The 138,406-nt window shown below is 37.7% G+C and overlaps 2 protein-coding genes and 1 pseudogene across 6 annotated transcripts in view; 1 reads left to right on the forward strand and 2 right to left on the reverse strand.

Annotated features, from left to right (window-relative positions):
* Positions 1–411: 411 nt before the first annotated feature.
* On the reverse strand, positions 412–103,916 carry POLQ (DNA polymerase theta). 5 transcript variants are annotated; one of them, XM_006073399.4, is made up of 30 exons: positions 103,589–103,910; positions 102,947–103,126; positions 98,758–98,888; positions 97,124–97,280; positions 94,934–95,042; positions 89,467–89,686; positions 86,247–86,394; positions 84,022–84,168; positions 82,501–82,713; positions 74,919–75,058; positions 73,400–73,589; positions 72,965–73,107; positions 63,932–64,125; positions 62,937–63,061; positions 61,433–61,676; positions 46,714–49,814; positions 44,148–44,291; positions 41,351–41,547; positions 37,518–37,758; positions 30,679–30,872; positions 28,810–28,947; positions 27,319–27,493; positions 24,323–24,449; positions 23,559–23,680; positions 20,918–21,102; positions 15,997–16,108; positions 10,889–11,013; positions 4,374–4,527; positions 1,923–2,038; positions 412–1,424 (listed from the first exon to the last, which is right to left on the reverse strand). In XM_006073399.4, exons 1-30 carry the CDS (start codon positions 103,767–103,769, stop codon positions 1,311–1,313), a joined length of 7,767 nt encoding a protein of 2,588 aa, XP_006073461.4. In that variant the 5' UTR covers positions 103,770–103,910; the 3' UTR covers positions 412–1,310. The 5 variants fall into 5 exon arrangements, with proteins under 5 accessions (XP_006073461.4, XP_025140586.3, XP_044798325.2 ...); XM_025284801.3 differs by lacking the exons at positions 102,947–103,126; positions 103,589–103,910 and adding an exon at positions 97,800–97,896 and having other exon boundaries at positions 98,758–98,893; XM_044942390.2 differs by lacking the exons at positions 94,934–95,042; positions 98,758–98,888; positions 102,947–103,126; positions 103,589–103,910 and having other exon boundaries at positions 97,124–97,262.
* A 23,847-nt stretch (positions 103,917–127,763) lies between these two features.
* ARGFX (arginine-fifty homeobox) overlaps positions 127,764–138,406 on the forward strand; it is a 12,690-nt gene continuing 2,047 nt past the window's right edge. The window contains 3 exon segments of the mRNA XM_025266926.3: positions 127,764–127,854; positions 131,098–131,229; positions 137,032–137,112. Coding sequence (XP_025122711.3) covers positions 127,827–127,854; positions 131,098–131,229; positions 137,032–137,112 — 241 coding nt within the window. The 5' untranslated portion in view covers positions 127,764–127,826.
* On the reverse strand, positions 134,061–137,408 carry LOC112584705 (annotated as a pseudogene).

Consider the following 138,406-nt stretch of genomic DNA (forward strand, 5'->3'; position numbering starts at 1 on the left):
TAGACTGAGGTTTCTCTTGTGCTGGATTTTCAAGGCCACTAGACTACCAACAGCACTACAGCTTTTCTAAGAAACATGGTAGAGGTAAACATGGAAAAAACTCAAGAAATAATGATGTAACTTTCCTCTTACCTCTGTGGTCTTCTGCCCACTTCCCCCAACCGTCAAAATGTCTGAGGATCGATCATGTGCACTAATATCCAACTACTAATAGTGTATTACATTTTGCTTATAAAGCAACTGTCTTTTACAATTGTGATTAACAAACATAAAAAAGCCCTTTAATAACTGATTGAGAATATAATAAACACTTCCTGTTACACAGACATTGTGAGCAAATTATAAAATAAGAGGATACACAAGCTTCTGAAGCTTAGACCAAACACAATTTTAAAAACTGAACTGCGGGTATAAAGTCTGAAATAAATTAATTTTATTAACAGAAAAAAAAAAGTTGGTTATTCAGCTCTGACTGGGATTATAAAGTACAATCTTTTATCATGAGTATTCTCACCATGCCACAGAGAAAGAGGCAATAAGGGACTGATAAAGGAAGTGTTATCTTCTCTGGCAGTGTTATCTTATAATGCAATATAAACATACGATCTTACAGATCAGAACACTTCTTGGAGAGGTGTAGCTTGTAGCTTGTTTTATAATACCTAAGTATTAGAAATATAGTCATTGTATGAATCATAAAAGGAAAAGGAAGAAGAAATGGCAATTCATGAAAATCCATACCTAGACTACATCCATATCAAGTCTTACCACATTATAGAATTCTTAATTTACTTGCCAATGCTGTTTTAAAATACTACTTCAGTAGTCTTACACTCATATTGGATGAAAATCACACACATCACCTAACCCTGGTGGTTTATGTTAAACCAAATCCTTATCTGCCTCTAGCTCCTGCTGTATTCCAAGTGTCTGAATCCTGGTTGGGATGAAAATGCCCCTGAGGCAGAAATGTTTCTTCATGCTCAACCAGGCAGATTAGACCCAAAGTGCTAAGTACATAATTTCAAGCATGTGTTCTGAAACTGTTTAAAGCCACAGTAAACTATAAAGGGCAATTTCACAGATACTCTTTTTGAAAGTGAATATAAACATTAAACTCGATACTTTGCCTCGAGTCATTTTTTTACATTATAGAGGATTAAACTCTGATACACATTTTGAAACTCTCACTATAAAATTACTATCCTAAATTCATCAAGACTTGAGGGGGTTTCTATTTTCATAAAGTAGGTGAAAGGGCAATCTCTGTTCTTTCCTTGTGATTTTACCTATACCAGGCTTCCCTACAATCACACGTCAAAGTCCTTCAGCTCCCCCCAGCTGGCACCTATCTTCATTTTCACTTTCAGTTTCACAGACAGTTTTATGGCACTTTCCATTTCATTCTTGACAATCTGAGCTACCTACAAAAAAATAAAAAAGAGGTTAACAAAGAAAACAAAACTAAAAAAAGAAAAAAAAAAACAAAAAAAAAAAAGAAGGAAGAAAAAGAAAAAGAGGTTAACAAACTCTGTGCAAAGAATCTTTGCCAGCCCACACACTGAGGTGATAAGGCAGACAGGAGCTCTTCACTCTAAGCCAGAAAAAAGCCAGCATCCCACACTAGTCTGCACAGAGGAACTGGAGCTCTGCCAGGTTTACTAGAATGCTCAGAGATTTGAAAACCTCAGGGAAAGACTCCAAATTCTCATCTAACTTCTCACAGACAAAAATATTCCTACATCAGGAATTTTTTAAAATGGGTTTAAAGCTGAGCACTCTGAGCTCTTTCTCTACCCATAAGATTTCTACTTTTCTATAGCCATCCTGGGGCTAGAGAATGGTTTCAGAAATCTCATGTATCTTAGCCTGACCTAGTATCTTAGCTCTCTATAGAATGCACACAAACACTGCAAAAATACCTGAACAACGTCTTCTTCTGCCACTTCATATAAGAGTTCATCATGGAGCTGAAGGATAAAGAAGCCTCCTCTGATGGGGCAGAACATCCCTTGCAGTCTTTTCTTTGGCAACAATCCTAATCCATGAAAAAAGCAGCAAAACTGATCAGTAAGTAGGTCACTGGGCTTTGGGAAAGTTTTTTTAAAAGAGAGATTTAAGAAATCTTGAGAAATTATAATTAAGAGAGTAAAACACATAAAATTTGGAACTATCAAGAAAAGAACTACTTGCTGGTTGCCACCTAGCCCGCCTATCAGGTAAATTCAAATCTCCACAGACTTCCTCCTAGAGATGAGAACTCTAACAAAGACGTCAATAAATGGAGTTGACTGACACTCCCTGATGATGTCTTTTTCTGGCCAGAGTGTCATCATGGTAAAACTGGTCCCTAATTGGAGCACACACTCTAGACTAGGAATTCTAAACCCAGGGTCCATTTGTGGACTTCAGAGAACATACAAATTCCTGTAGAGACGATCTATACACTTCGAGCAGGTTCTCAAAATAACTCATGAATACAAAAATGGTTAAAAATCTAGACTTAGTCACTATTTCCTAATTAGTGGGCCAAGTGATTTAGATTATGCCCTTCTGATCACCAAAATAAGCTTCAACATTAATACTTTTGGAATAACACCCTTTCATCATTTGCCCATTTCTCAGAGCAGTCCTTCCTTCCTGCCATCCAAATTTGCTTACTCTTCAGGACAGCACAGAAACCATCTCCTTCAGTATTTGGTACTTCCTTCAGAGAACTCTTTAATTCCCACTACCTGCAGCCCAAATTTTCTCAGAGGTGGCTCTCACAGGGTAAGACAGCAAAAGCAGATGATGCATGGCAAGTTGCTTCCATACCAGGGCTGCCAAGGCTGTGCATATGTTTGCCAGTTTTGCTTAAATCTGATCTGCCCCATTGGACTCCACTTTTCTTGCATCGTTGGCTGTCTGGATGGGTTAGTTTTTCTGCATTCTGATCACTCTACCTTTGTCCTTTTTGATTTCCCTTGGTTACTTCGGCTTCTGACACAGAATGCCACGATCCTCCTGTTCCCTGTATGGTCAGCTTCCCCAGGCTTAGCTTCCTTTGATCTCCCTGACCTACTACTGCCTTTAACTCAGCATTACACAATGAAGTCATCCTTAATGACATTTCCATACTGTTTTCCACTCGTTCTAAAGCTTGATACTATCTATACCTTCATTTGGACACTGCATCATTCTGCTGTGAAAAGTCATGTAACTATTTCACAGTCACATACCCTATCTTCCATTCCTTAGCAGATTTAAAATTCAAATATAGGTTGATAACTTTCCTCCTAAATTCTCCAAAGCACACAGTACAATGTTATTGCCCCAAATAAGTTTTGACCATATATCCTCTTTCTACAAATACAAAAGTGTGAATGTGTACATGTGTTCAAGGAAGGTCATGAACAGGAAACATGTTCCTTTTTTTGAATATCAATTGACCATAAATTTATAGTTTATTTCTAGATGGTTTCACTACTTTGTTTTATATACACACATACATATATATAAATATACACACATATACATACATACATACACATATTTTTTTTAAGATTTCTATGTAGAGACTTACAGTGCTAAAACCAGGATAATTGGTCACCCTTACTGTACACTTGAGAGAAGAAGTCTAAAAAAGGAAAATAACCTCTGAGTGTTACGAGGAGAATAATTTGACTTTGCAGATGCTTTGAAATGGTCTCAGGGATCATCTTCGGTCCACAGACCACACCTTAAATTAAAAAAGTATTTCCAGGGAACTCCAAGGAGTATTTTCCTTTTATGATCTCCTTCTCTCATAAGTGTACAGTAAGGTAAGGTGACCAATTATCCTGGTTTCAGCACTGGAAGTCCCACACCATGGGAAACCATCGGTCTCCCACAAACCGGGACATTTATCATCCTAGACTCTACAGAGGGTTTTCCATTCCAGAGGTTACAGAACAGGAAATATTGCTACAAATTGAATGCAAAAATATATAACAGAATCTGTCTTCTCTTAAGCCAGACACTAAAGAGATTTTCAGAAAAGTAAAATAGAGCCACTCATTACCAATTTTTTTTGTTCTGAAAAAAATGAATGTCATTATTTTCATAAAAACTATGTTACTTATGTTAACACATGGTGGGTTTATTATTATCTGTAAATGTTAATAAATATTTTTAAATTATCAGTTTTAATTTCTAATATGGTATATATTGGTAGATATAATGAATGTAAACAAAAACTTTTTGAGATTCTTAATAATTCTAAGAGTGTAAAGACATCAAGAGACCAAAATGTTTGAGAACTGTTGAGAAATTAATGTAAGTTATCTTCCCTTTTCTTTTCTGATGTAACTAGTCTCACCATGTTATAACAGGAGCCACATTTATGAACAAACCTGTTCTTTCACTTTGGAGCAAACCCTCTCGATGACCATGGGATTTGAAGGTTGAGTGGAAGGTCTCTAACTGCTTCTGAATATTAACTGTGGCTATTTTGACAATATCAGCCGCCGAACCTTGGACTCTTGTGTTGATAGCCTGACGCTCAGCCTATGAAAAACAACAATTAACAGGTACTCCATCAGATATACCAACATACTTTCATAACTGCTTTTAGTGTCCACAGATTAGTGCTCACATGTGCAACGAGACTGGAAATCTGGAACAGATGTAACCTAGGACATCAACTATAAGCTTCATCCTAAGATTAATAACTAGAATGATCCAGGGCCCTAGATTCTGGGCTGTCATTCACATGAGGACAGACTAAACAGAAGAAGGTCAGACTGCTTCAGTTTAGGCTTCAACACTCAGGAAGTAAAAACTACATTACACTTAAAATCTATAAGTTCAAAATTATTTTTTAAAATATTTTATCAATGTTCTAAACTTCAGCTTAAAGACTCTATTCCTCAAAATACAATTCCTCTTAATCCTAAATAGATATAATTGGAATACCACTCTTTGTGATGAGAATTGGAATGTTTCAAGTACATCCCCCACATCAGTGGCCTCTTAGTCCTACATAGAGTTTGGCCACAGCAAGCCTGCAGCCCTCTGGTATGAATCAGAGCTTTTTATGGGCTGCTGGGGCTAGTCATTAGCTGCTGGTGAAAATGCAGATCCTAAATCCCAAGGGATTAAGTTAGAACTTCCCTGAAACTACTGCTGCCATGAGCTTCTTGGCAGGCAACCACAGTTGCTAAAAGTGATCATCCTGGGGCTACAAGAACTGGGATCTAGGTCAATATTCAAGATGTTGCTGCTGCTGCTAAGTTGCTTCAGTCGTGTCCGACTCTGTGCGACCCCAGAGACAGCAGCCCACCAGGCTCCCCCGTCCCTGGGATTCTCCAGGCAAGAACACTGGAGTGGGTTGCCATTTCCTTCTCCAATGCATGAAAGTGAAAAGTGAAAGGGAAGTCGCTCAGTCGTGTCCGACTCTTCGTGGACCCCATGGACTACAGCCTACCAGGCTCCTCTGTCCATGGGATTTTCCAGGCAAGAGTACTGGAGTGGGGTGCCATTGCCTTCTCCGATTCAAGGTGTAATTGGTCTATGATTACCACTCCTGCTGTCCCAAAGGGCTCAGAAGATGGGAAGGGTCTACTTACTGGAGGGATCTATGTAACTTGAGAGGCGTTCTCTAGTTCCCTGTCACCTGGGCTACATCCAACTCCGAGTATATTAAATACTGGTTAAAGAGATAGACTTAAAAAAAATTAATAACTTGTTTTGTCAAATGCTGATGAATCCATCCTAAACACACTCAGCTGTCACTATTTTAAGAGTGACTGAATTTCAAAGTTCTACTGATTACTTCCTTTCTTAAAACCATATGCCTCTGTGTACTGGATTGTTATTATTGTGATAATTTGCTACCTTTCTCTGTAAAGTCCTGAGCCTCCATCCACTGCCATGTGATTCAAAGTGTTTTTCACTCTCATGGAGTTAACTGGTTTTGGCCAATAAAATGTTAGCAAAACTTACATAAAGCACATGTAAGGAGTTTTGGAAGCTATCTAACACCATCAGAAAAAAAGGGTTTATTCCAGATAGGGACTTTTCTTCGTTTTGAATTTTAGAATGAAGAAAATGCAGAACACAGCCACAGTTAACCCAGAACCAAACTGTAACATGAATTAAAAATAAAGCTTCTTATTATAAGTCACTGAAATTCAGGGCTTGTTTGTTCTGTGACATAAGCAAATAAAACCAAAATATATACCTCATTCTCATGATACTGTATTTCCCTGAGACTATTCCAAAATAAGAAAACTTGGCAGTCTCAGCTTTGTGTCCCACAGTCTCAGTCCCTTCTCATCACTAGTGCATTTTCACATACATTAAAAATACACAGCTTTCTGGTAATGGGAGATTATGTCATTAGGACCAACCCTCCCACTGATGATAATCAGAAAAGCTGGTCAGAAAATGCCTCTTTGAAAGAATCAGACAGGAAAAAGGAAGTGAAGAATTACAGAACCTAAGAAACTAGGAGAGACATGAAACCAAGGAGGTGACCCTAGCTATGGAGGTCACCCTTTTTCCTGGGGAAATCAACAGATTCCCGAAGAGGCAGCTGAGAGGATAAAAAGCTGAGCAGAGCTTGATGGTCTTGAGGAGTGATAACAAACATTTGGGTTCACAGCCCAACAAGTAGAAGCCTGGTAAGGAGACAATACAATTGTTTTTATAGAAAACTAAGAAAAACAAAAGTCAATAGGAACAGACTACAGGAACACAAGTATGAGATGTATTAGCTACATGCTATTATCAGACTTATTAGACTATAAAATGATCATGCGATCATGAAAATAAAAGACAAAACTGAATATTTCAGCACAGAATCAAATACACATAAGAGCAAAATAAAAACTCTACCACCAAAAATATTAAAATAACATAACTTAAAGCACTTAAACAGTGCTTTCTCTGTAGTTTGGTGTATGTGTGCAGTGGGGAGATAGTACTGACTTGGAAAGAGCATAAAAAGGCCTTCTGGGGTGCTGGAAAAGTTCTAGATCATTCTGATCTTAAAAGCTCAACAGTTGCAAATTAGGCAGCTTAAAGATAAGCTAGAAGAAAATATCCATAATTAATCATGATGAAATATAAACACGGAAAATACCAACCAGAGGATATGAAAAGGAGGAATTAAAGACAAGTTTTAAAATTTTGTATTAAAAGTTCCAAAAAGAGAGAAGAGATTTCAATGAAACAATGATTGAAGAAGAAATGGCTAAGAATTTTCCAAAATCAACAAAAGATCTCAAGGTACAGATTCAAAAAGACCTAATGCATACCAAAAAGGATCAATTAACACACATCCACACACAAAGGTACATGAGGTGAGAAAAAAAAAACATAAACTTAAGTACATCACAGAATACCTGCTGGAAACCACAAGGAAAGAAAAATACTGTATTGAAAGCAACCTAGGGAAAAAAAGGCAGATTACATTACATACATAAAGAAGAAACAGACCGGGGTGGGCCAGTTACAGCCTACAGGTCAATCTGGCCTATCACTTGTTTCTGTAAATGAAGTTTTCCTGGAAGACCGTGTCTATGACTGCATCTGCACTAGTCAAGTAGAGCTGAGCAGCTGTGATGGAGACTCTATGACCTACAAGTACATATATAAGAGAGCTAACTTTTTCTGACATAGCACTATTAAAAACCTAAAGGGGAGTTCTACTTACTGGTAAAACGTTTAAAATTTCCCTCTGAGATCTGAAAAGTGGCAAAGATGTTCACTATCACTAATTCTATTCAACACTGTACTACCTAGTAAGTCAAGCAAAAGTTAAAAAAAGAATAAGACTTGGAAAGGTGGTTAAAAAACTATTTTGGGGAGGGGCAGATAATAACTGTGCAGACAGAATACCTGAAAGTATCTACAGATAACATTTTGGAATTAACAAGTAATATTTGCAAGGTTTCTAGACAAAAAAACAATAAAGACAATTATCTTTCTATACTAGCAGCAAAGGGTTAAAAAATGTAAAAAGGGAAGGAAAAGAATTTTTAAAGATACTATTCACAAGAGTATTAAATTTTGCAAATATCTAGCTATAAACTTAATAAAAAACCTTGTAAGATTTCTTCCCCAAAACTATATATCACTCTGAGAGAATTTTAAAAGATCTAAGTAAATGGGCATATATAACATGTTTATCAACTGGAAAACTCAAATTTATAAATACATCTCTTAATCCCATCTTGATCTATGAACTCAAAGCAACTGCAATTAAAAAATCCCAACAGGGTTTTGTGTTTGTATGGAAATTCACAAGCTGCTTCTACAATTTATATGAAAATGCAGAAAATCTAAGAATAGGCAAATATTCTTGGGGGGGCAGGCGGGGGGGAAAAAGGCAAGTTGGGAAAACCTACTTGACCATATATCAAAACATCTTATAAAGTAGCTGTATAACTAAGGCAGTATGGAGGCTTAATTGCTCAGTCGTGTCCAACTCTCTGTGACCCCACGGACTGAAGCCTGTCAGGCTCCTCTGTCCACGGGATTCTCCACACAAAAAGAGTGGAATGGGTTGCCATTTCCTACTCTAGGAGATCTTCCCAACCCAGGGACTGAATCCACTTTTCTTGCATCTCCTGCATTGGCTGGCAGATTCTTTACCTCTGTGCCACCTGAGAAGACAATATGGCACTGCTTAGAGGATGAGTAAATACAAAATACCAAAACAATGTGTCCAGAAACCGACATATCCATATTTGTAGATTTAATTTTTGGCAAAGGTGACTTTGCAGAGCAGGGGTGAGGTGAGTGAGGTGGGTGAGGTGGGGAAGGAAACAGTCTTTTCAATAACAGCTTGTACAACTGTATATCCATAGGGGTAGGGAGAAATCTTGACCCTCAATTTCACTAAATGTATAACAATCAATTCCTAGTTGATTGTAGATATAAATTTAAAAGTCAGAACCAAAAACTTCTACAGAATTGACATTGGGGTAGAGAAACCTTTCTTAAACAGATCATAGAAAGCACTACAATAATACAAAAGACTGATAAATCCATGTAAGCAAAAGACTCATATTTGGAATATAAATGTAAAAGTGAAAGTGAAAGCGAAGTCACTCAGTCATGTCTGAGTCTTTGCGACCCTATGGACTGTTGCCTACCAGGCTCATCCGTCCATGGGATTTTCCAGGCAAGAATACTGGAGTGGGTTGTCATTTCCTTCTCCAGGGGATCTTCCCAACCCAGAGATCAAACAAGGGTCTCCCACATTGTAGGCAGACGCTTTATTACCCTCTGAGCCACCAGGGAGTAGTAAAGTCACTCAATTGTGTCTGACTCTGCAACCTCGTGGACTGTAGCCCACCAGGCTCCTCTGTCCATGGGATTTTCCAGGCAAGAATACTGGAGTGGGTTGCCATTTCCTTCTCCAGGGGGTCTTCCTGACCCAGGGATCAAACCCAGGTCTCCCGCATTGCAGGCAGATGCTTTAACCTCTGAGCCACCAGGGAAGTCCCTTATAAATGTAAGGACTCTCATAAATCTATTAAAGGACAGCCAACTCAAAAACAAAAAGACTTGCACAGATACTTCACAAAAAGTTATCCAAGTGGCCAATAAACATATAAAAAATGAAGTTCAACATCACTAGTCATCAGGGAAAAAGCAAATTAAAAGCACAATGAGGTACCAAGATTCAGATACCAGAATGGCTAAAATCAAAAAGACCAACGATTTCAAGTAATAGCCCGCCTTTAAAAACGTTCCAATAGCTGATTTCATGTGACCAGCAGAAAATTATCTATGCCCAAGTGACAACTCAAATTCTCCACTTCTATCAGATTGGCTTTTAGCCAACCCTTACCCAAACTTTTATTCATTTGTGATTATCTTTTTTTTCTCATGCCCAGCAATCTAACCTTTAGTCTTCAGCTATCTGTTCAAGTCCTACCTCCTCCAGGAGCCTAGATCATTGACTATACGTATATGTGTTTGCTTTATCTCTTCCAATATATTTTAAGACTTACTTTCCCTAGTGCATCAACTACAGTGAGTATAGTTGTAAATATGGTAAAAGTCTGGGAAATACCTGAGGTCTAGTATGTGGCTATATGGGAAGCGAGAGAGTGAAGAAGTAACAAAAACCCAACTATTCCTCCATAGTTCCTAAGAGCATTACTGCTCTGAGAGGATGTAGCTCAAGACAGAAGTTTAGCAATTTGGGGATTGGATATTTTCATTACATACAATGTGTAGTGGGCAATGACACATCAAAGTATGGGCTAAGGGCAAAATACAACCAGTTAAAATAGGAAGCTCTGGACTATAACAGAAACTTAAATCTAAAATACATGGAATACTTTTATGGATCCCAATGATTTCACAAAGAGATTTTGGTCATAATTAGAGTAAATATCATCACTAAATCTTTTAAATGATATTAAAAATAGCATTTTTAAATATTTTGGATATCCTAGTAACCTCTGATGAGCCAGTATTTTTAAAATAAAATAAACAAAAGGATTGAACAAAAAATTCCACAATTCAATGACTGGTTAATCTCTGAAGACACTGGCAATCTGGTGTGATATTACAAATTAGTATATAATATCTGAAACAAAGAACAATTAGCAAATGTAAGAATTAAGTGTATATATAACTTATTACCAAAGCTAGTAAATAACTGCCTTACTAAAACAGAACACCTTAAATTGGAATATTATTAAGTGAACCCATATTTACATTAGTCTCCTAAAGACAATGGTCAGCAAATACAGGCATATACCGTCACTTCAGAAGTCCTTAATGAAACAGAATATCCAATTCATATGCTAGTCTCTAAAAGAGACATTAGCAGGATTCAGTCTTTGCTGCAAAAGTATATGTCATTAAAATATTAAGTTAAAAATCCAGAGAAATTTCAACATACATGAGCTTTATGATAAGGGTTGTTGTCTTTGATTCCTGGTAAATATCTACGCCTTCCCAAAATGGTCTGAACAAATCCATCTCTTTTACAGTTCTTCACAGTCTCTCTCATGAAATGACTAATCCCTACAAAGAAAATAAAGAAATAATTACAATCAACGTCCATCCTTTATCTCACTCACTAGTTTCAATACAGTGAAACAAACCAAAATTTGACAATGATTAACACTAACATCACAGCATCAAAATTTTGCATGTAAACCTTCATTCACTTTCTCTTCCAGTTCTACTGAGAATTAACTGACATACACCATTGTGTAGCATGACAGCTTGCTTTACATGTATTTGAAAAAGTGCTTGCTTAGACGGCATGTATACATATACTGTGAAATGATTACCACAATAGGTTTAATTAACACTCATCATCTCATATAGCCATTAAACTTAGACGCTAAAAGGACTTTAGAAATGACATTAATCTCTTTGTTTTTTAACCACCACCACCAACAAAAAATACAAAACTAAACTCTAGAATGACAGGGCAGGTACTAAAACCTAGGCAGTTTTATTATAGGACCTTAAGACTATTCCATGCTACTTTTCACAGGGTTCTGTTCTTTGATCACATTAATCCTCTTTCACTCTGATTTTACAATTTCCAGGCTTGGGTTTCCCTGGTGCCGAAGAGAATAAAGAATCTGAGTGCAATGCAGGAAACCCAAGTTCAATTCCTGGGATGGGAAGAGCCCTTGGAGAAGGGAATGGCTACCCACTCCAGTATTCTTGCCTGGACAATTCCATGGACAAAGGAGCCTGGCAGGCTACAGTCCATGGGGTTGCAAAGAGTTGAACACGACCGAGCAACTTACACTTTCACTTTTCAGACTTAATACATTCCAACAGCTCCTTGTTACCATCTATGATTCAAATAGGACCTAACTGAAACTAATGCATAAGTTATAACATTTCATTAGAAACATATACAATTTCTTAAAATTAAAAGACTATTCCCTATGCCAGAATTCATCCTTTTCCATTTTTAGGTCTTCAAATTCTTTGCTCCAGGTAGGCCAATCTCCTCATTGCTCACTGAGCTAGAAAAGTTCTTCTCTTCTGAAATATTCTATTTCTATACTCTTTAAAACACATTCAGGTATAGAGAATGCCAATCTATCTAAATTCTCATGTGCTCTTTCTGCTTTCTCTCAGCTCTGCTCATCCTAAGTAATAAACACTAATACTTCCCAATTAAAACCCCTCTTTTAAAGACTTCTGTTGTGTGGGTGGCACAGATTGTGGCTGACAGGAAGGTGAGAAAACCCAGCAAGTGAGGCTGTTGGTGATATCTGACCACTACCACAGAAATTTCAGAAAGCAATCAGACTCTCATCTTCTTCTCTAGAAGAATTACTGTGATATAGCTGAAAGAGCAAAGAAAAGGATGAGATTTAAAAGACTGCACCTCTACAAATTCTTTTACCTGACTCCTGCAGGAGGCCTTCAAATATTCAGACTGCAAGAACTACTTTAAAAAGCAATCAATGCTGAGGTATATACAATAAGCACTTTAATAAATGTATATACCTTTGTAAAAACCACTACAAGATACAAAACATTTTAATCAATTTCACAGCCAGCTCCCCATTATCAGCCTCAAACACTCATGGACCTACTTTAATACACCTTATCTTTTTCATGTTCTTGAATTTCATAAAAATTGAATTTCACTGTATGTTCTCTCACTTATGTCTGCCTTCTCTTGCTAAGTAGCATTCCACTACAGAGACATGCCAAAATTTGTTTACCCATAATCCTGCTGACAGATAATTTGCTCCTGTTAAAATGGAGATAGTAGGCCCAAAATGAAGTCACTTAGGCCAAACCCTGTGTCAGCAGACCAAGACTTAATACCTAACCTGACTGCAGTCTCAACACCCCCAGGAGTAAAATCTTTAACCATTCAGTCTGAATTACACGGTCAGCTTTAGTGAAGTTATCTGTCCAATAGGCCCTTAGGAGGGTGACCTTGCCTGAAACAATACTACATTCTTTGCTAATAATTTCCTTCAACTGCCTACCCCATTTCTACCTTTAAAAAACTTTTTTACAGCTCAGTGGAGTTCCTTTCTATTGCTAGATTGGATGTTGCTCAATTCATGAATCATGGAATAAAACCAATTTGATCTTTAAATTTACTCAGTTGATAGAAATGGAGTAATAGATACAGAGAACAAACAGGTTGTTGTCGGAGGGGGGAGAATGGGGAGGAGAGAAACAGGTGTAGGAGATTAAGAGACACAAACTTTCAGTTACAAGACACGTGTTACAAGTATGAAATGTTACTGAATTAAATAATTCAATAATTAAATAGTTATTGAATACGGTCAATAACTATTTAATATCTTTGCATGGTGATAGATGGGCAACTAGAATTATTATGGTGACCATTCAATATGTGTAGAACTATCAGATCACTGCCTTATACCAGGAACTAACATAGTTTGTAGGTCAATTATATTTCAAAAACAAACTCATAGAAAAAGAGATTTAGACTTGTGGCTATAAGAGGTGGGAAGCAGGAGAAGGAACAGGTGAAGGTGGTCAAGAGATGCAAACTTCCAGTTATAAATAAATACTAGGAATGAAATGTACAACACAATAAAGCTAATTAATACTGCAAAATGTTATATATGAAAACTGTTAAGAGAGCAAATACTGAGATTGTCACCACAAGGAAAAAATCTTTTCTTCTATTTCTTTAATGTCATATCAATATGAAAAGACAGTTGCTCACTAAATCTAGTGGTAATCATTTCAGGATGTATTTAAATCAAATGATTATGCTGTATACCTTAAATTTATAAAGTGCTGTGTGTCAATTACAGCTCAATAAAACTGAGGAGATTTTAATTTATTCACTTGGATTTTTGTTGTTTAACATTTCCAGTCTTTGGCTGTTATAAATAAAACTGCTATAACACTCACATACAAGTCTTTCCTAGGACATATGTTTTCATTTTTCTTGGGAAAATATCCAATAGTAGAACTGCAGAATCATACAGTTAAAGGTATGTTTAACTTCAAATGAAAGAGCCTGTTTTCCAAAGTGGTTGCACCATTTTACAATCAGTCAGCAATGTAAAAGAGACACAATTTAAAAAAATGTTAGCATTCTAATGTTTCTGTAATGGTATCTCTTTGTGGTTTTAATTTGCTTTTCCCTGAGGACTAATGATGATAACACTTGATGTAGTTATTCAAATATTTTCTTTTGTGAAGTATACATTCAAATCTTTCAAACTTTATTTTATGCATTATTTACCTTCTTAGTTGAGTTGTCAGATTTCTTTATATATTCTGGACACAAGTCCTTTGTTAGATAATAGGAACTGTAAATATTTCCTCTCAGTCCATCACCTGCCTTGTATTTTCTTAATGGTATCTTTTATCAGTATTTATTTTTTATCATTAATTCAGTATTATCATTACCTAAGAAACTGGTATCTACCTCAATGTCCACAAAGCTCCTCTCCCTTTTCTTCTGGAAGATTGATAGTTCTAGTTTTTACTTTCATGTTAATGTTTCATATCAAATTAGTTTTTGAATATAGCATGAGATAAAAGTAGAAGTTCATCTTTTTTTCCATACTGGTATCCAGCTGTTCTAGCACTTGGTTGACAGACCATCTTTCCTCCATTGAATTACCACAGCAACTCTGCTGAAAATCAATTCACCGTGCACATATAGACATATTTCTGGATACTCTTGTGTTTCATTGTTCCCTAAAACTACCCTTAAGCCTATTCTTGATCATTGTAGTTTTAAATAAATTTTGAAACCAAGGAGAGTAAGTACTCAACACTGTATCTTTCCCTGCCAAAATTATTCTAGTTATTCCAGACCCTCTGAATTTCCATGTAAGTTTAGAATCAGCTAGTCAAATTCGACACAAAGTCTAATGATATTTTGACTGGGAATGCACTGAATCTATACAAAAATTTACAGAGAACTGTCATCATAACAATATGGTGCCTTCTAGTAAAGTAACATAGTGAACCTCACATTTACTTAAGTATTCTTCAATTTCTCTTAAACCCCAAAGGATTGCTTTTGGGTTCTCAATAAAGTCTTGCACATGCTCTATTATTTTATCCTAAGTATTTCATGTTTTTGATGTTACTGTAAATGATTTTATTTTTACTTCATTCACTGTTTATTGATAGTATATAAAAGTAACTGACTTCTTGTGCTAAACTTAGTTATTTGTTATAGTACTTGCTTTTGTAGAATTCACATGATTTTCTATGTATAAGATAATGTCAAATGAATAAGGCTTCTTTTGGGGGATTGGGGACAGAGTTGATTACAAAGGGATGTAAAAGAGCTTTTTGAGATGACAGGGGAATGACTCTGTATCTTAGTTGTAGCATAGTTTATACGACTGTGAGCATCTATCAAAATTCATAGAACTCAAAATTCAGAGGTGAATTTTACTGTATACAAATTACCTCAATATACTGCCAAAAGAAGAGAGAATTTAAAATGATGATATTCAAACTGCTCTATAAAAGCAGTTGTTCTGTCTTAGTTTATGGTATATTTAATCAATGGTTTACTATTTCAGTAGTAGTAGTAGTATTAGTCGCTCAGTTGTGTCCAACTCTTTGCGACCCCATGGACTGTGGCCCGCCATGCTCCTCTGTCCATGGGACTCTCCAGGAAAAAATACTGGAGTGGATTTCCATTCCTTTCTCCCAACCCAGGGCTCAAACCCAGGTCTCCTGCACTGCAGGCAGATTCTTTACCGTCTGAGCTACAGGGAAGATCCTAAAGCATAGGACAATTCCTAGATTTTTAACATTTCTGCAGTGACACAGTAGTATATATATCAACTTCATTTTGCTATTCCATTTCTGTCCCTACTTTTATGAAAAAAGTACATCTTTGTAAATAATGATAAGTAAAGTTACTGATGTTTAATTAATAATGCTTGATGAAAACTTCTGTCAATAGAAAATTCTGTAACACAAGCTTTAAAAAATATAATATGGAAACAGAGTTGAGAAGAATAGTATCTAGAAGATAATTAACACTCAGTACTTCCTTACCCGTGTATCTGGATTTGAAGGAGTCAATGTAGCAAGCAGCATCATTTTCTTTAATACCCATCTGCTCTCCCAAAGACTTAGCTCCCATTCCATAAATGATTCCATAGCAAATCTGAAAGGAACTCATCACACTCAGTACGTAAATTACAGTTCAAAACCACCTAAAACGCAAACCTAAGAAGTTCATTAGGATAGAAATTTGGTAAGTTTTTCATAGTAAGTCAAAGGAAGGGCTAGATTTGCTTTCATGAGTTAGATCCATAGAAGCTGATATCCAGTGAACGCCTCTGCTGCTTTTTAGCAATACATTTTGAGGTGGGGAAGAAGAAAAGAAGGGGCAGAATATGAATGAGTATGAGTGTGTGTGTGTGTTAAAAAAACAGTGTTAGTGATTTAAAAGGGAAGATTTATTTTGGCTATCATTTTTCCAGAAGTCTTCAAGGCAGCTTCCAAATCCTCATAATACTTCATTAACTGCTGCTTATGGAGAAGGGAATGGCAACCCACTTCGGTATTCTTGCCTGGAGAATTTCATGGACAGAGGAGCCTAGTGGGCTACAGTCCATGGAGTCAACTAACACTACTACTACTACTGGCTTCCCTCCAGGCTTTTTCTGACACCAGTACAGTGGGGACAAAGACATGTACTGTTGGAGGGAAGAGCCAATTCTGATTCCATGATGGATCTGTTTATTTGACTTTACCCTTTGTTTTTCATTACTTTTGTTATTATAATCATATATAATAACCCACCAGGGACCTGTCCCTCTGCCTGAAGAGATTAATACAGCCTCTCCCTAAAGGCGTGCCTCAGGGAACCTTGTTGCTCTGCTTGAAGATATTAATACATTCCCTCCTTGAGGCTGGCCATTCCTGGGGATATTTGCAAGATAATGGTCTTTACTTCAACTCCTCCCCTTCTCTGTTCTATAAAAGAACCTGGGATCCAGACTCCCCCCAAGATGGTTATTTTGAGACATTAGTCTGCCATCTTCTAGGTCAACCAGCTTTCTGAATAAAATCATTTTCCTTACCTCAAAAAAAAAAACAAAAAACAAAAAAAAACTTGCTGCTTAAGGAAATGCCTAGAAGTCAGAAAAGAGAAGTGTTATAAACGTTGCTCTCCTCACCTTTGAATGGGACTAAAAAAGCAGAAAGAATCAGTTACAAGGGTTCATAATAAGGAGGATGTCTTTGGAAATAAATATCCTCTTCATCTCACAGCCACCTGAAATCCCACAACTGCAGAATTCATTTGGGTTAAACACAAACACTTGAGAAAATTTTGAGAGTAGTGTAGGAAAATGGTCTAAATAGGTCAAAAAAACAAAATAATTTAATAATAAGTAATGCCTGGGTTCAAATCCTAGTTCCACTGTTTAAAAGAGGCCTTGCACAAGCTACCTCGTATCTCCATTTCTTCAAGTAGAGAATAAGGATAGTGTCAACTACAAACTGGTACTTGCCAAGCGCATGGCCAACAGCTGAACAAGGGTGTTTGCCACCTGCCCCTATGGAAATTAAAGCCTGTGTTGCTGCAGCTGTCAACATCCCTTGAGAGAGTTCAAGGTAGAGTGAGGCATTCTGTGCTCCAGCAAACCTGGTGGGACAGGTCTTTAGATAGTTAGATGTTTTTATGAACAGATTTTAAGAATTGATGCTTTTGAACTGTGGTGTTGGAGAAGACTCTTGAGAGTCCCTTGGACTGCAAAGAGGTCCAACCAGTCCATCCTAAAGGAGATCAGTCCTGGGTGTTCATTGGAAGGACTGATGCTAAAGCTGAAACTCCAATACTTTGGCCACCTCATGAGAAGAGCTGACTCGTTGGAAAAGACCCTGATGCTGGGAGGGATTGGGGGCAGGAGAAGGGGACGACAGAGGATAAGATGGCTTGATGGCATCACCGACCCAATGGACATGAGTTTGAGTGAACTTCAGGAGTTGGTGATGCACAGGGAGACCTGGCGTGCTGCGATTCATGGGTCACAAAGAGTCGGACACAACTGAGTGACTGAACTGAACTGAACTTTATGATCTCAATCCTTGCATCTCCCCATTATCTAGAAAAGCACTAAATCCCTTCATGGTGACATACCCTAGTAACTAGCAGAAAACCTTTTGTAAAATGAGTGCTTAACAGTATTGAACTCCACCTTCACCAAAAACTTACATATTGACATTCCTCCCACTACCTATTTGGAGCAGTCTCTCAGAGCTATCTGAGGTGCTGCCTCCTGTGTGGCAGTCCTCATTTTGCCCCAAATAAAACTTAACTCACAACTCTCCAAGTTGTGCATCTGTTTTTAGTTGACAATAATAATACCTACATCAGGAGATTGTTAGGATTGTGCTAAGGAGCTTCAGTTGTGTCCAACTCTGCAATCCTATAGACTATAGCCCACCAGGTCCCTCTGTCCATGGGATTCTCCAGGCAAAAATACTGGAGTGGGTTGCCATGCCCTCCTCCAGGGTGTTAAGATTAGATGAGTTATTATACACATATGTTTAGGACACCATCTGACACAAAGCAAGTTCTATATAAATATTGGTAAATAAAATTTAAAAAGAAAAATTGCAAAAAAAGGATTATCAAAATTTCAAAATGATTTTTCTTTAAACATCACATTTAGAATGGTTTTATTCCCTCCTGTCTTCTTTTTAGTCTTTTTACACTTTCTAACTCAGATATCGCTTAGCTGATAACCTTGGCAATGCTGAGATCTAGATTAGATGGTTGAGTGCCTGGTGATTCAAGAACAACAACAAAAAAATATGATATAGGATAAATACTATTAAATCATGCAAGAACTTACTAAATAGAGGCAGCTATTTAGCATCAGTGTATGCATGTTTAGATAATGGAGTCAGAATGTCTGAGTTCTGGTATTCTGAACTTATCCTGGCTCTACCACTGATAGCTATGTTAAGCAAACTACTATTAATAGCATAACTCCAGAAAGAATGAAGTGATGGAGCCAAAGCAAAAACAACACCCAGTTGTGGATGTGACTGGTGATGGAAGTAAAGTCCGATGATATAAAGAGCAATACTGCATAGGAATCTGGAATGTCAGGTCCACGAATCAAGGTAAATTGGAAATGATCAAACAGGAGATAGAAAGAGTGAACATCGACATTTTAGGAATCAGTGAACTAAAATGGACTTGAATGGGTGAATTTAACTCAGATGACCATTATATCTACTACTGTGGGCAAGAATCCCTTAGAAGAAATGGACTAGCCATCATGGTCAACAAAAGAGTCCAAAATGCAGTACTTGGATGCAATCTCAAAACGACAGAATGATCTGTTCATTTCCAAGGTAAACCATTCAATATCACAGTAATCCAAGTCTATGCCCCAACCAGTTATGCTGAAGAAGCTGAAGTTGAACAGTTCTATGAAGACCTACAAGACCTTCTAGAACTAACACCTAAAAATATGTCCTTTTCATTATAGGGGACTGGAATGCAAAAGTAGGAAGTCAAGAAATACCTGGAGTAATGGGCAAATTTGGCCTTGGAGTACAGAATGAAGCAGGTCAAAGGCTAATAGAGGTTTGCAAAGAGAACTCACTGGTCATAGCAAACACCCTCTTTCAACAACACAAGACAAGACTCTACACATGGACATCACCAGATGGTCAATACCAAAATCAAATTGATTATATTCTTTGCAGCCAAAAATGGAGAAGCTCAATACAGTCAGCAAAAACAAGACCCGGAGCTGACTACAGCTTAGATCATGAACTTCTTATTGCCAAATTCAGACTGAAACTGAAGAAAGTGGGGAAAACCACCAGAGCTCCCACAGGTCATGTGGTAAGGAAGTATGCTGTTAATTCAGGCTAGGAAATGGTGTGAATGTGGCCTTTCATTTCCCTGTGCCCGAAAGTCAAACAGGAACAGGAACTAATATGGGCTTATGTGAAAGGTCCAAGGGCAGTATGAAATTTCACAAGCAGATCAGCCAACCACCAATGGTCTCAAAATACTAAAAAGCTAATAGTTACTGACTATAATCCACAGTTCAGCAATATATATTTTTCAAAAAACATTCAGAGAGCACCTTTCTATAAAAAGCACCATGGCTCAAAGTGTGTGAATACAGAAAGACAAATATATGTACGCTTACAGGCTAGAGATTTGAAACACACACACACACATACACATACAATATCTACCATCACCACCACCATAATATCACTAATGTATATGGCCTTCCCAATACTAAGTAGCTTCAGACTGTTAGGTAGGTAGAATAGGAAAAGGAGTCCAAAATGGCGGTGGCTAAAAGACAAAGAAGGGAAAATAGAACAAAGGAAGGTCAGAGGACCGGAGTGAGGACCTCAGGTAAAACAAACAACACTCCTGGCTGGCCCAATTTACATAGGACAGGCCCAGGGAGAGAAAAACATATAAAAAGAGGAGCCAAAGCTAGCTCGCTTGCTCTCTCCCGCATGCTGGGGCGCTCTTCTCTTCACGTCTGGATCGACGTGCCCTCATGCCTCGAAGATGGATTTTCCTGCTATCTTCTAAATAAAATAGAGCTGTAACACTGATTTGTCTAAGAGCTATCACATGGTCCTTTCGAGACCTGAGAGCTATAACATGGTCTATCCAAGACCCAAGAGCTGTGACACGCCGAGGGGGCTTTAATGTCCGTCATTCCAAATCTTTGTTGTGATGAGACAAAAACCGAGGAACATACACTCGCGTGACAAGACCAAGTCTATTGGATTCTTTACATTGACTCTACAAAGGAATATATGAATATCATGAGACAGGCTCAGATGAATGTCATGAAAAATCCAAAGAGGGAGAAATCATTTCTCAAATGCAAATGATTGAGGCAGTTTAAAAAATTTTTTGCATCAGTAAAAATTCTCTCCATTTCTGTTAAGTATGTTCACTAAAGATTACCTGCTTTGCTTGTTGCCTCAGATTATCCCCAACAGACTCTGGCTCAATCATCTTCCATTCAGCTGCAATACTCCTGAAAACATCAGCTCCAGTGTTTAGCACTTGAATGAGATGATGATCATGGGATAAATGAGCCAAGATCCTCAGCTCAAGTTGAGAATAATCAGCCGCTAATATTAAACCACCTGAAACAAATGATTTTGGAAAAGTTGGCACAAAGACAAAACCAAGTTTTACAGTATTGAACACGATGACAGAAATTCAGTTCCAACAAAGAACCTTGAGATCATGCATCCAAAAGCTAAAATCTTGCTCTTAATTTGACTCAGTTCAATTCTGTAACATGTAAGAATTTTTCTGCTTAGCTTTCAAAGGTATGTAATATATAAAGCTACCTTTGACCTCTGCCCCTCAACCACTGTGGTAGTGCTTTCCTCAGTGTTCTATAACACTGACATAATATAAATGTCAGAGAGGTTCTTTCATGCCTCCCCTACATAACACTTAGCCACTAGGGACAGGATACTTAATCTTCCTTTGCATTCTATAGAAATACACAGCTTCTGGTACCTAACAGGTCAGAACAAATGGATGTTAATTGAATGAATGAATGAGTGAATAAAGAAACTGGTTCCTAATGTGTGCGCATCTTAAGGGAGCAGGAAAGTCGTTCAACAAAAAACAAGTCAGGTGGTCTGTATGTTCAGAAGAGTTATTAAGGGGACTCAAATTATTTATTTATGGACTAGAAATTTATCTATGGCAAAAAACAAAATAAAGAAAAGCCAGTCTAAAGAAAAATTAGAAAAATATTTGCAACTGATACCACAAAGGACTCATTACTATATTACAAAAAAAAGGTACAATCAAGAACAAAATATAAATGAGCAGTTCACAGAAATAAAAACAAAAGAACCTTAAACATATTAAAGAATGCTTAATTTCACTGACAATAAAAGAAATGCAAATTAAATCTATAATAATAAACAATTTTTTCCACTTATATTGCAAAAATCCAGAGATTGGACAGCACATTCTGTGGCAAGGCTGTGAAGAAAGAAACATTCATATATTGTTACTGGGAAGTAAATGGTAACTGTGCCCCACCCTCCCCAAATAACTACACAGCAAGTTTATAATAGTCATAGGAGCTAAACCTGTTGCAAGAAAAGGGAAACGGAAAAAACATCCATAATGTAAATTATGGATGAAGTGGTATAAAATTATTAGAAGCTAGTCTGTGATGTGATACATATTGTAAACTCCAAAGTATCTAAGATACAGAATTTAAAAGAAATAAAACAATAATAAAAAATCATTTACAGTTTTTAAAGAAGAATAAAGGATAGAACAAAATACAAATGACAAGACAATAGACTTAAATCCAACCATATATCAACACTTACTCTAGTTAACTAAACACTGTATTCAACTGGCAGAGATTTTCAGGTTAAATCCACATACATTTAAATTATCTTAATTTTTAAATTTTAAACAAAAGCAGTATAAAATACTGTTGTGTTAAACACAATCTTATTACTTAAGTAAGAATAAATACATACTATGAAATATTATTCAGCCTTAAAAAAGAAAAATCTGACACAAATGCTATAACATGAATAAACCTTGAAGACATGTTAAGTGAAATAAGCCTGGCACAAAAGTACAAATATTATATGATTTCATTTATATGAAGTATAGAGAATGGTCAAATTCTAGAGAGAATGGTGGTTGCCATGGGCTGTGGGAGTTAGGGGGCAGTTATATTTAATGGGTACAGTTTCAGCTGGGGAAAATGAAAAGTTCTGGAGATGAATGGTGGTAATGGTTGCACCACAACATGAATGTACTTAATACCATGTAACTGAATCCTTTAACACAGTTACAATGGTAAAATGCTGGTGATTCATACTTAAAAAGCAAAACTGAAAACTGTCAAATGGCAACGACACTATCATAGACATGATTTTAGCCTTAGAATATAAACTTCTGACAGAACTAAATAAATTCAGCTGGTTAACTGTACTCACTCAGACCTGCCAGATGGCAAAAGATAAAAGGGCAAATATGTGTATTAATAGGGCTGATGCTTTGGGAGTTAGATCATGACTAAAAAAGGTTTTGATGATGAGTGCTGAGGAGAGGTCAGACAGAAGACAGACAGCCTTGAGGGCTACACCATGCAACAGGAAGCAGCAGTGGGGAGAACTGCAGAAGAAACAAAAGAGCAAAACAAGTTAAAGAGAGACCAAAAAAAAAAGTGCCTTTAGAAGTCAAGGGAGGAGCAAAACTGAGGAAACAGAGGGTTGACAGAATGCTGAATGCTGTAGAGAAGTCAAAGAGGATGAGGACTAACAAAATTCACTGGAGTCTACAAAAAGGTTGACAAAGACAGAGGATAACATGATTTCAGCAGGATGCTGAACAAACGCCCCAGAAGTTTCCCACAGAACAGATCATGAAGACAATTATGAGTGACTTACAAATCCGGCAATAAAAAAGGGAAAAATAGGCTCCACCAAAGAGAGGAAAGGAGGACACAATGCATTCTTCTGAGTCTTATTCATAATTTGCTTTATCAGTGCTTTGAAAACCATTCCTACAGCAATAAGAAGCTCAAAACCATCATCAGTCACCTGACCTGTGAAAGGCACAAAGGCATGTCGCATGCTGACCGAGAAGGGCATTCCTCTGTCTGAGGCTCTCTCTTCCACCTTTGTCTGGCGCCCGGCGTTCATGCCACAGTCCTTCTTTTTTCCTCCTCTGTTGGTGCAAAAAACATCCATCAGTTGGACATGAGGTAGTCTCAAACACATGAAAAGGGTCTGAGCTTTTCAGTAAGTCAATATTTCCATCTAAGAAATGTAAAAGCCTTATTTGCAACCCACTTTAAAGCTTAATAAAGATACTAGACCTTGTTCAGCAAACATTCAATTGAAAAGGACGTAAGGTATTTTTCTGTAATAACCTTTCCCACAAACTGCTTCACTCAACTCAATAAATCTCATTGACTGTATCTAATATAAATGATCTGTGCTTTTTCTTCCTTTTGTGAGCATATGGAGATGTCAGGAAGGGAGATATTTCAGACATTACTAAACTTGTCCCTTTAATATCTAACAAAGAAGCATACAGTGCTGGTTGATATAATTAGGGACCCAGGATTTCAGCTTTTTACTGCCAACTAGTTTCTTCATAGACAGACTCAGGATTTGAAATGGGTAGTGCTCGAAATAGAAATGTGTATGCCTAGAATGGAAATTTAAACTAATTTCATTATTTTACCCAATAGGCTGTTTTTGAGCCATTCATATTCCCAAAAGTATATTAACATAAATAAAGACATTTGAGCCATTCATATTCCCAAAAGTATATTAACACAAATGAAGACAAATAAGCATCTACCTGCCCATAGGAAGTAGGCCTTTGCCTAGAGCTTGGGAAGGTGGGCTTTCCTCTACTGCTGTTGGCATTTTTATCTCAAAATCTCTTGGTACATTCTGAATATTTGGCTCTATAAAGGTTATTCGTCCTAAAATTAAGCAGAATGAAGACATAAAATTAGAGGGGTAAGGGAGGAGGGGAAATCTGACATTTATTTTAACATAAATACTGTGTCTGAATTATCCTAAAATGCATGCTCTATTATTTTTAAACTAAAGAACAATCTCGATGTAAGTGAATATATGAATCAGCTATAATACAGTGTTTTATATTAACTCCTACAGAAACAATCCCATGATAAATCATACTATTTCCACACTAAAACAAGTACCAGAAGTTAGCACCATAAAACACTAGCAGTTAACTAATGAGTAAAAGACAAAACAAATGGATCTTAGGAGAAATGACTGTCGAAGAATTTAAAAGCCAGGAATGCACAAGACACAGAAAGATCTGAAGCAGAAGAGCAACTGAGTCCTGAACAGGGACAACTGGGGCCACAGGAGTTAACTAACGCAGGAGATGGAGTAGCAGTGAAGGATGGTGAACACAGCATTACTTTCTCGATACCACCTGGCCAGTTTTCCTTCTCCTCCTCCTCCTCATCACTTATCACAAGAATCAATGGTAGATAGCACTGACATGGCTAGAAACCAGAATCAGGTGGCCAATAAATTTTCTAGGAAACAGAAACCAATTTGATTTAATGCTTGTGGCTTTATTTTCCCCTAAATATTTTAAATTTTATTTATCTACTTATTGGATGAATTTTCCAAAAACACAAGTGTTGTTCAAAAAGTTTGGGTAATTGTTACCACAGTTTTTATAATACACATACAGTAAGATAAAAATTCTGTTTTATGATACTCTTCATTGTAACAGGCTCTCTACCAGCTTCTGCATATAATTCCATCTTCTTTTGATGAATCAGACATTTTAAGTATCTCAGATACAGTTTTACTAAATAAACTCAATATTATGCCCTTGTTATTTAATTTTAGCAAATTAAATAACAATTAATGGTAGATATTAACATACTTATTAGCATTAAATGGGAGAAGGCAATGGCATCCCACTCCAGTACTCTTGCCTGGAAAATCCCATGGACGGAGGAGCCTGGTAGGCTGTAGTCCATGGGGTCGCTAAGAGTCGGACACAACTGAGCGACTTCACTTTCACTTGTCACTTTCATGCATTGGAGAAGGAAATGGCAACCCACTCCAGTGTTCTTGCCTGGAGAATCCCAGGGATGGGGGAGCCTGGTGGGCTGCCATCTATGGGGTCGCACAGAGTCGGACACGACTGAAGCGACTTAGCAGCAGCAGCAGCAGCATTAAATGGCCTATTCAATTTTACAAAGCTAACAAGTAGTACAGAAAAAAATCCAAGCCTCTTTCTGCCTTCTTTTCTATGATAATATAATATTCTTTTTAAGTACACTGCCTTCTTTTCTATGATAATACTTAATACTCAGGTCTAGTCTTTGAATTAATGAGGTAGCACTGATGGACAAATAAAATCGCAAAAATAAATTATAAAACATGAACAGTTTCATGGAGATGAATTCTATAATGACAGAATTTACTGTACTAACATAAGTTTCTGTTTCTACAATATTCTTTAAGTGCAGGCATAGTATAATGAAAACCAATCAGAAAAACAAGGAATTGATGATTTTCTGCTTTATAAGCAACAAATAAATTTGCTTTGAAAACTCTAGGTTGACTTTGTTTCTTTACCAACAGGATTTATTTTACATAAGTTTACAGCATTAGCATATGTTTCAAAATGAAATTTAAAACAGTGCAAGAAACAGGCAGAAGCACCAAGAAGTTAGCTAAATAGGGAAGAAGAGAAAGAGAAATTGTTTAGAACACAGACTATGCAAGCAGAGAGAAAAGCAGCTCCTGATGGTGCCCTCAGTCTCAATAACAGCAACAACTGATCATGTACCCTGCACTACTCTAAACACTTTACATATATTGGCCTATTTAACCCTCAGGATCACCCAGTGAGGTAGGACTCTCATTATTTTGTTTCATACATGAGGAAACTTAGGCACTGAGAAGTTAAGTACCTTGAGTAAGATTCAAAGCACCAAAATTCAAACTTTGTGAAAATGTGGTATCAAAGCCCACATTCCATACCACCAAACTAAAATGCCTCCTCTACAAAGAAGATAATGCTGCCCTTTCTTCTACTGCACATTGCATTTTGGGAAATATGTAGAGTTGTACACCACCTAGAAAAAGAATGCTTTTTCCTTCATGAGGTTACATGCATACCTATCCCGAGAGAGACACACAACAGACTCTACCACTTTCTTCTCTTGAGTAAAATAAGACACTCCTTATTATACAGATGCCACACAGCCCTACTTAGAGTCAACCTGGAGAGACTCTGAGGTGATTTAGGAGAGGGCTGGGACTAAAGTCAGAAGATCATTAATTCAAATAAAGATTTAATTCCTGAGTATACTCTCATCCAATCTCAGACATCCAAGTTATTCTATAGAGTACTTGAAAGAAGGAACTATATCTTTAGACTAAATTTCATCTCTTTATCTAGGTAATATCCATCCAAGCTTTGGATGCAGTACTGGGCTTCCTAGGTGGCACAAGTGGCAAAGGACCCACCTGCCAATGCAGGAGATGTAAGACATGGGTGCAAACCCTGGGTTGGGAAGAGCCTCTGGAGGAGGAAATGGCAACCCACTCCAGCATTCTTGCCTGGAAAATCCAATGGACAGAGGAGCCTGGCAGGCCGCAGGCCACAGAATCACAAGGAGTTGGACATGACTAAAGCGACTTAGCACTCACATGTCTTTCATAAACGTTTATAAAACTTCATCGAATCCAATGACAAACACTTGAATTCCCCGGTCGTCATAAGCAAATATTACATATGAATATTTTTTGCAAACCTGGATATTATCCACATTTAAAATTTCTCATTACCTGTAGCAGTGTGTGATTGTGATACAGGATAGATTCTTTCCATTCCAAGAAAAGGATTCAGACGTTTTTCCCGCTGCAGGGGAAAGACCACTTTGGTAATAGCATTAGTGATTCTTCTCCACTCTAAGATCAAGCCTGGTAAAGGATGTAATGCCCTTAATTTATTTAAAACATCCTGCCAAAAAAATTATAATAAAGTAAGATCAGACCCTTGTCCAAATTCCATAGCAAACTAGAATCTCTTTTAAGCAAAAATTATAGTCTCAAAATTAAATTTGGTAACTCCTGTATCTAACTCAGCTATTATAAAATTACTGTTTTTTTAGAAATCACTATAATGACAAATCCACAATAAGTATAGATTATTAAATGCAGATATGTTAATGTTGAGTAATATCAATTTGGATCTTTGCAAAGTAGCTGCTTCCCACCCCCTACCCAAGTGTTTACCTCATCTCTTTTCTTTACATTTTCCTTCTCCATTGCTCGTGAGATTATAAGTTTCCCAGTTGCTTTTTTTTATCCTTTTTGCCATAATACTTTCATGGATTTTGTATCAAGGAAATCTGTTTTTAAAACTTTGAATTTTCTATGCTACAGAATTTCAATGAACCATCAAGGATAAAAACTTGTGAGATAAAAGGGTAATGCAATCAAATAAGTTTTGCTACAGAATGAAGCTGTGGAAACTTCCCCAGGGGAGGCAAGTCATAGTTAATAATATTACGATCAAAATTCTACAGAATGTGACTTCTGTAGCAGTCCAGTAGTTAAGACTCCACACTTCCAATGCAGGGGTCACAGGTTCAATCCCTGGTTTCTAGGCAACTAAGACCCCATGAGATATGCAAGGTTGGGGGAGGAATCTATATAGGGTGGCAACTTGGACTGGTCTCTCCATGTGGCTGTACTTTCAACCATTGATAATTCATTCAGTAAAATTGTAAAATTAAGCCTTTTCTCTCTTTTGGCCCATGCATACAGTTTCCGTGAGTTGTGATTCAATTTTACTTAGAAATTAACAGATTAGATTCTCAAAATAAATTCATGGAAAACTTACTATTTTGCTCTGAAATTAAAGAAACAAAATTTCTATTAACTTTTTCTTTATTTTTTAAATTCTTCCATACCTTTGTTCATGTTCATTTAACTATAAAAACTATATTCTGCAGTCTGAGAGCAGGGCATGTCTGTCTAAGAGTAGTACATATCAGTAATTAAATAATGTCTATAAAGGTCTGAATTTACAAACTTTTATATACTCTTTAAAGGATAGGAAGGACATACTGTTAAGTCATATTATAATCCAGATTTTCCATGCTGGAATGTCTCCACAGTGTTTGTGGGCAGCTAAACCAGAAATCAATTTGTTTCTGTCTAGATAAATTCAAATGGTAGACTATGTTGGATTTTGATTGCATCAGCATTCTTTCAAGACACCAAATGCTAACAGTAGTTCAGATTCTGCCCTATGACTGCCCCAAAGAGCACCTTACTAGTGCTGAACTGTTTTCCCAGCCTTAGCTTCCGTCCATTGTCATTTCCTCTTCTGGTAGAACCCAAAGTTTTCTTGATGCCTTGGTTTTTTCCCTCTCCATTTGGTGGCAACTTTAGTTCCAAAAATAAAACCTGCAAAAAATGTATGCCCCTTTAGTCAAGAATCAAATCACAAGTATTATCATTCAGAAAACGTTTTTAGAAGTATTCAAGAAAAGACTCTATATAGTTCAACATGAGTTGAAAGAATTTTTTTGGACAATCTGGAATTAACACATTTAATAAGTAATGGCAATAAAAATCTTATGTAGACTGTCCATACCCTAATTTAGTCAGTATCAGGTTAATTCTAACCCAGGCTCTTAACAGTCAAGAACACAAGAACGTATATTTAGTGCTGAACAACTAACAAATAAACTATCAGCAATGAGACTTCAGTTCCCCGGGGATTGTAAGCTCACCCAAATACTTCTTGACATGGTAAGCAATGTGGCATGGGAGCTTTTGTGGCTATTGTGTGATCACAAAAATCAGAGAATACTGAAGTAGGAAGGGATCCAAAAAGCCATCTAATTCCACCACCACAAAGCTACATCCTGAGAATCCCTGAACAAAAAGCAGGAGAGGGTCCAATGCAGCAATAACAAAAGCTAGAAAGTGGCCAGTAAGCACCCACTAAAGAAGGAAGGCTTACAAGGAACAGAGATCTGGGCTCTAGGGCAGAGGAAGTTCCCTAAAACATGGATACCTAAAACTCACTAGTTCATACTAGAGGGGTTCCAACTGAGGCAATTCAGAACACTATCTACTCTCTCAACTCATTCATTTATATACTTTCATTAAGATATGTTAGATAGCATTGCCAACTCAATGAACACAAATTTGAGCAAATCTAGGAGACAGTGGAAGACAGAGAAGCCTGATGTGCTGCAGTCCATGAAGTCAGAGTCAGACATGACTTAGCAACTGAAGAAGATTAGCTAGTTTCTCATTATTTAAAAACACATAACTCTGTGGCTTAAAGGGGGAGTCATTTTTATGCCCTTTATATATTTAATGAATATTTACTTTCAGACAGGTATTGTTTTAAGTAGTTTACACTTATTTTTCATTTCTCACAACTCCATGAGGTATTTCTACTATGAAGTATTTTACTGAGATGTAAAGGGTTGATAAAGTGGCCCAAATTCAAGGAGTTAAGGAATAAATAGAAGAGTCTTTAAAATATTTACCAACATGCTATAAAAGTGAATCACATCTAGAAAACAACAAAACTTCAAAGCTATCAAGTATAAGCGCCCATCTATCAGTAACTCTTCCAAAACAACTCAACCATCCTTTGTGGAGTATGGGGAAAGAACACAATACAAACACAATACAAACTACTGGGGGAGAAAAGGACAAACTATGTAAAAATTTATATAAGGCGATAAAAATATTGTAGGTTAAAAAAGCAAAGAGTCCCCAAATCCCTTTTTCACTAACATCTAAGAAAAGTATCTAATTTTGCAGTGAGGAAGCTGTAAGAGTTCATGGAATGACTAACTTCATGGAGAAACATCTACACCATTATACAACTTCTATTACAGATCTCATCTGCACAACAAATATTTACTGAGTGCTTCTTCTGTACCAGGCAAATCTCCCCGTGAAACACACATTCTGGGATACTTCTTCACTACCTACCTATTCATAAATAAAAACATACAAAGGAGATATTGGAATACATCTCCAAAGTATTCTGGTTAACCAATTGTTTCATTTTATTGGTGTTTAGGTAAACACATTAACGAACTATATACACACAAACCATTTTTTTGCTCTGAAAATGACTTTCTAAATTCTCTATTCCCATTATACAACCTCAGCAATGTCATCTGAACTGGTGAAGGAAAAACTATGGCCAGCTAGTTGATAGGCCTGCATCTCAATTGCATCCAGTTTGGCTTGCATTATGTGTTTCTGACTTTCACATTCTGCAGTACTAAAGCCGATTCCATTTAGTTCTAGCAAGGCTAGGCAGTACTGGGAGGGCATTTCCACTTTACAGAAAACATCTGGAAGAAAAAAAAAGAAGCAAAAAACATTAATTCACCAGCTAAGTGACTAGTTCAGCATCATTACCTATACACATAGCATTTTTCTGGGAAAATCAGAGATGCTACTAAACTATCCTTCAAGATCCAGTCTCCTGAGCCACATTTTCAAACCATCAGTGAGAAGTATTAAAGTCTTTCCACTTTTCCATTTAAGCTTTGGACTACTAGCTGTGTCTATTCAGAGAGTAAAACACGCAACCTTATGAACAGTCTGAATTGTAAGTGACTTCATTTCTCCCAAGATGATGTTTCTGTAGCCAATTTTATTTGCTAAGCTGACTATAAAAGGTTAATTCCTCAAAATAATTTCCAATACTCCTAGTCCCATGGTATGCAGACTTGCACAAAGCTAAATATAAAGATTTTATATTTTCCAGTGTTCTAAGAAGAAAGGATAAGATTCCTGAAGTAAGAAATCAGAGTATTTTTCCATCTGCTGATATTCGTCAACAGAATAGTCATTCTAAGTCAGTTTCCCTAGTATGTTCATTAGCATATTAGTCTCAAAAATACTGTAAGAAAGGTTGGGATTGAGAGACACTGTATACTATGAATTTCAGCATTTATATATTACTCTTAGATGTTCATGATGCCTGTTAATATACTAAAGGCTCTGAGTAGAACTGAACAAAGACAACTATTTTAATGTTTGTTTTAATCAAAAGACTGAAATCATTTGACTCTAAAGCACTTTATCTGTTTAATATTTATTAACATCATGAAAAGTGAGTGTTCATAGAACACTCTATGGGAAATGCTATCCTAAATTTATTAAGAAAAAAATCCACAGCAAAGATTTCTACTTCCAGTGTTAATGGGTCACTAGGACTCTGTGTAACCTGGCCTGTTTTCCCCAGTTCCACATACACATATTCTTTAAGGCATTCCTGGTCTCAGTCAGTAGGAGAAATCCCAAATGATACCTGTAACTACCACCAAAAGCAAACAAACAAGTGACAGCTATTAGCCTCTGATGGTCAGGAGAAGATATGGGCAGTCAGAGCCTGGCTTCACAGGCCTGGAGCCAGAGCAGAAATTCACGGGATATGCGACTAGAGAAACAAGGAACTAGGGTCAGAAAAAGAAGAGTCAAGAGTGATAGGAAGCCAGCCTGGATTCACAGACAGTAGGAAGAAATAGGGCTGCAATGTGAATGAAGTCTTACCCCAAAAAGGTTGAGGGGATAACATATCTTTGAAGTAGCAAGAGAAGGAGAAGCTGATTCTCAGGCTCCTGTTCTGAACCAAAATTCCCAAGAAAAGCTAATGCAGGCCTTGAATGCATTGTAGTTTAGTAACAAGCTGAAGCCAGAGCAGTCTTTCCAGAGGAAGGCATCCCCCACCTAGCAAACCCTGGAGCGCTCCACTTATTCCCTAAGACTTGTAGCTATAGAATCATTACACTCACAACAGAGCACAGCTATGAATAAACTATATCAAAATTAGAGGAAAAAACAAAAAAATTGACAAAAAACAACAAAATTCTGTAAAGCAATTATCCTTCAATTAAAAATAAAATAAATTTTTAAAAACTATATACAAATCAAACAAGATGAATACAAACCAACAGCAGGAAAGTGTGATATGTCAATAATCACAATGAACAGAAACACATCAATAATTATAAATTGCCAAATTTGTGGGAAAAAACTGATAGTTTGAAAAAGAAATAAGCTATACTTTGTTTATAAGACACATCTAAAGCATAAGGATCTAGAAGATTTAAAGGGACAGAAAAAAGATGTATGAGGCAAGCAACTAATCAAAAGAAAGTTGATGCTGCCATAGTCATTCCAAAAAACCAGATGATTAAGAATAAAAATCCTATTAGTGGTAGAGCTAGTCAAACATAATGACAGATTTAATGTACCAGGAAAATACACCAATTTAAACTTGTATGCTGCTGCTGCTTGGAGAAGGCAATGGCACCCCACTCCAGTACTCTTGCCTGGAAAATCCCATGGATGGAGGAGCCTGCTAGGCTGCAGTCCATGGGGTCGCTAAGAGTCGGACACGACTGAGTGACTTCACTTTCACTTTTCACTTTCACGCATTGGAGGAGGAAATGGCAACCCACTCTAGTGTTCTTGCCTGGAGAATCCCAGGGATTGCACCTAATAAAGTAGTCTCAAATGTGCTACAAAATTAACATTGCCTAAACTATAGGGAAAATTAGATATAAATGATTTAAACAACACTGAATTAACAGACATTTATAAAAGTCTGCATCCAGAATTAGTATACCTATATTCTAACGTGCACACTGAACATTTACACAACAATTCAGGTTTTAGGTTACAAAACAATTCTCAAAGAACTTCAAAGAATGGGTATCATACAAACATATTCTCTACAACATAATAGAGATTGAATGTAATAATAAAAGTATAAAATAAGTTTTCAACTATTTGAGAATTAGAAATAATCTTATAATTTATCCATCTAAAAACGTCACACCAGAAAATTTTAAATATTTAGGATAAAGCAACGAAAACATTACATGTCAAAACTTGTAAGATATAATGAAAGTAGAACTTTGAGGAAATTATAGCCTTAAATACTTAAATTAGAAAAAGAAAAATATGATTTGAAAAGTAATGAGCGTAATATCAAACTTACGAATTTAGAAAAAGGACTGCAAATAAAGTCAGGGGAACTAGAAGAAAAGAGATTATATAAAAGTTCACAGAAATCAATGAAACAGAAAACAAAAACAACAGGAAAGATCAAAGGTAAAAACTGGTTTTTTGAAAACACTGAAAAATTGGATAAACTTCTAGTGCGATTAAACAATAATATTATGAAAGAAAAAGACATAACAAACCAGAGATATAAAAAAGAAAAAGAATCAGCAATACTTTAGATAAATTCTTTAAAAAATATATAGGCTACTAAAACATTACCAAAAAGATGTAACTGAATAATCTAACCTAGATAGCATATTCAAAAGCAGAGACATTACTTTGCCAACAAAGGTCCGTCTAGTCAAGGCTATGGTTTTTCCAGTGGTCATGTATGGATGTGAGAGTTGGACGGTGAAGAAAGCTGAGCGCCGAAGAATTGATGCTTTTGAACTGTGGTGCTGCAGAAGACTCTTGAGAGTCCCTTGGACTTAAGGCGATCCAACCAGTCAATTCTAAAGGAGATCAGTCCTGGGTGTTCTTTGGAAGGACTGATGCTGAAGCTGAAACTCCAATACTCTGGCCACCTCATGCGAAGAGTTGACTCATTTGAAAAGACCCTGATGCTGGGAAGGATTGGGGGCAGGAGGAAAAGGGGACGACAGAGGATGAGATGGCTGGATGGCATCACCGACTCGATGGACATGAGTTTGAGTGAACTCCAGGAGTTGGTGATGGACAGGGAGGCCTGGCGTGCTGCGATTCATGGGGTGGCAAAGAGTCAGACAAGACTGAGCGACTGAACTAAACGGAACAGTTATTAAAGAAGTCAAAGTAGTAGTTAAAAATACTTCCACAAACAAAGTTTATAGGCAAATTCTATCAAACTTTCAAAGAATACATCATGCCTATGACACATAAACTCCTCCAGAATAAAAAGAAGCTATATTCATCAACTCATTACATGAAACTGGAATAACTCTCTTACCAAAAATAAAGCACAAGGAAGAAAAATTACAATCATTTTACAACCAATGAATTTGCAAAGTAGAGACAATGTGATCAGAAACATTTCTTTCACATTGCTGTTGAAAGGACAAATTTTGTACAACCATTTTGAAAAACAGCTCACCATAATCTTGAAAAGTTGAATACTCCTATTTCCAAGATGCAGCAATTCCACAGCCAAAAGAAATTCTTACCCAATGTAGCAGGAGATGTGTAAATTAGAAGAATATTTAGAGAGAACTATTTGGTATAGCAGAACAAAAAATAAAAGAAAACAAAACTAGAAACAATCTAAGCATTCATCAATAAGAAAATGGATAAATATATTTTAGCGTGCATGCATGTGTGTACACGCATGCACACACACACAGTGATACATTACAAAGCAGTGAAAATAAGTAAACCATAGATACTTGCAATAACACGCATGAATCTTCCTAACATGATGCTGAGTAAGTAAAACAAGACATAGTGTGACAGATGTTTTATAAGGTTAAAAAACAACCAAAACCAAATAATATATTATTTGGACTTTTACATATTAAGAAAATAAGGGAATGATAAACATAAAACTTACGATGTATAAGGGAAGAGGAGCACCCAGGTAGACAAATGTCTGAGTTGTTAATGTGAGTTAACAGTTACTCATTATATTATTAAAATAATAGTGAGTAAAAAGAGGACCTATATGGACCAATGATGAAGAGTTAATGAAAAATAAGATTATGACTAATATAAATCTGTGCAGCTGAGGTCCGTTGAAAAAGAGAGAAATCAACTCACTCCATACCTAAAAAAATCATCTCATCTATGTTCAAACTACTTTAAAAGGAGCTAATTGATCAATGTGAAGAGAACAGGATACTTTGTTCTGGGGTCAAATTAAGCAAAGACACATTCTGCTATTAATATTTATTCATACTCAAACAAAAATCAGCTCTCTACTGGGAGAAAGTCAGCTAGAATACACCTCCCCAACAGGCAAGATGATGAGAAGAGAAAAAGATGAAGATTCTGGAGGCCTACTAAAACTAACAGGTGTATCCTGAAATAATAATTTCCAAATAAAAGTGATGGTTGTCCACATTCTCTCCCAAATCTTCCCTTATTTCAATGTACTTCAATTCTATGTATTCTTTGAATAAGAAATATTTAACACTGTACAAGAATTCATTTAACACCTCCAGGTCACCCACTTCTGAAAATTTGCAGGGAAAAAAAGCTTTGAAGGTACATAGAAAACATACTGTGAAAGCTAAAAATTATAAATCTAGAAGGTCTCTTACACTTTTCTGAAAAGGAATGTCAGTCTTTTTTTTTTTACAGGTGAAAAATTATCTTTTAAGTAATGGAACAGTCCCCTTCCAATTAGACTGAAAAACGTACAAATCTGGTAATGGGCAATAAATGTCTAAAAAATTACAGACTAATTCATATCACCATCATCAAATGTCAGTGTCTAGAAATTATACAGACTACCCAGGATGCCTATCCTAGAGGCAGACTAGTCAGACTAAGAGGGAATTAGCTATGTTCATTCAGCATTATTGTCCATGAATGTAGAAGTAGTCCTGAGGAAGGTGTGCTGTGTACTCCAACTTCTTTATCTGCCTACATTGGCTTAGAAAGGCTGAGTTTGAAATACTCCAATCAATGCCTGTTGAAGAGCCGCTAATTAACATCGCTTAATCAAGTCTCCTGTAAGCAAATAAGCCAGTCTGTCCTTTTGTATTATTTTATTCCAGTAATATCAGGGGAACATTATAAGCAGCACAGAGGGTTTGTGCTAGAAGTAATAATAATCATCAACTAATACAATCCTGAACATTCACTGGAAGGACTGATGCTGAAGCTGAAGCTCCAATACTTTGATGCTGATGTGAAGAATCAACTCATTGGGAAAGATCCTGATGCTGGGAAAGATTGAGGGCAGGAGGAGAAGGGATGACAGAGGACAAGATGGTTGGATAGCATCACCGACTCAATGAATCCGAGCAAACTCCAGGAGATGGTGAAGGACAGAGAAGCGTGGTGCATAGGAGTCCACAGGGTCACAGAGTCGGACACGACTTAGCGACGGAAGAACAACAGCAACAAGTGCCTAATGTGTGACAAGTACTAAGCTCTCTCATTTAACACTTTCAAAATAAGAACCAGACTTAGAGAGTTAAAATAGCTTGCCCAAGGTCCCTCATAAATACATAATATGGATTCAAGCCCTACTCTTCATGAATTCATCAGTCTCCTGTTTGTAATGTTAATTAATCAGCCAATCCATGGTTTATATCTCCTCACAATGAAGCCAACCTTGTTTTACTTCATCATTTTCACCATAAGTATATATTATGCCCTCTGAAGTCAAGGTAGACAATCTGGGCCAGCAGCCTGCACAATAAATCCACACTATTTCTCACAAGGGAAAAAAAGATTCACATGAATACACTTTGCTGGAAAAAAAAATAACTGTTAAAGAATTCTACAAAGAAAATAGTTCATTGTTTTAAATCCATAAAAGATATATTCTAAGTGTATTTCTAAAACCATTTGATAACATTCAAATATAAAATTAGGAATAAATGAACAAAATGCTCTAATTTACTTCATTATAGTAGAGCCAGAGGTGAGCAAAATATGGCCAATCTGGGGCCAGATGTCTGTTTTTGTAAATGAAGATTTATTGGAACACTCATTTTCATACTATCTATAGCTGCTTTCATGCTATGATGGCAGAGTTGAATATTCATGACTGAGATCATCTAGCCTACAAAACCAAAACTAGTCACTATCTGGCCTTTTACAGCAAAATTATTTATGTTGACTCCTGCACTAGACAATCAAAAGAAAGGGTTTGCATAAAAAGTATAAGTTCTATTTTTAAAAAAAGTGTAATTTATCTACCTGTGACAGAGTAGCTAAATACAGAACTATCCCCAGTCTTACAACATCATAAAAGTGCCAGGAACTGTTTTTTTTACCTTGAAGGTTTTCCTTCTTCAACAAAGAATTAAGCTGATTCATAGAGTTGAAGATGAGAATGGACTCTACAGATGCTCTGTATCGTCCAGAATGCGCAGTGCTGACATTCAGCCCTAGACTTTGAATTCCTTGGCCAGTCTCTATTTCTTCCAGGAGTGGAAGCTCATGCGGAAGAAAACGGGAAACTATGCTGTGAAGAGTCGGCTCCTTGGAATCTGGATCTAGTAACCAGCATGCCACCTGAATGGGATAACAATCAGAATATTTTCTTAATTTTCCAAAGACATTTCTGAAGGGGAAATAAGAAAGCTCATTTTTAATCTCATTCATTTTTACTTAATACACTTAATACTTATGCAGTATTTCCCAGGAGAGAAGGAAAGGACAACTGCACCAGGATAAAGAAAGGATAATTGGTATAAGAAATAACCTTTTTTTTTTTTTTTTAACCAATAGGAGCAGTGACCGTCAAAGAAGAAAAAATTATATTTTTCCATTACTGCAATGTGCCTGCTGATTTACTTCAGAAGTCAGCTTGAAAATCAAATGCCTTTGAGCTAACAAAAATCATATTTCTGAAAATGCAGCTGGGTTTCTTTTCCATTGAGGCTGACTCTGGCTTACCTACTATTATAATAAATTTGGGCCAATACAGTTTTAGGTTTATTTAATTTTCAACATGGGAAGAAGTGAGACATAAACATTTAACCATTACAAGTTCACATACAGTATTTTAGAATGCATAAGACTTTCTCTTAAAGATAAGGACCTGTCACCACGACCATCCAACCTCTGATTTGACTGCTGTTCTTAGCTTCCCTATGAGACCAGAAGTCCTGCATTTTCTAATACTAGATTCAAGCAGTTTGAAATTGGATTTAGAAGAAGGAATCTAAACCTTGTTCATAATTTCAAGCATTACTAAATGACTCAGTTATTTCTTTTATGGGCTAAGAATTCAGTTTTACGGGGGGGGCACAATCTTGTATATTATAATAAGAAATATAAATTGGGTCTTCCCAACAGAGATAAGGCAGGCTTCCTAGATGGCTCAGCAGGTAAAGAATATGCCTGCGAAGCAGCAGATGTGGGTTCGATTCCAGGGTCAGGAAGACCCCTTGGAGAAGGAAATAGCAACCCACTCCAGAATTCTTGCCTGAAAAATCCCATGGACAGAGGAATCTGGTGGACTACAGCCCAAAGGATCACAAAAGAGTTGGACACACTGAGCTCTCGCAAAAGAGATACAGGTTATCTTTAGTTATGCTAATATAGTGTCTTGGAATACTCCTAAGTCACCTAAGAACACAGGCTAAGTTGCCAGGGGTAATCAATCCTGGGACAGGAGGGCTGGAACTTCCCGTTCCACCTCCCCGAACTCCTGGTTAGAGGAAGAGGCTAAAGAGTAACTGATCACCAATGGCCAATAATTTGATCAATTGTGCCTACATAATGAAGCCTCCACAGAAACCCAAAAGGAAGGGTTCAAAGAGCTTCTGGGTTGGTAATTACATGAAGACTCGGGGAGAGTGGCAAGCCTAGAAAGGACAGAAGCCCCACACCTCTTCTTACAAACCTCGCCCTATACATCTCTTCATCTGTGTTGATCTGTGTCCTTTAATATCCTTTGTAATAAGCCAGTAATCTAGTGAGTAAACCGATTTCCTAAGTTCTGTTAGCTCCTCTAACAAATTAACCAAACTCAAGGAGGGGGTTAATTTGTTAGAGGAGCTAACAGAACTTAGGAAACCGGTTTACTCACTAGATTACTGGCTTATAACAAAGGATATTAAAGGACACAGATCAACACAGATGAAGAGATGAGGGGGTTCGGAGAAGGCAATGGCACCCCACTCCAGTACTCCTGCCTGGAAAATCCCATGGACAGAGGAGCCCAGTGGGCTGCCGTCCGCAGGGTCGCTAAGAGTTGGACACGACTGAGCGACTTCACTTTCACTTTTCACTTACATGCATTGGAGAAGGAAATGGCAACCCACTCCAGTGTTCTTGCCTGGAGAATCCCAGGGACGGGGGAGCCTAGTGGGCTGCCGTCTATGGGGTCACACAGAGTCGGACACGACTGAAGTGACTTAGCAGCAGAAGGAGGGGGTTATGGGAATCTAATTTATTTACAGCTGGTTGACCAGAAGCACAGTTAATAAGCTGGGCTTGCAACTAGTGCCTGAAGTTGGGGGCTTGTGGGACTGAGCCCTTAGCCTATGGGATTTGATGCTATTTACAGGTAGAAAGTGACAGAATTGAGCTGAACTTTTGGACATCCAGCTGGTACCCAGTGAACTGTTAGTGGTACAGCAACAGGCCCCCACCATTAGAAACTAGTGATCAGAACCCTTTTAGAGGTATCGAATAAGATAGTCTCATGTAAAAGTTGGCAAATGTTTCTTATAAAAGTGAAATTTTATAAATTAATAGTTTCTCTTACATCAAAAATGCTATGATTAGTAAAACCAAGTATGGAATATTTCAAATGGTTTACACCAAAGTTGCTATATAAATCTGGGAAGCCACTGTAGCTTTAAGAAGCTCATATTACCCATATTCTCATTTTGGACTCTGAAACATCAAAATTAAATGATAACCTTTTATATCCAGTAAAAAGTCTGTTTAGAAACTATATGAAATGTATCACATAAACAAAGGCTGGTTTGAAATATAGGAAAAGACAGTGTCATTAATTTACCTGATAATGCCTTCAAAGTGAAGTGAAATTCGCTCAGTTGTGTCCAACTCTTTGTGAACCCGTGGACTACACAGTCCACGGAATTCTCCAGGCCAGAACACTGGAGTGGGTAACCATTCCCTTCTCCAGGGGATCTTCCCAACCCAGGGATCAAAGCCAGGTCTCCTGCACTGCAGGCAGATTCTTTACCAGCGGAGCCACCAGGAAAGCCAAAGAATACTGGAGCGGGTAGCCTATCCCTTCTCCAGTGGATCTTCCCAATGCAGAAATCAAACTGGGGTTTCCTGCATTGCAGGCGGATTCTTTATCAGCTAAGCTACCAGGGAAGCCCCAGTGCCCTCAAAAATCTCTGCCAAAAAAGCTAAAGAAGCTAAAAAATTATCTTATTATCATTAATTATGTTGGTAACAACCAATTAACATCATATCTCAATTCAATTAATATTCCACACACCTCATGTATTCTAGTCTCAAAAAGGGGGAAAAAATGATATCCCTTTCAGGGCTATGATCCAATAGATAAATGTCTTCTGAAAGTGCATTATATGTTTATGTATAATCATATAAGTGTATATTACAATAACATAAGTTACTCTTTCCTTAATAATTCAGTCATCTTTATAAACAGTGTATCAGTTTGCTATTATATGGGAAAGTTCTTATGGGTTAATAAGGCCATTTATCCCTATGCTAAATTGGCCTCTAACTACTATCCTTTGTGATCTCTTATATCTATATATGCTTTTACTATTTTCTGCCTCTATCCTCATGGATATTTGAAATATCCTACTATCATGTATCTAAATCTGACAGTTCTCCTTTCATTTCTAACTTACTATGAGACAGAAAACGTAGAACATATGACCAAAATGAAAAATTTTAAGTCTCTGAAAAAGGTATGAACTTTAGTGCTTGTAATTTATAACATCTCTGTTTTTATCTACATAGAGGCATCTGGTGTTAATAATAATCTGTTCTGGATGAATAGGATTACTGGACAAAGGAGTGACTACCCTAAACTACTTAAGCTGCAGTGTTGAAGCTAAATAAATACCAAGTCATTTAAGAATTAACCCTAAACATTAAAATATTTTTTAAAGTATACAAAAATTGTTGAGATAAGACAAGAAACCTTAGGATCTTCGTAACTTTGTTCCAGGGAGATGCCACAAGACAGAAGAAGAATTTTATAAGTCTGGATGAAGTCATAGATGATAACAGAACGTTCTTTATCAGATTCTTTGTGAAAGCAAGATTGAAGGTGCCACAATCTATCCTTCACAGTCAGGCTTGGATCTAGAGAAGGTGGGATCAAACTGGCACTAATTTCTTAAAAAAAAAAGAAAAAAAGTTTTAATGCAAAAAGTACACACATTCATTTGAAGTAGCAATCTTTAGTGCTAAGACTAAAAAAGACTCAAAAGCCTCAGAGTTTAGTTCAGCATGACCTTATTTTCCAGGTCATGTTGGCTATACAGATGTAGTGTTTTGTAATCTAAAAATTAAGGTTTGGACTAGGTGATTTATAATGATCTAATTCAGTTCAGTTCAGCTGAGTCGCTAAGTCATGTCCGACTCCTTACGACCCCGTGAACTGCAGCATGCCAAGGCCTCCCTGTCCCGCACCAACTCCCGGAGCCTATACAAACTCATGTCCATTGAGTCGGTGATGCCATGCAACCATCTCATCCTCTGTCGTCCCCTTCTCCTCCTGCCTTCAATCTTTCCCAGCATCAGGGTCTTTTCAAATGAGTCAGCTCTTCGCATCAGGTGGCCAAAGTACTGGAGTTTCAGCTTCAACATCAGTCCTCCCAATGAACACCCAGGACTGATCTCCTTTAGGATGGACTGATTGGATTTCCTTGCAGTCCAAGAGACTCTCAAGCGTCTTCTCCAACACCACAGTTCAAAAGCATCAATTCTTCAGCTCTCAGCTTTCTTTATAGTCCAACTCTCACATCCATAAATGACCACTGGAAAAACCATAGCTTTGACTAGATGGACCTTTGTTGGCAAAGTAATGTCTCTGCTTTTGAATATGCTATCTAGGTTGGTCATAACTTTCCTTCCAAGGAGTAAGCGTCTTTTAATTTCATGGCTGCAGTCACCATCTGCAGTGATTTTGGAGCCCCAAAAAATAAAGTCTGACACTTTTTCCACTGTTTCCCCATCTATTGCCATGAAGTGATGGGACTGGATGAAATGATCTTAGTTTTCTGAATGTTAAGCTTTAAGCCAACTTTTTCACTCTCCTCTTTCACTTTCATCACTTTCTTCTTCATTTTCTGCCATAAAAATGGTGTTATCTGCGTATCTGAGGTTATTGATATTTCTCCCGGCAATCTTGATTCCAGCCTGAGCTTCTACCAGCCCAGCATTTCTCATGATGTACTCTGCGTATAAGTTAAATAAGCAGGGTGACAATATACATGCTAAGTCACTTTAGTCATGTCCAACTCTATGCGACCCTATGGACAGCAGCCCACCAGGCTCCTCTGTCCACAGGATTCTCTGGACAAGAATACTGGAGTGGGTTGCCATTTTCTTCTCCATATACAGCCTTGATGTACTCCTTTTCCTATTTGGAACCAGTCTGTTGTTCCATGTCCAGTTCTAACTGTTGCTTCCTGACCTGCATACAGGTTTCTCAAGAGGCAGGTCAGGAGGTCTGGCATTCCCATCTCTTTCATAATTTTCCACAGTTTTTGTGATCCACACAGTCAAAGACTTTGGCATAGTCAATAAAGCAGAAATAGATGTTTTTCTGGAACTCCCTTGCTTTTTCCATGATCCAGAGGATGGTGGCAATTTGATCTCTGGTTCCTCTGCCTTTTCTAAAACCACCTTGAACATCTGGAAGTTCACGGTTCATGTATTGCTGAAGCCTGGCTTGGAGAATTTTCAGCATTACTTTACTAGTGTGTGAAATGAGTGCAATTGTGCGGTAGTTTGAGCATTCTTTGGCATTTTCTTTCTTTGGGATTGGAATGAAAACTGACCTTTTCCAGTCCCATGGCCACTGCTGAGTTTTCCAAATTTGCTGACATTTCGAGTGCAGCACTTTCACAGCGTCATCTTTTAGGATTTGAAATACCTCAACAGGAATGAGCTCTAATTAGGTAGGAGAAAATTCTAGACATTAAGATTCTAAAAATAAATCTACATTTCTCAAAATGTGAAATTAAAGATTAAAAAGTTATTTGGAAGTAAATTTTTAAAAAAGGAACTCATTTTACAGGGAAGTTTAGTATGAATGTATAAAACTACATCTAAAATAAAAGAAGTTCAAGTAACTACTCACTGTACGATGTTTTCCTACAAAACAACTGAAAATGTTTCATGCTTACTCAGGAATAGACATTACACAGCATCTTTTAAAATGTTTCCTTATTAATTCTGCTCCTAAAACCTAATAATCAACTAGGTATCCAACCACCATAATCAGCTCACAAATTATTTCTAGATCATATCCTTTTAACTCTATGACCTTTCCAAAGGCTGTGTGATTCAACTACTGTAGATGTCTAGCTCATCATTGCCTCTAAATGAGTTCCAGACATACCAAATAGGAGGAAAAAAGCCTGTAAAGAAACTGCTTTGATCCACTCTTCAGAAACAAATTTTCTAGGTGGCCAGCAAGTCCTTAAGCTCCACTACACCCAGAAAGAAAACATAGTATTAATAGCTCCATGTGACAAGCAGAAGGGAGAAAGGGGGTTTGGGGGGTGCTTCTTAAAACATTATTCCAGATAATATGTGAAATAATGTATACAATAGCCGGGATTTTTAAAAAAATGAAAAGGGTTTTTTTATTACTAAAAATTAAGTCTAGGTAAGTATCAGGAGACTATTCTCAACAAAAAAGTCACTATCCTCATAGAAGTTGCATTAAAATTATATAATAACTTAGCCAAATAGTGATTACTTACCAGAATGCTTTTGTTCCTTCTGCAGTGAAAAATAGTAAGCATCTTTTCCACCCCAACATACTGCAAGCCCAACCACCAAGATGTCATCACAGTCTTTAACAGGAAATCCATCATCTCTAATAGAGGCTTCTTGAGGGAAACTAACTATGTAAATCCAAAGTGAAATAGTTAACAATCTCTAAAAGTCATTAAACTGAACATTAAATATGATAATAAAAACCATTTGATAAGCAAATTTTTCAGATCCCCTACAATATGCATTAAATGGATAATCATTTTTAGATGTTTATAAGATCTTTCTAGGCATCCCATCAATTAAGATAATTGTCACTATGAAAAATCTACCAAAGACTTCTTAAAAAGAGATCTGTAATAATGAGTAAGTTTAAAATTAACTTCAAGTTTTTCAAAAGCTGCATTTTGAGTTTTTAATAACTCAAAAATAAAGACCACTTGCACACCACAAAAATTTTACAGCAAACTCAGCAACTTTTAACACTTAGAAACTCCAACAGTTTTTAATACTTTAACACTTAGAAAAACCAAGAGTCTTGCTGCTGCTGGTTAAAAATTAGGTATGATTTTGTATATGCAGTCAACATTTTTCCTAAAATAATACATCTTCAATTCCAAAGACGCTGGTCAAAAACATTAGGTCAACAACTAATCTATCTGATTTACAATTATATCCCCAATACCTGGAAAATAACTGGCACATATTTGTTAAATTTAAGTGTAATGTTTTTAATCTTTCTAACTTCTAGCACAGGAAACGTACTCAATTTTGTTCGTTGGATGAAAAATAGAAAGAGCTAGTTAACACTGAAAGTACATAAAACTTGTCATTAACACATATTCTTCCTGAATTGAGTAGCAAACAAATACTTAGAACTTTATGAACAAATTGATTCATAAATACAGAGATTTAAGAAATTTCATCAAATCTTTGATTTCCACAACATGTTGTCAAGCTGACTACAGCTATCCCCCATAATACTGAATCATTACTGTCATGAAATAAGACAGGAATACATGGTATTATTTGACTAAAAGTTTCAAGTCTCTGAAAACCTGGAAGAGTCCTGTGAGGCTCTGTGGTCAACACTGCAGTACAGAATTCATGACTATCAGTGGAGTTCTAAATTCTACTTGAGATAAGTCTTGGCAAACATAGCTAATACACATTGTGAAAATATAGTGCCTATTTGTTATGTACTTCTGTTATGACATAAGTGAATAAGGATATTACAGTTTAAGAGAAAATAATTGATGAGCAATGATAATTAATACAAACCATCATGTCTGCCATTTGCAACAACATGAATGGACCTGAGTAAAATAAGTCAGACAGAAAGACAAATACTGTATATTATCATTTATATGTGGAACCTAAAGAATTAAACAAATGAATATAACTAAAGATAAACAGACTCACAGACAAAGAGAATAAATCAGTGATTGAGGATAAGGAGGTGTGAGGGGCAAGATAGCAGTAGAAGATTAATTAGTACAAACTACAATGTATAAGTCAGCCATAAGAATATATTGTACAGAAAAGGGAAATAGAACCATTATTTTACAATTACATTAAATGGAGTATAATCTATAAAAAACTGAATCACTATATACCCAAATCACTATATACCCCAAATTAATTCAATATTGTAAATCAGTTATATTTTAATTAATTAAAACCGTATCATTATGGTGCCATAAAAAAGCTGAACCATATTCAAAATATACATCTTAAATTTTAGAAACATATTCAAACTAATATATATATATCATTATTATATATATATGTGTGTGTATATATATATATATGATTTCTTAAGAGAAATGTGTTTAATGGTAAAGCTTGGCACACTTTACACTACCAGTAGGCATGACCAAGAGCTAAAGCAGCAGATATATATGAGAAACTACCACAGAGCCTCACAAAATAAAGAGATGAGCAAGACAACCAAACAGAAAAGCCCTATGGCCTCAGCCAGGGCAAAGCCCAGAATGGCATAGAAGAGCTATATTTGAGAGACAGGTTCCTGAAGCATTAAGCTGTCAAACACTGTTCCAATTCTGGCCTCTGAACCAGACACACCAGCTGTGGTGTCTCCAGTTGCAATCAGCTTGGCTGCTGGGTCAGTGACTTGGGCAACAACACTGGTATGGAACTCCTGTGGGGAGCTGCTATAGCAAGGCTGTTCAGATGGGCTCTCTGGCCTACTTGGAAGGAGGCAGACACAGGATTGATAGACCCCAGGCACAACAGATCAGAGCCAGAGGAACAAACAGTGTCCTAGTGGTCTGCACTTTTTCAGTCTACCAGCTTTGAGCTCTTGGCCTCACTGCTCAGCTCTCCTACCCATGTGTCCAGATGTCCCCCATCTCTTATACCAGAGGGTTATTAACAGAGTTGCACTGAACAATAAAGCTGTTCTACATGTAAACCTACACAGGAGAAACTTATTAAACTTTGAACAAATTTATTACATTTAATATCCAATTCTGCAAAGTCTCAGTCACACTATTTTACATACAAATGTAAAAGATTTTTTTTTAATCTTACCTTGCTTAAACATACCACCAATAGTAGCACTTTTAGAAGACGTCAAATTACTGATCTTTTCACAAGCCAGTGAGATGGAGAATCGAGTTTTGCTTTGCCATTCCTTCATGAATGTTTGAAAGAGGGTTTGGTTACTTGCTACATCAATTATGGCCAAACTTTCAGGACTGCATGAGGCTAGAGTTAACTGTGATCCATTCTGCAGTAACTGCGGTGAAAAATTTGTATCTCTAATAGAACTGTTATCTTTAAAACCATTTCTGCTCTCTGGATGTGAATCATGGTTTTTACTATTGGAAGGTGGGCAAAATGAAGAACTTTCACCAAGTTTAAAACCATTACTAATTTTCTTAAGTTTCACAGATGTTCCAAGAATATCTGGAAATGCCAACTTAGAATCACAAAGAATAGGTGTAGGAGGAATGAGTCCATTATCACAAACTATACAGTTTTCTTTACAAGGCAAGAGGGAGGTTTCACGATGAATGACATCATTCTGTAGTGCCTCAAGATTGCCTCTTACTACAATTTTAGGTGAAAATGGAATTCCTTGTACTTGATTTGGCTCTGAATTTGAAATCACTTCTTGTCTGTCATTTACCTCTGTATTTTCTCCATTCAAACCAGGCAAGTCTGTAGCAGTTAATTTTGGCTTTTCATTTTCTAGAGGACTGGACACTTGGTCTAAAATCCTTTGCAGTCCTGGACTTAAATCAAATGATGCTCCTGACCATAGAAATGAATTATCTTGCCTTGTGCCAGTTAACTTGGATTTTTGAGACCTTTTATCTTTTTCTCCTCCAATTACTTCTCTTTGGGAATCATCATTACCTACAGTCACTTGATCACTCAGTTTCAGTATTTTTAGAGATTCTGCAGTATTATGTTTCTCTTGGACAGGAACTATGTCTACATTGTCCAAAGCTGCAACCATCTGGACAGGATCGATTTCTGAAAATATAATAGACTCATCACTGAAACAAGACAATGGCTGCTGATTATCTTGATTCTCATTCATATCTGGTTTTTTAATTATGCCCTCTGGTTGTAGACACAGAGAATCATCGAAATGGACTGATGTTATTTCAGAAGGAAGGTGTTCTTTTTCTTGTCCATTAGGTCGTTGTTCTTCTACAAGGTAGTCTTCACTGAAACTGTCAAAAAGTAAACTACCACTCAAATTCAAACTTGTGTCAGGAACTGGCAGACACTCTACTTCTTTATCAGTAGGAGTTCTCTTTTGAGGAACCACAGGTATAACTGGCTTCATAGTTTTTTGTGTTTGATAACCTTGAAGAAAACTATTTAATTGGGAGTCAGTAACAGAAAGTTCACTGCTTTTAAAACATGGGCCATTTTCCCCTACTAGTATTGGAGAATAAAAAATTGGCCTTTCTGGAGTTAGGGTATCAACCTCATGTGAATTAGTGCTTTGCTTCACAACATCTACAGTCTTATGTTTCAAATGATTTGTCATTTCTAGTGAATGCTGTTCGCCTGGAAAAGCAACATGAGTCTCTTTCTGAAAGGAGCTCATTGAGCTCTGTTTGTCTAGGTTCTTCTGAATCATCCTTGTTGCCAGGCTGGTATCCTTGGGTCCTTTTTGGTTGGCATTTTCAGTTGCTATCTGCTGAATTATTTTCTCTGACTGAGTATCCAGGTAGAAACTATCTTCAAGATCACAGAGATCTAAACCTAAGTCAGAAACACAATTATTTTTAGTTCTGTCTGCTGCATAAGCATTTTTTTTCCCTTGTACTCTAGGAGTATTTAGAATATTCTCAGGCTGGCCTCTTAATTTACCAAATGCTCCACTTGGTAGATGTACTTCACTGGGTATCTCAATGCTGCTTATGATATCTCCTGATGCCTTAAGATTACTTGATTTATTTTCCTCAACATTAAACTTTGTACTTTCACATTTCATAATAACATTAGAGTCTCTATTCAAATAACTGCGGTCTGTCTCATAGGGTATTTGTTTTGCTACTGTTGTATTCAGTTTGGTGTGAGTATGTGTCTCTTTATTAAACTGCTTTTCCAGGCACTGGTTAATTGGATGGGTGTCATGGTATTTCACATAAACATTCTGGATTTTTGAATCATTTTGTATCACCACTTTATTTTTTTTTTCTGATTCAACAGCTAATTCTCTTCCATTTTCACTGACCACACTAGTGGCTTGAATCATATGTTTACTCTGAGATCCTGTGATCAAGTGTTCCCCAAGAATATCATTAGGTATTTTATTGTTCTTTGAACAACTTGGTTCTGTTTGTGATGCAAATGGTATTATGTTACATCTTCTCTCAGCACGGAAAGATACATTTTTAGCAAATGGCTCTGGACTTCTAAATTCCATACTCGTCTCATCTAAAGTAAAAGAGTCTTCACAATGAATAGAATTAGACATAGTCCGTTCTTGTAAATTGATTCTACGCATCTTTGTGTCTTTCACAGGGCTACTGTCTCTGGATCGTTTTCGATGCTTACCATGTTTCCAAGATTGAGAGATTGTATTCACCTTTTCTGAACTAAAATTTAAAGCTTCTCTTTTTGTTTTCCGTGATGAGAGAGTCCGAACAACTTTCGAAGTACTTACTTTCCCCTCATTCAGAGAAGTTCCTAGCTTTCCTTTTTTAATACTCAAAGAAGCCTGTTTTTTTGCTCTGGAGATTTCGGAATGATGACACTCTTGATGCCCATGAAATTTATAATAAAAGGAATCTGTATGTTCTCTACTTTTATCTAAATCTTGCATGGTATCTGGTAAGTGATTAACAGAATCACTAAATATTGTGTCACTTTTTTTCTTTGATGTTAATCTTTTATAAGAACTCTTAGTTTGAGGTATAAATTTGTGTTCTTTTACTTCTGACTCACTGCTGGTCAATGAGTGTGTATCAGAATTTAGAAAGGAATGTAGATTCCATTGCACTCCCATTTCAACTAAGTCCTGCTGCAGAATCGTTCTGGCTTCTTCTACTATAAGGGTTGCTGCTTCCCTTTCACTTAAACCTTTTCTGCCTGTCACCCAAATAGTTCGCATATTTCGACGCTCTTCAACTGCTTCCTCTTCCTCATCCACTGCCTTTCGAGTACTATACAAGAGACAGGAAATGAAATTAATTAATGCATTGATTCATTCATTAATACACATATTTATTAAGCATCATTCTGAGCTTTTCTAGGAACTGAAGAAATTGCACAGATCAAGAGGAAAGTATATCAACTCTCAAAGAACTTACATTCTAAAAACAAAAACGTTAAAAATTAAAAAAAAATGTTAAAACATACTGTGTTAACTGTTGATAAATAACAGTTATGTAAAAAAAAAAAAAAAAAAAAAAAAGTGAAGCACCAGAAAGGTAAGAGTGGCTCTGCAATTTTTAAATAGCATCATCAGGGAAGGCCTCACTGAGACAGAATCCTTAAACGGAAAACTGGAGTTTATCGACAGAATGTGAAACAGAGCTCAGAGTAACTACAAGAGATACAAAAAGAAGCGAGATAATTCAGAACTGAGAGATACAGCAGAGAACCAAAAATTTTTCATATAAATTCTGCCCAAATATCTAGCTGACCTCAAAACTATGCAACTGTGTGCAGACTCCAAGCGGCCAGGTAAAAGTCTACACAACTGAACAGAAATTTGAGCTATTGCCTAGCAAAGTTTGAGTTCAGCCAAGCTAACTGACTGATAAAATATCAGTGCTCTTCATAGTAAAATAATAGATTCTACACCCTGACTAGTCAAACATATATGTAACTGAAATATCACAAAGAGAAGATGAACAGGATGAGGGAAATTTAATTTTCCATAAAAGTTATGGAAGCCAAGAAACTTCTATTTCTAGTGAAGAAAGGAGAACAGGGACCAATTTAGCATCTCATCCACAATTAAAAAACTGAGGCTAGGCCATAAAAGACAATGCAGCTTCCATTTTGCTCTCTCTTGGGTCAATCACTCTGAGGGAAGCCAACCATCAAGGCATAAGGGTGTCATGAAGCTCTATGGAGAAGCTCATGCATAGAACTGAGCACCAAATTGCCAGCATGTGTGTGAGTTATCTTAAAAGCAGATCTAAGTCAATTCAATCCTTCAGATGACCACAACCCTATGAGAAACTCAAACCAGAGCTATGAGGAAAGTTGCTCCCAAATTCATGACTTGCAGAAACTCTGAGATAATACATAATACTAGCTGCTTTTAAGACATTAACTTAAGTACTTTGTTCCAAAGAAAAAGTTAAAACACCTAGTAAAACTATCAAAAATATGGAAAATAAACCTCAAGGTCTACATATCTGGAAGGGCAAAAGAATCATACTCCCATCAGAAGTCTCAAAAACAGCATACAAAGCAAAGAGATAACATTTTCAAAAAACCCAATAAAAGAAAGTATAGGCTGTGCAACCAAGATGTGCTTCAAATATTAAGGTTATGGAAAAACAATTTTAAACATACAAGAACTTGGAGAATTCTATATTATATAAGCCCTCCTCATGAAATCTAAATCTACTAGAGGATAAGTTTCAACTGTTCAAAGAGAGGAAGGAACACCTCAGCAGTAAGAACAATGGTAAAAATCTGAATAACTAAAAATGTAGATTATATTAGTCTTCCATTCCTACCCCTACAAGGAAACAAAGGTGGAAAATTAATGTACAAAATGTATATATTGAGATAAGGTAGAAATAATGCACTTTGAAAATAGAAGGAAAAGGTAGAGGGTACAAGAAAGCTAAAGTAAGTTCAATGTCAGTGACTGCTGTTAAGGCAATAGATAGGAATTATGGAATACAATTAAAATGTTAACAAACCAGATAATAAAAGGTACCCAATAAAACAAAAATATAAGTTTTCTAAATTTAAAAATAAAGTACCAAAGAGTACCCTTAGATAAAGAAACATAGCAAACATTACATAATACATAATTATAAAATAATCTGAGAGAATTTACTCCAGACATATTATTCATATCAATCAATGTAAGCAAAATTAAATTATCTATTAAAAAGATCTTCAGATGTTCATTTGTTATTTTTAATTATTAAAAAACTAAAATGAGGAATTACATTATAAATTTTCAAAGCACACACACACCCAAAAATAGATTTTCAATTTGTACCAGAAAGCAAAACACTACTACAACTCAATGTGGTACACAAAAAGCACAACTAAAACAAAGCGATTCAAGAAAGCTAAAAATAAAGGGACGGGAAAAGGAATTTCCAGGCAAAGGGAAACAAGAAGAAAGCAGTGACGGGCACTCCAAGAAGGGTATAATTTAATGCTCAAAACCAAAAGCACAATAAAGATAACTGTCTATTAGTCATATTTACTATGAATATTTACACTCTAAACAACAAGCCATCAGCAAACACTGTAAGAGACACAAGGGGACAAAGAGAGAAGTACACTAATGATTGGTAGACTTTAGTAAATAATTCAAAGACAGATGAAGGACTGGCACTGGGGAATGAATAAGACATAATTAACACAATAAGGCAGATTTTGTGAAAATATCTCATTTTATTTTTATTATAGAGAATATATCTATCCAGTTTGTATTGATCATATTCTGTATTAGGAAACAAACTGCTAGTGAATTTCATAATGTAGAAATGTTATAAAACACACTTAGATTACAATGCAATAAAACTAGAAATAACTAACGACGACAAAAAAAGAACTTCCACCCAGCCAAAAAGGGAAAATATGCAAATTCCATAATTCCTATAAAGAAAATAATGAAAGCCTTAAATATCAGATGTCTGGCTACATTTAAAATAAGCGACCACAGGAAAATTCACAGTACTAAATTTATAGTATCAAAATTAAAAACAGCATTTTATTTATCAATAAAAACATAAATGTCAACAAATTTCTAGTTCAACAAAAAAAAACTAGAAAAAGTATGACAAAGTAAAACAAAAGAAAGCAGTGGGAAGTAATAAAATTCAAAAATAAGGAATGAATGAGGTAGATTTTTTTTTAGTAGACCTCATCAGTAAAACAAAATCTTTGATTTTTTAAATTTACAAAATAGACCACAAGTTGATCTGATCAAGGAAAAAAAAAGTAGAAATTTACAAAATAACAAATCAAAAAAGAGAAATGGAAGAAATATTTTAAATTCCTAATAGACTTTTTTACAGATCTCTATGAAAATATATTTGAAAATCCAGATGAAATAAATAATTTTGTTCAGAAAGGTTACCAAAACTGACCCCACTAGATGTAGAAAGTTTAAAGAGACTGATTTCTGAAAAAATAAAACAGAGAAGCTGGTCAAAGAACTAACCCCACTAAAAGGCACAATCAAGATTGTTTCATAGGGTAATCATATCAAAACTTTAACCAGTTCCAAAGTACTGAAAATAAGGAAAAATCTTCCTGTTTTTCATGAAGCAAGTCTGATATCAAACAATGATATCAAAACTTGAGTAAAGATAGTGCAAACACACACATGAACACATGTATGAAAACTACAGACTAATATTATTTATGGGTAACAATGTAAAAGTATACTATATTAAATATTAGCAGATAGAATCCAGCATCATGTAAAAAATATCATACCACAACCAACTGAAATTTATTCTGGAATATACAACTGACTGAATAGTAGGAAATCTTATTAATATAACATGCTAACAGATGTAACAGGGGAAAAAAACCCCTAAGACTATCTCCATTGATGCTGAAAAACTCTTTAACAAAATTTAATACCCATTCCTGATACAAAATATTTGAGAAAATTGCAATTAATGGCCATTTTCCTAAAATGATTGTACATACACACACATGGGGCTTCCCTGGTGGCTCAAATGGTAAAGAATCTGCCTGCAATGAGGGAGACCTGGATTCAAGCCTTGGGTTGGGAAGATCCCCTGGAGAAGGGAATGGCTACCCAGTCCAGTATTCTGGCCTGGAGAATTCCATGGGTGTATAGTCCATGGGGTCGCAAAGAGCTGGACATGACCAAGCGACTTTCACTTTTCACACAAACACACATCATAATCCTGAAGCCAGTATCTTATTACGGTAGCAGAGGCATTTCCACTGGGAGCATAAACAAAGCAAAAATGTCCACTATCTCTGTTACCACTATCTACTACCATTACCTATAGCACTATTATTAATAGCTAATTCAATCAGACAAAAGAAATCTGTCAGAAGCACAAGAATTGTTAGGGAAAAAGTAAAATATCTCTATTTGCAAATGATATGACAATACCTTGAAAATCTTTGAGAATCAATGATAATTGATTTAATGGTAAATGATAAGTAATTTAAACAACGAAAGTATGGATGAAAAATACATAAAGCTCAATAGCCTTTACATACTCAAATAATAACTATGTAGAAAACACAGAACTGTGGTTCATGGGGTCGCAAAGAGTCTGATACGACTAAGCTACTGAACTGAACTGAATTATGATTTCAATAAAGTTATTAAAAGAAGGCAAAAAAAAAAAAAAAGAAAACACAGAAGACAACCATCAATTAAAAACAGAATAATTATTAAATATAATAGAAATAAATTTAACAAGAAATGTATAAAATTTGTAGGAAGAAAATTACAACTCCTAAAAATCTGTATGAGGAAAATATTTTAAAACTCCTGATAAATCAGTTCTATTAAATTTCAACCCAATTCCAATAAAATATCAAAAAGCACTTTAAGTTTCATATGGGCAAACATGTAAGAATAGCCAGGAAAATACTGAAAAACTATAAGGTAGAAGTTACCCTACCAGACATTAAAAGACACTATACAGCCTTTATAAAAAACACACTATAAAGTAAAGCCACTATAAATAAAAGCATGGTGCTGGCTTATTAATTGACAGAAAGAATAGTAAATAAAATAGAAAGTCCAGAAATAGACTTAATTACATATGGATATTTAATATATGATGGTGGCATCTCAAATCACTGGGACAAAGATAAACTCTTTTATAAATCAGAGCCACTGAGAAATAAAACTGGATCCAGGCTTAACACGATACACAAAACTAAATTCTAAATGCATCAGGAATCTAAATGCAAACTTATGAATATACCTCTTTAATCTCACTGTATGAAAAACTTTATAACTATGACAATTGAGAAGCAAAAATTAAAAAAAGATTGCTAAAAAATAAATGAAAGAAAATTCTGCATGGCAAAAATAATGCAATAAAGTCAAAATACAACTGGTAAGTTTTGAGAAAATTTATGAAATGTACATGTCAAACGAATGGCTGGAACCCTAATCAGTTTTAAAAAGAAAAGATTCTAAGATGCTTTAAAAAAAGGAGGAGAGAGACTAAAACTTCTTATAAACATAAGGAAAAGATATAACCAGATAATTCAGATATATTTCTTTAAATCTGAAAATTTGAAAAAAATTTACCATCTTGCATATTTATAAAAATGCATATTAAAACCATACCAAGACATAATTTTTTATCTATATGGTTAGTAAAAGTGAAAATCTGTTTGTCAAAGAGAAAAACCAGAGGCTCCAAATGGCATCATTTGTGCTAAACTCATGATACAAATCCAGATTAAATACATAACCTAAATAGAGTTAAAAATCTTCCTCAGAAGTGTAATCTTTTTTTTTAATTTTTTGGAAGTATAGTATTGTCTACAATAAGAGCTCTATTTTTTTGGTTTAAAGACAAGTTTTAAGGATTCACCATTCCAAAGTTCTAAAGAATATAACTAACTCAGATGCTTTTCAAGATTATGTTATCTAAATTAATCTATAATAAATAAAAACTAGTTTAAGCTTATTGATTTAATTAAAACAGAGCTGTCTTAAGAATTATCAGTATTATTATAATATATTCTATTATAATATATTATATAATATATAATTATATAATATAATAAAATATATTATAATATATTTTATTCTACCCAAGCTGACAAATTTGTCAGTAAGAAAAATAATTTGACATGGTAAAATGTTTAGTATAATCTAAATATAATTGTTTAGAGTAGGGGTTCCCAAACTCTAAGACCTAATGTTTGATGATCTGAGGTGGAGCCGGTGTAATAATAATAGAAATACAGTGTACAATAAATATAATGCACCTAAATCATCCTAAAACCTCCCCCATCACCCACCATGGTCTATAAAAAAATTGTCTTCCACAAAACCAGTCCCTGGTGCTAAAACAGTTGAGGACTGCTGGTTTAAAACAAGTAAATTAAATAAATAAAAGGACAATTAAAAGTTTTCTAGGTGAACTTTTCAAACAAGCTTCCTGAATTTTTAGTCTAAAACTCTAAAGTTTTGCCAAGACTAGGTTAAGTAATGGAAATTTACTGAACATTTAGATCATTCCAAATAAGACAATAGGTGAAAGATTACCTTATGTAGGTTTATCTACTTTTGGCTTCCTATTATTGAAAAACTAGAGATAAAATTTGGGGTTATTAGTAAGCATGTTTGGTGATGCCAAGTATAGGCACTTTCCATCTACCTCCACAAGGATTAAATCCTGAGTTGCTATAGATGTGACCTTCAACACTCCCTGAAAGGAGTTCAGGGTGGAGAAATCAGGAATTTCCGAGGCACGCAGTGCTCTGGGAAAAACAGGCAGAACACATCTTCAGATAGTTAGAAGAGTTTATGGGCCCAATTCTTACAACTCCTCCTATCTAGAAAAGCACTAAAACCATTAACGGTTACCCTTGCTCCTTGTGACTAGCAGCAAGCCTCTGCCAAAATGTGTGCCTGACTGCACATACCCTCTTCACTAAAATCATATGTGACACTGGCCTTCCCTTCTACCTCATTCAAGCAGTTTCTCAGCTATCTGAAATACTGTCTTCTGGGCTATACTTCTCATTTTGTCCCAAATAAACCTTAACTCACAACTCTCATATTGTGCTTTTTTTTTTTTTCAGTCAACAGTGCCATGCTGAGAAATTTTTCTATGAGAAAGCATATGTTTCTAGAAGTTACAAAGTCTTTATGATTTTGCCAAGCTGCAGAATCCTAGTATAAGAAGTAGTCCACAATTGTTTAGTTTCTAAATTTTCACCAGAACTTAAGGTTTTCAAAGGTTACAAATTCTAGTACAAGTAATTAAAGCTACAAGAAACAACAAAGGAAACATCTCCCTATGCAAGGAAAGCAGGATGTGTTCTTGGCTAAGAAAAGGCATGGATAATAAATATGCATTTTGTTAAGGGAAATGAGAGTAATTTTGTCTGAATTACAGCTTCTGGTTACGAAAGATAAACTAAAGTTATACAAAAAGCTGAAGAGAGATAAGATTTTACCATGTGTAATCAAGCTGGCTAAAACTGAATTATTATAAGGGCTTTAAAAATCAAGTTTTACTATCAATAGTGTACTTATATGAAACTAATACTTAATTTTTCTTCATCTGCTAAATAGACAACTATTGTTTCATATTGACCTGTGATCCTATTTAGGCAAGTGTCCAAACAATTTGATGTCTTCAACAAACTTCCCCAAATCAAATTTTAAATGAAGTCTTTTGACCACAAACTAACTTTGAAATTTTCCAGAGGGCCTCTGGAACAAAGACGTTAGGCTTATTTGATAGTACATCACATGGGAAACATTATCAAAGAAGAAGTAATAGTAAGACTTCTTTATGTTGCATTTGTATAGGTATATAAGTGTTCCAGAAATTGTGTGAAGTTCCTAAAAACTTGGTATAACCTGGTATGCTGCTGCTGCTAAGTCACTTCAGTCATATCCGACTCTGTGTGACCCCATAGACGGCAGCCCACCAGGCTCCGCCGTCCCTGGGATTTTCCAGGCACAACACTGGAGTGGGTTGCCATTTCCTTCTCCAACCTGGTATAATCCTAACTAATAATTCTACTCATTATCTTAAAATTGTGTATGACAATCCTCTGGGACCCCAGTAAGAAATGGGTAACAAGTAAACAATTTTCTTACTGCTGTTCACTTACTTTCTAAAACTTCTGTCATCAAAATTGAGGCTCACGCTAAAAATACTGAACCTGAGTAACAGAGATAGCAGGATCTATAAAGACTATGGCAAGTGTAGATGAAGTTCACTCTACTTCTCAATCTGGTACCTTGTTTACAAGGTTCCAGCAAAGCAGTATTAAAAAAGGACCTGCATGGTTAATCACTATTCTTGCTGCACTTAAATAATCAGATCAAGTTTAAAGCAAACAAATTAGTTTTACTGTGATACTGTGATTATCTTTGGTAAAAAAAAAAATGAGGATAATTAAAGACAGAAAAATTGCATTCCCACCTTTCTGCTGTGCTGTGCTACACTTAGCCACTCAGTCGTATCCAACTCTTTGTGACCCTATGGACTACAGCCCGCCAGGCTCCTCTGCCCATGGGGACTCTCCAAGCAAGAATAATGGAGTGGGTTGCCATGCCCTCCTCCAGGGGATCTTCCCAACCCAGGGATCAAACCCAGGTCTCCCACATTTCAGGCAGATTCTTTACTGTCTGAGCCACCAGGGAAGCCCTTGCACCTTTGTAGCTATCACTAAAAACAAAGGCACCCCTTAAGCCCTGTGAAAAGGGATGTTACCAAGTGCTCCTGACCATTGACACTGCAGGAAAACTATACAACATATTGAGTCTTGAGTATGTATCACAGCTAAGGAAGACCAGCTGACATCTGGTCCTATACAACACAGGAAACAAAACAGTGAGTAAGAAAAATCGTTGATATCAATGTCTACTGCTTTCACCCAAGACACCAGACTCAAGTCTTCTTGCTTTAGCAAAACATGAAACCCTTTCTCCTTTTCTTTCCTAATTTCACTCTAACATTGGCCTGGAAAGATAACATCCTCATCTGTATCTCCCAAGCCATTACTAAGAAGAGATAGCCTTTAGTCTTCAGGATAACTCTGTTTCAGGATAGAAGATTCTCTTCCCACATGCACTAAAAACCTGACTGATCCCTGTCTTGAACAGGTAAATGCAAAAATCCCTGTGAATGAATCTATTATCAGTATTTGCTTAATAGGAATGGTTGTGCCCTGACAGGTCTTGTCTTTGTCTGTGGTGGTTATCATTCTTCTTGGGTCTATGAATGCCTATATGGCTCCTATACGAGCCTACATGGCTCATATGGAATATGCCTCTTAGGTCATCTAACTGTGACCCATAACTGTTCTAGAAAAGGCTTAACAGGAGGCATTCACAATTCAAACTTCTTCCTTTGGCAGGGCCCTACTTCCCTGATTAGAAGTTAAAACAAAGAATATGATCAGGAACATTTCCTCAACTCTTAGGGAACACTGCAGATTCCATTACAAAAGCACTAGCTATCCAACAAAAATACTTAGACTCTCTGGCTCTTGATAATAAGACAGCTCTTGATAAACTTTTAGCTGAACAGGGAAGTGTCTGTGCTATGTCCAACACTAACACTGTACCTGGATTGATACTTCTGGTGAAGTTGAAACTTAATTATGTGAGATCACTTGGCAGCAACTCATTCAACAGGGTCTTTGGTTTGGGTCTTGGGGACTATGGCTCTGACACACACTCCAAACACTGGGAGTTATCCTATTTATAGTTATCATAAACACCAATGCATTGGATCCTCTCAAAGGTTTTACATGCATTTTAAATTTTGTTTTAAACTGAATTTAGTTTTTAACAACCTCTTCTGTTGGTGAGGCTGAGGGGTAACAGACTAGTGAGAGTGCCACTTGGCTGGACCCTTCTGCAGAGCAATCTGGAATCTAATAGAGCTATATATATGTACTTACCTTCTGAAATCTCAAGTCTAGGAATTTAGTCTGAAGACACGTCATCAACAATATGAAAATACACATGCACAAGGTAATTCACTGCAGATTGCTGGTAATGGCAATCTGAGACAATCTGAATGCTGGATGGGTTTTCCAAGCACTGAAAGGGAGGCCAGTCTCCGGATACATTAGTTTCTATTCAGAAAATTAACATCAATACAACACTGTATCTAATCTACACACCATATTTAAATTTTACCAATTGTTCCAATTATGCTCTTTTTCTAATTCAATCTAGAGTAAGGTGGTGCATTTGATTGTCATGCCTCTTTAGCCTGCTTTAAGTCTTTGTTTTTATGACTTGATGTTTTTGAAAAGTACAGGCCAAATATTTTGTAGAATGTCTCCCAATTAAGGTTTGCCTGATGTTTCCCTACAGTTAAAACCAAGGTAGAAATTTCTGATAAGAATATTCCAGGAATAATGTTGTGTCTTTTTCAGTGTGTCCCATGAGGAGGCAGATAATATTGATCTGTCCTATTACTACGTGTCACTAATTTTAATCAATGATGGTTTTGGGCTTTCAGAAGAGGCATAGTCATGGCAATAACGGCCTTAACATAATGAAGAGATTTCAAAATGTGTTTACAACTTGTTTCTGATTAAATTTTTTGTGTACTGCTTTCAGATGACTTCCTGAAAGGGTTAAGCATGATATTTGGTATGTTGTTACCACAGGGATACGCCCACAGACAAATTTTTTCACCTCAGGTCTTTTATTACATATTTCTAAGCAAGTATAAATGTATTCAAAGATTCTGTGAAAATCACAGGCTCCAGGGGAGATCAACACCTTTATAAGTAGTTTTTAAAGCATACTCTATGTAGGTTTTAGCCAGAGGCACACCCATAGTGACAAAATGGCACACCAGTGGATCTTCCAATCTGGGGGTCACAGGGAATGGCCCTGCCCCCACTATGCACTGTCCTAGTGGAGACTCCACAGTGGGCCTCCCACTACAGCAGTCCTCTCCTCAGGTTGCACATCCTCAAGACTCCGGGCAATTTCACCCTTCAAAATCTAGGTAGAGGCAGCTATACCACTATAGCTGGCTGCAGTGCATGCTGCACCAGGGCCAGCTTGCAAGAACCAAATTTGCATTGCTGCCAGATACACAGAATAAAGCCCATGATGTGAGGTGGCACTGGGCAGTGAGACCTTTCCTTTAGATTATGCCCCCCCCATCCCTTCCCACATGTTATAAGTTTCAGAGCCTGTGTCAAGGTTCTTAAACGAGAGCATATGCACTTAAAGTTAGTGGGAGGAAAGAAGCATTGAACTGGAAATGAGATTAATGCTCTAATTTAGAAAAAATTTTTAAAACCTGAAAATAAAACTGTTAACACTTGAAAGTGCCTAAATAGCTATAGGATCTGGCTGAGATTCCATACAACAGAGAGTTCAAAGAACAGTGGTTGAGAAAATAACCTATTCCTTGATAACATCCTGAGGCCAGCCCATTCAATGAGTATAGTTTTAAACACACACATACACACACATGTATGTCAAAGAGTCCTCTTCTCATAAACTGGTTTTGAGGGACTAGGGTTCCAAAGAATATTCAAGAAGAGTAAATATTAAAGTGTTCTTGCCTGAAGTAAAGTCTAAAATGAGTCCTGGATATATACTGAGAACTAAAATCTATCAAAGCAGAAAGCGTTTGTAACTTAGCTTTACACAGTCTTTCTAGGAGAAAAGTTATGATACTTTTAAAGGTGCCTTTAAAGTCGTAAAATATATTTTAAATATATATACAAAAAAAAGTAATCCTCGAGGGGGGAAAAGTAGCCAGATTTTCTTCCACTTATACCAAATATGGCATGATATTATCTAAGAGAAAAATATTTTAACAAATTATCTTCTACTTACAAATTAGCCTGTTTCATTTAATAACCTATGTAGATGAGGGGATTTTCTTACCTTTTAAAAGGTGCAGCATTTTTCAGAACACTTTCCACCTCGGCAACATCTGCTCTAGCAAGATCGGCCACAGTAAGAAAACCAGATGCATAGAGGAATCTGGCCCGCTGTGCATTAAGTAATGACACCCGGACCAGGTCACACAGCTCCCTTTGGATGCCAAATGTAAGACGCTTCTGGAATTGGGAAAGCAGTAGTTCCATGTTGTGCCAGCCCAGGCGGTTGGAAAACACTGTAATCATCCCTAGAATATTCATGGAATAATTATTGAATTAAAAATTCTTTCTAGACCAATTCTCCATTTCTTGAGAGGTAGTTTTGTTTCACTCTTTTTTTTTTCCCTATAGAACTATAAAGTTTAACAAGCACAAAGTGTAAATTAATAGTAGAGTAGACCTATATTAAGGGCCTAGCTAGTTGGCTAGACACATTAACTATTATCTTGTTTATTCTTAATCATAAATTTACATTCGAAAAAAATTGAGGCAGAGCACATAAAAACAAAACAAACAAAAAGCCCTCACTAGTTTATTCCTCTCTTTCTCTCTCTCACTCTTCCTTATTTTCTTTAAGGAAGAAAGTACTCTGGTTTCCACCTAGAGAAAACAAGAGAACTAATTTAAATTGTCAAGTGCTAAGAGGACTATTTCCAAAGAATAAAGGTCCCATTGATATCTTCTTAAAAAATAAAGAAGTTGCCCAGCTTGATAGATATGCTCTCTTAAAATAAAGAGGCCAGAGCAGCCAAGTGTCAAATCATTAAGAAAATCACTTCCCTATGAGAACATTAATTCTAGAGGTAATCTGAGATCTTTGATGCCAGTGAGTTAAAGGTAGTCTCTTCCTACTTACTACCCTCTCTCAGCATCTTTCCCTCAGTACTTTCTCACACACGCACACACCTTCACAATGAAACTTACAAACACAGTCTCCAGTAGCCCAGGATTGCCTTCCTAATGGCTTAAGGATTTCTTAGTAAAATCAGATCTAGAACTTCCCTTGTTTGCCTACCTTAGAAAAAATGAGCTTAATTTTATTAAGGAAGACCAGTAGTTCCTTAAAGAAGAGATAATATTTAGAACAGTGAGCTAGAAGTCCAGAAATCCCTCTTCATTTGCCATCCTCTACAATAATAAGTATTAATCAGTAACTTGAAAAAAGCAAGACAAGTGAAAATTACATCTACTTCTTCTTTCAAGACTCCTCCCCCAGAAAAAGAAAAACAGAAAGAAGAGAAATGGTCAGCAGGTTGCTAACAGATAGAAAGGGACCAAGATACAGACACTCAGCTAGCTGCCAGTCTTCTACAGCAGGGTCACTGAGCCCAGAGGAGTCACTGTTTAGGTGTTCTGATGACGACAGGGACTATACAAAATTATGGTTTGACATGATCGCATCACTTTTAGAGAAGCCTACAGTAAAATGGAATTTGAAAAAAAGTGATCTTAACTTGACCTCAAACCACAGAGTCTTAAATAAATGTGGGAATGCTTATTTAACTGACCTGCATAAACAGCAGCTGACTGTTGTAATGACTGAATCTGTCCACGATTGCATCCATATTTCTGATTAATTTCCTTTAAGGGAACTTCACTGATTAAATCTAATAGCACAAGACTGGTAAAAAACCTGGAAAGTAAATTACCAAAAGTACAGTAAGAGGTCACTTACGTTTACTATGAAAGCACAATATAGATGCTGAGAAACAAGAAAGAACCAAAAAAGTTAAGAAAGGGTTTACACCTCTGAGAAAGAGAGAAGATTCTTAATAGGACATAGCATTAGTGGACAAAGAGCTCAATGGTTGTAAAAGTAAATTCTAACATATGTTGACACTATAGGAAAAAACTAATATCTGTATATCAAAAAGATTTCTCCTATATTTCAGTACTACTAACTAATTTTAGGAAATGAGACTTAGTTCAAGAAAGGTGATCACACAAATATTTTTTAAAAGAATGCTTGATACACAATTATATCATTGAATCATGTTTCAACTGAAATTTGGTTATAAAAAACCAAATCAATTGGCTTTTGATGTGAAAGGTAACTGTGCCACAAACCATCCAAGTATATTTGGATTATATGCATTTGTATATGATCCTTAAAAAATTTATACTTGAGTATGACATAAATAATATGAAACTATTGCTTTAAGAAAAGCAATTTTATTATATTTCAAAATCTTTCAAATGGCTCTTCTCTACTGGTAATGAATCACTTCTAAGGGTAATACAAACCATATCCTCAAATGAAGCCACACTAAGTTGGCAGTTCTGATTCACATCTTCTTTAAGGGAAGAAGTAATTAAATGTTCTACTTTAAAAAGTCTCAATATACAGTGGCTTCTTATAAGCTACAAAGAAGAAACTAAAATATCAATAAATTTAGTAAATACAAGAAGTTGAAAATTTTACTATATTCAGTCAAAACTGGACATCTGCTGCATATCCAATACGTTGTTAAAAACAGAATAGTCCAGGCTCCCTGATATTTACCTTTTATGGATGGCCATTTGTCGGTGCTGTCTCTCAGTTCTGGCTACTAAATTTCCTTTCACACAGCGAGCCAAGAACCCTTCTTCAACGCCTACTAGCTCTGCCACCCGCTTCATAGAAGCTGGCAACTTCTCCCATAAACAGAAAAATCGATACCAATCAATAGTAGTCCAATCCTCAAACACAGGTGTAACCTAAAGGAAAGAAACATCTTCATTACATCATGCATTACAAAAGGGACAAAATTGTGGATGTGAACTTCATATTAAAAACAAAAGCCTCAATATTTGGATTTCTAAATACGATAATGTCTCATTAATATGGAAACTTCATTTAATCACAAGCAACTCACAGATGAGAAAAACACTAATAACAGCCACCCAAAAAAGGAATAAGAATACAGATATACAAGAATAATGTTTCTCTTTGTCATGGAATTAAGTTAGTATAAATTTTAAAATTTTTAAACTGTATATGCTAACCACTTGAGTAAATACTAGGAAAATAACTTCAAAAAATATAGAGAAAAATTAATTAAAGAAGTTTAAATGTTATACACAAAAGTGTTTGCTAAACTCAAAAGAAACCAGTAAAAAGACAAGAGAACAAAAGAAGACATGAGACACATTGCACAATGTAAATCCAACTACATCAATAGTAACATTAAATATGAATGGGCTAAATAATCTATCAAAGATAGAGACTAACAGACTGGATTAAAAAAAACAACACAGAATCCAACTATATGCTATCTATAAAAGACACATTACAGATTCAAAAATACAAATAGGTCAAAAGTCTTGTATGGGTGTGAGAGTTGGACCATAAAGAAGGCTAAGTGCCAAAGAATTGACACTTTTGAAATCTGGTGCTAGAGAATACTCTTCAGAGTCTCTGGGAATTGAGGAGATCAAACCAGTCAATCCTAAAGAAAATCAACCCTGAATATCCATTGGAAGGACTGATGCTAAAGCAGAAGTTCCAATACTTTAAATACCTGATTCCAAGAGTCGACTCATTGTAAAAGTTCCTAATGCTGAGAAAGATTGAAGGCAAGAGGAGAAGAGGGTGACAGAGGATGAGATGGCTAGACTGTATCATCGACTCTCTGGACATGAGTTTGAGCAAGCTCCAAGAGATGATAAAGGTCAGGGAAGTCTGACACGCTGCAGTCCATGGGGTCGCAGAGTTGGACATGACTGAGAGACTGAACACCACCACCACCCATACAATGAATACCATTCTGCATTAAATAACTTAAGTACTGATACATGATAAGACATGGAAGAATCTTAAAAACATCATGCTAAGAGAAAGAAACCAGCTGTAAAAGATAACATATTATATAATTCTATATACTGAATAAGAACAGAATAGAAAGACTACAGAAAAACAGAATGCACACTAATGGTTGCTCAGGGGTAGGGGAGAATGAGAGGGTTGAAAGAAAATGCGGAGTGACTGCTAATAAGTACAGGGTTTCTTTCTGGGGTGATGAAAATGTTATGCAATTAGATGCTACTGATTGCACAACTCTGTGAACATACTAAAAATTATTGACTTGTACACATTAAATGATATACTATGTGAATTGTATTGCAACAAAGCTATTTTCAAAAAAACTCAAATTTTCTATGAGAAAATTTTCAGAACACTCTTGAAAGCCCCAAAATAGACTCAAAGAAACATCTCTTTTCACAAATAAGACCAATCAAATAAAAAAGAAGGATGTCAATCAGTTCTCCTCCATGTTAATGTATAAATTTAACAATGTCAATGAAAATACCAAGTTAATTCTAAGCATTATACTAAAAGGTACGCAAGCAAGAATAGGTATGAACATCAGAAAAGAAGAACAGTGAAACTAACCCTACTGCTGCTGCTGCTGCTGCTGCTAAGTCGCTTCAGTCGTGTCCAACTCTGTGCGACCCCACAGACGGCAGCCCGCCAGGCTCCCCGTCCCTGGGATTCTCCAGGCAAGAACACTGGAGTGGGTTGCCATTTCCTTCTCCAATGCATGAAAGTGAAAAGTGAAAGTGAAGTCACTTAGTCGTGTCCGACTCTAGCAACCCCATGGACTGCAGCCTACCAGGCTCCTCTGTCCATGGGATTTTCCAGGCAAAAGTACTGGAGTGGGATGCCATTGCCTTATTAGATAATACAATAAAAACTTTTAATTAAAACAAAGGTATAGAACAGTCTTTTAGACTCTGTGGGAGAGGGAGAGGGAGAGGGTGGGATGATTTGGGAGAATGGCATTGAAACATGTATAATATCATATATGAAACAAGTCACCAGTCCAGGTTCGATGCACGATACTGGATGCTTGAGGCTGGTGCACTGGGACAATCCAGAGGGATGGTACGGGGAGGGAGGAGGGAGGAGGGTTCAGGATGGGGAACACGTGTATACCTGTGGCGGATTCATGTTGATATATGGCAAAACCAATACAATATTGTAAAGTTAAAAAATAAAATAAAAGAAAAAAAAAGAAAACAAAGGTAATAGCGTACATTAGTAAAATTGGTCTATTGTCAGGTCAACAAATGAAATAAAAATAGACCCAACAACAAATGGAAATTAGAAATGTATCTAAATACAAATGCATATTAGAACATAAAAACTGGGGGGAAAAAAGTTAAATGAAAGCAGAAGAAAATTTTTCAGTCATTGTGTATAAATCAAACCTTTTTAATAAATGAAGACGTGACTACAGATAGCCATTATAAAAAAAGACAAAATTGAAGAACCATATATTAGAATAAACTTTAAATGGAACAGAGCTCAAAAGAGAGAGACTAGAATCATATAATTATTTGAAGAAAATGTGAGAGTATGTCTTTATAATCCCAGAGCGAGCAAATCATTTCTCACTGATTCTAAGGTTCAAAATTCAACTATATATTTTAAAATGCTATACAAAATACACAATAAACAGAATCAAAAGCTGAGTGGAAAACTAGGAGAAAAGTATTTACACCACAAAGAACTACTCTCTTAGTATATATAAAAGAACTGTTAAAACTTAAGAAAAAGACCAAAAATACAATAGAAAAATGTGCAAAAGACACGGACAATTCATAGAAAATAAAAGCATACTGCCTTAAATATACAGAAAAAAAATGTTCAAATTTATCCATAATAAAAATGCAAATTAAAAGTATACACAAAATAGAAAAGCTTAAAAAATATATAAAAGCTTGACAACATACCTTTTTTTATGAGGTTGTAGAAAAATAACCACCTCATATAGCACTAGTAAAATTGGAAAATGATACAAACTCTATGGAGAGCAATTTTGCAAAACCAAAATCACATGTCTTTACACTTTATTCAGCAATCATACTTCTTGGATTCTTTCCTAAAGATACACCTCTATCAAAACTACAATATTATGCACCAAAGTTATTCACTGCAGCATCATTTGCCATACCAGAATATTGGGAACAATTCAAATATTCATCACAGGAACCGACTGAATAAACAACAGTATATCCACATACACAATGGAGTTATACAGATATAAAAAGAATAAAAGTCTTCATGAACTGATAAAGAGTGCTTTCCAAGATATATTGTTAAAGGGGAAAAACAGGTAGAAAGTAATGTATATAGCATGCATGTGTGCTCACTCAGTCGTGTCCAACTCTTTGCAACCACATGGACTGTAACCCACCAGGCTTCTCTGTCCATGGAATTTTCTAGGCAAGAACACTGGAGTGGGTTGTCATTTTCTACTCCAAGGGATCTTCCCGACCTAGGGATCAAATCCAAGTCTCTTGCATCTCCCACACTGTCAGGCAGATTCTTTACCACTGTGCCTCCTGGCAAGCCTCTTACATTAAATCTAATTTTCATGGAAGTAAACTGGAAGTCTGACCCTAGGGCTCATAATCATAACCCCTGTACAATAAGTGAGACTTATTTTTAAGGCCATGCCAAATAACTGTAAGACCAGCTTTGAGATTCTTCTTAGCCACATTCTCAGACACAGAACTTTGAACATATGAAGTACACATGTGCAGTAGAAATACACATGTTCACTAGAAGGGGGGAAAAAATGGCCCTGTCCAGACATTTCTCCTAGTGCTCATCCCTATACAGTGTTTTTATTGAAATACATTTCTTGATAAGCCTTCTTAATTCTTACAATAATTTCAGATTTACCCCCTACTCACTTGCCTATCAAAACACATATATTTGCTCCTTCCCTCCTCCCAGCTTTACTGAGGTAACTGACAAATGAAATTAAATATATTTATTTAAAGGGTACAATAATATGATTTGATATATGTATTCACAGTGAAATGACTACCACAATCAGGTGATTAGAACATCTATTACCTCACAGTTACCACTGTGTGTGTGTATGGTGAGATTCTCTCTGTAAGCAAATCCAAGTATACAATACAGTATCACTAGCTATAATCACTATGCTAGCTATAATCACTATGCTGTACATTAAATTCCCAGAACTTATTCATCTTACACAGGCATACCTTGGGGATCCTGTAGGTTCATTCTAAAACATCGCAATAAAGCAATTATCACAGTCAAGTGAGCCACACAAGTTTTTTGGTTTCTCAGTGCATACAAAAGTAGTCTCAAGTATGCAATAGGATTATGACTAATAAAATCCAAGCACATACTTTAATTTAAAAGTAATTCTGGGAACTTTCCTCATGGTATAGTGGTTGGGAATCCTCCTTGCCAATTCAGGGAACAAAGGTTCAATCCCCAGTCCAGGAAGATTCAACATGCCACAGAGCAGAGAAGCCCATGCGTCACAGCTACTGAGCCCACGTGCTACAACTCCTGAGGCCTGCAGGCTCCATGGCCTGTAAGCCACGATTAATGAGCCCCTGTGCTGCAACTCCTGGAGCCCGTGTGCCTAGAACCTGTGCTCCACAAGAGAAGCCACTGCAATGAGAAGCCCGTGCACACAACTAGAGAGTAGTCCCCACTCTCCACAACTAAAGAAAGCCCACACACAGCAACAAAGACCCAGTGCAACTAAAATAAATAAATTATTAAAACAAAATTTTTTTTAATTCTAAAAAACAAAAATAATGCTGGGACTTCCCTGATGTTCCAGTGGTTAAAACTCTGCATCAATGCAGGGGGCCCAGGTTCAATCCCTGGTCAGGGAACTAGATTCCATGTGCCACAACTAAGACCCAGCAAGGCCAAGTAAATATTTTTTCAAAATAATAGTGCTGTTAGGGAATTCTCTGGTAGTCCAGTGAAGTGACTTGGATGCCATTCTCTCATTGCTGAGGACTGGCGTTTGGTCCCTGGTTGAAGACAAGCCAACAAAGTATGGCCAAAAATAAATAAATAAAAAACTTTAAATTAAAAAATAAAAACAATGCTGTTAGAAAAATAGCACCAAGAGACTTATTCAATATAAGGTTACCACAAACCCTCAATTTCTAAAAAAGAAATGCAGTATCTTTAAAGCACAATAAAACAAAACAAAGCAACACACAATAAAATAAGAAGTATGCCTGTAACTGAAAGATTGTACCTTTTGACAAACATCTCCCCATATCACCCAGACCCCAGCCCCTGGCAAGGACCATTCCACTTTGTTTCTGAGTTCAACTTTTTCATATTCCACATGGGTGAAACCGTACAAAGTTTATGTTTCTCTGTCTGGTTTATTACATTTAGCACAATGCCCATCAGGTTAATCCATGTTGTCACAAATGGAAAGGCTTCCTCTTTTTTTTAATAGATAAATGATGTTCCATTGTATACACAGCTTTAACTTTCTATTTTAAGCTGATAACTTTGATTCTACACAAAAACTGTATTTTTACTTCTCTATCCCCTCTCATTTAATGCAGTTAATATTACAATTTACATTTTATGTATTCATTAGAAAATTATAATTATTTTCAATGTTTGTCTTTAACTTTTGTATAAGTGATTTGCATATCACCATTACATTCTGAATTCCAAATCTGATTATAAATTTACCTTTTACCAGTGAGTTTTATACATTCCTGTTTTATGTTGTTAAATAGCATCCTTTCATTTCAGCTTAAAGAACTTCCTTTAGCATTTCTTATAAATGCACATCCGGGATGATGAATTTCTTCAGCTTTTGTCTGTCTGAGAAAATCTTTATCTTACCTTCATTTCGGAAAGACAGCATGCTAGGTATAGTATTCTTAGTTGGCAATTTTCTTCTTTCAATATTTTGATACTTCATACCAATCTCTGTGCAAAGTTTCTGCTGAGAAATCTGACAGCCTTGAGGTTTGCTTGTACTTGACAACAGTCTTTTTTCCTGTTGCTTTCAAAATTCTCATCTTTGATTTTTGACAGTTTGATGTATCGAGATGAAGTCCTTTTGGGGTTGTACCTTTTTGAGGTCCTCTTAGCTTCATGTCCATATCTATCCCCATATTTGGGATATTTTTAGCCAGTATTTCTTTAAATAGACTGTCATTTTCTCTCCCTCCTCCATCTTGGACTTCAATAATATATATGATGGTGTCCCATAAGTCTTGTGGGGTTTTTTCACTCTATACTTTCTAGCCAACCCCCCCCTTCAACACCCCTTCCTCTGGATGTATAATTTCAAATGACCTATCTGAATTCACTGATTCTTTCATCTGCTTTATCAAGTCTGCTTTTGAAGCTCTCTATTGAATTTTACAGATCACTCATTGTATTCTTCAGCTCTGGGATTTGTCGGTTTGGGGGGCTTAGTGGGGTGGGGGCTTTTGTAAAACAGTTTCTATTTCTTTGTTGAACTTCTCATTCTGTTCATGTATTGACTTCTTAATTTTGTTCAGTTGCCTATTTGTGTTTTCTTTAATGAAGTTAACTGAATTTCATTAAAAGGATTATTCTGAATTCTTGGTCAGTCAGTTCATAGATCTCTTTTAGGTTTGGTTACTGAAGCTTTTATTAATTTATTTGGTGATGGTGGTGGTGTCATGTTTCCCTTATTCTTCATTAATCTTGCATGTTGGTATTGGTGTCTGTGCATTTGAGGAAGTGGTCACTTCTTCCAATCTTCATGTTTGCTTTGCCAGAGAAAAGATTTTCACTAGTCAGGCTAGCCTGGGGAAAGAGCCAGCTGGTAGAATTCATGAAGGAACAGGCAGGGCCTCTGGTTGGAGGGGCCATTGGTTCAGTTCTGCAGTCAGAACTGAGCTGCAGTTGGACTACTGCCTGAGCTGCCTGGTCAGGTGAAACTGCTAGCCTGGTTACATGGATAGGCATGACCCATGGCTGTGCTCACACAGTCAAGCAGGTTGGCTGAGCTCTGAGGTTGGGTAGGGATGCTCCTTGGGTTCTCTGGTCAAGCAGGAACAAACTGTACTCCCTGGTTAGTTGGTGCCATTAGCTGGATTCCATGTTCAGGTACAGGCAGAGACTGTGCTCCACAGGTGGGTGGGCCCAAAGGATGAACTCTGTATTCATGCAGGATTCCAGGCTATATTCCAGAGTCAGGCTCCCTGGTCAGGCAAGGCTGCAGGCAAGCTCTGCAGCTGGCAGGGCTGCTGGCTTGGCTCCCTCTCTTTTCTTTTTCTAACTAAAGTCTTTATTATAACTTTTTATTAAAAGCTCATAAATCACATTCTTAATCTGACTCTGTTACTACATTTTCCCTCTATGAATTCCCCCCAGATATTTCTTTACTCTTATAAAAAATAAAAATTTATAAGTATATACATTGAGAATTATGGACAGGTTAGGACTGCCAGCTGGGCAGAACTGCTCACCCTGCTTCCCAATCAAATAGGGACATCATTCTGATGCCACAGAGAATGGAATCATTTGATGGTCTTTCTGATTAAGAGAGAGATGCAGTATCACTGCCATGATCCAAATACTGGTCACTGTGAGCCCCATCTGTTTCTTTGTTCCTAGCTGACCGTTGGTGGTCTATCTAACCTTGCCAATTCCCCTAGGTTTCTCTGAGGTGAGAAAGAAGTGACCTTCCCAAGGGATGGTCCAGAATGCTGAGGAAACTTGACTTGATACCAACCTTGACTCTCTTTTCCCCACTAGAGAAACCATGGACCTCTCCAGTGAGGCACTGTGCTTGCTTGAAGGAGGGGCAACACAGTCAAAGTGAAACCACTGCTCTTAGATTCTAATGTGGCTTCTCTCAGTTTTTGCACTCTAAGAGAGTGTTTTAACCTCACCACCAGATTCTAGGATTTTTAGAAAGTGTTGTTGACTGTGAATAGTTGTTAATTCATATCTTTGATGAGGACTAGAGTCAGAGATCTCTTTTACAACCATCTTGCCTACTTCACTCCCCACATCTACTCTTAATTGCAAAATTAAGTATTTCCAGTCAGGTTCTTGCCAGAGAATATGACCTCAAACTGTATTTTATTCAATTATTATAAAAAATCTTTGTTTTAAGAAATAATATTTATAAAAGATTATCTAATTTAAACAAGCTTTTAAAATTCCCTATCACATTTATTATAAATACTTTATCAAAAAGTAAGTCCCATAGTGTGATTTTTAGGACTACATTTCTCTTAGGCAATAAAATGCAATACTTCTATTTTTTTTGTTGTTTTTTATCTTATTAAGACTAATCAGCTTACTCTTTGCTACAGTTGCTAGACAGCCCAGAATCAATGTTGGGCACAACTGTACATGACTTACTGGTGTTCTTGTTTATGTACCAATCTTTGTTTGAGTTTTACATTATGATCTTATCCTTAATTTCCAGATATCTCATTGCCCCTTGCTATGTTCTTACAAACTGTATAATGCATGTTTTTAATAAATCATCTCAAATCCTTTTGAAAGAAAGCTAGAAAAAACAGACAAGTAGGCAAGCAGATTTAAAAGGTCACTAGAACATTTAGCTTATTACTTTTCATCTTACTTACTACAATTCGTCTTACTTCATCTCTATTCCCACCAGTACTATCCTAGTCAAGGAAAGCAGACAATATATTCCCTTAGGGTATTTTTGATGTTCAGGATTCTTTATAGGTATTTCCTCCCCATTTTCACAAAGATAATAATGAAGAAAACAGAACTTACCAAATAAACAATATGCAGATCATTCTCTAAAACAAAGCCCTTCATTGCTCTTTGTAGGTCAGAGAAAATATCTAAAGTATCAACTGGAGAAAGTGAAGAAGAAAGAGTTGCCGAACCAAGGTGTGTTGGATGATATACATTTCCTGGTTTGGGAGTGGGGGTGGGGAAAAAAAGGATCAAATGTTAAAAATAAAACAAAATATTGTCTTTTGGCATTCTGTAATTAATCTTTCAGGCTCTGATCAATTTTACAAACAGAATCCAATGCATGGATATTTATCAGCAGGCTCTATGCTACTTGTCTGATGTTGCTGAACACAGCACTGATTCACTTAAAATGAGTTGATAAGTCAATTTTCTTTTACTAAAACAGTCTTAGATACTCTAAATCACTAAAGATAAAAAAGGAAGTTGCAATTCAGAAGTCATATTTACCTTCTGTTCCATCACTAGCTTCAGTAATCTGGATGAATTCATTTTCTAGTAACCACATTACACAGGCCTCAATTGCTCCTTTATTTTTCTGAATTCCCTGCTTCCCTTCTTTCATACTTGCAGCTAAAAATGTGCAAGAAGCATAAGTCTGTATATCTTGTGATGTACTTGCCACTCCACCAACTATTATCTGAGAAAAGAAGTTTGAAATCTTCTGTAACTTTTTAATAAGACACAGGCCCTCATAAAATAAATTATTTTTTCTCTTAAAATGTTATCAGCTTCTTAATGCAGAGACTCTTTATTAACTCTTCCATCATAATTCATTACAAAAATAGATAACACCTATTGACAACATGGAAAGTTTTCCTTAAAAGTAGATCCAGGGATTTCCTTGGTGATTCAGTGGTTAAGAATCCACCTTGTAATGCAAGGAACATGGGTTCAATCCATGGTCAGGGAACTAGATCCCACATGCTGTGAAGCAACTAAGCCCACAACTAGAGAGTCAGTGTGCCTCAACAAAAGATCCCATGTGCTGCTACTAAGACCCAAAGCAAATATATCAAATATATATATATATTTTTAAGTAGATCCAACATGTTCTCACAAATGAAATTAGATGAATCATTATCTATCTAAAATGCAGGAACTAACAATACAATTAAATAATATGCATATACATATATATATATATAAATAGGTGGCGCTAGTGGTGAAGAATCTGCTTGTCAATGCAGGAGACGCAAGAGTCACAGGTTTGATCCCTAGGTCGGGAAGATCCCCTGGAGAAGGAAATGGCAACCCACTCCAGTATTCTTGCCTGGAAAATTTCATGGAGAGGAGCCTGGCAGGCTACAGTCCACGGGGTCACTAAGAGTCAGACACAACTGAGCAACTAAGCACACACACATTATCTGTATGGAGGAACTAAGGTCCATTGTTGTCATCTTTTTTAAAAAATTCAGAAAATAATAAAGAACACCTAAAAAATAAACAGAACCATCTGGCATTTGGGTTTCAATCTGCTATTTTGAAGAAGATTTATATGGTACTAGCTGTATTAATGGAGAAGGCAATGGCACCCCACTCCAGTATTTTTGCCTGGAAAATCCCATGGACAGAGGAGCCTGGTAGGCTGCAGTCCATGGGGTCGCTAGGAGTCGGACACGACTGAGCAACTTCACTTTCACTTTCACTTTTCACTTTCATGCATTGGAGAAGGAAATGGCAACCCACTCCAGTGTTCTTGCCTGGAGAATCCCAGGGACGGGGGAGCCTGGTGGGAGGCCGTCTATGGGGTCGCACAGAGTCGGACACAACTGAAGTGATTTAGCAGCAGCAGCAGCTGTATTAATCTCCAGGAAATAACTATATAAAATAAAAGAGATTCAGACTTGGGAAGTTTATAAATAATCTTATAAAGAAACAGAAAGCTAAGATTTTTAACACACTAAAGCTCTACCATTGTAGTATATGAACAAAAAAGTGAATGGTAATTTAGTGAACTCCCTCTTACCTCCAGAATCGCTCTTATCATGCTTGAGGTTACTTCTTCTCCTTGTCTTTGCAAACAGCTACGAACAGGTTTCAGAGATCCCTGAAGTAGAGTTACACCTTTTGATTTCTCAGAGTTTTTACAAACTAAGATACTCTCACCTATAACGGAAAAAAAAAAAAAAAATTTTTGCAAAATCCCAATACATCTCCATATCTGCTAAAGAGATTTTAAACTGTCTTACTTGTTTAAAAGGAGACAACAGATGACAGTGGCTGTTATAGAATTACCACAAATGTTTTTATTTTCTGAATTTTGGATTGAAGGGGATCACAATATGCTATATCAAAATATGCCACTTTAGCATAAGGATTATTTTGACCTGAAGGCAACTGAGAAGCAGCAAACATAGAGCTCTCTGCCTTCTCCCTATTTCTTAGAAGCAGGACATAAACATCTCTGTGAATGTGTTCCCCTTCCTGCCTCTCAAACCAGGAGAAAAATTCCTATCACTGGAGACAAAAATTCAGCACTGACATAGGTGTGCACAGACCTTACTATATAAAGCTTAACTTGCATTAATTTCCAGCACATACCTACCCTTCCACAATGTACCACCCCCTCGAAGCCCAAACCCCTTTTCTTTTTTAATTTATTTTTAATTGGAAGATAATTGCTTTACAGTGCTGTGTTGGTTTCTGCCATACATCAACATGAATCAGCCATAGATACATATGTCTCCTCCTCTTGAATCCCACTTCCACCTTCAACACCACCTCATCCCTCTAGGTTGTCACAGAGCACCAGATTTGAGCTCCTTGCGTCATACAGCAAATTCCTGCAGGCTATCTATTTTACATATGGTGATGTACATGTCTCACCCTCTCCTTCCCCTACTGTGTCCACAAGTCTGTTCTCTATGTCTGCATTTTTATTACTGCCCTGCAAATAGGTTCATCAATTTAGACCAAAATCTAGACCACTTTCCTAGATTCCATATATACGTATTAATACACAACATTTTTTCTGTGACTTAACTTCAATCAGTATTGAAGGTTCAATCTGTATTGAAGGCTCTAGGTTCATTCACCTCATTAGAACTGACTCAAATGCATTCCTTTTACGGCTGAGTAATATTTCATTGTATACAAGTACCACAACTTCTTTATCCATTCATCTCTTGATAGACATCTAGGTTGCTTACATGTCCTAGCTATTATACATAGTGCTGCAATGAACATTGGGGTACACATGTCTTTTTCAATTATGACCAACCCCCTTTCCTTTGTCTTGTCACTTCTCTACAATTTATCACTCTCTGTTAAAAGGATACATAAACCCCCAGCATCTAACTGCTTCCTTGGATTTTTATTTCAGTTAAGGACAACATGTATGTAAAAAATTAAACATCGACTCAAATATGTATGGCTTTTTTTCCTGTTACTCTGTAATTCGTCACTTTAATTTGCAAGCACAAGGCATAGAACCTAAGAGGGTAAAAGTTTTTTTTTTTTTCCTTCCATACAGTACTATTATCAGTGAATAATTAAGTATGCAATAGTAATAGACACTCTGAAAACTATAAAGGAAAATGTATATACAAATTATTACTAGTTATGAAGCTGCATACCATCTCCTGTGTCCCTGTCCTTTGAAGTATAAAAAGCTTTTGCTTTAGTCTTCCCAGGTGCTGCTAGTGGTAAAGAATCTGCCTGCCAATGCAGGAGACACAAGAGACACAGGTTCAATCCCTGGGTCAGAAGATCTCCTGGAGAAGGGAATGGCACCCCACTACAGTATTCTTGCCTGGAAAATTCCATGGACAGAGGAGCATGGCAGGCTAGAGTCCATGGGTCCACAAAGAGGCGGACACAACTGAGTATATAGGTTTTCAGTTTCTCAGGCCTCCCTTGAGTCTCAAAAGGCTGACTGAAGAGTTAATGATTAGTAAACGTGAAGACATAGAAACAAAGAATAACTGCTGGCCTGGGAAACTGCTAACAATATAGAGTATAAACCAGCTACAAAGCAGAGTCACTGAACTCTCAGTTCCTTGAAAGGTATAGATAAAAGGTCTGACACATATTCCTAAGCTGTTTTATAAGAAGCAGACTCCCAGATAAAAACTGCTAACTACAAGTACATAGACCCCAACCAGTTGAACCCAGAAAATTGGTGATGCTTGAAACTTCATCTTGATGCTAACCAATCTGAGAACTGTGCACAAGCTGCTCATTCATCCTGAAGTCCCTTTCCTCACACTGACTTTAAAAAAGCCCTTTGCCTGCACCAAGATATTAAGATCGTTTTTAAAGACACTAGTTCACATTCTTCTCCTTCACAGTTAGCTGGTTTCGAATAAGGTCACTTTCCTTGACTCAACACCTTGTCACTTGACTTATTGGCATATCGTGCAGTGAGTAGCCAAACCTGAGCTCCACTAACAGTTATACATGACGATAATACAAAGTCAAAAATACTGCTGGATACCTAAAAATCACAATATAAAACTCACTAATTTAAATGCTTTAGGCTACTGAGACAGTCAAATGAACAAAAATATGTCAAAGCACTTATTAATTAAAAACATATTCAAATATACAATTTATAAAAACATAAACACTTACTATAACAATTAAGACTAGAGAAAACCCTTTTTTCCCCAAATGAATTCAATAGTAGGGGAAAGGAAGCAGTAAACAAGATGCTCAAGAGGTAAAAGGAAGGCCACTTGCATTACAGAACAATAAAAATAAAAGTAGATTGTGGTGGACCATTCTAACCACCTAGGCAGAAAGAAAATATAGATGATGCTTTCCCTACACTGACTGCCAAATTGAGAATCAAGATAGGAAAAATGTAAGAACTATAAACTTGATAACCATTGGTTATTTATCCCAAATATTACAAAAAACATTAGGTACCATCAAAACAAAGAGAAGTGAATATACCACCTGACACTTACAATAATTATAAAATAGCCTAACTTAAAACAAAAAAACTATCTAGAAAATGAATCAACTAGCATTATCAATAGGTTAAAAACCACTTTGACCTGCATACAGCTCTTCTAGGATTTGATTCTTCAACAAAATAGATAACCACTTTTCAGGATAATCAAGATTTATGAAAATGCAAAAATAATACCAATATATATTTCTAGGTCCTGTTCGCACTTGCCTAGGGAAGCTGTATCCACTTCATAATAGAGAAGTCAATTTGAATCAAATCATGCATAGACTTGATATAGATAGATCCACAAACCATTTAACTTGTAAATCACTGTTTTGGCACAAAGCACCATCATCCTACATTGGAAGGTTCCAAGAAATCCACAGAAAGATTAAACAGTCATCTAAATAAAACACCAGGGAAATTAATATCATTTATAAAATGCTCAGAAGTTACCAAGATGCTACATAGTCCAAAGAGCATGACCAGGTATTTAAATCTTCATGATTGACATGAAACCATTTATTTGCACACTTAAGAAATTCTGAGCAAGCCACATGTCATCCTGAAATGAAGCATTGTCATTGTTCTTGTTGAGGTGCTAAGTTGTGTCCAATTCTTTTGCAACCCCATGGACTGTAGCCCACTAGGCTCCTCTAGCTACACGATTTCCCAGACAAGAATATTGGATTGGGTTTCCATCTCCTTCTCCAGAGGATCTTGCCATTTCCTTCTCCATGGGATCTTCCCAACCCAGGGATCAAACCGTAGTCTCCTGCATTGGCAGGTGGATTCTTTACCACTGGAAGCCCTGAAGTGGAGCACTACGCAAAGTCAAAATCTCAGAAGTTTCCAAGACCTCAAAAACAAAGTTGTTGTGGTCTTTGTTTGAATGTTATCTGATATACTGCTTGATATTAATCCAGGCTGCCAACATTCCAATTATTCTTCTTCATGAGAAAGATAAGCACAAGCAAAGAATGTAGCAAGGTAAATAAAACCTCTTTATCTTCTACATTATCTTAAAGACCCTCTGGGCTTGAGAGAAGACTATCTGTATAAAAAAAACTGACACAACCCTCTCCAGAGTTGAGTCTAATTGAGAAATCAAGGGTAGAAAGAGGCAGTTAAAAATGAGACTGGAATGTTTTAGTCTCTTCCTCTCATCCTTTTTAAACACATAAATGTAATCTGCATCAGTTCAGTTGCTCAGTTGTGTCTGACTCTTTGCAACCCCATGGACCGAAGAACGCCAAACTTCCCTGTCCCTCACCAACTCTTGGAGCTTACTCAAATTCATGTCCGTAGAGTCGGTGATGCCATCCAACCATCTCATCTTCTGCTGTCCCCTTCTCTTCCCACCTTCAATCTTTCCCAGCATCAGGGTCTTTTCAAATCAGTCAGTTCTCTGCATCAGGTGGCCAAAGTATTGGAGTTTCAGTTTCATCATCAATCCTTCCAATAAATATTCAGGACTGATTTCCTTTAGGATGGACTGGTTGGATTTCCTTGCTGTCCAAAGGACTCTCAAGAGTCTTCTCCAACACCACAGTTCAAAAGTATCAATTCTTCAGGGCTCAGCTTTCTTTATAGTCCAACTCTCACATCCAGACATGACCACTGGAAAAACCACAGCCTTGACTAGACAAGACTTTTCAATATGCTGTCTAGGTTGGTCATAGCTTTTCTTCCAAGGAGCAACTGTCTTTTAATTTCATGGCTGCGGTCACCATCTGCAGTGATTTTGGAGCCCAAGAAAATAAAGTCTGACACTGTTTCTACTGTTTCCCCATCTATTTGCCATGAAGTGATGGGATCAGATGCCATGATCTTAGTTTCCTGAATGCTGAGTTTTCAGCGAACTTTTTCACTCTCTGCTTTCACTTTAATCAAGAGGCTCTTTAGTTCTTCTTTGCTTTCTGCTATTAGGGTGGTGTCATATGCATATCTGAGGTTATTGGTATTTATCCCGGCAATCTTGATTCCAGCTTGTGCTTCATCCAGCCCAGTGGTTCTCATGATGTACTCTGTAAATAAGTGAAATAAACACAGTGACAATATACAGCCTTGATATATTCCTTTCCCGATTTGGACCCAGTCTGTTATTCCATGTCCAGTTCTGTTACTTCTTGACCTGCATACAGATATCTCAGGAGGCAGGTCAGGTGGTCTGGTATTCCCACCTCTTTAAGAACTTTACACAGTTTATCGTGATCCACACAGTCAAAGGCTTTGGCATATAAAGCAGATGTTTTTCTGGAACTCTCTTGCTCTTTCGATAATCCAGCGGATGTTGGCAATTTGATCTCTGGTTCCTCTGCCTTTTCTAAATCCAGCTTGAACATCTGGAAGTTCACGGTTCACGTACTATTGAAGCCTGACTTGAAGAATTTTGAGCATTAATTTGCTAGCGTGTGAGATGAGTGCAATTGTGCGGTAGTTTGAGCATTCTTTGGCATTGACTTTCTTTGGGATTGGAATGAAAACGGACCTTTTCCAGTCCTGTGGCCACTGCTGAGTTTTCCAAATTTGCTGGCATATTGAGTGCAGCACTTTCACAGCATCATCTTTTAGGATTTGAAATAGCTCAACTGGAATTCCATCACCTCCATTAGCTTTGTTCGTAGTGATGCTCCTAAGGCCAACTTTTCTTTGCATTCTAGGATGTCTGGCTCTAGGTGAGTGATCACACCATCGTGATTATCTGGGTCGTGAAGATCTTTTTTGTATAGTTCTGTGTATTCTTGCCACCTCTTCTTAAATTCTTCTGCTTCTGTTAGGTCCACACAATCTGTCCTTTATTGTACCCATCTTTGCATGAAATCTTCCCTTGGTATCTCTAACTTCCTTGAAGAGATCTCTAGTCTTTCCCATTCTATTGTTTTCCTCTCTTTTTTTTGCACTGATCACTAAGGAAGGCTTTCTTATCTCTCCTTGCTATTCTTTGGAACTCTGCATTCAAATGGGTATATCTTTCCTTTTCTCCTTTGCCTTTCGCTTCTCTTCTTTTCTCAGCTATTTGTAAGGCCTCCTCAAACAACCATTTTGCCTTTTTGCATTTCTCTTTCTTGGGGATGGTCCTGATCACTGCCTCCTGTACAATGTCATGAACCTCCGTCCATAGCTCTTCAGGCATTCTGTCTATCAGATCTAATCCCTTGAATGTATTTGTCACTTCTACTGTATAACGTAAAGGATTTGATTTAGGTCAAATGTGCATATTTTGTAGCTAATGTAAGAGACAGAAGCAGGATAAACTTCTTCGATGACTATAGTAATAGAAATCAATGAGTTACAAGGCTTTTTTAATCAACAAACTTTAATTAAAAGACTAATGGCCCTCAGGGATTATAGATAGATGAATCATTTGCTACTAGGACTGAGACTGATAGTTCACCCTAATAGCCATTCTCTCATTCTTCCTTTGGGCTTCCCTGGTGGCTCAGATGGTAAAGTGTGTGCCTGTAATGCAGGAGACCCAGGTTCGATCCCTAGGTCGGGAAGATCCCCTGGAGAAGGATATGGCAACCCACTCCAGTACTCTTGCCTGGAAAATTCCATGGACAGAGGAGCCCTGTAAGCTACAGTCCATGGGGTCGCAAAGAGTCAAACACAACTGAGTGACTTCACTTTACTTCTTCATTCTTCCTTTAATAAAACCCCTAAATGTCAGCTGAACTGATGACCACTCAGCTAGATTATATTCATCAGCTTCCCTGTAGCTGGGGAATATAAACATGTGACTATGTTCTGGCCAATTGTATGTAAGAACAAATACTATGTGTAACTTCTGGGAAGTGCCCTTAAAGGGCAGGATGTGCCCGTTTATTTCCTCAACTCTCCATCCTGATGGCTGAAATGCAGATGTGATAACAGAGACTGCAGTAGCCATCTTATACCATAAGATAGAAACGCTATTGCTTGAACATGGAAAAACAAACTAAAAGAAAGTGTGACAGAGAACATTCCTCTCAAAGTTCTTAAATATTAGAAGACTCAACAATGTAGTCATACCCAGAATAATATAGCAGGCATGAATATTTGCTGCCATCTTGATATTTAATTTAAACAAGTCTTTTCCCTACTACTGAAGAAATTAAGTTTTATTTGCACTGCTGGCAATATTATCACTACTTGCTGATACAAAAAATTGAAAATGTGTTTTCAGAGTCAGTACCAATTTAGAAAGAGAAAGAGGGTACATGAAGTTCCTATTTCAAAAGTGTGAGAGAGTACTTCCCAGCTCTCAGAATCCCTAGTTAAACTCTAATACCAGACACCTAAAAAGAATTAATAACCAAAAAAATCAATCCCTTCATTAGCAGAAAACAACAGATGGTACTGGAAATTAAAGGTCATCTTCCAGCTAATGTGATGCCATCTGATAAACATAATACTGAATCATTTCACTGTATATAACACAAAAGAAAATCTTTTAACGAAGATTTTTTTACATTACTAGAAAACCAATAGTTGATGATATGAAGATTTTAAGTTATACTCTATATAAATATTAAGTAAATCCAAAAGGATGACCTTTAGTTTTGGATAACAAAGAAATATAACATGATGAGAAATAGGTTGCTATTCAATTTCAAGTAGACTGACACTATCCTTCAGCAACACTATCATAGAATTCAAACTCACTTACCTACTGTGTCTACGCCTTTCCTGCCAGCACGACCAACCATCTGCTTGTAAGTAAGAATATCTAGAAGTCTACCACTGAAAATAGGAGTGCGAATGATTACACGACGTGCAGGTAAATTCACACCAGATGACAGAGTAGAAGTTGCTGCCAAGACTCGAATCTGACCTTGACGGAAGGCTCCTTCAATGATATCTCTCTCCTCAAAAGTAAGACCTAAAAAAAAGAAATTATAATAGCATATATTTATAAACATATGAGGAAAACATTACACTTGATCACTTACAAATTGATCTGAGAATCTAATACAACCTTGTAAAGATTTTTTTAAGCTACTGTTATGACTGTAAACAAAGAAGTAATCACAGTCTGCCAACCCTAGTACAGTTCTATCTCCTTCTAGACCGGGGGCTGTCAAACTTTATCTGTAAACATTTTAGATTTTGCAGGACAGATGATCTCTGTTGCAACTAATCAACTCTGCCACTGTCACATGGAACAGCCATAAAACAAATGGGCAAGACTGTATTCTATTTACAAAAACAGCTGGATTTGACTAGCAGACTGTAGTTTGCTGAAATCTGCTCTAGAAAAGAACACCCTGAAGGTACAGACATGCTTTACTCAAGACAGTATCTGATGGTGTATCCAAGACAGTGGTCAGGCATATAAATAAATATCTGAAGGACAAATACATGAGTAAATGAAAAACAGCAAACAAAATATACACTTATATTGCTTATTTTTTATTTTCATTTTTTTAAAAAGTCAAGAGAATTGGGGTTCTTAGTTTGTAAATTAAGTGCTGGGTCCACCAATATTCACTTTATTAACATGTATTATAGTTTATATACAATGAAAATATTTTTATGTGTTTGTGTGTAGATATATATTTTTTAAATTTATTTTTACATAGCATGATAAAATTTTTAAGTAAACTAAAAAGGTTAAGTTCCTAATTGTAGAAACTATATATTCTGAATCATATCCTTAGCACATATCAACATGGACAGATCACTCCCTGAAAGAAGTTATTTAATTCACTGACTGTCATAATCCTTGCAATTTTGACAACCCAGGTATGAGGTTTTAAACATTTGTAACTATTTCAAAATACAATATGACAAATTCTAAAATTAATTCGATTTTGATGTATTTGTAAGAATATTACAAATACCCCTAGATATAAAAGGAAATATTCAGAGTGGCATAAAATTAGGATAGCAAGTACCACTTCAACCTAAGTTCTAAGGAAACAAAGTATAGAAATATAATCACTTTAGAATTCACATCCCCAATAGTACCAAAAAAGCTTGTATCTAGTACTTATATACCATACAGATAAGTAAATAATCCTGCATGTGTTTTATTCCTGTTTAATCTTAATCCACAATGTCTTAAATGGAAATTTAAGAGTATTAAGTGTGATTAATGAGAAATCAAATGCAAATCAAACATAAAAATAAAGAAATTTTAAGTATTTTTGGAGGGGGCTTCATAATAACATATTAAATATATGGATACCTGCATGATGAAATGCTACTCCCCACGGCACAGTTTTTTGCAATACAGAGTCCAATCCTGAAGGTGAACGTTTTAACTGATCCATCACTTCTAGGAGGCCCTTTTGTTCCAGCATCACTGGTGGAAGTTCAGATGATCTTACCAATCCTGTCAAAAAAAACTGTCAACACTGTTCACCTCGCCTTGGACCTCTTTTACTGCTATCTGCCTGAATCATGACAGAAGGCAATGGTTCTGAAACTACTTATTAATCACCTGGATAATTTTTAAAATATTGATGTCTGGCTCTCTCCCCTGGATTCCGTGACGTGATGCAACCTGGACATCATGATTTTTAAATCTCCCTAGGCAATTCTAATGTGCACCAAAGTTTAGGAAACACTGTTAGGTTGAGATCAAGCCCACAGGAGGAGATCAAAAGAACCAGCTGAAAGAAGGAGAAAATTACAAATACCAGCACTCAGAGCCTAAAATAAATCCTTGCTCAACGTGTGCCCCCACCAAACCAGCAGTGTCAGAATCACATAGGAGCTTAATTCTGTGTGACAATTCTTCTAGCCTTTCTGGCACCAATGTGGTGATTAATCATACATTACCCTCTGTTTTTTCCCTCTATGTATAACTTCCCCAGAAGATTTTCTTAGATGCAAGAACTATATTTTCTTTAAAAATAACTTAGACTTTGGATTTCTGAACTAGTAAACTTTCTCATAGAATATATATTATATTTTATATATTTTTAAATCTTTTTGGTAAACTTCTCCTAAATTCTGAGGACCACAGATGGTTGTCAATTTTTTACTTCTCTAAAAACAATTTAAAATTTTTTAAAATTATCTTTGCTCCCTTATTTAAAAAGAAAAATAATTTTAACATAAAAAAAATTAGTATGGATAATTTCAAAATTTAAACGTCATCTTTATGAAAAATGTGCTACCTTGTCTTTACTTTTTTGGTGAAAAGTTCATCACAGCCTGGACTCCAGTTCAAGTCCTAGGATTTGGAAACCACTGCTATAAATCATAAGAAGCTCATGCAAATAAAATATAATGTTTCTGGTCATTAAGGAATGTAAGTTATCATAATTGCCACAAAAAAAAATATAAGCTGGCATAGTAAGAAAGCATTGATTAAGAGAGAACTAAAAGAGATGTTATAATATTGGACCAAAGTCTACTAATATAAACTTCATGCAACGTTTACTAATTGAAGCTAGGTTTGAGATATCCATTACCTATCCTCAAGATGCCACCAACATAACAAAGTCATAAAATATCCTAAAGTTCTATAACCAGAACTGTCCCTGTCTTCCCTGCACTTATCTTTGATCCCAAGGGCCCACAATCTAGTGTGGTGAGGAAACACTACTCACCCCAGAGTGAGTAAAAATATACACTAATGGTTATAGCAATATGCATACATCAATACTCAGCAGTAAAAAAGAAACAAGTTGATAAAAGTAACAATCTGGATGAATCTTAAAAATATCATGCTGAGTGAAAGAAGCCAGACACAAAAGACACATACACATAATATGACTTCATTTACTATATGAAATTCTTAGAAAAGGCACAACTAATCTAGACTGACAGAAAATATATGACTGGTTGCCTGAAGCTGGGGATAGAGGGAGGAGATAGAAAGCAAAAAAGAACATTTTTGGAGTGACAGAAATATTCTATATGTTGATCACAGAGAGGAGTTCAACGGTGAACACATTTGTTAAAATTCATTAAGTTCCACTTCAAGTGGGTACATCTTATTCTAGACAAATTATACCTCAATAAAGTTGATTTTAAACTACATGTGTATAGTGTGTGTGTGTATGCATGACTCTCTTTAGAGTAAGAGCTTAGAAATATAAAAAAGATATGACTACTTTCCCCAGACAAAAATGTGTGTATCTGAAGTCTCTTATACAATTAATTTAGGGGGCTTTGAAGTCAACTTCTCAAAGCCCATGGATCCTAAATGAAGAACCTTAGTATATACCTCTATAAATCTGAAGATTAGTTAGTCTGAATGTGTATACATATTATCTATAAGGAGGATAAGGAGATGATTAGTCACAAAAACATACTTTCACAAAGGATCCATCCAAGTGGTGGCAATGATGAAAAGAACCATGCTTTGCTAATATAATTATTAACATGACTTTCAAGCAAATGTCCTAAGAATGGAGGCTTTCCTTTCATCACTTCCTTTCCTCTCCATCACTAACTTACCCTCAGCCTGATGGTGCAGACTGTAAAACTCATGGGCAATGATATCTGCCAGCTTCTCACACCATTTCTTCGATGGACAGAAAAGTAATACTGAATGGTTATCACGAATGGTCTCATAACATAAACTAACAACATGATCCTCATCTCCCTAAAAAAGAAAGAGAAGTAGCCATTCTAGTGATACTTTCAAAACATTTTCATATCAGTTTAGTCATTCATTTTGCTTCAATGGCAAGGTTTTTCTACTCAAAAGCATGATAAAAATCAATTACAAATTCAGTAATAAAACAAAGAAAAAACAGAAAAGAGAAAAGAAAATAAACCTCCTTATGATGTAAGGTGAGTAGGCAATCTTTTATATTCATTCAACTAATATTTACTGACCTCCAACCCAAAGGTAATAGAGATATAATGGTGAGTAAAAGATAGCCGAGATACTATCTTTAAGGGGTTTGGGTCTCAGTGGGGAAACAATAAAGTACTAAACAAACAAAAGTAAAATACAATCATAATATGTACTATCAAAGAGAACTTTGTGGTGTTTTGAAGCCTTACTTTTGACATAAATCTGAGAGATCTGGAAGAAAAAAAAGTTTCCCTGAGAAACTGATGAGATGTGAAGGAAAAACATTATCTTAATACAAGGTAACTGAGGAACAGGGAACACATTTCAAGCAAAACAAACAGCATTTGTAAACATTCCAGTGGTGACCAAAACTGGAAGGTCAGTGTGTATAACTAGATTAATTCATCAATACATTCACTCATTAAGTAATTATTTACTGGGTGCCATATATTATCATGGGCTTTCCAGGTGGCACTAGTGGTGAAGAACCAGCCTGCCAATGCAGGAGACATAAGAGGCACAGGTTAGATCCCTGGGTCAGGACTGCCTGGAGAATCCCATGACAGGGGAGCCTGGCGGGCTACAGTCCATGGGGTCACAAGAGAGTCAGACAATACTGAAGCAACTTAGCATGTGCATATATTATTCAAGGCGTGGGGATGGAGAATAAAGCAGAAAAAAAGCTCTGCCCTCAGAACGTGTCTACTCTAGTAGGAAGAAATAGTTAAAAACAAGATAAGTAAAACACAAAATATGCTCAAAGTGCAAAGGAGAGAAATAAAACAGGGAAATCAGAAACCAGGAATGAGAGAACATTTGAGAATGAGAATGAGAAAGTGACATTTGAGTAAAGGTCCAAAGGTCAAAGAGTAAACCCTACTGATGCCTACAGGGTAAAGTATTCCACATAAAGAGAATCTGAGGTGGGAGATTTCTTGGCATATTATACAGAATAGCAAAGAGGCTATGCAGGAAGTAAAGAATATAGAAACTGAAGTCAGGGTAAAGGAGTGGGACAGATCATATATGGCTTGTAGGCTACTTTAAAGATGTTGGCATTCATTCCACATGAAATGGGAACCATCACAAATTTTTGAGAAGAATGGTTACATGCTCTGATGTTCATTTTAAATAGATGATTAGCTTTTGATTTAAGCATAGATCCAAGTAAGAGTTAAAACTGATTTAAATAGGGTGGAGGCAGAGACATGGTAATAGAAGAAGATTAACAGGAGAGTAAATGACTTTGTTTACTGATATATTTATTGAGGTAACCAAGGCACAGTCAAATGAAATTTGGGAGTACAGAGCAAAGCAACTAAATAAGATTCCATACCAGGCATGCAGAAGCTACAAATACACCTATGAGTGCACTAAAACACATGAATTTAGTCCTATTTCCAGTTCTAAACTTACCCTGAACTATTTCAGTATTCAGAGGCACAGATCTACATTAAAAATAGATGCCTCATACCAGATTCAGTCCTTTAACTTCAGGACTGAAGACTCAGCCCTAGAAAAATACTCTGAACTAAATGTTTTAAAGTGTATTTATCAACCACTTTCTAGATGCTAGGCAATTTTTTAAATCAAATTTCATCCTTAAAACACTAAAGACAAATATTATATCCATTTTATAGATGAAGATACTATGGAGAAGTTATGTAATTCAACTGTTATCACAGCCACATCAAGTATCCCTATATAAGGTATCAGAAATAGGTCTTTCTGACCCCAAAAAATGTTTTTTCTACTATCATATACATGGGGTCACAAAGAGTCAAACACAACTGAAGCAACCAAGAAGGGCAAATATTGTACATATATCACTTAATAAAAGGTCAATTTTCCACATTAATGTAAACAAAGTCATAAGAAAATCTTTTCCAGTTAAAAAGAAAAATCTATAAAATTTTATTACTTACACTTATAGGAAATGATTACATTTAAATTGAAGACAACTACATTTCCTCTCTCACCAACACCACCAATTCTTTCATGGAACCAACTAGGTTAACAACGGGAATCCTTCTAATGGATATGTAATGCACATCCAGCTACTTTGCAACCCCCAGCTTAACTCAAAAATTGTTAACAACATGCTAGAAAATGCAATCAAACACAACGGTACAGGTGGTAAAAATTACTGTGGACAGTGACCACAGATATGAAATTAAAAGATGCTTGCTCCTTGGGAGAAAAGCTATGACAAACTTAGACAGTGTATCAACCCAGAAGGGTGGGACGGGGAGGGAGATGGGAGGGAGGTTCAAGAGGGAGGGGATATATGTATACCAATGGCTGATTCAAGTTGAGGTTTGACAGAAAACAACCAAATTCTGTAAAGTAATTATCCTTCAATTAAAAAAATTAAAAAAAAAAAAAACAAAAAGCAGAGACATAACTTTGCCAACAAAGGCCCGTCTAGTCAAAGTTATGGTTTTTCCAAGTAGTCATGTACACATGTGAGAGTTGGACCATAAAGAAGGCTGAGCACCGAAGAAATGATGCTTTTGAACTGTGGTGCTGGAGAAGACTCTAAAGAGAACCTTGGACTGCAAGATCAAACCAGTCAATTCTAAAGGATATCAACTCTGAATATTCATTAGAAGGATTGATGCTGAAGCTCCAATGCATTGGCCATCTGAGGCAAAGAGCTGATCCATTGGAAAAGACCCTGATGATGGGAAACACAGAGGGCAGGAGAGGGGCAACACAGAATGAGATGGTTGGATGGCATCACCAACTCAATGGACACGAATTTGAGCAAACTATGGGAGACAGTGAGGGACAGGGAAGCCTGGCATGCTGCAGTCCATGGGGTCACGAAGAGCTGGACACGACTTAGCAGCTGAACAACAACAAATGACTTACCTTCACTTGCAGCATGGGTTGAAATTCCCTCACAAGCTTCATTGAAGAGTCATAAATTGAATTTCCAATTTTTATGGATTCCAACAGTGGTACAGGGCGAAAGTCAGTGTGGTAGAGTTCAGCATTCAACCAGGAAGCCACAAGCTCCAAATTTGGAAGAGTAGCACTCATGCCAACAATCTGCACGGCATTAGACAAAGGAATGGCTAACTCTGCCTGGCTGCGAAAAACAAATGAAAATGATGTTAAAAGACATATACTATTAATTTCAAATAGTGCTAACAATATTCTTGGCATGTCTTTTGGTACAAATGTGCATAAATTTCTACAGGGTATACACCTAGGAATAAAAGTGTGTTGGGTCATATAGTATATTAAATTTTATTAATGTCAAACTACTGTTTGTTCTTTTTTTAGATTACATATATTAATGAAATCATACTGTATTTGTGTTTCTCTGTCCTAGCCTCGAGGTCCATCCGTGTTGTAGCAAATGGCAGAATTTCCTTCTTTCTTATGGCTGAATAATATTTCACTGTATATAAATACACCATTCATCTACTGATGGGCACTTAGGTTGCTTCCATATCTTAGCTATTGTAAATAATGCTGCATTAAACCTAGGTGTGCACATATCTTTTTCAAATTAGTGTTTTTGTTTTCTTCAGACAAACACCCAATGGTAGAAATGCTGGATCATACAGCACTTCTGTTTTTAATTTTTTGAAGAATTGCCATACTGTTTGCCATACTGTTTCCACATAGTGGCTGTACCAACTTATTTTCCCATCAAAAGTGCACAAGGTTTCCCTTTTCTCCACATCCTTGACACATTTATTATTTGATGTCTATTTTGATAAGTCATGCTGACAGATGTGTGAGGTGGTATCTCAGGGTTTTCACTTGTAATTCACTAAGGATTAGTGATGGTGAGCAACTTTTCATTTGCCTGTTGACCATTTGTAAGTCTTCTTTGGAAAAGTGTCTGTTCATATCCTCTGTCCATTTCTTAAACAGTTTTTATGTTGGACTATATGAGTTCTTCATATATCTTGGATATTAATACCTTATGGGATACATATTTGCAAAGATTCAGTATACATTCTTTTTTTTTTGCCCATTCAGTATACAGCCTTTTTGTTTTGCTGAAAGTTTCCTTCACTGTGCAAAACTTTTTATTATAGTTTGATGTAATCCCACTTGTTTATCTTTACTTTTGTTTCCCTTGCCTGAGGAGACATATCCTAAAAATATTATATTGATAAAAGTCAACATCTAAGACCATCAGTTCACTGGCTCAGTCATGGCCGACTCTTTGCCACCCCATGAACTGCAGCACGTCAGGCCTCCCTGTCCATCACAAACTCCCGGAGTTGACTCAAACTCATGTCCATTGAGTCAGTGATGCCATCCAATCATCTCATCCTCTGTCATCCCCGTCTCCTCCCACTTTCAATCTTTCCCAGCATCAAGGTCTTTTCCAATGAGTCAGTACTTCGAATCAGGTGGCCAAAGTACTGGAGATTCAGCTTCAGCATCAGTCCTTCCAATCAATATTCAGGACTGATTTCCTTTAGGATGCACTGGTTGGATCTCTTTGCTGTCCAAAGGACTCTCAAGAGTCTTCTCCAACACCACAGTTCAAAAGCATCAATTCTTCGGAGCTCAGCTTTCTTTATAGTCTAGCTCTCACATACATGACTACTTGAAAAACCATAGCTTTGACTAGATGGATCTTTGTTGACAAAGTAATGTCTCTATTTTTTAATAAGCTGTCTAGGTTGGTCATAGCTTTTCTTCCAAGGAGCAAGTGTCTTTTAATTTCATGGCTGCAGTCACCATCTGCAGTAATTCTGGAGCCCAAAAAACTAAAGTCTGCCATTGTTTCCATTGTTTCCCCATCTATTTGCCATGAAGTGATGGGACTGGATGCCATGATCTTAGTTTCCTGAATGCTGAGTTGTAAGCCAATTTTTTCACTCTCCTTTCACTTTCATCAAGAGGCTCTTTAAGTCTTCTTCACTTTCTGCCATAAGGGTGGCGTCATCTGCATATCTGAGGTTACTGACATTTATCCTGGCAATCTTGACTTCAGCTTGTGCTTCATCCAGCCCAACATTTCTCATGATGTACAATGCATATAAGTTAAATAAGCATGGTGACAATATACAGCCTTGATGTACTCCTTTCCCAATTTGGAACCAGTCTGTTGTTCCATGTCCAGTACTAACTGTTGCTTCTTGACCTGCATACAGATATCTCAGAAGGCAGGTCAAGTGGTCTGGTATTCCCACCTCGGTGATCCACACAGTCAAAGGCTTTGGCATATAAAGCAGATGTTTTTCTGGAACTCTCTTGCTTTTTCGATGATCCAATGGATGTTGGCAATTTGATCTCTGGTTCCTCTGCCTTTTCTAAATCCAGCTTGAACATCTGGAAGTTCACGGTCACGTACCATTGAAGCCTGGCTTGGAGAATTTTGAGCATTACTTTACTAGCATGTGAGATGACTGCAACTGTGCGGTAGTCTGAGCATTCTTTGGCATTCCCTTTCTTGGGGATTGGAATGAAAACTGACCTTTTCCAGTCCTGTGGCCACTGCTGAGTTTTCCAAATTTGCTGGCATACTGAGTGCAGCACTTTCACAGAATCATCTTTTAGGATTTGAAATAGCTCAACTGGAATTTCTTAACCTCCACTAGCTTTGTTCGTTGTTATGCTTCCTAAGGCCCACTTGACTTCACATTCCAGGATGTCTGGCTCTAGGTCAGTGATCACACCATCGTGATTATCTGGGTCGTGAAGATCTTTTTTGTACAGTTCTTCTGTGTATTCTTGCCACTTCTTCTTAATATCTTCTGCTTCTGCCAGGTCCATACCATTTCTCTCCTTTATTGAGCCCATCTTTGCATGAAATGATCCCTTGGTATCTCTAATTTTCTTGAAGATATCTCTAGTCTTTCCCATTCTGTTGTTTTCCTCTATTTCTTTGCACTGATCACTGATGAAGGCTTTCTTATCTCTCCTTGCTATTCTTTGCAACTCTGCATTCAAATGGGTATATCTTTCCTTTTCTCCTTTGCCTTTCACTTCTCTTCTTTTCATAGCTGTTTGTAAGGCCTCCTCAGACAACCATTTTGCCTTTTTGCATTTCTTTTCTTGGGGATGGTCCTGATTAGTGCCTCCTGTACAATGTTATGAACCTCCATCCATAGTTCTTCAGGCACTGTGTCTATCAGACCTAATCCCTTGAACCTATTTGTCACTTCAACTGTATATTCGTATGTGATTTTATTTAGGTCATACCTGAATGGTCTAGTGGTTTTCCCTACTTTCTTCAATTTCAGTCTGAATTTGGCAATAAGGAATTCATGATCTGAGCCACAGTCAGCTCCCGGTCTTGTTTTTGCTGACTGGATAGAGCTTCTCCATCTTTGGCTGCAAAGAATATAATCAGTATTGACCATCTGGTGATGTCCATGTGTACTCTTGATTTGTGTTGTTGGAAGAGGGTGTTTGCTATGACCAGTAAGTTCTCTTGGCCAAACTCTGTTAGCCTTTGACCTACTTCATTCTGTACTCCAAGGCCAAATTTGCCTATTACTCTGGGTATTTCTTGACTTCCTACTTTTGCATTCCATCCCCTATAATGAAAAGGACATCTCTTTTGGGTGTTAGTTCTAGAAGGTCTTGTAGGTCTTCATAGAACCGTTGAACTTCAGCTTCTTCAACATTATTGGTCAGGGCATAGACTTGTATTACTGTGATATTGAATGGTTTGCCTTGGAAACGAACAGAGATCATTCTGTCATTTTTGAGATTGCATCCAAGTACTGCATTTCGGACTCTTGTTGACTATGATGGCTACTCCATTTCTTCTAAGGGACTCCTGCTCATACTAGTAACATATAATGGTCACCTGAGTCAAATTCACCCATCCCAGTCCATTTTAGTTCACTGATTCCTAAAATGTCAATGTTCACTCTCGCCATCTCCTGTTTGACTTCCAATTTTGTCTTGATTCATGGACCTAACATTCCAAGTTACAATGCAATACTGCTCTTTATAGCATCGGACCTTACTTCCATCACCAGTCACATCCACAACTGAGTGTTGTATTTGCTTTGACTCCATCTCTTTGTTCTTTCTGGAGTTATTTCCCCACTAATCTCCAGTACTTCATTTTCTCAACATTCAGAAAACGAAGATTATGGCATCTGGTCTCATCACTTCATGGGAAATAGATGGGGAAACAGTGGAAACAGTGTCAGACTTCATTTTTTTGGGCTCCAAAATCACTGCAGATGGTGACTGCAGCCATGAAACTAAAAGACGCTTACTCCTTGGAAGGAAAGTTATGACCAACCTAGATAGCATATTCAAAAGCAGAGACATTACTTTGCCAACAAAGGTCCGTCTAGTCAAGGCTATGGTTTTTCCTGTGGTCATGTATGGATGTGAGAGTTGGACTGTGAAGAAGGCTGAGCGCCGAAGAATTGATGCTTTTGAACTGTGGTGTTGGAGAAGACTCTCGAGAGTCCCTTGGACTGCAAGGAGATCCAACCAGTCCATTCTGAAGGAGATCAGCCTTGGGATTTCTTTGGAAGAAATGATGCTAAAGCTGAAACTCCAGTACTCTGGCCACCTCACGTGAAGAGTTGACTCATTGGAAAAGACTCTGATGTTGGGAGGGATTGGGGGCAGGAAGAGAAGGGGACAACAGAGGATGAGATGGCTGGATGGCATCACTGACTCGATGGACGTGAGTCTGAGTGAACTCCGAGAGCTGGTGATGGACAGGGAGGCCTGGCGTGCTGCGATTCATGGGGTCGCAAAGAATCGGACGTGACTGAGCGAATGAACTGAACTGAACTGAAGGGCATAAACATATCTGAAGAATGGGAATATAATCAGAGGATAAACAAAAACTAAGGAGGGTAAAGGAGGAAATTGTCTGGGGTGAGTAAAGAATATAAAAAAGAGCTAGATCTTCATTTTCCATAGTAAAGTCAATATATAATGTGTAAAACTAAAAAACGTAAGTAACTCTATTTAGAGATATCACTGTAAGTCAATTTCTTAAAAAGCAGTAAGAGTTGAAAATAGTTACCTTTGGAAAGTAGGGGACAAAGAAATGTTATTTTTCATAATTAGCATTGACTATTTACATGTGTGTATAGTTAACAAATACAAAAACTGGATTTTAAAAATTCTATCATAAATGTGGTGAGCAAAAATTTAAGAATGTTTTCATTCTAGAAAATAATAAAATTATTCTACCAAAATAATCTAAAATCACTCCTAGACTTAAGTACTTCTTTTGGAAAAAAAATAAACTGCTGTACACGAGTTTGTTCTAAATAAGTATTACCCTCCTTTAATGTATTTAACAACTATTTATTAAACACTTTTGCACTTTCTCAACATTGTTTGGAAACTCAAGAATTTAACTATTTCAGGTACTTACCATGATGCTGATTTCTGAGTAATATAGCAAATCTTGGTCAGCAAAAGCTCCAGCAGATACCCTCGGTGAGAGTCTCCCAGCATATGTAATTCATCCACAACCACCATTCCTAAAGAGATTTTCCAGATACTAAGTTTTATAGAATCTCACAATTAAGAATTTTGAAGGACTGAGTATCTTAATCTTATACTATAAATAACTGTTATTACAGTACATTGCAGGTAACACAAAATTCAGATGCTTCTTAACTGGCAACCTTGTAAAATACATGTACAAAGAAAATTAAAGACATCCTTGAAAATTATTCAGTGGATTGACTTTTCTATGGGGAAAACAACCAGGGCAACCATCCTGATGTTAGCAAGTGCACAGGAAAACAGAATCAGATCAAGAAGCAATAAATGATTTTAAGGGGATGTTTTGTTTTGATTATGGCAGACTAGTGTCTCACCCTACTATAAAACATAATAATTCTCTTCTCCTCTACTTGGAGAAACTAGTCTATGTATTTGGAATAATGCTCAAGAATTACCAAAAATCTAGTTATCAACCAATTCCTCATTTAAACATTTTAATTTATGTGTGCACTGGTGTCCTCTAACCAAACCCAAATTCCCCTATGAAAATACAGATCTTTCAGACTATTTCCTAATGACACATGATGTTCTTCTTCCTTATCAGTAAGCTTTTTCAAAATTATATTGTATGATGAGTTATTTCAGAATTCATTCAGTCATCCAAAAAATATTTATTCTTTCTAGTGTGCCAAGCACTGTGCTAAGTGTACTGGATATAACACTTAACCTGATACAACACAATCTGACAATTCTGATACAAACTAATGAATGTGATTCCTCTAAGCTTGACAGAGCAAAGCCCATGTCTAATTCATTTTTTATTTCACTCCCCACTTCTATCCTACCCTAATTTTACCATTTAAGTTCACCAAGATAACATGAATAACTAACTGATATTCTTGCAGTTTCCACTGCTGTTAAAATCATTCTCTTCCTATTCCTACCTCTACATAGTGAGCTTTCCCAAGTGGTTAAAAAAAAAAAAAAAAAGGGATTAAGACAGAACAGTCCAAAGCTCAAATACAGTGCTAATTTCTATAGCTCCCTACCATCGGTCTGCTAAATGGTAGTCTCTGGGTCCAGGCCTGATCTAGATATCATAGTACGAGAATATGATAATGAATACATATACACTAATTGCAGAGATGGAAGATTATTTCCTTCTATTCCTGGTAAGCTTTATCATGAAAGAAGCAATGAAAAGTGTCTTGAGGACTCAAAGATAATCTTTATGTTTTGTAAAGTGCAAAAATACAAGTTCAGTTCAGTTCAGTCACTCAGTCATGTCCGACTCTTTGCGACCCCATGAATCGCAGCATGCCAGGCCTCCCTGTCCATCACCAACTCCTGGAGTTCATCCAGACTCACGTCCATCGAGTCAGTGATGCCATCCAGCCATCTCATCCTCTGTCGTCCCCTTCTCCTCCTGCCCCCAATCCCTCCCAGCATCAGAGTCTTTTCCAATGAGTCAACTCTTCACGTGAGGTGGCCAGAGTACTGGAGTTTCAGCTTTAGCATCATTCCTTCCAAAGAAATCCCAGGGCTGATCTCCTTCAGAATGGACTGGTTGGATCTCCTTGCAGTCCAAGGGACTCTCGAGAGTCTTCTCCAACACCACAGTTCAAAAGCATCAATTCTTCGGCGCTCAGCCTTCTTCACAGTCCAACTCTCACATCCATACATGACCACAGGAAAAACCATAGCCTTGACTAGACGGACCTTTGTTGGTAAAGTAATGTCTCTGCTTTTGAATATGCTATCTAGGTTGGTCATAACTTTCCTTCCAAGGAGTAAGCGTCTTTTAGTTTCATGGCTGCAGTCACCATCTGCAGTGATTTTGGAGCCCCAAAAACTAAATTCTGACACTGTTTCCACTGTTTCCCCATCTATTTCCCATGAAGTGATGGGACCAGATGCCATGTAAGTAGAGTCAATAACATCAGAAGGATGCAAAACATTTTTTAACAGAGTTCCTAATGTTACAGATGCCAATTCTTACATCCAGAAGATGACAGACATTAGAATAAAACATAAGATATATAGAAATCATAATGGCTCCACACCATTCTATCAAAAACAGAGAAAGTATACACTTATTTCTTTATTTACTTACCTAAAAGATCCATCTTATTTTCCTCTATGAGGCGATTGATCAGACCATTGGCTCTCTCAATTGTGCAGACAGCAATATCCAAAGAAGAGAAATGCCTTGTTGGGGAGGTACTGCCCATATAACCATCTACTTTTATTCCTACTTCCTGAAATAGACTCTGATTTGAGCAAAACAGAAAAATAAGAGTTGAAAATTTATGAATATTGAATTGGTTCTTTCCCCAAGCATAGATAAAAGTATCAAAAGACATTTATCAGACAACTGGTGCTTATTCCTAGTCAAGGCACATTGGTTCTTTTTAGAATCAAATGCTAAAAATAAGATTTAGAATTGACAAAACTCAGTAGAGAGATTTTCTATTAAGACAGAGTTGAATAAAATGGCACACTTAATGAGTTCTACAAGTTCCTTATAGAAGAAAGAGCATTACAGAAGAAAACAAAAATTACCTTAAGCACTAATATTTTTTATCTAATAAACAAGCAAGAAACTAGTTCTTTTTTTAACACTAATGTAATATGTTCAGAAACAAATTTATACTTCATGAGGAAAATATTTTCATTATCTCTCTAAAAACTAGTTGTTTTTTTTTTAATATAACAAAAGAAAGGGTTTCAAAACTCAAATGCAGTAGGTGTTTTTTTTTTTTTTCCAGTTTAACTTTTAACTAACATACCTTCTCAATAAAAAGGATCCTTAACATCATTTTCCTACTTTGGTCTAAGTTGAAAAGATGTTACCATGTAGAACCAGCTTTGTTGGCTATTTGATCTCTGAAATAACGTTAAAAAAATTTACAGAACCATTGAATTTTAGAGCTATTCATCCAATAAAATGTTTCTGAGTATTTATTGAGTTAACCCATAGTTTCATTTTACCAATGAAAAATTGAATCCAGCAGATTACATGTCTGGCCTGAAGACACAGTTAGTGGCAAAACTGGGACTAGAACTCAGATTTTTTGGATTATCAGTACAATAATCTTGCCATTCCAAAAGCATATTTTTTCATGGCAGAAATAAGAATAAATTTTATTCTATTTAATGAAGTACTATACTTGTAAAAATGCCTTAAAAGACTATGTATCACACAAATGTATACGGCCACTATTCATTTTTGCAGAATAGCGGAACAGAACACACAACTGGAGCTGTACATAAGCATCAATAGATCTTGTTCTTCATCCTCTTAAGTTCCCAAATGTTCCCTCAGTTAGGATGGGATATGCTTCCTCAAACATACTTCCTTTCCATGCTTCAGCTTAGTCCTACTATTCACTTAAGATGTTGATTCTTAATCTGCACATTTATATGCTAATTAAAGCACTCTATTTTCTAAGAAATATTTTAAGTTTTTATATAGTTTTCACCAATTACTCTTGATTTAACTGTCATTTCTCTTTTATGCAGTAATTTTAAAGTTTCCTCTCATAAATGGTCAACTTTTAAAGCTACATTGGTGGTGTTTACTTGCTAAGTCATATACCACTCTCTTGTAATCCCATGGATTGAGATGTAATGAAAGATATTTTATTTTCCAATTGCTTTTATAATTCTATTTCAAATGAGTAAAGCCAAAGCTGCCAATAATAGGCCTTTCACAATTTCAAACTTCGTAAAAAAAAAAAAAATTACCTGGAGATAGTATTTCTTCTCTTTAGCCACAGAAACAAAGGGCAGAATAAAAAGAGCTTTCTTCCGCATTTCCAAAACCCGCTTCAAAATAAGTAGCTCAGCAACCAGAGTCTTCCCAGCGCTTGTAGGAGCTAAAAGATGTTATTCCAGAAGATCATCACAAAAATAAGTAATATTTGATAGAGTGCATTAATAAATGCTTTAAATCATATCCAGTGACTAAATAGCCCAAGGCTAACTAAAAAGCCTCTTGATGAAAGTGAAAGTGGAGAGTGAAAAAGTTGGCTTAAAGTTCAACATTCAGAAAATGAAGATCATGGTATCTGGTCCCATCACTTCATGGGAAATAGATGGGGAAACAGTGGAAACAGTGTCAGAATTTAGTTTTTGGGGCTCCAAAATCACTGCAGATGGTGACTGCAGCCATGAAACTAAAAGACGCTTACTCCTTGGAAGGAAAGTTATGACCAACCTAGATAGCATATTCAAAAGCAGAGACATTACTTTGCCAACAAAGGTCCGTCTAGTCAAGGCTATGGTTTTTCCTGTGGTCATTTATGGATGTGCGAGTTGGACTGTGAAGAAGGCTGAGCGCCGAAGAATTGATGCTTTTGAACTGTGGTGTTGGAGAAGACTCTCGAGAGTCCCTTGGACTGCAAGGAGATCCAACCAGTCCATCCTAAAGGAGATCAGCCCTGGGATTTCTTTGGAAGGAATGATGCTAAAGCTGAAACTCCAGTACTTTAGCCACCTCACGTGAAGAGTTGACTCCTTAGAAAAGACTCTGATGCTGGGAGGGATTGGAGGAGAAGGGGACGACAGAGGATGAGATGGCTGGATGGCATCACTGACTCGATGGATGTGAGTCTGAGTGAACTCCGAAAGTTGGTGATGGACAGGTAGGCCTGGCATGCTGCGATTCATGGGGTCGCAAAGACTCGGACATGACTGAGCGACTGAACTGAACTGAACTGGACAACAACAACAAACTATCATTAGGGCTTCCCTGGTAGCTCAGTGGTAGAGGACCCACCTGCCAATACAGGAGATGTGGGCTTGATCCCTGAGTTGGGAAGATCCCCTGGAGGAGGGAATCGCAACCCATTCCAGTATTTTACCTGGGAAATCTCATGGAGAGAGGAAACTGAAGGACTAGTCCATGGGGTCGCAAGAGTAGAACACAACTTTAGCAACTAAACCACCACCACCTATCATTTGAAACTTTCATAACCCTGAAATGCCCAACTTTAAACCAGCTTTCTAAATACTCTCCCAGTGAAAAATAGAGACAAAGAAATCTTTATATCAGCAATAAATGATGAATATTACTGAGTACCTAGCTTACACCTAAAGATCCTTTAAGTACTGAATAGTTAAAATCCCTGCTGTGAGGAAATAAAAAGCTTAAATACATTGTGATAGAAGCTATGATAGACGTTGAAGGACAAGAGCTATAAGGATCTATGGAAAGGAAACAGAACTTCAAAGGAGCAAAAAAGGGAAAAAGAAAGGAATCCCAAGCAGAAAAAATAGCATGTGTAAAGGTCTAAGGAAAGCCCGGTGTATGCAGAAGATGGTAATTGAATGTCTGAAACAAAAAGTACAAGAAGGTAGGTAGGTTTAGTCGGTCAGTCGTGTCTGACTCTTGCGATCCCATGGACTGTAGCCCTGCCAGGCTCCTCTGTCCATGGGATCTCCCAGGCAAGAATACTGGAGTAGGTTGCCACAAGAAGGGCAGTAAAAGAGACATGAAAGTGTCACAAGAAAAAAAGTTTTATAATCCTACCACATAAGAAATTTATCCTGAAAGTAATGGAGAGTGAGTAGTGAGTTAGGTGAACGTGAAAAGGAGTGACAAATTCATAATTGTCCTTTACAGAGTTCACTTTGGCTGCAGAAGAAAAGGAAGAGCAGAAAGAAAAGATTCAGTTCAGTTCAGTTCAGTCGGTCAGTCGTGTCCAACTCTCTTCGATCCCATGAATCGCAGCACGTCAGGCCTCCCTGTCCATCACCAACTCCCGGAGTTCACTCAGACTCACGTCCATCAAGTCGGTGATGCCATCCAGCCATCTCATCCTCTGTCGTCCCTTCTCCTCCTGCCCCCAATCCCTCCCAGCATCAGAGTCTTTTCCAATGAGTCAACTCTTCGCAAGAGGAGGCCAAAGTACTGGAGTTTCAGCTTTAGCATCAGTCCTTCCAATGAACACCCAGGACTGATCTCCTTTAGGATGGACTGGTTGGATCTCCTTGCAGTCCAAGGGACTCTCGAGAGTCTTCTCCAACACCACAGTTCAAAGGCATCAATTCTTCGGCACTCAGCTTTCTTCACAGTCCAACTCGCACATCCATAAATGACCACAGGAAAAACCATAGCCTTGACTAGACGGACCTTTGTTGGCAAAGTAATATCTCTGCTTTTGAATATGCTATCTAGGTTGGTCATAACTTTCCTTCCAAGGAGTAAGCATCTTTTAATTTCATGGCTGCAATCACCTTCTGCAGTGATTTTGGAGCCCCAAAAACTAAATTCTGACACTGTTTCCACTGTTTCCCCATCTATTTCCCATGAAGTGATGGGACCGGATGCCATGATCTTCGTTTTCTGAATGTTGAGCTTTAAGCCAACTTTTTCACTCTCCTCTTTCACTTTCATCAAGAGGCTTTTTAGCTCCTCTTCACTTTCTGCCATAAGGGTGGTGTCATCTGCATATCTGAGGTTATTGATATTTCTCCTGGCAATCTTGATTCCAGCTTGTGCTTCTTCCAGCCCAGAGTTTCTCATGATGTACTCTGCATGTAAGTTAAATAAGCAGGGTGACAATATACAGCCTTGATGTACTCCTTTTCCTGTTTGGAACCACTCTGTTGTTCCATGTCCAGTTCTAACAGTTGCTTCCTGACCTGCATATAGGTTTCTCAAGAGGCAGGTCAGGTGGTCTGGTATTCCCGTCTCTTTCAGAATTTTCCAGTTTATTGTGATCCCACAGTCAAAGGCTTTGGCATAGTCAATAAGGCAGAAATAAATGTTTTTTCTGGAACTCTCTTGCTTTTTCGATGATCCAGCTGATGTTGGCAATTTGATCTCTGGTTCCTCTGCATTTTCTAAAACCAGCTTGAACATCTGGTTACAAAGCTATTGCATAATCTAGAAGATGATAGTAAACTAGGTAATGTACCCAAGAACAAACAGTATTGATCAGAATCAAGAAATATGAGGTAACAGACGCTGGACCCAGTGATAAATTTATGCAAGTTGGTGACCAGAGTTATGAATGACACCCAAGTATTTAAGCAATTGAAATTGTCAGGGCATTCTACAACTACCACCAACTGCCACTAGCAGTTAGTAAAGAGTATTTCCTATGTGCCAAAAACTTTTCTAAGCCCACAACCAGGCACTCATGCTTTCTGTGTGCACTCTTACTCCCTCTCTTTCTCCTCCTCTCTCTCAAATAATCTGCAAGGTTACACAGCCAGTAAACAGCCTGAACTTGTATCTTGTTGTTCGGTCACCAAGTTGTGTCACACTCTTCGGGACCTTATGAACTGCAACACACCAGGCTTCCCTGTCCTTCACTATCTCCCGGAGTTTATTCAAACTCAACATATCCATTGAGAATTTATATCTATTGAAGTAAATTTCCTAGCTATTTTTGGCAGCCATAATGAAAAATCTGGATAACTCATAACTTTAGAGAAAACTGATCTTACCAAGTGATTAGATTCTAAAGTCAGTATTCTAAAGACAGATGGTTAAAAGTTTTACAAGTCAAAATTACTTTTGAAAGCCCATATAACCTTTCATAAAGTATATTATTACATAGGGTTTTATGTATATACTCCTGTATGCGCAGGTCAACTTATAAACAGATATGTATTGTAAAATGTTCACACACTGAAAGGCAACTGAGATCAACAGTGGGAAGAACACATTTACATCTCATACTGCATGCTCACACTGGGATGAATGTTGAGACTCTCTTTAAACTGCAGGGGTTTTGCCTTTCCCCACCCCACCATATAATGGGATTTTCATAACTTAGGTATGCATATTATGAAACTCTGCTTTTCATATATTTTAAGACTTTCTCTAGTTATAAATTTCATCTGCCTTACCTCAGTAGACAATTCTCTACATTCATAATGTCTTAAAAATGGTACAGAAATTAATTTGCACAAATTTGAATACCTGAATATACTAAATTCTTTCCTTCCAGGACTTGTCCAAGCAAAAGGCACTCTGCCTGCCATTCAAACATCTTTTTTACACCAAAACTGTGATATTTCTCCAGAACCGCTGTAGGAAGTCCCCAATTTGCCAACAGCAGCTTGTCTATTTGTTCATCAGGAAACGTCTGCTTGCATTCCCCTTTTGGGGAAAAAAACAAAAAACAAAAAAAGTAAGGAAGTAGTTAGTTTTAACGTAAGACTTCAGTAATTAGCCTTCTACTGAGTTTTGAAATTCTTACGTGTTATATATAACCTGCCATAAAACACATCCATATAAGTATCTGTAAGGAGTACTGGCACTATTAGGCGTGAATCCCTTACAGATAATGAGATTTGGCCAACTAGTAAGTTGTTTCTGTAAATAAATGTCGAAAGAATAAAAACCCAGAAACCACTTGAAGACTAATACCAGGAGGTCTCTGAACACGGACTAAAAGTTCTTCCTTGTCAACAGAAAGTGACATGCCGCTCAGGGCCGGAGTCACAAACTGAGAAAGGGAGTAGGAGCTGAGCGGGTCCTGCAAACGAGCGAGCTCCCCGTCCAAAGGACACCTCGCGACTAGTAGCCCGGCTGAGCTGCCCACGGAGTGCCTGGGAGTACCTGTAGCTCCGGCCGGCCGGCGCCCACGATCCTTCAAGCTGCGTCCCAGGCCCGGAGGTGGACTCAGCACCGGCCCGGAAAGGAGCAAGGGGCTGTCACTGCCGTCAAAGCCGCTTCCCGACGAGGAGTTTAAGCCTGATGCTGAACGTCGCTGTTCCCCACTCCAGCGCGTTATATTCATCGCGAAATCTTCTCCGCCATTCAGGGAAACGCAGAGTCGCAGCGTCCTCCCACTCGGGAAAAACTGACCCTGGCGACAAATGCGGCCGCCATCTTCCCGCCACGGTTTTCAAACGCAGGCCTCCCAGCCCGCCCCGGGACCATAGAGTTCCCAGTGGCGAGAGTAACCCGAGGACCATAAATTCTTGGGGAAAGAGCGGCTCTCGCTAGGTTTAGACCTCTTGCGTCTCTCTTGTTGATGGTTAGTGTAATAGAAACAGACTTGGACCTAGATTAAACAGGGGAAAAAACAGGCTCAGTATATATAATCTCCAACTATAATCATACTGGCTTAAAATTTTTACTTTTCTTTTTGTCCATTTCTAGTTTAAATAACAAGGAGGCCTTCCCTGGTGGCTCAGACGGTAAAGCGTCTGCCTGCAATGCGGGAGACCCGGGTTCGATTCCTGGGTCGGGAAGATCCCCTGGAGAAGGAAATGGTAATCCACTCCAGCACTCTTGCCTGGAAAATCCCATAGACGGAGGAGCCTGATAGGCTACAGTCCATGGGGTCGCAAAGAGTCGGACACAACTGAGTGACTTCACTTTCACTTTCATACTAACTTCATAAAATGAACTGCCCATAATAAGTAGATTAGAGACGTAGTTCTATTTAACATATTGGTGTTTTAAAAATAGTTATTATAGGTTGTATGTGCGAAGAGCTGACTCATTGGAAAACACCCTGATGCAGGATAAGGAGTCAACAAAAGATGAGATGATTAGAAGGCATCATCGACTAATTTGAGCAAACTCCAGGGGATAGTGAAGGACAGGGAAGCCTGGCATGCTGTAGTTCATGGGGTGGCAAGGAGTGGGACACGACTTGACCACTGAACAACAATATGTGCAAAACATTATACCAGTAAAATTTAGGATTTAGAATGGAGTGCAGTTTACTCTCTCCTGGTGTATGATTGTAGGGCAGAGGTTATTTCTGTACACAATTTCTACTTTTAGTCATTATACACTGTAAGGAATATGTGATGGCGAGTACGGTACTGCCACCGATAGACTTCTTAGATAGTAGACGCTGCATGGAAGGGGCTCTGGATGTGCCAGAGTGATCATTCGGAACCAAGAGCTTATTGATGGATCTATGCTTTACCTTTTGGCAAGGTAGAATCAAGCGAGCTCTGGATTTAAGTTGATACCTGCTATGCACCTAATTGCACAATTCGTTTCACCAAGCAAATCTAGTAAGAGAAAGCCTGCCCTGAAGAGTCGGTGGTTTCCTATAGCTCTAAAAATCTCAAAAGGACCAAACAACAGCAAAACCTCTAATACAAGCCTGGGAAATAGGAGAATCAGTTCTATGAAACCTATCTTGTTAAAAAAAATTTTTTTGGACAATATTCTAAAATTCCACACGATGGAGTCATTACTCCATGAAGGAAACATTTTTCTTAGTTACCTTTTATGCTTTCATTCATTTACCCAACTAGTTATCCAGCCTCTACTACTGAGTCTCCTGTGCTAGGGGGCACTGGGTATATACAGGGAAATGGCAAGAAATGGTTCCTGCTCTCAAAGAGAAAGAGACTAAAGGGGACAAATATTAAACTAATTGAAAAATTAATTGATAATTTTAAATTGTACTAATGCTCAGGAGGAAAAAAAAGAGTACTATCAAGTAAAAGGGATCCTAATTTAGATGTTAAATCTGCTGCGAAAGATTGAGGGTGGGAGGAGAAGGGGACAACAGAGGATGAGATGGTTGGATGGCATCACCGATTCAATGGACATGAGTTTGAATAAGCTCCAGGAGTTGGTGATGGACAGGGAAGCCTGGCATGCTGCAGTCCATGGGGTCACAAAGAGTCGGACACGACTGAGGGACTGAACTGAACCAAATTTACATGTTGTCATGGAAGATCTTTCTGAGATGCAGTGTAGCATAGGGGTCCAGAGTGTAACTCTGAAGACAGTCAGTCTGTGTTTGAAGACTTAGTAGCTGTGTGATTCTTGCTTAACTCCTTGAGCTTCCTTTTCCTCATCTATATGATGAAGATGGGGCTTCCCTGGTGGCTCAGAAAGTAAAGCATCTGCCTGCAATGCGGGAGACCCAGGTTTGATCCCTGTGTCGGGAAGATCCCCTGGAGAAGGGAATGGCAACCCATTCTAGTACTCTTGCCTGGAAAATCCCATGGATAGAGGAGCCTGGTAGGCTACAGGCCATGGGGTCACAAAGAGTTGGACACGACTGAGAGACTTCTTTCTTCACTTTCTTTCTTTATGATGGAGGTAATAAAAATAACAACTATTAATATTTGGTTATTATGAGCACTAATTTAATAGGTGTAAAGTGCTTAGAACAGTCCTCACCACATACAAGTACTGTTCAGAGAAAATGCTATATAAATGTTCTAATATTGCTCCCAATATAAATCCAGCACTTTCATGTAAAAAGAATAAACAAAAGAAATCTGTCACAAACTTATTCTATTCTTATTAGGTGAACTATGATCAACTGAGAAAAATAACTTGGAAGAAATTGAAAGGCATGATTTGTGTCATCTTTCTGAAAAGCCTAGAGAATATTTTAAAATTTATAGTTTATTTCAAACATTCAACATTAATTTCTAATTTAAAAACTCTTAGAAAATTCAAGACAGAGGGGACATATGTACACCTATGGTTAATTCATGTTGTGTGACAGAAATCAAACCAATATTGTAAAGCAATCATCAATCAATTAAAAATAAATATTTTTAAAACTCTTAGAAAATAGAAAAGAGAAGTTTACTTCTCAAAAATGTTAAATATTTTATGTGCTGTTACCATAATGATTAATTCTAGTTAATATACCTGAAGTATTTCCCCCCTGTCTTTTAACTGTGTCTGAGCTTGGATTCCTTGAATTTTATCTGTGGTAAATCTTCAAGGTCTGCATTAAAGCACTTGAAAAGTTTTCTGCATGTATTTCTGCCAGATACCTAGGAGACATATCAATTACAGCCCATTTTAAATATAGAGAAGGACATTGCAGCCCATATCAAGAAGGAGTTTGACAAGAAGTACAGCCCCAGCTGGCACCACATAGTGGAAGTCATGTAACACATCTATGTCTACCTGAGCCAAGTGGCCATTCTCCTGTTCAAATCTGGTTTAAAAATTGGACTGTGTCACACACATCCAGTGATCCATCCAAAAACAAGAACTGCAGCCTAAATTCCAAATACCAGAGAGGAAAGTCTTCAACCTTGCCTAAGGGAAGACCTTAATCTTTGAACCTGTATTATGTTTTGTACAGGGCAGGAGAAGATGGTTTAATCCCCTGGGTAGGGAAGATCCCTTGAAGATTCCACGGACAGAGGAGCCTGGTGGGCTACAGTCCAAAAGTTCACAAAGAGTAGGACACAAGTGATCCATTAAGCACTACCACTAGCATAATGTTTGACATCCAGAGCCAAATTTGCACAGCTTCCCCACTCACCATCTCAGTCTTCAGGACAGATATTTCTCAGCTCTCCTTTCTGAGGGGGCTGTCCTTTTTGGGGTTTGGCTCTACGTGGGGGATTTTAGATCTTACCCCAGGACCTGCTAGGAACCCCAGATTCCTATCCCCCAGAACACATAATCTATTGAAATCCACACTCCAGACCACCAGGGATCAGCAGACATCACTATGGAAAGTTTTGATGCTAATGCTTCACTTACTTCTCTACTTAGTTCTATGATTATTTGACATTTCTGTCTGATAAGGAATTCTCTGATTTTACCAGTTTAGTCTTGAATTTTAAAAGATGTTTTTTTAATATTTTATAAAAATATAGAGAATTTTAAGGAACCTGTGCTGTTCTACAGTGGTTTGGACTGATACTGCTAAACACAGACGTAAGAGAAACTTACCAAGGGAAAGTTTATAAGGGAAATATACCAAGATAACAATTGGTATATCTTTAAAGATGTCATCTGATTATTTTAATAAGTTTGCACAAATAATGAAGAGTGATTTATCTATTGAAATTGCTGAGGTTATATGAAAAATAATGACATTTGCACAAGCTAAACTGGTGAATTAACTAAAACCGAATCTTCCAGACTGAATAAATTCTGTGCTTCTCAGGGATATAGCATACAACATAATAAATCTAATGAATATTGCTGTATATTATATCCAAAAGCTGTTAAATGAGTAAATCCTAAGAGTTCTCATTACAAGAAAATAAAACTTTTTCTATTTAAGTTTGGATTTACATGAGATGATGGATGTTTACTAAACTTATTGTGATAATCTTTTCATAGTGGTGGTGGTGTTCAGTCACTAAGTCGTGTCTGATTCTTTGTGACCTCTTGACTGTAGCATACCAGGCTTCCCTGTCCTTCACTATCTCTAGGAGTTTGTTCAAACTCAAGTTCATTGAGTTGGTGATGCTATCCAACTGTCACGTGAGTGTATGTTCCTTGGTTCTTTGTCTTGTCACAACAAAGATTTGGAGCAATGGACATTAAAGCCCTCGGCGCATCACAGCTCTTGGGTCTTGGACAAACCGTGCTACAGCTCTTAGGCAAATCAGTGTTACAGCTCTATTTTATTTAGAAGATAGCAGGAGAGAGAGAGAGAAAGAAAAGAGCGCACGCACGCAGGAGGGAGAGTCCATGAGAAAGCGCTTTGGCCCCTCCTTTTATATGTTTTTTCCTCCACCTGGGCCTGCCCTATGCAAATTGGGCTTAGCCAGGAGTGCTGTTTGTTCTACCTGGAGTCTTCACTCCGGTCCTCAGACCTTCCTTTGACCTTCCTTGTCTTCTAGCCACCGCCATTTTGGACTACTTTTCCCTATTCTACCTACCTAACATTCCCCCCTCAAGAGATGGGAGGCCCAATTCTTTGGGAATAGGGACGTCGAGGTCTTTCTGGCTACTTCCTGCTGAACTGGGATGGCAAGGGGTATTGGGCCTCCCCCTCTTGTTAGTCTCAAGCCTCAAAGTCCTTATAGTGGTGTCCAAGGGTGTGTGATATTTTCCGTGGTCAGCTGTAGTTTTATATCTTTGTTGAACTGGCACTGCATGTTGTAGCTAGTTGACCTGGGCAGAGACAAAACAGGTTAGACAACTGACAGTACAAGGAATAATCATGGGCATCATCCATATAGCATAACAAGGACTAGTAGGGTCATTGGTCAATTTTAAATTCACATCACCAGGATGGCTCAAGTCCCTCCTTGTTCAGAAGATCTATCTCCTGTCTGTCTTGGAGTACAGTCTCTGTCAAGCTGTGTTGGCTCCTTAGAGTTATCCTGAGAAATCTTATCCCCAGAAACCAGATTTTGGGGGTGTTCCTTAGAATGGCACTCATTGGTAGTTCTGAATAAGTATCTGAGATCTCCCAGGGGCCCACAGGTGTATTGAGTGTCCTCTTCTGTTTTCTTCCATGGCTTGACTCATAAGTAGTGAATCCAGGAGTCATGTCCTGGTACCTTGACTGCTGTGGGGGTAGAAAGTATTACAGGGTAGGGCCCTTCCATGTGGGTTGGAGTTGAGCCTTTGGGGACCCATCTTTCCAGACTTTAATTAGGACTTGAGTCCCTGGAGCATATAGTGGTGACTCTTTAGAATCATTTGGGTCCTGGTTCATACCCCACAAGCATATATCCTGTTGGAATTGCCCAATGGCCATGGTATAAGACTGGAGGGTTTGAACCTCTGGATCTAGGAAGAGGTCATTGACATAAACAAAAGGTCTCCCATATAGCATCTCATAAGGACTAAGACCAACCTGTTCCTTAGGGGCAATGCGGGTGTGGAGGAGAGCTATTGGTAAAGCCTCCTTCCATCCCAGGGAGGTCTCCTGGGTTATCTTTTTTATCACTGATTTTAAGAATTGATTGGCTCTTTCTACTTTTCCTGAAGATTGAGGCCTCCAGGCACAATGGAGATAATAAGTAATGCCCAATGCTTTCGAGACTCCTTGGGTGACCTTAGAAGTAAATGATGTCCCACTGTCACTTTGTAATTACCTGGGAAGACCAAATCTTGGAATGATTTCATGGAGCAGTTTTTTTACCACCTCCTCAGCCTTCTCAGTCCAGGTGGGAAAGCCTTCAATCCATCCTGTGAATGTATCTATCATAACTAATAGGTATTTATACCCTCAAGAAACTGGCATCTGGGTGAAGTCCATCTGCCAGTCCTCTCCTGGGTAGGCCCCACGTCGTTGGACGGGCTGGGCCAGCTGGGGTCTTCGAGCTCCTTGGGGGTTGTTTAATTGGCAAGTGGGACAAGAGGAGACCACCTGTCTTATAGTTGTTTGGAAGCCTGTTCCTCTGAAGGACCTTTCTAGTAATCTTTGGAGGGCCCTTTCTCCTAAATGAGTAGTGGCATGTAAGGAGTCAACCAACTTCCATTGGAGGTTTCCAGCCAGAAAAAGGAGTCCCTCCTTTTGGAACCACCCCATATGATCTTCTTGAAAGCCCTCGCTCTTAGCTTTAAGAGTCTCACCTTCAGTAAATGAAGGAGTTTCTGGCAAATTAGTCTGTGGAACTAAGGTGGCAATCCCTATTAGGTCATGGTTCTGTAATGCTGCTCTCCTAGCTGCCTGATCAGCTGCTTGGTTCCCTCATGCCACTTCCATGTTCCCTTTTTGGTGTCCTTTACAGTGGGAAACTGAAACGTCAGTGGGCAGATGGACTGCCTCCAAGAGTCGAAGAATCTCATCACCATATTTGATTGGGGACCCTTGGGTGGTCAAGTGGCCCCTTTCTTTCCAAACAGCCGCATGTGCATGTAGCACCAGAAAGGCAAACTTGGAGTCAGTGTAAATGGCTATTCTTTTTCCTTTTCCCAGCTCTAATGCTCGAGTTAGGGCTATGAGCTCAGCTAATTGGGCTGAAGTACCTGGTGGCAGAGGCTTAGCCTCTATGGTCTCAAAATTGGAGACTACTGCATACCCGGCTCTTCTTTTTCCATCCAAGACAAAGCTGCTTCTATCAGTGTACCAGATTTCCTTATGATTGGTCAGAGGATCTTCTGACAATCCCTCTCGGGATTTTGTCCAGTGGTCCAAGGTTTCTAGACAAGAGTGAAAGGGGAGAGAGCCCTCGGGGGTAGGTAGGAGGGTGGCTGGGTTAAGACCCTCACAAAGGGATATAGTGAGGCCTGGATTTTCCATCAGCATTACTTGATATCTGAGGATTCTTTGATCAGACATCCATAAATGGCCTCTCCCATTTAGGAGTTGTTTTACTTGGTGGTGGTAAAAATAGTTGGTTTGCCCCCAAAGGAGAGTTTTAAAGCATCTTCTATCATGATTGCAATAGCTGCAAGATTTCAAAGGCAGGGGGGCCAGCCTTGGGTAGCTGGATCGAGCCTCTGGGATAAGTAAGCTACAGGCTGGGGTTCAGATCCCAACCTTTGAGTTAACACTCCCAAGGCTATTCCCTCTCTTTCATGGACATAAAGTTGGAATGCTTTTTCTGGGTCTGGCAACCTCAAGGCAGGTGCCTGAGTTAAGGCCTGTTTTAGTGTAGCCTCTGCCTCCTTTTGAGGAGTTCCCCACATCAGTGGGATTGAATCATCCCATCCCTTTAAGCTTTCATATAAGGGCTGGGCAATTAGACCATAGCTGGGTATCCAGATTCTACAATAACCAGTTAGCCCCAGGAAAGCTCGAAATTGTTTTTGAGTCGTGGGGGAGGGCAACTGGAGGATTCCTTGTACCCGATCAGAGGACAGCCTCCTGGACCCGTGTGTAATCTGAACTCCCAGGTAAGTGACCTTTGTCTCAACCATCTGTGCCTTAGCACGGGAGACTTTATATCCCCTTTCTGCCAAGAAGTTTAGAATCTGAATTGCATGTTGTTGGGCACTTTTCTCATCTGGAGAGCAGATTAGTAGGTCATCTACATATTGTAATATTTTCCCATTAGGTCCCAGGTCCAGATCTAGGAGGTCCTGGCTAAGGGCCTGTCCAAACAGGTGGCGCTATCTCTGAACCCCTGAGGTAATACTGTCCAAGTCATCTGTTGGTGTTTTTCTCCTGGGGCCTCCCACTCAAAGGCAAAAAGATATTGGGATTCTTTAGCCAGTGGTATGCAAAAAATGCATCTTTGAGATCCAAGACTGTAAACCACTTGGCACTGGGTGGGATTTCTCCGAAGATTACATAGGGATTGGGTACTGTGGGATGGAGGGGGACTACAGCTTCATTTATGATCCGGAGATCTTGAACCATTCGCCAGGTTCCGTCTTTTTTCTTTACTGAGAGGACTGAGGTGTTACATGGCGAACTGGTGGGGACCAATAGCCCACAAGCAAGGAATTTATTTATTAAAGGCTGTAGTCCCTCCCGAGCCTCTCTTTTGAGAGGGTATTGTTTCCAGTTAGGAAATCGATCTCGGAGGACAATGATGACCGGTTCAGCTTGGTGGGCTCGTCCAGGAATCCCCTGGTCCCACAGCTGGGGGTTAATTTTGTCTTCCCATAGTCTTTGGTCTCTCTCTATTGAAGGTGTAATGGGTTCTTCTGTAGTAACCAGGAGCTGTAGAGCTCTAGGGGCTGAAAAACTTCCCATCACAAGGGTGGTCCCCAGTTTAGTGAGTATATCTCTTCCCAATAAGGGGATAGGACACTCAGGGACCACCAGAAACTGGTGGGAAAATATTTGTCCATCCCAGCGACAAAGATGTGCTCGGGTGAATCTTTTAGTAGTTGCTTTTCCTGTAGCACCCAAAATGGTACAGGTTTGGGAGGAGAAGGCTCCGGAGTAGGAGATCAAGACAGAGTAGGTAGCCCCTGTGTCAACCAAGAAATTCTCGGACCTACCTGCCACATCCAGTTGCACCCTCGGCTCCAGCCCCGTGATGGTTATCTGTGACAGGCGGGCTGGCTGGAGCGGCCGCTTCAGTCCTCTTGAACCATCGTGAGGGTAGGCTTGACACTTGACCTTGAGGCTCTTGGGTCCCCAGGGCAGAGTGCCACCCAATGTCTCAGTTGATGGCATTTGTGGCAAGCCATTCTAGGAGACTTGTCACGGTTTGGACACTCTTTGGCCCGATGCCCCGCCTGTCTACAGATTAGGCATTTGTCTTGTGCCTTGTCCTTCAAGGACTTGGGGTTTGCCATAGGGCTTCTCTGGAGGGCAGCCAGCATCTGGGCATGCCTTGTCTCTTTCCTCTCCTCCTCCTGGGCCTTGGCCTCCTTCTCCTGCTCTCTGTTATAAAAGGCATTGGTGGCTGTCCGGATCATCTCATCTAAAAAGGCAGCAGGGTCCTGCTGTTGTAGCTGTTGTAACTTAATTCTGATATCTGATGCACATTGGGACAGGAATTTGTCCTTTAAAATCACCTGTCCCTCGTAAGAGTCTAAGTCCAGGTTGGTAAACTTTTGGAGTGCCTCTTTTAGCCTCTCCAGAAAGGCAATGCAGTTCTCATTGGGCTCCTGAGTTATTGCTGAGGCTGGGCACAGTCCCACAAGTAATAGGCTTCTTTTTGTTTCCATAGGTAGACTTCCTTAGGGGTGAGTCTTTCTGAAGCTTATCCTACCCAGAACTGTTGCAACCTGAGAGCCAGGCGTCCCTGGGTCAGGGTGCAGATCCCCACGCAGGCTGAGGCGTGACAGCCTCCTAGAGACCGAATCCCCGGGCAGGTCGAGGCGTGACGGCCTCCCGAGGATTGGGTCCCTGGGCAGGTCGAGGCGTGACGACCTCCTGGGACTCCTGGGACTAGAGGATCTCCGAACAGGTTGAGGCGTGACAACCTTTCAAAGACCGATCCCTAGGCAGGTCAAGGCGTGATGACCTCCTGGGACCCCCCCGGACTGGAGTTTGGGCGTCCCCAAGATCTCCAGTGTGACCAGTGCTGGGTAGAATTAAGAGGTTGGATATTATAGAGTATTTCTCTCCCAAGGCCAGCTGTTTTCTGGTTGTCTCTCCAGAAGATTGTAGAGGCAGCCTTGTGGGTCTGGATGGGGCTCGGGAAAAGAGCATGAAACAGGAGGGAAGGGGGCAGAGCACAAACTTTGAAAAGAATAACATAGCACAAGGGTATAAAGAACAGAGGAACATACACTCGCGTGACACAACTATCTTATCCTCTGTCGTACCCTTCTCCTCCTGTCCTCAATCTTTCCCAGTATCAGGATCTTTTCCAGTGAATTGGCTTTTCTCATCAGGTGGCCAAGGAATTGGAACTTATGCTGCTGCTGCTGCTAAGTCTCTTCAGTCGTGTCCGACTCTGTGCGACCCCATAGACGGCAGCCCACCAGGCTCTGCCATCCCTGGAATTCTCCAGGCAAGAACACTGGAATGGGACTTATGACTCAATTCCCTGCTTTCCATCTTACCCTTCCATTTCTCTCAATTTGTTTCTGTAATGTCAAAGAAAAGAGAGCTAGTCTCAACTCACTTCAGTTCTCTGAGATTCAGTGATATAATTAGCAAAGTGGGGGTAATCTCACATAGTAGTGGAGGGGTTCCATAAAAATATGCACTTATACACACTGGCACAGGGTTTAAAACCTAATGAGAAGCAATCAATAAGAGTAGGTGTTTTTTTTTTTTTTTTTATCTATAATTCAGTTGTCCCAGGATCTTGTGTGTTACCTATCCTCCACCTCTATTTTATATTTCAGGTTTTTAAAATTATACATTACACTCTCTGTCCAAATACTATTCCTAGCACAGCCAAGCATTGCCAACCCTCCATTGGTCCCTCAAGCCCCTTCATCTTGTCTCACTCCCCTACTCTTGGTCTGTCTCAGTTCAGAGCGCATCTCACTACTTTCTACTACCGTCTTTGTGTCTCTCCCTCACCTTTCTCGGCCACCTTTCTTGCAGTTCCTTTTGCATCAGAGTCTCTGCCTCTGTCCTGGTCTCCTATGGAAAAATGCTCAGATCTTCTTAGGCAAGAGCACACTCTCAGACAAGGTGTGAATTAGAAATTGGAGAGAGGATTGAGCAGCGCATGCAGTGAAATAATGAAAGTCTCTCTTGTGGAATATCTTGACACACAGGCAGCCTGGGAGACTTGGAGAGAGAGAGAGGGAGGCTGAGAGCTATTTTTATTAATTTCTAGAAAAGTATAAGCTTTAAACAAAGGCTCAAAATATATAAAACAAAAATAGGATTAAAAGGAGAAAGAAAAACATCTACCAACATAATAGAGTTTAATACAACTAAGAAACTGATACAGCAAGCAGGCAAAATAATTATGATATAAAATTTTGAGCAATACAGTGAGTGAATGAGCTGTATGTATGTAGCTTTTATATATAATTCTGTACCCAAATAACAAAACACTCTTCATTTCAAACATGCATGTAGCAATGTAATATTTATAAAAATTAACTATAAATTAAGCCAAAGAGGAAGGTCAACAAATACCAAAGTAAATATATACTGATCTCATTCTCTGGCTGCAAAGCAAGAAATGTAGAAATTAAAAAAAAAAAATTTCCCCTTCCAAAAAATTCATATATTTTCATTTTTATTTAATTCAAAGAAATAAAAATCTTTTTTTTAAATTTTATTTTATTTTTAAACTTTACGTAATTGTATTAGTTTTGCCACATATCAAAATGAATCCGCCACAGGTATACATGTGTTCCCCATCCTGAACCCTCCTCCCTCCTCCCTCCCCATTCCATCCCTCTGGGTCATTCCAGTGCACCAGCCCCAAGCATCCAGTATCGTACATCGAACCTGGACTGGCAACTCGTTTCATACATGATATTTTACATGTTTCAATGCCATTCTCCCAAATCTTCCCACCCTCTCCCTCTCTCACAGAGTCCATAAGACTGTTCTATACATCAGTGTCTCTTTTGCTGTCTCGTACACAGGGTTATTGTTGCCATCTTTCTAAATTCCATATATATGCGTTAGTATACTGTATTGGTGTTTTTCTTTCAGGCTCACTTCACTCTGTATAATAGGCTCCAGTTTCATCCACCTCATTAGAACTGATTCAAATGTATTCTTTTTAATGGCTGAGTAATACTCCATTGTGTATATGTACCACTGCTTTCTTATCCATTCATCTGCTGATGGATATCTTGGTTGCTTCCATGTCCTGGCTATTATAAACAGTGCTGCGATGAACATTGGGGTACACGTGTCTTTTTCCCTTCTGGTTTCCTCAGTGTGTATGCCCAGCAGTGGGATTGCTGGATCATAAGGCAGTTCTATTTTCAGTTTTTTAAGGAATCTCCACACTGTTCTCCATAGTGGCTGTACTAGTTTGCATTCCCACCAACAGTGTAAGAGGGTTCCCTTTTCTCCACACCCTCTCCAGCATTTATTACTTGTAGACTTTTGGATGGCAGCCATTCTGACTGGTGTGAAATGGTACCTCATAGTGGTTTTGATTTGCATTTCTCTGATAATGAGTGATGTTGAGCATCTTTTCATGTGTTTGTTAGCCATCTGTATGTCTTCTTTGGAGAAATGTCTATTTAGTTCTTTGGCCCATTTTTTGATTGGGTCATTTATTTTTCTGGAGTTGAGCTGGAGGAGTTGCTTGTATATTCTCGAGATTAGTTGTTTGTCAGTTGCTTCATTTGCTATTATCTTCTCCCATTCTGAAGGCTGTCTTTTCACCTTGCTAATAGTTTCCTTTGATGTGCAGAAGCTTTTAAAGTTAATTAGGTCCCATTTGTTTATTTTTGCTTTTATTTCCAATATTCTGGGAGGTGGGTCATAGAGGATTCTGCTGTGATGTATGTCAGAGAGTGTTTTGCCTATGTTCTCCTCTAGGAGTTTTATAGTTTCTGGTCTTACGTTGAGATCTTTAATCCATTTTGAGTTTATTTTTGTGTATGGTGTTAGAAAGTGGTCTAGTTTCATTCTTTTACAAGTGGTTGACCAGATTTCCCAGCACCACTTGTTAAAGAGATTGTCTTTAATCCATTGTATATTCTTGCCTCCTTTGTCAAAGATAAGGTGTCCATATGTGCATGGATTTATCTCTGGGCTTTCTATTTTGTTCCATTGATCTATATTTTTGTCTTTGTGCCAGTATCATACTGTCTTGATAACTGTGGCTTTGTAGTAGAGCCTGAAGTCAGGTAGGTTGATTCCTCCAATTCCATTCTTCTTTCTCAAGATCGCTTTGGCTATTCGAGGTTTTTTGTATTTCCATACAAATTGTGAAATTATTTGTTCTAGCTCTGTGAAGAATGCTGTTGGTAGCTTGATAGGGATTGCATTGAATCTATAGATTGCTTTGGGTAGTATACTCATTTTCACTATATTGATTCTTCCAATCCATGAACATGGTATATTTCTCCATCTATTAGTGTCCTCTTTGATTTCTTTCACCAGTGTTTTATAGTTTTCTATATATAGGTCTTTAGTTTCTTTAGGTAGATATATTCCTAAGTATTTTATTCTTTCCGTTGCAATGGTGAATGGAATTGTTTCCTTAATTTCTCTTTCTGTTTTCTCATTATTAGTGTATAGGAATGCAAGTGTTTTCTGTGTGTTGATTTTATATCCTGCAACTTTACTATAGTCATTGATTAGTTCTAGTAATTTTCTGGTGGAGTCTTTAGGGTTTTCTATGTAGAGGATCATGTCATCTGCAAACAGTGAGAGCTTTACTTCTTCTTTTCCAATTTGGATTCCTTTTATTTCTTTTTCTGCTCTGATTGCTGTGGCCAAAACTTCCAAAACTATGTTGAATAGTAATGGTGAAAGTGGGCACCCTTGTCTTGTTCCTGACTTTAGAGGAAATGCTTTCAATTTTTCACCATTGAGGATAATGTTTGCTGTGGGTTTGTCATATATAGCTTTTATTATGTTGAGGTATGTTCCTTCTATTCCTGCTTTCTGGAGAGTTTTTATCATAAATGGATGTTGAATTTTGTCAAAGGCTTTCTCTGCATCTATTGAGATAATCATATGGTTTTTATTTTTCAATTTGTTAATGCGGTGTATTACGTTGATTGATTTGCGGATATTGAAGAATCCTTGCATCCCTGGGATAAAGCCCACTTGGTCATGGTGTATGATCTTTTTAATGTGTTGCTGGATTCTGATTGCTAGAATTTTGTTAAGGATTTTTGCATCTATGTTCATCAGTGATATTGGCCTGTAGTTTTCTTTTTTTGTGGGATCTTTGTCAGGTTTTGGTATTAGGGTGATGGTGGCTCATAGAATGAGTTTGGAAGTTTACCATCCTCTGCAATTTTCTGGAAGAGTTTGAGCAGGATAGGTGTTAGCTCTTCTCTAAATTTTTGGTAGAATTCAGCTGTGAAACCATCTGGACCTGGGCTTTTGTTTGCTGGAAGATTTTTGATTATAGTTTCAATTTCCATGCTTGTGATGGGTCTGTTAAGATTTTCTATTTCTTCCTGATCGAGTTTTGGAAAGTTGTACTTTTCTAAGAATTTGTCCATTTCTTCCACGTTGTCCATTTTATTGGCATATAATTGTTGATAGTACTCTCTTATGATCCTTTGTATTTCTGTGTTGTCTGTTGTGATCTCTCCATTTTCATTTCTAATTTTATTGATTTGATTTTTCTCCCTTTGTTTCTTGATGAGTCTGGCTAATGGTTTGTCAATTTTATTTATCCTTTCAAAAAACCAGCTTTTGGTTTTGTTGATTTTTGCTATGATCTCTTTTGTTTCTTTTGCATTTATTTCTGCTCGAAGTTTTAAGATTTCTTTCCTTCTACTAACCCTGGGGTTCTTCATCAAAGAAATAAAAATCTTAAAAGGGAATTCCCTGGTGTTCCAGTGGGTAGGACTCAGTGTTTCCACTGCAGGAGTCAGGGGTTCATTCCCTGATTAGGGAACTAAGATCCCACAAGCCACTCAGCTGTGAAACACACACACACATATACAATTGAAGAAATAGGAAAAAACATGCATCAATTTATTGGACCATAGAAAAAGCAAGAGTATTCCAAAAAAAGCATCTACTTCTGCTTCATTGAATATGCTAAAGCCTTTGATTGTGTAGATTATGACAAACTGGAAAATTCTTCAAGAGTTGGGAATACCAGACCACTTTCCCTGCCTCCTGAGAAACCTGTATGCAGGTCAAGAACCAACAGTTAGAACCAGACATGGAACAATGACTGGTTCAAAATTGAGAAAGGAGTATGTCAAGGCTGTATATTGTCACCCTGCTTATTTAACTTACATGCAGAGTACATCTTGTAAAATGCCAGGCAGGATGAGGCCAAGCTGGAATCAAGATTGTTGGGAGAAATATCAATAACCTCAGATATGCAGATGACACCACCCTTATGGCAGAAAGCAAAGAGGAACTAAAGAGTCTTTTGATGAGTGTGAAAGAGGAGAGTGAAAAAGCTGGTTTAAAATTCAGCATTCAGAAAACTAAAATCATGGCATGCAGTCCCATCACTTCATGGCAAATAGATGGAGAGAAAATGGAAACAGTGACAGACTTTATTTTGGCGGGGGGCGGGGGAGGGGGGGAAGCTCAAAAGTTACTGTGGATGGTGGCTGCAGCCATGAAATTAAAAGACACTTGCTCCTTGAAGGAAAAGTTATGACAAACCTAGACAGCATATTAAAAAGCAGAGACATCACTTGGCTGATACAGGTGTGTATAGTCAAAACTGATTTTTTCCAGTAATCATGTATGTGAGAGCTGGATCACAAAAAAGGCTAAGCGCTAAAGAATTGCTGCTTTCAAATTGTGGTGCTGAAGAAGACTCTTGAGAATCCTTTCGACTGCAAGGAAATCAAACCAGTCAATCCTAAAGGAAATCAACCCTTAATATTCATTGGAAGGATTGATGCTGAAGCTGAAGCTCCAATACTTTGGCTGCCTAATGCAAAGAACAGACTCACTGGAAAAGACCTTGATGCTGGGAAAGATGGAAGGCAAAAGGAGAAGGGGAATGGCAGAGAATGAGATGGTTAGATGGCATCACCAACTCAATAGGCCTGAATGTGAGCAAACTCTGGGAGATTGTGGAGGACAGGGGAGCCTGGTGTAGTACAGTCAATGGAGTGTGCACAGTCAGACAGGACTTAAAGATTGAACAACAACAATTTATGTTAAAAGATGACATGGGTCTTACATGAAAAAGATAAAAAGAGAAAAGAAGAAAAATGTACAGGAGCAAAAGCAGAATGAAGGAAATGAATTATAAGACTGCTGAGCTTCTCCATTAAATAAATATTGGTGCCTTTTTAGTAACAGTGGAAATGGTGAAAATTATCAGATTGTGCATTTATACTGAAAGTAGATTGTTTATGGAGTCAATGTAGGGTGCAAAGGAAAGAGAGATCAGGGACTACCAAAAAAAGCCCCTTTGGCATAATTCAGCTGACCATAGCATTTCAATCTTACCATGTCTCCATAGGTGTTAACATTTTACATTAATTTCTTTACATTTAAACACTTCCATGCCCACAAAGGCCAAAAAAAAGTAACATAAATGAGTAAAGTGAAATGAATGGGGACTGTGAAAAACTCGTTTTCTTCCTTGGACATGGTATGGTGGCAAAACCCACAAATAGTTGACCCCTAGTAGCAGCTGTTCACATCTTCTAGCATAACAGAAAGCCGAAATTTTACCTGGGTGGATGATCATCCAAAACATGGAATATCAATGAGGGTTTGATCAGGAAGGCTTAATTGTATGAGTGATATAGAATAGAAGATTTATTGCAGAGATTAGACCTTTAAAAACTGAGATATGGTGAACGCTGCTCTACTTCTGCTTGTGGAGGCCGAGGTCAGCAGTCCCTACAAGTCAGCAGGGCTAGACTTGGGAAGAAAGCCTGGATGTGAAAAAGGGAAGCATCAGAACAAACCGGAACCTGCCAAGACAAATCGGGAGTCCATAACTACAAATGAGAAACTGCTCTCATCTCATTGTCTCCTCCTCTCAATTGAAAAAGTAGCAAAAAAAAAAAAAAAAAAAATAGCCATTTTTAATCTACCATACAGCTCATATTTCTTTTCCTTCCTTGAATTCAAATAATGTGAGAATTTTAGTGTTCATGGTGTGTCTAGATGAGGAATTTTTATTAATCTTTTGAGATTTAACAGGCTCTAGAATCTAAGTATTAGATTAATCCACTCTTGAAAATTCATATATATATTTAAAATACTGCTCAATCATATTCTGTCTGTCTCTTTCTTCCAGATCTTTGGTTAGAAGTATGTTAGACTTTCCCATTCTATTATCCCTGTCTCTTAGTCCTTCCCTCCATCCCTCACTGGAAAAAGGGTATGCCCAGCAGCTGAGATGGCACCAAAAGATTTTGAAATTTCCTCTTCCTGTAGACTAACTTGTTTCTTTTAAGACAGGTTTTCAGGGAACTGTTTGAACTTGGAATTTTTTTTGTTCCAAGTTATGTTCATTCAGTTATGTAAGATCATCTTCAAACACTGGTTTAGGGTTTTCCTGAAATATTTTGTCATCCCCCAAATTTGGTTGATGGAGGCCCACCCATCTCTTTCATTAAATGAGAGGGAATAAAAAGATTGTATCAATCCATGCAATTATTGAACGAATCTGCTTTAACAGTGACCTTCTCGGAGGAACGTTTCTTTCTAAATATCATCTGCCAGCTCAGCACTGTCTTTTCCCTTCCTTGGCTCTATTTCCTTCATAATACCTATAACTCTCTGAAATGTATTATTTGTTCATATGTTTATAGACTGACTTCCTCATCAGAATGTAAATCCATGAGGGCAGGAATGTTTTCTTGTTTTATCTTCAGAATTTAGCACAATGTGTGACACATAGCAGACACTCAAATATTCGTGAGATGGGTAAAATAACTATGCATCAGGCATTTTGTTGGGGCCTGGAACACAATGATGAAGGAAAGAAACACCTATCCTCTCCTGTGTATCTGAATTTCAACCCAATCGTCCTCCTTTTCTGAAATTTTTCAGTTTTGCTATTTGATCTGGAAACTAGTCTAAGGAAGTCTTTATTGAGTGTACTATGTTCTCTGAGATGCAAATATTAACTCCTTACACCAGGGACATCAACTGTGAGCATTTGAGAAGGGTTCCTGAACTTTAAATCTCCTAAAGTTTCATATTTGGGCCCTGAACTCCTCAGACTGATTTGTCTTTTTTCTTCCTCCTGGGATGAGAGCTGGAATAGCAATAAAAACTTTAAAGATAAAGAGGATTTCATTCACCAAGGGAGAATGCAGCAATAAATAAACAATAAAAACAATCATTTAGTTGTTTTAGTGATATGAATTGCTTTAACATTATAACCACCCAGAGTTGCCCAAAGTCACAGGTCTATGGGCTTCCCTGGTGGCTCAGATGGTAGAGAATCTGTCTGCAATGCAGGAGACCTGGGTTTGATCCCTGGGTCAGGAAAATTCCCTGGAGAAGGGTATGGCAACCCAGTCCAGTATTCTTGCCTGGGAAATCCAATGGACAGAGGAGTCTGGCGGGCTCCATGGGGTTGTAAAAAGTCAGACGGGACTGAGCAACTAACACACACACACACACATTTATAGAGCAGCCTAGATGCTCACAGTCTGGTTCCAGAATCCATTCTCCTTTTTTCTACATTTTCTCACTCTCTTTTTCCTTCTTTTTCTGCTCCCCTCTTCTCCACCCACCCTCTTGCAGTACTTTATGGACAAGTTTAATTCCTGGGAGAAGTGCCAAAATTCCTGTTTTATATCTTTGCCTTCTCTTTTTTCACATTTGAAAAAGGACCCTGTCAGAGAGGAGCCTGGAGGGCTGCATACAGTCAGTGGGTTCCCAAAAGATTTGACTTGACGTAGCAACAGCAACCGGAGAAGGCAATGGCAACCCACTCCAGTACTCTTGCCTGGAAAATCCCATGGACGGAGGAGCCTGGTAGGCTGCAGTCCATGGGGTCGCTAAGAGTCGGACATGACTGAGCGATTTCACTTTCACTTTTCACTTTCATGCGTTGGAGAAGGAAATGGCAACCCACTCCAGTATTCTTGCTTGGAGAATCCCAGGGATAGAGGAGCCTGGTGGGCTGCCGTCTATGAGGTTGCACAGAGTCAGACACGACTGAAGCGACTTAGCAGCAGCAGCAGTAGCAGCAGCAACAGCAACAACAGGCAACATTTAGGAGGAGTCTTAGACTCCTGTCCAGCTAAGAAGAAAGATGGAAGAGAGCCACCCTGGGATTAAGGAGGAAGAATGAGCCAAACAGACCTTCAAAAACAGGACCTGCCCAGAGGATAAAGGTGTGTCCCTAGATAACCAGCCACCTAGAATAAATAAATGGATTAAGTGGAATGAAGGCATAATGTCCTCAACAACCATGCCACACAAAGCAGAGACCATTGTCAACAAAGGTCCATGTAGTTAAAGCTATGGTTTTTCCAGAAGTCACATATGGATGTGAGGCTTGAACCATATAGAAGGCTAGGGCCTAAGAATTGATGCTTTTGAATTCTGGTGCTGGAAAAGACTCTTGAGAGTCCCTTGGACTGCAAGGAGATCAAACCAGTCAATCCTCAACAAAATCAACCCTGAATATTCATTGGAAGGACTGATGCTGAAGCTGAAGCTCCAATACTTTGGCCACCTGATGCAAAGACCCTACTCATTGGAAAAAAAAACCCTGAAGCTGGGAAAGATTGAAGGCAAAAGGAGAAGGGGGCAGCAGAAGATGAGATGGTTAGATAGCATGACAGACTCAATGGACATGAAATTGAGTAAACTCTGGGAGATAGTGGAAGACTGGGGAGCCTGGCACACTGCAGTCCATGGGGTTGCAAAGAGTTGGAGGCAACTTAGTGACTGAAAACAACAATGCCACCGAACTTGCACAGGTTCTTTCCAGGATGAGAGTGGAGAACAAGCAACACTGCTCCTTCCAGACAATTTTCCACCCTTTCAGCATGTGCCATGTGTTTCCATCCCTGCCAACAATTTTCTCCTTGCTCACTTCTGAGGCTAGAAATCCTTGTTAATGTCCTGGATGGCATCATCACCCAGCACATTCTTTTCCTCTCAGTGCTCCAGGGCAACTTTGCAGCCTTGCCTCTTCACAGACAGGCCTCTGTCTACAAAGGAGGCATCTGTATTTTTCATCCACCCAAGAAGAGGGGTGGAGAAAAGGAGGGAGGAGCTGCCTGAGGGATGGCTGGGATAGGCTCTGCTCTGGATCCACTTGAGGTAAAACCCAGAGTAGAACCCTGAAGGCTGGAAAATGGGAGAGAGACGGGAAAGGGTTCAGCAAATGAGATTTTTTTTTTAAACTTTCATTTTTTCTCATTATTATAAATAATGAAAATATAATGAAGAAAGTGAAAGTTCATCAGAATCCCATTCTTTTAAAATAATCCCTATTAACAATTTTCTTAAGTATAATATATCGTTAAAAATAAAAGCTCTGATAGAATCTTCCCAATCAGTACCTATTAACTCATCCATCATCCATCCATGTATTCATTCATTAAACAACTGTTTTTTTTTTAACTTTGTTCCAAATCAAGGGCTTGTCTCTAGGGATATAGCAGTAAACAAAATACTACATACAAGAGGCTTGCAGGGCCCTCCCTGGCCGACCAGTGGTGTACTTCCAATGCAGGGGGTATGAGTTCAATTCCTGGTCAGAGACCTAAGATCCCACAAGCATGAAAGAAAGGAAAAAAAGGTTGCATTCACTTGAAGGAGGTAAAGAAACTTAGGTATGTTAATTTCTTATACTTTAAGGTAGGTTTTCTAAATTCATTTTTTATTGCTGTGATACATATAGTAAATGTATCACAATTTATCTATTCTACTAATAAACATTCTGGTTCACTCTAAAATTTTGACAATAAAACATAGTAAGTATCATTGTATATTCTCTTTTTCACAACATCTTTTACATATTTTTATAAACTCTCTTAAATATAAAAAATGGGCAAGAAGCTTATATGACATTTTGAATGTCATATAAATATTTTAAAATAGCTATAATTTTAATGACAGTAACCTATAAGTTTCCAAAAGATTAAAGAAATTAACATTCTCCCCAAGTGAATGAAAGTGCTAGTGCTTAGCCTTGCACTGTGACTCCTGAGTTTTATTCATATTTTAACAGAATGGGGGGGAGGAAAAGGAAAAACAGTTTAATTCCTGTTCCTTTTAATTATTTTTTTATATTCTTATTAGCCAATCAAATCACTAGATAACAAATTCTTTCTGGGCAGAAACATTTTAATTCTTGCTTGTCACTCAGCACACTGCACACAACACGGAGCATGATAAATAATGTACAGAAATAAATGTTAAGCAAATTGTAGTTGAGCTCAGTTCTTAGGTACTGAATGGATATAAGGTATGGAGTACAAGAGAATGAGAAGAAAAACAGAAATTGGTAAATATAGATAACTGAGAGATACTGAAAGTAAGAATGAGGTACTGAGCGGGAATAAGAGATTTTGAGGAAGATGCTGGCATAAATTGTGAGATTTCTCTGTACTGTATTCACTTTCTGGAGCACCTGTCAACTTTTATCCCATTTCCTGGGTTATCTCTTTAATGTCTAAATCTTCTCTTTCCTATTTTGTCTTGCTTTACTTTGGGTACATTTCTTTTGTCACATGGTGAATTTCTTGTCTTCTATTTCTGGCACAATACAAGATCTGAATCTAGTCTTTTGTTTCTAGATCAGTGGCTTAATCTAAAACCTAAGCCCTCTGGGCTAGTTGATGGGAGGAGTGGGAAGGGCCATGGTCAGAATTCCTCCCCAGTCTAAAGAAGCATAGACTAACAAACCAGTGACTGCTACTATGATTTGAAGTAGAAGTCAAGTCTATTAAAGTCCTAATTAACTCCCCCCCCCCAATGCCAGAATAGTGCTTGTCACCCAGTAGGCATTTTATAAAGAAGTGATGAAAAATGTACAAAATATACATTATTCATTATTATAGTTAGTAATACTGTGTTGCATATTCGAACCTTGCTAAGCTATTGGTTGGAGAAGGCAATGGCACCCCACTCCAGTACTCTTGCCTGGAAAATCCCATGCACCGAGGAGCCTGGTAGGCTGCAATCCATGGGGTTGCTGAGGGTCGGACACGACTGAGCAACTTCACTTTCACTTTTCACGTTCATGCATTGGAGAAGGCAATGGCAACCCACTCCAGTGTTCTTGCCTGGAGAATCCCAGGGACAGGGGAGCCTGGTGGGCTGCCGTCTATGGGGTCGCACAGAGTTGGACATAACTAAAGTAACTCAGCAGCAGCAAGCTATTGGTGGCTCAGTTGGTAAAGAGTCTCCTGCAATGTGGGAGAACTGGGTTCAACCCCTGGGTCGGGAAGATCCCCTGGAGAAGGAAATGGCAACCCACTCCAGTATTCTTGCCTGGAGAATTCCATGGACAGAAGAGCCTGGTGGGCTACAGTCCATGGGGTCACAAAGAGTCAGACACGACTGACTGACTAACTTTCACTTTCACTTTTCGAGGGAGTAAATCTAAAAAATCTCATCCCAAGAAAAAAAGTTTTGAAACTATGTGTGGTGAAGAATGTTAACTAGGTAGTGGTGATCATTTCAAAATATTTACAAATACTGAATCATTATGTCTATACCTGAAACTAATATGTTATTACGTCAATTAAAAATTAATTAATTTGAGGGAAAAATAAGTGATGAGTGGATGAATGAAAAAAACTAATGAAAGAATGAGTACACCTTCAATCATTTTGAGGAAAATGGTGGCAGGGGTGGGTGAGCAAAGCACCACAGAGAAATAAAAATTAAAGGTCAACAGCAAGCATCAGCCAGAGTGATAAAATATAGAGCATTATGGCTAAACTAGAGCTCAGCAGTTAAAAAATGTTAAGAAAAGAAAGATAAGGTCTAATATAAATCTAATGGCAATCCCAGACTATAGTGAGATAGGGACAGGATAAATATAAATCCGACCTAGACACTGTGAGGTAAAAAAAATACAAACTATGGACAAAGCATAATTCCTTTAAAAGCAACTAGAGAGTAGAGAAAAATTACCTATAAAAGAATAAAAGTTTGCCTTTCAGCAGACATCTCAAATGAGTTCTACAGTCATCTAACTTATTATGCAAGATTGGCAATATAGTCAGTATATTTTCAGGCAAAGGAAGTTTTAAAATGTTTACAATTAGTAGACCATCACAAAAAAAGCTACTAATGATGCTACTCCAGAAAGAATAAAACTGTGCCCAAGAGGAAAAAGGAGGATGAAAAAAGCAATAATGACCAAAGAACCTGATAAATCTATGGTTAAATCTAAATAAATATTTATGACAAAAATAATAATGATGACTTTTAAGGGTATAAGAGCAAGTTTGGTAACTGGGTCACTTTGCTGTACAGAAGAAATTAATGCAACAATGTAAATCAACTATATTTCAGCAAAATTTTTTAATAGGAGGTAAAATAGTAGACAAAAATAATACAAAAGACTGAAGATGGGGAATTCTCTGTTAAAAATTCAAAGAGCATTTTATTGTTTGGAAGAAATATATAGAAACAGATTAATGTTTGAATTTTTAAGTCAAAATATTTTAAATATTTATGTGAAAAAATGAATGATAATTTTAAGCCCTGTATATAACTTATACACCATTGTGGGAGGGGATGGGGAATATATGTAACCAATCCAACAGAAGGCAGGAAAAGTTAAAAAAAAAAAAAAAAGGAAAGAAAGAAAACAAAAAACAACAAAGATAAGGAAGTAGAAATCTGTCCACATACATTACTAATCATTATCCTATCAAACATTAATGGACTTAATCCAAGTTAAAAGTCTTCAGTTGAACTGCTGTTTTAAAGAGACAGACCTATAACTTTAAATAATGCAAGTGTAAAAGTAAGGAAATGGTGGTATCAAAGAACACAGGAGCCACCTTAAAGGGTTGGTCAAAGGTAGGGAGTCTGAGTATAAAGAGAATAATGACTATTTCCAACAACAGTTAATTAGTCTCTAAGCAGACTTTTATTGAATAAATAAATGATTGAATGAATGAAGGGTGGGACAATAGGGATGTGTCTGGGTGGTGCAAGGGTCTGATGGTATCAAGTTATATTTAAATACAGGGTATTTCACCATAAGGACACACTTAAGGAACTGCCTAAAGAGGCACATAAATCGACTTGAAAATGGGCACTCCAAGGGAATTCATGACAGGTGAGCATGGGAAGTGGTGGAGGGGAGGGCTCCAAAATGTGGTGTTTAAGTGGTCAAAAAGGATTTAAAAGACCAAAGGAGCAAGATTAAGGATGCAAATCGGGAACTTCCCTGGTAGCACAGTGGATGGGAATTGGCCTTCCTATGCAAGGAATGCGGGTTCAGCCTCACATACAGTGGAGCAGCAAAACCCAAGCGCCACAACTGCTGAACCCTCGCTCTAGAGCCTGGGGAACCATCGCTACTGAAGCCCATGTGCCTCAAGCCACAGCAATGAGAAGCCCAAGCATTGGAGCTAGACAGTAGCTCCCACTCGCCGCAACTAGAGAAAGCCTGTGGGCAGCAATGAAGACCAGTGCAGCCAAAGATGAAAACAAAAGTATTAAAAAAAAAAGAGGCAAATCACTCAGCTCCATCCCCACTGGAGGGGATACAGCATTGTAAATTGAGTACAGAGGGAAGATTAGGTGATCTGATTACTTTCTGAAACTCAGGGAGTAAATGTGAGACTCCTTGTTATGAAGGTTGGTGACTGCTTCACAGGGCTTGCATACTTCCCCATGTTTGTGCTAGCTTGGACTTTGAAAAGTCCTCATTAGACTGTTCATCATCAGAAGCTCCATCATAGAAGCAGTTTTTATATGCTTTGTTCACTGCAGAATCACCAGGCTGATAAGAACAGGCCGCAGAAGGCAGGCAATAAATATTTGCTGAGTAAGTGCTGTCCATGGCATTTTTCAGGCAAGAATACTGGAGTGTGTTGACATTTTCTTCTCCAGGGGATCTTCCTGACCAAGAATCAAACCCATATCTCCCTCATTGGCAGGCAGATTCTTATCACTGAGCCACCAGGGGAAGCACTGATGAAACCTATGCTTCTTTGTTTAATATGCCAGCTTAAGCTGTAGACTCAGGCTTCCCATGTGGAAGTAGTTAAAGAACCCGCTTGCCAATGCAGGAGACTCAAGAGATGTGGGTTCAATCCCTGAATCGGGACGATCCCTTGGAGAAGGAAATGGCAACCCACCCCAGTATTCTTACCTGGAGAATCCCATGGACAGAGGAGCCTGTCAGGCTGTAGTCCATGGGGTCGTAAAGAGTCAGACATGACTGAGGCAACTTAGAACTTACAAGGTGTAGACTCTCAGGTTGCTCTTCCTGGGGAAGTGTGTGGGGATTTATATTCTGCACACAGGAGCTAATAAAACCTTCTTTTCCAGTTTGTCTAGCTGCACAGACTTTAAGATCTTAATTTTCCTTCATTTATAAGAAGATACTAACAACTGTACTTCTCCCCATGTGTTTGTTGAGGTTTAAATGAATCACGTATATGAAGCATTTAGATGTTTGACATGGAAAACATCTCCAAATATTATTATATTCATCAGATATTTACTATTCCTGTGGCTCTTCACTCCTAAAGTTCCAAGTTTCCCTTTAGCCTGAAGAACTTGCTTTAATATTTCTAAAGAACAGGACTAATGGCCACAGACCTGAAAATTTCTCTTAATCTGATAATGTCATCATTGCACCTTCATTTTTTTTTTAAGATTTATTTTTAATGTGGGCCATTTATAAAGTCTTTATTGAATTTGTTACAATATTGTTTCTGTTTTACACTTCAGTTCTTTGGGCATGAGGCATGTGGAATCTTAGCAACCCAACCAGGGATCAAACCCGCACCCTGTGCATTGGAAGGCTAAGTCTTAACCACCCGACTGCCAGGAAAGTCCTTCACTGAAAGATATTTTTCTGGATATACAATTATGAGTTGGCAATTCTTTTACCTCAGAACTTTAGAGATTTTGTTCTACTGTCTGTCTTCCTCAGTTTCTGATGAGAAATTTGAAGTCATTTGACCTAGTCTAATTGTTTAATTTGTCCATCTTTTCACGTAGGGACTGTTTCAACAATCTTACTAAAGAAAATATCCCCTTACTCTGTCACAAAGATGTTGACATAAATTTTTTAAGTTTATTTTTAATCGGAGGATAATTGTTTTATAATTTTGTGTTGGTTTCTGCCATATATCAACATGACTCAGCCATAGGTATACGTATGCCCCCTCCTTCTTAAACCTCCGGACCCACCTCCCACTCCATCCTACCCCTCCAGGATATCACAGAGCCCTGGATTTGAGCTTCCTGCATCATACAGTAAATTTCCACTGGCTGTCTAATTTTACACATGGTAATCTATATGTTTCAGCGTTCGTCACCCCCTCTCCTTCCCCCACCATGAGTCCACAAGTCTGTTCTCTGTGTCTGCATCTCCACTGCTGCCCTGCAGATAGGTTCATAAGTACCATCTTTCTAGATTTCATATATATGCATTAATATATGGTATTTGTCTTTTTCTGACTTACTTCACTCTGTATGAATAGGCTCTTGGTTCATCCACCTCATTGAACTGACTCAAATGCATTCCCTTTTATGGCTGACTAATATTCCGGTGTGTATATGCACCACAACTTCTTTATCTGTTCATCGGTCGATGGACATCTAAGTTGCTTCCATGTCCTAGGTATTATAAATAGTGCTGCAATGAACGTTGGGGTGCATCTGTCTTTCTCAGTTATGGTTTCCTCAGGGTATATGCCCAGTAGTGGGACTGTTGGGTCATATGGTACGTAGTTTTATTCCTATTTTTTTTAAGGACTCTCCATTCTGTTTTCTGTAATGGTTGTATCAGTTTGCATTCCACCAACAGCACAAGAAAGTTTCCTTTTCTGCACACCCTCTCCAGTATTTATTGTTTGATGATGGCCCTTCTGACTGGTGTGAGGTGATACCTCATTGTAGTTTTGATTTGAATTTCTCTAATAATGAGTGATGTTGAGAGTCTTTTCATGTGTTGATTGGCTATCTGTATGTCTTTAGAGAAATGTCTGTTTGGGTATTCTGCCCACTTTTTGATTGGGTTGTTCATTTTTCTGGTATTGAGTTGAATGAGCTACTTGTTTATTTTGGAGATTAATCTTATGTCAGTTGTTTCATTTACTATTATTTTCTCCCATTCTGAGGGTTTGGCACACATTTTCTTTTAATACTTCCAAAGTTTCATTTTTGATTAATACATCTGGAGTATTTTTCTATGGTATAAAATGTGAATCATTTATATCAGAGGTGGACACTCCAGGGGTCAACCTTATTTGTCAGAGATTGCTACAGTAAACCTAGTCCTCTTGAAAACATTGCTTTCTAGTGAATGAATGATTTAATCGGTGTCTTCTTTCTCATAAAGATTTTCCTTGCCAGATGTCAGCACCCCTGATGAACAAAATAGTCCAAAAGAATCCCCTGCCAGACCCTTTTGTCTACATGGATGATTCTAGCACGAACTTCCAGGATGATTCAAAGATACCAGCTGGTGCCAGTGAGTGTAACTCTCCTACCCTGTTGCCCTCTTTACATGGGACCCTCTATTTGTATTTTGGATTTGTTTTAAAATAGTTATTATATCTTTTCTTGTTTTTGTTTTTCACTTTCAACTGTTTATTTTGCATTAAGGTATAGCCAATTAACAATGTTATGATAGTTTCAGGTGAACAGCAAAGGGACTCAGCCATACATATATGTACATGTATCCATAACAGTGTGTACCTGATCTTCCCAATAGGGCTTCCCTAATAGCTCAGTTGGTAAAGAATCCACCCACAATGCCAGAGATCCCAGGTCAATTCCTGGGTCAGGAAGATCCGCTGGAAAAGGGATAGGCTAGCCACTCCAGTATTCTTGGGCTTCCCTTGTGGCTCAGCTGGTAAAAAAAAAAATCTGCAGTGCAGGAGATCTGGATTTGATCCCTGGGTTAGGAAGATCCCCTGGGGAAGGGAACAGCTACCCACTCCAGTATTCTGGCCTGGAAAATTCCATGGACTGTATAGTCCATGGCATTGCAAAGAGTAGGACACAACTTAGCAATTTTCACTTCTTTTTTTCACGTGATCTTCCCAAGTGAAATGAAAGTAGGGCCCTAACTATTCCTTCCCCTCCCTGGCAACCATAAGTTTGTTTTCTAAGTCTGTGAGTCTCTTTCTGTCTTGTCAGTTCATTTGTATCATTTCTTTTTAGATTCCAAATATAAAAAATTTCATATGATATTTCTCCTTAAGGTCCATGTTTCCTTATTGATTTTCTGTCTGATCTGTCCATTGATGAAAGTGGGATATTAAAGTCCCCTACTATTATTGTGTTACTGTCAATTTCTCCCTTTATGTTTGTTAATATTTGCCTTACATATTAAGGTGCCCCTATGTTGGATATGTATATAATTGTCATATCTTCTTCTTGGATTGAACCCTTCATGATTATGTAGTATCTTTGTTTCTTATAACAGTCTTCATTTTAAAGTCTATTTTGTCTCATATGAGTATTGCTATGCCAGCTTTCTTATGATTTCTATTTGCATGAAATACCTTCCCCCATCCCCTTACTTTCAGTCTGTAAGTGTCTGTAGGTCTGAGGTGGGTCTCTTGTAGACAACATATATATGGATCTTGTTTTTGTATCCTCCCAGCCCTTCTAAGTCTTTTAATTGGTACATTTAACCCATTTGAAAGAAAGTGAAAGTGAAAGTCATTCAGTCATGTCCAGCCCTTTGCTACCCCATAGACTCTATAGTCCATGGAATTCTCTAGGGCAGAATACTGGAGTGGGTAGCCATTCCCTTCTCCAGGAGATTTTTCCAACCTAGGAATCAATCCCAGCTTTCCTGCACTGCAGGCAGATTCTTTACCAGCTGAGCCACCAGGGAAGCCCTTTAATCCATTTACATTTAAGGTAATTATCTATATGTGTGATCCTATTATCATTTTGTTCATTGTTTGGGGTTTATTTTTTGTAGATCTTTCCCTCCTCTTGTGTTTCCTGCCTAGAGAAGTTCCTTTAGCATTTGTTGTAAAACTGGTTTAGTGGTGCTGAATTCTCTTAACTTTGTCTGGAAAGCTTTTGGTTTTGCCATTGGATTTGAAGGACAGTCTTGCTGGGTAGAGTACTCTTGGTTGTAGGGTCTTCCCTTTCATCACTTGGAATATATTGTGCCATTCCCTTCTGGTTTGTAGAGTTTCTGTTGAGAAATCAGTTGACAATATTATGGGATTTCCCTTGTATGTTGTCTTTTTTCCCTTGTTGCTTTCAATATCTTATCTTTGTCTTTAATTTTTGTCAGTTTGATTAGTACGTGTCTTGGTGTGTTCCTCCTTGGGTTTATCCTGCCTGGGTCCCTCTGAGCTTCCTGGACCTGGCTATTTCCTTTCCCATGTTGGGGAAGTTTTCAGCTATTATCTCTTCAAATATTTTCTCAGAGTTGTTCTCTCACTCTTCTTCTGAGACACCTATAATGCGAATATTGGTGCATTTAATGTTGTTCCGGAGTCCTCTTAGGCTGTCTTTATTTCTTTTCATTCTTCTATATTCTGTTTTACAACAATGATTTCCACCATTTCGCCTTCCAGGTCATTTATCCATTCCACTTATATAGGATTTATCTTGTTCCTTCATCTGGGACATAATCCTATTTCTTATTTTGGTTAGCTTTCTGTGATTGTGGTACTAGGTCTGGAAGCTATGGGATTGTAGTTCTTGTGCCCTCTGGTGGATGAGGATAAGAGGCTTATGCAAGCTTCCTGATGGGAGGGACTGGTTGTGGGGATAACTAACTGGGTCTTGCTCTGGTGGGTGGTCATGCTCAGTAAAATTTTAATCCAATTGTCTGCTGATGGGTGGGGCTGCACTCCCTCCCTGTTAGTTGTTTTGCCTGAGGTAACCCAGTCCTGGAGTCTACAGGCTCTATGGTATGGCTATTGGCAACCTCCAAGAGGATTTACACCTGACTGCTGCTGCCAGTGCCCCGTCCCCATGGTGGGCAAGTGCTGACCCACAGCTCTGCAGGAGATCCTCAGACACTCACAGGTAGGTCTCACTGTTCTATGGGGTCAGTGTTCCTTTCCCCTGGGTCCTGGTGCACACAACGTTTGTTTGCGCCCTCCAAGAGTGGAGTCTCTGTTTCCCCCAGTCCTATGGAGTTCCTGTAATCAAATTCCACTGGCATTCAAAGTCAGATTCCCTAGGAATTCTCAGTACTTTTGCTGATCCCCAAGCTGGGGAGCCTGATGTGGGGCTTAGAACCTTCACAACAGTGTGAGAACTTCTTTGGTATTATTGTTCTCCAGTTTTGTGGGTCACCCGACAGGTATGCTGCTGCTGCTGCTAAGTCACTTCAGTTGTGTCCACCCCACCAGGCTCTTCCATCCCTGGGATTCTCCAGGCAAGAATACTGGAGTGGGCACCCGACAGGTATAGGATTTGATTTTATCGTGATTGTGCCCCTTTTACCATCTTGTTGGGGTTTCTCTGTTGTCCTTGGATGTGGGGTATCTTTTCTTGGTGGGTTCCAGTATCTTTCTGTCTATGGTTGTTCAACAACTAGTTGTGATTTTGGTGCTCTTGGTTTTGGGGTTTTGTTCATTTGTTTGTTTGGCCCCAGCCAGGAACCCTGCAGTGGAAGTGCTGAGTCCTAACCACTGGGAAGCCAGGGAATTCCCTGTTATATCTCTTATATATCTTTTCAAAAATATATTCAAAAACCATTCCCATCATAAAGGGGGAAGTTATAAATTTCATATCAAGATCAAGTGCCTTTGGCCCATGTCTAATCAAATTATGATAAACTGAGAACACAAGATATAGAGCAAGTAAGAATGTTTTTCTAGAAGAGAAAGACTGAAGCAAAGAGAAAGAAAAATACAGAAAGCTTCTTTTCCAAGGCAGAATACAGTCCTGACACTTCTGATGATGTGTTATGCAGGTTTTTTTCCCCCATGTTTCTCCTGACACCAGCTGGGTATCCTACAATTCAACTCAACTCTGACACTATCTACCCAGAGAAAGCATTAGATTCCATAGGTTAAGAGCTTAGTCCCAAAGACTACCCTTACTTCAGTCACAAGACCAGGTTGTCTGTGCTTCTAATCAACTGGCTATAAATCAGAGGTTCCCATGACACCCTCCTTGGGTTTCATTAATTTGCAAGTGGCTCAGAGATCTCAGGAAATCTATTTACTTACCTGAGTACCATTTTATTACAAAGGATATTAAAGAATAAGAATCAACAGCTGGATGAAGACATACATAGGGCTCAAACAAAAGAGCTTCTGTGCTGATGAGTTTAGATCTGGCTAGGCAGCCTGTGGATATGATCTGCTTCATCAACGTAGAGGCTCTCTGAACCCTCCCATCCTTTTTGGTTTTTTAATGGAAGCTTCATCACATAGTCTTAATTGAATCACTGCCCATTGGTGACTGATTCAAACTTCAGCCCCTCTCTCCTCCCTAAAAATCATGATGTAGGGTTGAAAGTTCCAGTCCTCTAATCAGGGTTGGTTCCCTGGGCAAATAGTCCCGCATCTTTAGAAGATTTCTAAAAGTCACCTCATTAACAAAGTCAGTTAAGGTCACTTCATTAACATGAAGTCAGTTGCGGTTGAAAGGAGCCTAATGTGAATATCAAGACACTCATTTCACCTTGATGGCTCTGGAGAAATTTCAAAAACTGAGGAAAAAAGACAGAAGTATTATAACAAAAGATGCTCCCATTGCTCTAATGGCTTAGGAAATTCTAAGAATTTGGGGAGTTGTGAGCCAGGACCCATGGACAAAGACTAAAATATATATGTGTTATACATCAAAATATCACACAAGAATATTGTGGTCCAATATTGTGGGTAAACAGGAAAAATATCATTTTACATATAGAGAGTAGTTGTGTATTAATACATACACAGATTTATTTTTATAAATTGTATCTTAGTAACAGAACTCTCATTTTATTCAGGCAGCAAAGTAAACAATTTTAAAGTTTTCCTAGTCAAAGTTGTATCTTGATGAATTCTGAAATATGTACAGACAGTCCCTGACTTATGATGGTTCTACTGATGATTTTTCAACTTTTATGTTTTATGATGGTGAAAAGCTATATGCATTCAGTAGAAACCATACTTCAGTTTTGAATCTTGATATTTTCCCGGGTTAGAGAATTAAGAGTACAGAAATACACAGAAAGACATTCTGCGTGCTTGATTGGAAGATAATATTGTTAAAGATGTCAATACTACTCAAAGTAGTCTATAACTGGTAGCACTGTTGTATTGGGCAATATTTCTTCAGACTTGGCTCAGAGTTACAATGCATTTAGCATATTAAAGCTGACAACATGGAGACTTTTTGCAGGCCTTCCCAGACAGTGGAGTTTTCCTGATAATTTGCCACATTAGGTTATAAAATATCTCATTAACAGTTATTTTCTATTTTGCAGAGGAGTCTAAGAACAGGCAGTTGTTCCATTTTCTTGCTAGACTTCAACTTGTTCCTTCCTTACAACTCTGTCATCTTCCACATCACACTTATTACCAACCAGAATTTTGGAACATCATCAGTGTCTTTAACTTAAAGAATCTGTTCTCTCCGATCTTATGTATCATTAAATGTGAACGGTGCTGTGTAGGAATAAAATAAAGCAAAGCCTTGTCCATGTTTCATGTACAAATCTATCATCACTGTAAATGGCCTATTTCTATATTATCCAAGATTTCAAGCGTATACTGTTTTGCATCTACTTTAACTTGCTTTCTATAATAGTCTTCTATGGTAGGATTATATTTTCAACAAAAATTCCTTGAATAAAGTGTAACAGTGAGAGTCAACTTTCCAATGTCTCCTGACCCAAGAACTGCTAGCTTATACTCACACATAGTGCAAACTTGTAAGAGCCAGTACCTCTCACACTGTCCCCGGGGCCCTGCAGCCAAGAGCCTTGAGCTCCCTCTGTGTCGATGCTTCTGTCACCAAGTCTGTCCTGTCGCTGCAGCTGCCAGGGCTGGTTTGTTTAGAAGCCTGACTCTGGGCAAGTTTTGCCCTCTCTTCTCAATTTCAGGATCAGCTTGTCCAGCTCAGTAAAGATTTCTACTTAGATGTTGATTAAGATTAAAATGAAATTATATGGTTATTTGGAAGGGGAAGTTGACATTTTTAATGTTTAGTCATTTAAGAATATATTTCTCTATTCCAATCATTTATGCTCTTTAAAACAATTTTATAGCTTATTTCATCTAGTCCTTATACATTTCATTAAAATGCATTCTTAGGCATTTTATAATATATATGTTGATGTTATTATACATAGGATTTTTTTCATCACGACCTATGACGTGTGGAATCTTAACTCCCCGACCAGGGATCAAACCCAGGCCTTCGACACCGAAAGGTATAAATTTGTTAGTTTTAAAGAAAGTATACTTCCTGTTCATATTATATTGGGAAATAGGAGTGAGAAATATGGTTCTTTGATTTTGTTTTTAGTATTACTTAGTTTTTATTTCAGTAAATATGTGGGAATCCATCAAATATTTGTTTGAAGAAAGAAACTTTTGATATGCAACCCCTTTCCCTCAACATATTAGATTTTTTAAAATATTTTAATTTTATTGGAGTATAGTTGATTTACAATACTGTATTAGTTTCAGGTGTACAGAAAAATGATTTAGGTATACATATATTCATTATTTTTCAGAGTCTTTTCTCATATAGGTTATCACAGAATATAGGATAGGGTTCCCTGTGCTGTACAGCAGGTCTCCATCAGTCATCTGTCTTATATATAGCAGTGTGTGTGTGTGTGCTCATCCCACATGCAGTAAATCTTATAGAAGAATTATTTTCTATAAAACCACTTAGCTAATTAAAGGGCAACATTTTCCTAATTTACACTTGATATGCTGAGTAGGTTAATTCTTATAAAAGATCAGTAGAGTCATGGGCAATGAACTAATTATCAGAAATGTGATGAAGTTACATAGTCCATGTTAAATGTAGTTCGTAACTTCAAGCAAAGATTTCATTTTTACTGACAAATATCCTACAATAACAAAATTAATAAAACATTAATGCAGTACATGTTATGTGGTATGTATTATTGTTTAATGTGTAGTAATGACTTAAATTAATACATTCATGTAATACATTACAATTCTTATTATAAAGTAAACAGACATTGAGAGCATTCCCTTTGCTTGATGAAACTAAGGTGAAGAGTTGAACTAATCTGTGATCACATTCCTATAAAACTACATTTTGTAGTTTTACTATTATTTACTAATAATTATTATTTACTAATAAATTTCTACTATTAAAGTACTACACTCAATATAACAGCAAATTTGGAAAACAGCAGTGGCCACAAATTGGAAAAGGTCCATTTTCATTCCAATCCCAAAGAAAGGCAATGCCAAAGAATGTTCAAACTACCACACAGTTGCTCACCTTTCACATGCCACCAAGGTAATGCTCAAAATCCTTCAAGCTAGGCCTCAACAGTATCTGAACCAAGAACTTACAGATGTAAAAGCTGGATTTAGAAAAGGCAGAAGAACCAGAGATAAAATTTCCAATACCTGTTGGACCATAGAAAAAGCAAGCGAGTTCCAGAAAAACATCTACTTCTGCTTTATTGACTATGCTAAAGCCTTTGATTGTGCAGATCACAACAAACTGGAAAATTC

This window comes from Bubalus bubalis, chromosome 1 (genome assembly GCF_019923935.1).
Source record: "Bubalus bubalis isolate 160015118507 breed Murrah chromosome 1, NDDB_SH_1, whole genome shotgun sequence".
NCBI lineage: Eukaryota > Metazoa > Chordata > Mammalia > Artiodactyla > Bovidae > Bubalus > Bubalus bubalis.

Excerpts from the sequence above, each read along its gene's own strand:
- POLQ (XM_006073399.4), bottom strand. The coding sequence starts at position 103,769 with ATGAATATAACGCGCTGGAGTGGGGAACAGCGACGTTCAGCATCAGGC. Across the intron at positions 86,395-89,466 it reads AACCCATGCTGCAAGTGAAG|GGAGATGAGGATCATGTTGT; the intron begins GTAAGTCATTTG and ends TTTCTTTTTTAG. Across the intron at positions 16,109-20,917 it reads TGAGGCAACAAGCAAAGCAG|ATTTGCTATGGAATCATTTA; the intron begins GTAATCTTTAGT and ends AGTTCCTTTCAG.